Consider the following 144,179-nt stretch of genomic DNA (forward strand, 5'->3'; position numbering starts at 1 on the left):
AACAGTATAGAAGAAAAGATTACCCATAGAGAATAGGGAAGCTTTTAGGATCTAGTTATCCAAAAGAACTAAGTAAAGCAGGTACAACACTGAAATATCATCTTAAATGTCCTAATCAATTCGAAAGACATTATCAATATCATTCTATAATTTCTTAGGGTATTATGTTATTTGGTATGTTTCATTTTCAGCAACAGTTTAAAATGTGCTAAAAAAGAATAATCCCATAAAACTCACACTCTTTTCTCAATGATTGGGTGTCAAAATTATCTTTTAAGGTAAACGTAACCTTGAAGTCATCCTTAATATTTTTTTTTTTTTTGCGGTATGTGGGCCTCCCACTGTTGTGGCCTCTCCCGTTGTGGAGCACAGGCTCCAGACGTGCAGGCCCAGCGGCCATGGCTCACGGGCCCAGCCACTCCACGGCATGTGGGATCTTCCCAGACCGGGACACGAACCCGTGTCCCCTGCATCGGCAGGCGGACTCTCAACCACTGCGCCACCAGGGAAGCCCCTTAATTTATTTTTTAAGAGACTTAAAACACCTGTATTTAGATTGAACACCTGATAATACTAGTTCATGTGATTAAAAGCTCATTGTGCCTTCCTATTAAGTTTTTGATTCCGTAACAATATAATTCTTCAAGATAATCTTTAACTTTTTATTATGCTTGTAGAAACCTCAGCTTTCTCTCTCTCTCTCTCTCACACACACACAGACACACACACACACACAATGGTACATGGTATAATCTAAAGCTGTGGGAACAGAACAGTAGAGAACTTTTAGACAATGTGTCCAGGAAAAAGAGAAGCTGGAAGCAAGGGGAAAAGTTACAATTTACTCCTTCAAACACAACTCTTAGAGAATGCTCCTCTCACAGATCACCAGATTCTCCATTAATAGTGAAGAACGGAGGAATAGAGGTATTTTTTAACTTACACAGAATCCTACCCTCAAATAGCCCCAAATGTTTTGAGTCTGCTGACTAAGCATCAACGCAGATGATCTAATTCCAAGCCACATTCTGCAGTTTGCCAAGTGCATCTCGGTGAAGCTTGGAGGACAGCCCCAGAATGTACTGTCCTTTAATAAAGCCTCTGGGAAGTGAAGCAGCCATTCTATTTTCTGGAACAGACTTCTGCAGTAAGAAACTAAGAGGTAACAGATGACTTAATGGCATTACGCAAGGTGCCAGCAGAACCACAGAGGAGCAGTGCTTCTAGACTGTGGGTTATAAATGCAGCTATGTAGGGAACAGATGTACCCAGGTGACACCAAGAACTTTCAAATGAGAGGTGATCATCAGACTGGAATCATGGCAGTGGACAGTCCCTAAACTGACTCATTAGGCACAAATGGATGATCTGTCAGAGAATAACTATGTATAAGACTTCCATTCTTGCTCTAATGCTTGATATTAATGACCTTTCAGAATGGTTGACATCACTGGAATTTCAGCTGCCACAAAGAAAGAAAACTAGTAAATGAATCAATTTCTGAATGAAGATAGAAAGCTGTCCCTGAAAAGGAGTCAGAATGACAGTTGTAAGAAAAGAAGAACTAGTGTAGAACTGAAATATGAACTTAAGAAATAAAACTCTCTTATTACCTCTGAATCTAATGGGTTTTCTTCTATGATTTATTTTACTGGAGACAGCAATATCTAGGGGGCAGGCTTAAGCTGAACCAAAAAATTAAATCCTTAGACAACACATTCACCAAAGAGTCCTCACCCCACACCACGCCAACCAAAAAGATCTGAAATTTGAAATATAGCACTCTGATTTTCACCAGAGCCTGCTTATGATGTATTAGTCTGTCAGAGATGTCTTACTGATCGTTCATGGGACATAGATTGCCATATGTCTGCAGCATGCAAGACTCTATGCTAAATGCTGCCACAGAGGGCATTACGGCCTAGATCAGAGGTCAGCAAACGTTTTCTAAAAAAGTCCAGGTAGTTAATTTTAGGCTGTGCATGCCAGATGGTTTCTATTGTGACTACTCAACTCAGCCATTGAGGCACAAAAGTAGCCATAGACAATACATGCGTAAATCAGTGTAGCTATTTTCCAAAAGTCTGTATTTATGGACAGTGAGATTTGAATTTTGTGTAATTTTTTTTTTTTTTTCGGTACGCGGGCCTCGCACTGCTGTGGCCTCTCCCATTGCGGAGCACAGGCTCCGGATGAGCAGGCTCAGCGGCCGTGGCTCACGGGCCCAGCCGCTCTGCGGCATGTGGGATCCTCCCAGACCGGGGCACGAACCCATGTTCCCTGCATCGGCAGGCGGACTCCCAACCGCTGCGCCACCAGGGAAGCCCTTGTGTAATTCTTATATAACAAAATATTACTCTTTTGATTTCTAAAGCTATTTTTAAAATGTTAAAACCATTCTTAGTTCACAAAAAGCTATACAAAAGTAGGCAGCAAGCCAGATTTGGCCCTTGGCGTGCAGTTTGCCACCCCCCGTCTAGATTATAAAAGGTGGAAGATAATTGCCTTAAAGATGTACAAACACAGTTTCTGTAAGTCTACAGAGATGTGAGGGATCTCTTTTAGTTGAAAACTGCATGAAGGAGGTGACATTTGACCTTATTTGAAAGTTGGGATTATAATTTTTTTTTTTTCAATTCAGGGGCATTTATTTTTTAATTTTTTTATGGGGGATTTGCTTACTTTATTTATTTTTAACATCTTTATTGGAGTTTAATTGCTTTACAGTGGTCTGTTAGTTTCTGCTTTATAACAAAGTGAATCAGTTATACATATACATATATTCCCATTTCTCCTCCCTCTTGCATCTCCCTCCCAACCTCCCTATCCCACCCCTGTAGGTGGTCACAAAGCACCAAGCTGATCTCCCTGTGCCATGCAGCTGCTTTGCACTAGCTATCTATTTTACATTTGGTAGTGTATATATGTCCATGCCACACTCTTACTTCATCCCAGCTTACCCTTCCCCCTCCCTGTGTCCTCAAGTCCATTCTCTACATCTGAATCTTTATTCTTTTCCTGCATCTAGTTCGTCAGAACCAATATTTTTTTTTTTTAGATTTCATATATATGTGTTAGCGAACGGTATTTGTTTTCCTATTTCTGACTTAGTTCACTCTGTATAACAGTCTCTAGGTCCATCCACCTCACTACAAATAATTCAGTTTTCTTTCTTTTTTATGGCTGAGTAATATTCCATTGTATATATGTGCCACATCTTCTTTATCCATTCATCTGTCAATGGACACTTAGGCTGCTTCCATGTCCTGGCTATTGTAAATAGAGCTGCAATGAACATTTTGGTACGTGACTCTTTTTGAATTATGGTTTTCTCAGGGTATATGCCCAGTAGTGGGATTGCTGGGTCGTATGGCAGTTCTATTTTTAGTTTTTTAAGGAACCTCCATACTGTTCTCCATCGTGGCTCTATTGGTTTACATTCCCACCAACAGTGCTGAGGGTTCCCTTTTCTCCACACCCTCTCCAGCATTTATTGTTTGTAGATTTTTTGATGATGGCCATTCTGACTGGTGTGAGGTGATATACCTCACTGTAGTTTTGATTTGCATTTCTCTAATGGTTAGTGATGTTTCATGTGTTTGTTGGCCATCTGTATACCTTCTTTAGAGAAATGTCTCTTTAGGTATTCTGCCCATTTTTGTATTGGGTTGTTTGCTTTTTTGATATTGAGCTTGTATGAGCTTCTTGTATATTTTGGAGATTAATCCTTTGTCAGTTGTTTCATTTGCAAATATTTTCTCCCATTCTGAGGGTTGTCTTTTCATCTTGTTTATGGTTTCCTTAGCTGTGCAAAAGCTTTTAAGTTTCATTAGGTCCCATTTGTTTATTTTTGTTTTTATTTCCCTTTCTCTAGGAGGTGGGTCAAAAAGGATCTTGCTGTGATTTATGTCATAGAGTGTTCTGCCTATGTTTTCCTCTTAGTGTTTTATAATGTCTGGCCTTACATTTAGGTCTTTAATCCATTTTGAGTTTATTTTTGTGTATGGTGTTAGGGAGTGTTCTAATTTCATTCTTTTCCATGTAGCTGTCCAGTTTTCCCAGCACCACTTATTGAAGAGGCTGTCTTTTCTCCATTGTATATTCTTGCCTCCTTTATTAAAGGTAAGGTGACCATATGTGCGTGGGTTTATCTCTGGGCTTTCTATCCTCTTACATTGATCTGTATTTCTGTTTTTGTGCCAGTACCATACTGTCTTGATTACTGAACCTTTGTAATATAGTCTGAAGTCCAGGAGCCTGATTCCTCCAACTCCATTATTCTTTCTCAAGATTGCTTTGGCTCTTCGGGCTCTTTTGTGTTTCCATACATATTGTGAAATTTTTTCTTCTAGTTCTGTGAAAAATGCCATTGATTGTTTTGTTTGTTTGTTTGTTTGTTTTTTGTGGTACGTGGGTCTCTCACTGTTGTGGCCTCTCCCGTTGCGGAGCACAAGCTCCGGACGTGCAGGCCCAGCGGCCATAGCTCACGTGCCCAGCCACTCCGTGGCATGTGGGATCTTCCCGGACCAGGGCACGAACCTGTGTGCCCTGCATTGGCAGGCAGACTCTCAACCACTGCGCCACCAGGGAAGCCCCCATTGGTTGTTTGATAGTGATTGCATTGAACCTGTAGATTGCTTTGTGTAGTATAGTAATTTTCACAATGTTGATTCTTCCAAACCAAGAACATGGTATATCTCTCCATGTGTTTGTATCATCTTTAATTTCTTTCATCAGTGTCTTATAATTTTCTGCATACAGGTCTTTTGTCTCCTTAGGTAGGTTTATTCCTAGGTATTTTATTCTTTTTGTTTCAGTGGTAAATGAGAGTGTTCCCTTAATTTCTCTTTCAGGTTTTTCATCAGTAATGTATAGGAATGCCAGAGATTTCTGTGCATTAATTTTGTATCCTGCTACTTTACCAAATTCATTGATTAGCTCTATTAGTTTTCTGGTAGCATCTTTAGGATTCCCTATGTATAGTATCATGTCATCTGCAAACAGTGACAGTTTTACTTCTTCTTTTCCAATTTGTATTCCTTTTTTTCCTTTTTCTTCTCTTATTGCTTTGGGTAAAGCTTCCAAAACTATGTGGAATAATAGTGGTGAGAGTGGGCAACCTTGTCTTGTTCCTGATATTAGTGGAAATCGTTTCAGTTTTTCACCATTGAGAACGATGTTTGCTGTGGGTTTGTTATATATGGCCTTTATTATGTTGAGGTAAGTTCCCTCTATGCCTACTTTCTGAAAGGTATTTTTTATCAAAACTGGGTGTGGAATTTTGTCAAAAGCATGTCCTGCATCTATTGAGATGATCATATGGTTTTTATTCTTCAATTTGTTAATATGGTGTATCACATTGATTGATTTGCGTATACTGAAGAATCCTTGTATTCCTGAGATAAACCCCACTTGATCATGGTGTATGATCCCTTTCATGTGCTGTTGGATTCTTTTTGCTAGTATTTTGTTGAGGATTTTTTCGTCTATGTTCATCAGTGATGTTGGCCTGTAGTTATTTTTTTTCGTGACTTCTTTGTCTCATTTTGGTATCAGGGTAATGGTGGCCTTGTAGAATGAGTTTGGGAGTGTTCCTCCCTCTGCTATAATTTGGAAGAGTTTGAGAAGGATAGGTGTTAGATCTTCATTAAATGTTTGATAGAATTCGCCTGTGAAGCCATCTGGTCCTGGACTTTTGTTTGTGGGAAGATTTTTAATCACAGTTTCAATTTCAGTGCTCATGATTGGTCTTTTCATATTTTCTATTTCTTTCTGGTTCAGGAACAGAAGTTTGTGTATTTCTAAGAATTGTCCATTTCTTCCAGGTTGTCCATTTTATTGGCATATAATTGCTTGCAGTAATCTCTCATGATCCTTTGTATTTCTGTAGTGTCAGTTGTTACTTTTCCTTTTTCATTTCTAATTCTGTTGATTTGAGTCTTCTCCCTTTTTTTCTTGATGAGTCTGGCTAAGGGTCTATCAATTTTGTTTATCTTCTCAAAGAAACAACTTTTAGTTTTATTGATCTTTGCTATCGTCTCCTTCATTTGTTTTTCATTTCTGATGGGATCTTTATGATTTCTTTCCTTCTGCTAACTTTGGGGTTTTTTGGTTCTTCTTTCTGTAATTGCTTTAGGTGTAAGTTTAGATTGTTTATTTGAGATGTTTCTTGTTTCTTGAGGTAGGATTGTATTGCTATAAACTTCCCTCTTAGAACTGCTTTTGCTGCATCCCATAAGTTTTGGGTCATCGTGTTTTCATTGTCATTTGTTTCTAGGTATTTTTTGATTTCCTCTTTGATTTCTTCAGTGATCTCTTGGTTATTTAGTAGTGTATTGTTGAGCCTCCATGTGTTTGTAGTTTTTACAGATTTTTTTTCCTGTAATTGATATCTAGTCTCATAGCGTTGTGGTTGGAAAGGATACTTGATATGATTTCAATTTTCTTAAATTTACCAAGGCTTGGTTTGTGACCCAAGATATGATCTGTCCTGTGGAATGTTCCATGAGCAGTTGAGAAGAAAATGTATTCTTTTGTTTTTGGATGGAATGTCCTATAAATATCAATTAAGTCCATCTTGTTTAATGTATCATTTAAAGCTTGTGTTTCCTTATTTATTTTCATTTTGGATGATCTGTCCATTGGTGAAAGTGGGGTGTTAAGTCCCCTACTATGATTGTGTTACTGTTGATTTCCCCTTTTATGGCTGTTAGTATTTGCCTTATATATTGAGGTGCTCCTATTTTGGTTCCATAAATATCTACAATTGTTATTTCTTCTTCTTGGATTGATCCCTTGATCATTATGTAGTGTCCTTCTTTGTCTCTTCTAATAGTCTTTATTTTAAAGTCTATTTTGTCTGATATGAGAATTGCTATGCCAGCTTTCTTTTGACTTCCATTTGCATGGAATATCTTTTTCCATCCCCTCACTTTCAGCCTGTATGTGTTCCTCGGTCTGAAGTGGGTCCCTTTTAGGAGGCATATGTGTGGGTCTTGTTTTTGTATCCATTCATCCAGTCTATGTCTTTTGGTTGGAGCTTTAATCCATTTACATTTAACGTAGTTATTGATATGTATGTTCCTATTACCATTTTCTTAATTGTTTTGGTTTTGTTATTGTAGGTCTTTTCCTTCTCTTGTGTTTCCTGCCTAGAGAAGTTCCTTTAGCATTTGTTGTAAAGCTGGTTTGGTGGTGCTGAATCCTCTTAGCTTTTGCTTGTCTGCAAAGGTTTTAATTTCTCCCTCAAATCTGAATGAGATCTTTTTTGGGTAAAGTAATCTTGATTGTAGGTTTTTCCCTTTCATCACTTTAAATATGTCCTGCCATTCCCTTCTGGCTTGCAGAGTTTCTGCTGAAAGATCAGCTGTTAACCTTCTGAGGATTCCCTTGTATGTTATTTGTTGCTTTTCCCTTGCTGCTTTTAATATTTTTTTCTTTCTATTTAATTTTTGTCACTTTGATTACTATGTGTCTCGGCGTGTTTCTCCTTGGATTTATCCTATATGGGACTTTCTGCACTTCCTGTACTTGACTATTTCCTTTCCCGTTTTAGGGAAGTTTTCAACTATAATCTCTTCTAATATTTTCTCAGTCCCTTTTTTTTATCTTCTTCTTCTGGGACCCCTATAATTCGAATGTTTGTGCCTTTAATGTTGTCTCAGATGTCTCTGAGACTGTCCTCAATTCTTTTCATTCTTTTTTCTTTATTCTGGTCTGCTGTAGTTATTTCCACTATTTTATCTTCCAGTCACTTATCCGTTCTGCCTCAGTTATTCTGCTATTGATTCCTTCTAGAGAACTTTTAATTTCATTTATTATGTTGTTCATTACTGTTGGTTTGCTCTTTAGTTCTTCTAGGTTCTTGTTAAAACTTTTGTGTATTTTCTCTATTCTATTTCCAAGATTTTGCATCATCTTTACTATCATTATTCTGAATTCTTTTTCATGTAGACTGCCTATTTCCTCTTCATTTGTTTGGTCTGGTGGGTTTTTACTTTGCTCCTTCATCTGCTGCGTATTTCTTTGTCTTCTCATTTTGCTTAACTTTCTGTGTTTGGGGTTTCCTTTTCGCAGGCTGCAAGTTCATAGTTCCTGTTGTTTTTGGTGTCTGTCCCCAGTAGGTAAGGTTGGTTCAGTGGGTTATGTAGGCTTCCTGTTGGAGGGTACTGGTGCCTGTGTTCTGGTGGATGAGTCTGGATCTTGTCTTTCTTGTGGGCAAGAGTGCATCCGGTGGTGTGTTTTTGAGTGTCTGTGAACTTAGTATGATTTTAGGCAGGCTCTCTGCTAACGAGTGGGATTGTGTTCCTGCCTTGCTAGTTGTTTGTCATGGGGTGTCCAGCACTGGAGCTTGCTGGTCGTTCTTAGCCTTGAGACAGAGATCTCTGGGAGAGCTCACACTGATTGATATTATGTGGGACCAGGAGGTCTTGTGGTCCAGTGTCCTGAAGTTGGCTCTCCCACCTCAGAGGCTCAGGCCTGACACCCAGCCAGAGAACCAAGATCCTGTCAGCCACACGGCCATGTATGGCTTCCTTTTGGGAAGTCTGAGGTCTTTTGCCAGTGTTTAGCAGGTGTTGTTCCACATGTAGATTTATTTTTGATATGTTTGTGGGGAGGAAGATGATCTCCACGTCTTACTCCTCTGCCATCTTGCAGGTCTCCCCTTTAATTTTTTTAAGTTAAAAAAGTTTTACATTTGCAATCACATATTTAATACCTGTATTATGCTTACTCATAGCAAAATTTTAAATGCAAATAACTTATGAACTTGCACAAATATATTCCTATATATTGCAGCCTTGCCATGGTTATCATGTCTTCCATGCTATGTGTTTTTTTTTAATTGTGGTAAGAACACTTAAGGTGAGATCTCCCCTCTTAACAAATTTTTCAGTGCCCAATACAGTAGTGTTAAACATATAGGCACAATGCTGTACCAGAGTTCTCTGGAACTTACTCATCTTGCATACTTGGAACTTATTGCCATTGAATAAGTAACTCCCCATTTGCCTCTCTCTCCTGCCCCTGGCAACCACCATTCTACTTTCTATGAGTTTGACTATTTTAGATATCTCAAATTAGTAGAATACTGCAGTTATTTGTCTTTCTGTGATTGGCTTACTTCACTTAGCGTAAGTTCCTCTAGGTTTATCCACATTGTCCAGAAGAATTGAAATCAGGATCTCAAAGATATATCTGCACTCCCATGTTCACTGCAGCACTATTCACAATAGCTAAGATGTGGAAACAGCCTAAATGTTTATTGACAAATGAATGGGTTAAAAAATATGGCATATACATACAATGGAATGTTATTCAGCCCTAGAAGAGGAAGGGAATCCGACCATATGAAGAATGGGATTTTAGTAGATGGGGTTGAGATCCACACTGGGGCACTTTTCATGGTAAAAGGGAATATTGCTAATTGTTACTCCGGGATAATAGGTGTAAACCCTGGCTGTTTCATACAAATTGGGACATATGATGTCCTAGGAGGATGAGTCTAAAAGGACCATGAGCAGAGAGCTCTGAGTGTGGTCAAGGGAGATTTCATGGTGTATTCAATAAGTGAAAAAGTCCAAGTTGGTTGAAGCACATTGAGATGAATAGAGGCAGAAAAGCTAGAAAGGTAGTCTGGGGCTTGAACTAGGATTAAATCTGTAGGTTCTTAAACATAAAGCTAAGGCATTTGGAAATTATTGAACAGGTGGTGGAGAAGCACTGCAATTTTTAAATAATAAAGTGACATTGTCCCCTATCAGTGATATCAGTGATGTGCAGAATGATTTGGATCAGGCAGGGACTACATGCAGGAGCCCAATTAAGGGGCCACAGTAATAGTTTGAAGAGTGGTTAAGAGAATGTGGACCAAGTCCAGGCAGCAGGAATAGAAAGGAAGGGGTGGATGAAAGACACATCAGAGAGAAGGAATCAAGAGAACTTATCAACTGAATATGAAAGATAAGCAACGAAAAAGGGAAAGTCAAAGGAAACTCCCAAGGCTTCAAGTTGAGGTGACTGTAGGCATTCTGTACTTGTGGGTTAGAGATAGGCAGGAAAGGGAAATCTGCAAATGATTATATAATTGGGATCCTATTCTTATTGCAATTTGGAAAAATAGATATAAGATAGCAATGGTACTTCTAGTTTAACTTTTGAAAATACTTTTATGCCAGGACAGCTTAATCTGAATAAAAATTTGAATAACTTTCTTATAACGTGAGTGTAAGCAGCTTGTTTTGAAAAAATTGGACTTTGATTTGGAGGGAGGGTAGGGGAGAGGGTTCAGGTATATTTAATCTTCTTTCTAGAACTCAGTGGCATGCAACCCATTTTTAGGTTAGTACAGTGGTTCTTATAGTGGTTCTTACTATAAAAGTAAAAATGAACCCAACTGAGGAAAATGTACAGCTATGACAGGCCGCTAGCTAGAACATGATTAAGAATGATTTTAAACCATGAGCTTGTATCACCCAGTTACCTCAATAGCTATCTTAAGAGTATTCAAAATTATCCAAATTAAGTACTTGGTTTTTAAAAAATAGCTCATTTTCTACAGAATACTTGGGATTGTAAAGATACCTTGAAATCAAAGAAAGAAACAATGACGATGTGCTATAACTTCTAAAATTTGAATTAAGCTTCTGCTGTGTTCCTGACTCCCAAAATGGTGGCCAAGCTATATTTTATATTTTCTTCATATTCAATTTCCCAATAACTTTCTACGCAGTGATTTTTTTCCAGTAGGGAATGTATCTGAGGAAGTGGAGAGAAATAGATGAGTTACTGGGGAAAAAAATGACAGATAACTGTAATTATCTGAAAGCACACACACACACACACACACACACACACACACACACCCCTATTTTTAAAAGAAAAATTTTAAACAGCAAAGGGAATCAAATCACTATAGGAAAAATTTCAGAAATAAGAATGTTTCATCTAGAAAAGCTTTCCTATGTTTTGAAACTCTTGAATTTTCCATAATTTTCACTTTGTTCAACATTTTTCCATGCTTAAATAAAATGAAATTAACCAGTCTGGCCATGGGGTATCGGCTTCTATTTCTCTAAAGCAGAGTTCCAGAAAAGCAAAGCGGACTTGAATTCGTTATCCTTCCTAGTCCCAGAATAGAATCCCCAAACATGTCAAGGTGTGAATTACTGAGAAATGCTGTCCCACTGTGGTGAGAGACTGCTGGGGGAAGGGGTTGTGTGGGTACACAGTAGCCCTTGGGGCTGTAGTGTGTCCTTGGCACTAAAAAGAAAGAGAAATCATAATGTAAAACCCCACATGGAACCAAACCCTGACTGATGCCATTCATTAGGGCCAGTAGCCGAGGAGTGTGGGTTTTACTTTTTTAGAAATTTGGGGGGGGGGTGTTTCTGCTTCTTTCCTTGTGCTCTGTTTTTAAGTTTCTTTTATTCATCTTTCTAGTATGTTTACTTCTCTCTGTGCTTACTACATAATATGAAGAGAAAACCTTATAATACTATATGATATTGTCATTATAAACATGCATTATAGTATGTATTATATACAATGTAACTATGTAGATATAAACATACTATAGATATAATATTACAGGATGCTGGCCAGCCTGGCTGGGGCTTCTGGTTACATCCCTGTCTCCTTGGTAGTTACCATTACCCACAGGGCTTTGACAGCTTCAAGATTCTAGTAAAAACATACCACTGTTCTAGTTTTCTCTCCTTTAGTTCCTCACCTGCAGGCATTCGTTATTAGGTATCAGGCTATTCAGCAACTGCCCTGACAGGATGAGAACCTGATCTTGGGTAGGATGTGTCAGAATGCACACGAGCCAGATCCTCTCCTCACCCCCACCAGGTTTTGCCTTCAATGGTTGTTTTTTGTTTTTTGTTTTTTGCGGTACGCGGGCCTCTCACTGTTGTGGCCTCTCTCCCATTGCGGAGCGCAGGCTCCGGACGCGCAGGCTCAGCGGCCATGGCTCACGGGCCCACCCGCTCCACGGCACGTGGGATCTTCCCGGACCGGGGCATGAACCCGCGTCCCCTGCATTGGCAGGCGGACTCTCAACCACTGCGCCACCAGGGAAGCCCTTCAGTGGTTGTTAACCAAAGAAAACTAGAGTGCCTGTTTTCTTCTCTCTTTATTATTCTCATAATTCTTCAGTCCCAATGAAATTTAAAATTCCTGGGTTGAAATTAGACTTAAACAAGTGATAGTTTGTTTCTGAATTGATTGTGATTAGCTTTCCTTATGGTGGATCCATTTCCTATTGTGAGGTAGAGTAATAAGGATGTGTATGGAGTTTTAGATACGGCTACTTGGAGTCTTTCTAGAAAGTTGTAATCTTATTAGAATAAACACTAAATGAAAAAGGTTAGGCAGCAGAGACGTAGATATTTGTCTGCCTCTGTAACTACCTCTCTCTCATGGACCTTACATAAGTCAGCTTACCTCATTACCCCTAAAAACCAAAGTTATGTATGTGAGAGCAGTAAAGGTAAAACAGGGATTTATCAATGTGTAAGGTATTACTGTGTCTGTTACTGTACAATTATCATTCGTTATTATTATTACTACCACCACTAAAAATAGAATGTAACTTCCACCTGCTTGTGGTAAAAGACTGGAACATATCCATATGCCCTCTAGAACAAGAAGTTTTTGCTATGAAAATTCTCATGCACATCTTTTAATCCTGTCAAATAGGTCCATCTTTTTCTTTACTAATAGATTCTTCATTAAGTTTCAAGAAAGAATGATTGTATTGTTTCATACTTTCAAGATATAGTTTTGACCTTCTAGACCGCTTAGGAGCTGAACAAAATTTAATATTAGAAATAGGAAATACTTTAGTTGAAAGCCTGAGTATCCTACTGGATACTGGTTTGACTTGTGATCCCTTAGAAAATAACCAAGTCTCTATGAGCTAAATTTTCTCTAAACCTCATTTCACGATATCCAGCTTTCAGAATAGCTGGAAAATTACCATTTAGACGCATTTCATTTTTTAATGCATTATAGACATTGTTGTTCAAATAATTGCAACTCCATTCCTCATAGAAAGCTTATGCAGTCAATCCTTTATTTAATAATAATACCCTTTAATTGTGCATGTAGAACGATAATGGAGAGAGAGAGGAATGGAAATGGCTAATTTGTTTTATTATACCATGTATTGGGAAGCATGAAGAAAATCAAATAGCTTAAATTACAATTTCAAATAAAAAAGTTTCTTGATGTTGGTGTACTCTAACCTCTAAAAACATTTTACAAATAAAGAATCAAGAAAATAAATATTAACAGCTCTGGGGAAACTTCTTTAATCATGGAACTATAACCACTCCCTGCTGCTGAAGTCTTTGATTGCAGAAATGCATCCGATTTACCTTTCAGAATTATTAGGTATAAAATGGCATATCACTGTTGTTATTGTCTTTTTCTCCCTTCTTATATTTTTTTGCAGTGAACAATAAGTTATTTTGTACCCCTTTTAATTCTCCCCCGACACACACCTTCTAATACCATCACCTTGGGGGTTAGATTTCAACATAGGGAATTGGGGGAGACACATTAAGTCCATAAGAGAGAGGAAAACGGATGCTATGTGAATCTTCTCAGGACGCTTTTAATTCTTTGTTCCTTTTTGTTTTTAGGAGTTGTACAGATGTGCTGTGCTGCATGATCTTCATACTGTTCATTATTGCCTACATTCTTTTAGGACTTGTGGGTGAGTAAATACAGGTATAGAAGATATTTAACATTTGCTAATTAAATAACTAAGTCAATGTCACATTTTTAACATTAATCATTTTCTTCCAAAATCCTTCTTATTGTCGATTATTATATTTTCTGGAGGGAATGTACCTCACCAGGACTCATTGGGTAGCAGATGCAATGAAAAATAAACACAAAGCAGTTTATCCAAAGGCAAGCCTAAATTACTTAGGTAAATACAATTATACAGAAGAACAAAAAAACCTTATGGTTGCTTTTTAATCATTTTTACTTTTGAAATTTTATTAAGCAGCTAATAAAGTTCATGTTGCTATTTACTAATAAGAACTAGGGCCTAGATAAGTTTAAGTAATACATAACCTTTTCTTTTTATAAGTAAATTAAAAAGAAGTAAGAATTTCACCAAATAGGTCATTGACATATAGGAAATCCTATTGTCTTCGCCTACCAGAAAGAGATATCCTGTTGTTCATTGTTAGATTAAAGATTTTTCTATGGAAGTGAAAATAAAGAGGGCAAATATAGATGGTCTTTATTTGGGTTGTTTTAAAAACTACCAAAGGGGATCAATCAAGATGGCAGAGTAAGAGGACATGGAGCTCACCTCCCTCCACAAACACATCAAACATACATCTACATGTGGAACAACTCTCACTGAAAACTAACTGGAAACTGGCAGAAAGACTCCAAGGCTGTAAGAATGATACACACATAATTGGGTAGGAAGGGAAAAAAAAAAAGCAATCAGATCAGGACCTGTGCTCCTGGGAGGGGACTTCAGAGGGCAAGAAAGATCACACAGTTGGACACTCACCCTGGGGAGTAAGCAGTGAGAGCCACAGATTGGGTGCCCCAGTCCTGGGGTCCTATACAGAGGAGACGAGCCCTCTCAGCTGGTTGGAGGACTGCTGGGTCTAACAGGGGGGCTGTGAGAAGCGTGGACTCCAGTTGTGAGGAACACTCATGTGCTGTCTTGCCCTGAGGCAGGGTGGAGAGTGGTCTGCTCTAGTGGCTGCTGGGTTTCCCATAACTGCCTTGGCACACACCCAAGCCAAGCAAAGGCTCTGATTCTGCTCATTCCATGTCACAGAGCAGCACTGGATCTGGGGCAGCCATGACTAGGGAGAAGACTCGACTGTGGGATGCAGAGATGAACTAGTCCCTGGGCATGGCCTGAGTGGGATGGTGGCAGCCACTGTTGAGCTTACTCAAGCAGTGCATCTGAAGTAGCCCCGACCCCTGACAGCAGCTGCTCCACCACAGCTTACCCCCTGATCACAGGCCAAGTGTCCACATAGGCCTCACCTGCCCAGTGATATGGCTCAACAACAGGGCGGGGGTGGTGGAGGCTGAGGACAGTGACCTGCTGTGAGGAACAAAGGGGACTTGCACCTGAGTCTGCGTCTGAGCGGAACAAGGAAAACAGTTGTGCACGGTTGTGCGTGCCTGCACAGGCAGTGCATTAGAGACAGCTTGGACCTCTGTCTGCAGACAACAGCAGCAGAGAGCCCTCACACGCCCCACTTGCTTCAGCACTCCCCCACTCTGGGGCAAAAGTGCCAGTTCAGAGAGAGGGGAAAATACACACTTAAGGGGAACAGAGCCAGCTTGAGCCCGACCCTCAGGGCTTCTGCTCCAGCAACTTGGGCTCAGACCCTACCCCTGATAGGGCAGTGACAGCCACTGAGCAGAAAGGAAGCCCTGCCTCACACTGGGCTCCAGCTCTAGCCTCTCCATCTCTAGCCCCACCCCCTACCAAGGTGATAGCTGCCAGCAAACCCTGAGGAAAGATGTGACTTGGATCCATATCAAATCCAGTTCTCCCACCAAAGGCAGTGGACACACCGCACCTGTACAGGAATGGCCCCGCATAAGAACAACCCTTCAAGCAACAATAGGTAACTGTTTCACCTAAATTCATAGAGGCAGAGAAAGTTAAGCAAAATGAAAAAGCAGAGGAACTGCTGTCAATTAAAAGAGCAAAAGAAACACTCTGAAAAAAATAATGAAATAAAAATAAACAATTTACCAGATAAAGAATTCAAAGCATTAGTAATTAAAATGTTTACTGAATTAGGAAAAAAAATAGATGTATACAGTAAAAATTTTAACAAGGAACTATAAAATACAAAAAAGACCCAATCAGAAATGAAGAATTCAATAGCTGAAATAAACACACTAGAAGGAATGAAGAGCAGACTGAGTGATCCAGAAGAATGTATATGTGATGTGAAAGAATAACGGGAATCACTGAATCAGAACAGCAAAATAAATAAATAAATAAATAAATAAAAACTTGAAACAGTTTAAGAGATCTCTGAGATAGCATTAAGCATATGAACCTTCACATTATAGGAGTCCCAGAAGAAGAGAGAAGGGGATTGAAAATGTATTTGATGAAATTATGGTTGAAAACTTCCCAAACCTGAAGAAGGAAATAGACATCCAGGTACAGGAAGCACAGAGAGTCCCAAACATGATGAACCCAAAAAATACCCACAGCAAGACATACATAATTAAAATGGCAAAAGTCAAAGCTAAAGAGAATTCTAAAGGCAGCAAGAGAAAACAAGGAGTCATATACAAGGGAATCCCTGTAAGGCTATCAGCTGATTTCTCTGCAGAAAGTTTTCAGGCCAGAAGAGAGTGGCATGATATATTCAAAGTGCTGAAGGGAAAACCCTGCAACCTACAATACCCTACCCAGCAAGATTATCATTTTGAATAGAGGAAATGTTAAAGGGTCTTATCTAAGTGGAAAAGAAGTAAGAATCTAAAAGGGAAAATCTCACTAGGAAATGCAAATATATAATAAGGGCTGATGATCAACCACCTAAAGACTAAAAGACAGAAAATTCTAAAGCAACTATAACTATAATAAACAGTTACAGGTGTTCCTTAAGAAATAAGAAAAATCTCAAGTAAACAGCCTAAACTGACACCTAAAGGAATTAGAAAAAGAAGAACAAACAAAACCCAAAGTCAGCAGAAGGAAGGAAATATTAAAGAACAGAGAGGAAATAAATAAAATAGAGATTTGTAAATCAGCTCTACTTCAATTTAAGAAAAAACTACCAAAGGAACTGGTGTGAATATTTTCTGTAAAAAGATTTCACCATTGCATATGAATGTATTACATTATCCCCAGAGACTTAAGTCCTATCCCTTAGATGCTGACTTAGGAAACTTTATTATTATTGGTGGGGGGGAGTGTAAAAGTCAGATAATAGCTTCTAGTAACAATAATTAATGCCTAGAGTTAATGTGGATAGATTGTATCAGCAGAAAGAAGGCAGTGCCTACCTAGAGAACAATGGAAAATAATTTTCTCTGGTCTTCAGTTTTATCTTCCAGTAAAGAGAAATACTTTGAGAACAGCAATTGAAAGTAATTTCCAAAATATCATCTGAGTAATACCAGGTGAAAACTACACATAAATGGAGAATTCAAAAAAGTAAGGCAGGAAGATAGGGAAGGAGAGAAGAATAAAGGAGTATAAACCACAAAACCAAATAATGTGCTCTTAGGTCTTCAGAAGATTCCTTTTTTATTTCTTCAGTGTATTTGAACTTCTAAACATTAATGCATTAGTAGCACAATACATAAATATATAAATTGAATATTATAATACAGTGAATTTTCTTATACAACTAATAGAATTTTAGCTTCTCCAACTTTGGGACACATGTCTGTCTCTGTAATTGTTTTGCTTGTACTTTTTGTCATCGAGTGGAAATATGTTGCATGAGAGAAAAAAAGATTTGGAGTCAAGCAGATCTAGGGTTTCCCCATATTACCCCAAATTACTTGGTGGACTTGAGCTACTTTCTAAATCTCAGTAGTTTTGTCACCTGTAAAAATATGCAAACACTACCTACTTTGCAGGGCTGTTATGAGGAGTAAATGAAATAATATCCAGCTACGCCAATAATGCTACATAAGAGTAATAGGCAGTACTTCATTTGCTACCATTGTATAATCTAGCTGTTCTGAATTTTAATAAATTGCTTTTAAATTGTAATTTACTATTTTGTTCCTATAGCAACCCATAATTTTGGTTATTAAAGTTTGAATGCACACAGGGACTTCATAAGGATCTCTTATTGTGACCAAAATCTTTCCCTTAGGAGGCATTATGGCATAATTGAGTAAGTCTCTCCTCTGTATCTCAGAGCCAGTCTCTTGTATTCCATAGAGAAATGCCTTCTGTCCTTATCTAGAGATGGGAAAGCCACTGCAACTCTCTCCCTTGTCAGCACGGTAGAAGGAACGGGAGTGTGTACTGTCATTCCCTCTGGAGCAAGATGAGAAATTTGCCTTTTTGTTCACGATCTCCAGATTCAGTTTGTAAATGCCTTAATTCACATAAGGAAATTGGAAGATAAAGATTCCTCAATGAAAAACTGTGTGTAATATTGGATTAATTTAGTGTTTCCTCTAAATTAATCCTTATGCCACTGATTAAAATGAGCAACTCACAAAATTTAATATATGTATATTTCTCACCCCTGAACTACAAATAGCCATACTTGCCTGTTTCTAAGATAAACTTAACTCTTACAATGCTGGACTAAAAGAAGAATGAAGGAAAACGCTTGGCAGAGGTTAGTAGGAGTGTTAAGAATTTTTTTAAATGAAAGAATGTGTACCTTCACCTGAGGAAAGATGAAGCTAAGTCAGTTTTACTGATGTGTTGTAAGTAGTTTTGCATCTTTTGCCATTTTGTTAGATCAGGACCTTCTTAGGGTTACTTTCATCCATGTTCTTTTCATAAGAAGTGCTCCCATGAAAGAGCCATGTTTCTTACAAATTCTTCCAAGAAAAAAACTGTTCTTTGCCCTTTATGTAGAATATGGCCAGCTAGGGTAACACTTAGATGCAACAAAGGCACTTGACATTCAACTGATGAAAGGCAGAACCTCCGTTCAAGTGGGTGAAGTGGAGTCTGGGTAGACGGTATCAAATCTCCTTGAAAGGTCAAACATTTATGGTAATAGCCCTCTTTTGTGCTACTTCACTGATGGGTGCTATTCAATTGTGCTAACTAGAAACAAAGAATAGGAATATTTATTATGCAAATTGTTCTTGCTGTCCTTGTGCTAACATTATGTATACAATAGCGCAATTTTAACATTCAATAATTTTTTCTTTCTTTTTTTTTTTCAAATGGATTTCCAATTGAGAGAGTTAGTTATTTCATTGTTGTATTTACACAGGAAGCACTTACAGTTAGGGTCTGAAGTTTGTTTTTGGTTTTGTTTATTAATCTTCCTCCGGAATAATTATTCCTGTTAGTTGAGAAGATAGGAAGTTAACAAGAAAGTAAATTTATGCAGACAAGCCTAGAACTCTGTCACTATCCTGTGAGAAACCCAAGCAACATGGAGAAGCCCCGTATAGGGGTCCTAGTCGATAGGCTGGGCTGAGCCCCTAGGGATAGATAGTGTTTACTGTCAGCCCTGAGGGTTTTCAGATGATTGAAGCCCCATTCAACATCTGGCTGCGTGAGAGAGCCCCAAGGGGCTCAGCTAAGCCTTCCCCAAATTCCTAACACCCAAAGTCATGAGCAAAATAAAATGGTTGTATTAAGACAGTGGGTTTGGGGGTGCAATAATAGATAAGCAGGACAAAACTTGATATCCGGAAGTGGGATGCTAGCTTAACAAAACCTAAAATATGGGCATTGGTTTTGGAGACCAGGTGGTGTTCAGAAGCCAGGTGGATTTTGAAGGGATTGTTGGCCAGAGTTTGAAGGAAAGGGAGGAAATGTAATTGGAAGCAGGAGGGAAGGGCATTTCGTTATGCGGTGGTGAAGGTTTGGCAACACTGTTGCCAATGGTAATTAGGAAATATACCTAATGAATTCAATGATCTAGCTAAAGACACCATCCTTACAAGAGGAACCAGCCCTGAAGAGCTTCATCAACCCCTGGACCTGACTTAGGTGATGAGATTCAGACCTTTAGCTTGAGCCTGATGCCTTAATTGGATGAGGCTTCTGGGGATCCTGGGAGAGTGAAAGCATATTTGATTGTGGAGGGAATGTAAAAAGTTTGCAGCCACAGGCTGAACTATAGTAGTTTTAACACATGGCTGCAAACTCTTTGCCATTCCTTTCATCAAGAGGTGGGGTCTGCATCCCTGTTTCTAGAATTTAGTGAGGTTAGGGATTGCTTCTCTAATAGAGAATGAACCAAGGCAAAACATACCAGTAAAGGGCCTTGATGTGCAAGTAATTTATAGATCAGTGCAAAGGATTAAAGGAGGGCCATCATGGGTCGACTGGAAACAGCGGAACTGAAAGTATCAAGTACAGAAAGGAGGAGGTTTACATAATTCAGTCTTAAATCCTTCATGGAGTGAGGTGGAGAATAAACAAAATAGCTGAATTAATAATCAGATGTAGTCCAGCTTGACCACATCATTTCTGGTATTAAAGTACATGTTCATTGTCTGGGGGTAGCAATACAGTCACACATCTACTTTTCCATTCATTGCGTTCATAGCAAGAATGATACTCATCCAGCATATCATTCTTTACCCTGACCTGGACTGCCCCGAAATGTCAAGGGAGGGGGCAGTCTTATTTCCAGTTTCTCATTGGAGAGCAAGACCTTGTAGTCTACTGGAGCTCTGATGTTTTGGTTGGTGCCATTTGGTATCATTTCTTAGTGACTTGCTTGTCTGGATCCTTCCACTCTTGTAGTGGTTTCCTACACAAGGATCCAAGACTATAGCTTTTTAAGTCTTTACACCATGCTCAGCCATTTCTCCTCAAAGCATGGCTAGTATCAGAATGCAGCCCCTACTCTTAGACCCTTCTTTTAAGCCTAGGACAACAGTCCAGTCTCTGCCTTCAAGGTATTTGTATTCCTTTTGGCCTATAGACCTAGTTCAGGGTCAGTCTGTTCTGTCCTAAATTAAAATCTCAAGGAGAAAAATTTAGTTCTCGTCCCTTCCTTCTCTTAAAGCTAATTAGTCTTCCCATCCCAAGGGATATTAGAAAGGGAGAGAACCATATTTTCATAACTGAGAGGTCCCTCAAGTGACTTTTTGAAGAACAAAGATAATTCCAAGATGACTTTTTGATACTGTCTGTACAGAGAAGCAGTGGACAGTCTCTCTTACTAATAAACAAATATAGTTTTTAAAATTATGTTATGCCTCACCAGGCATCCCTTGGTATTGAGCTTAAAGGTATGATCCTAATATTCATTGTAAGTGGACACTGGTGATGGAGAGTGAATGTGACAGGAAGTCACACTGTTCCTTTAGTCTACGTCAGAACTAAAATGAGCCTGCCTATCAGGCCACAGCTTGGAGACATTGTTTTAGCAAAAAAAAATTTTTTTCAATAAAAAGGTAAGAAATTTAAACGACTCCAGTTCCATTATTTTAAAATTTTTTCTCGTAAACTTTTCTTAATGAAAAATTTATTGTATTTATAAATAACCAGAACCAGTATTAAATGTCCTTTTGCATTCTTGACAAATATATAAATGTTTACAAATAAAACTACATACTTATATGTTACTATGGAAGCCTTCATTTTAAAAGGAAAACACTTAGTTTTGACTGTTACTGGAACAGATTTTTTTTTAATGCTGAGTGAGATTTTTACTGTTTGTTGTATTTTGCTGAATGCACGAATTCTAGAGGATTTCAAGTAGAATATTGTTAGCATGAGAGAGATTGATTTGTGCTCAAGGACACGACCCTAAACTCACCATTGGGTGGAAGAGGCCCCCTGTGAAATAAGAAACAACGTTTTTCTTATCCAGGCAACCGGACACAGGGCTGCTCCAAAAATGTTTCTACAGCAGCAGTGTCATCAACACAGATTTTCAAATTCTGTATCATGTGTCCTATTATCTGCTTCATTGCATTTGTAAATTGCTTGTGTTAAAAAGCCATAAGCACAATTTGGCAGGCCTGTTCCTCACATATTAAAACAGTTAAAATGTATCTTTAAGGGATACAAAATAATGATTTGAAAGCCGACATTCCTAACCAGCAAGTGTTTAGGGAATGCCTTAGCTGCCGCAAACAGATTTGCAGTTAATTTTTAAGTGTCAGTGCAAGCAGTTGGTCTAATCACATTTTCTCCTTGACAGAGGGCTTTGTAATGGCTGCAACTTCTGACTCAACCCTAGAGCACAACAGGAACATACTTTGCAAATGTTTGGAAATAAGAGACAATACTAGGTAATAATACTTGCTCCTGCTATTTCAGTAACAGGATATGAGTTCCTTAATATGAGTGAAAAGATTTGCCTGAATAAAGTTTTCACCCATCGCTTATCAATCTTTGCTAATCTGCTATGAATTACCCAAATAGGAGTGTTTCACAAATAGTTTCTCTTCTTACCTTTCTCTTCTCCCTGTCTCTCTGTCTCTGTCTCTCTGTCTCTCTCTCTCTCTCTCTCACACACACACACACACACACACACACACACATGCATCAGCTACACTTAGTCTTTTATAGTTATTTCTAAAATAGCAAGAAAATTAAGGGAAAAAGATGATTGATCCTGATTTGTATTGATTACTGTGTAACTTTGTCATTTGGTTTTATTCACCAGTATAATCCAGGCAGTTTTATTCTAGAGCCTCTGCTCTTAATCACCATGCTATACTGCCTTTTATTTAATAAAGAAGATGAATGAGGATTCTTTAAGTAATGAAGGATACTGAGAGAGGGAGCAGATCAGAACCCCATGATACTCTCTCCTAATGCTTTCTCTCCCTCCTTTCCCTCCATCGTCTAATTCCACGTAGAGTTGGACTTAAAACAGAGAGAACGGCACCAGAGGCGTGAGTGAAAAGCACGTATTGTTTTGCAAGCAAAAATCATGAATAATTTGGTAGCTGCAGTCTTGCTCTGTGAGACTGAGTACATGTTCACTTTGCTGCAGTGTCATTGTTTACATTCAGTAACCGTTTGCAAAATTAGCCTCTATTATGTACACACTAAAGAGAGGACCATATTCTTTATGATAATCCACACCTATTAGTAGATTTGGTTTTTTCTTTCAGTTAATGCTTGTGCTATAGAGTAAATAAAATTATGTCAGACAGTATCTCATTCTTTGGGCTTTTTTGGCCAGGAAGACCTCAAAGGATTTCATAGATCTTTCTAAAAAGTGTATTTAGTAGTAGATGTTAATAATGAAGATTACATGTAGCATTTTCAGATATAATAAATTGCATCAGGTTTTAGGAACAATGAAAGCTCTTCCTTGACATAAAGCAATGGTTGCCAATTATAGAACCACATTAAGCAAGTAAACACCAAGATGAGTGATACTGAATGTGTGGTGACCTTGAGTTTTTCAAGGAAAATTTGATAGGAAGAGAAGGACCCACTTGAACAGAGCCTCTGCTATGGATTGCGCAACTGGCACTGACAATCTTGTTACGCTAAAACAATCTCCCTGTAGTTCATTGTATAAAATAACCTAAGATACTGCTTCTCCATCCAGATCTGGGACCATGCTCCAGCCCACGTGTGCACCCACTGGCTTCCTTTCCGTCCCAGTACCCATCGTGCCCCTCCCCCTCACAGGGCCTTGTCCAGGTGTCCGTCGGCTGGAAGCCTCTTTGTGCCTCTCTTCATTTTTCAGATCTCAGCTCCTGCATACCTCTCAGGGACATCATACCTGGCTTTCCTCATTTGATCATCTGCCTCTATGAATCCCTCTATCTGTACCACATATTGCTTTTTTGTAGTGCTTGTCAGAATTGAAATTTCACATCTGTGCAATTAATTCATTAAGATCTACTTCCCCCAGTAGACTATAGGCTCTAGGAGAACAAGGACCTTTATATACCCAGAGTTTAGCATGGTGCTGACACATAGCAGGCACTCAAAAAACATCTGGAGAGTGAATGAAGGAAAGAATAAATAAATTTTTGTCTTCATTATTTCCAGCCACTTCAATGTGAATCAAAACCTTGAACAGATTGTAAATAGTAGTAGACTAACATCTATTTAGATTAACTAGAAAAAGAAGCATATTAATGTAGCAAGCATAAAGTCAGACCTGCTAATACAGAAAAAAACAAAGGTGTTGTGGAAAGCCTAATTTGATTTCTTAGTTATTGGGTAGTTTTTCCATTTTCTTTCAATTCTATGTATTATTTACAAATATGCTTTAAACATACTCTTTGTCGCATCTTTTACTTCCTATTCTTACCCCTTGCATTTTACAGACTCTGAAATTTAGAATGTGTGTCATTTTGCTCTTTTCTTTTGCTGTCCTATGTGGCAGTAAATTCTGACAAAAGAGTCTGAAAACATTGTGCCTCTGGTAGTTTTTTGTTTGTCTTTAATGAATTCCTGAATGTCTTGCTGAATATATCTAAAGTTTCCCCTGTGAGTAGGCTGGTCACTTGTTCAGAACATGGGCTGGGTATTTTTCTTTCTTTTTTTTTTAAAGATTTTTTTGACGTGGACCATTTTTTAAAAATCTGTATTGAATTTGTTACCATATTGCTTCTGCTTTATGTTTTGGGTTTTTTTTGGCCGTGAGGCATGTGGGATCTTAGCTCCCTGACCAGGGATCAAACCCACACCCTCTGCATTGCAAGGTGAAGTCTGAACCACTGGACCACCAGGGAAGTCCCTGAGCTGGGTACTATTCATTTAACCCCTTGGATCTCTTCTCTACCCCACTCTTCACCCTGCTCTGTCCCTAGAGAAGTTGGCTTTTATGATGACATCCACAGGCTCTCTTGTCCCCTGGCTTCCAGTTTGGTCTGTGGGAGGTATCAACAGTAGATTGGAGTGTAAGAGAATGGTTTTATGGAGTTTATTCCTCTGATTCTCTTGCTGGTAGGTCACTGCAGGTTAACTGCACCTCTCTACCTAAGGCCCCAAGTCTAGTCAGTCAGCTCTTTCCATTTGGCTTCTCTCTCTGGATTTAGGGAACTCCTTCATCCTTTGCCCCTTCAGGCCTAGAGGTAAAAATGACTCCCTGTTGTAGCTAGCCTCTGGGTTCTGAACCAACTATTCTTCTCCTTAACTCTGCCCATACCTTTGTAAATATTTCTTTATTAAACTCTCTGCAATTATCTTGTGTGACTATAACATCTATTTCCTGCTAGGATCTTGCTGTATTCTAGAAAACAGCAACCCAACCTGAAAGGCTTGCTTCCTAGGTGGTGCTTTAACTGGATCTTGCATAGGGTGTTTTGTTCCATAAGGATGGCTATTCTGGGTGATTGAGTTCAGTGTTGGTTATCCACTGCTGACAGATTTGTCACATAAGCATTGTTGGGATCCTGGTCAGCCTTTGTGAATAAAAGTCCATGTTATCCAAAACCCATGCATAATTTTCATCCCTATTGTCATGATTACTTTTTCACAAAATCATTGAGCAATTACTTTTCCATCTGGTTATTGAAAGCTGTCTCTACAGAGGGGTCTTTACTAAGCAGCCACATGAGACATAAATATTTTCATATTCTGGGTCCATTTGGAAGTCAGTACTTCTAATATTTCTTAAACTTCCTTGCCATTGGTTGTCTAATATTTTTTCTTTTCCAGCTTGTGATAACGTGGCCAAATCATTGGCCTCTGTCTATGAATAGATACACGTTTCAGATTCAGTTCATCTCTTCTTTCAGTCAAAGTAGATAACCAGAAGAATGCCTCCTGATCTGTGCCAACAGATGCTCCACCTGTAAATCTGATTTGATTTTTTTGCTTCCTAGTCAAATAATCACAGGGACATTTCCATGAGCCATAGGTATGTGTTAAAGCCGCGCCTCAGGAGTCAACACCCTATTATTGTGAGCAATCTTCTTATGAAACTTTCTTGTGCCTTCATGACCTCCTCAAGCGTTGTATGAATACCCCACTTCTACTCAATAAGGGAGTGCTATTGGGCACAGCCAACTTTAGGCTTGATGGCTCAGATAACATTCAGTTCACTGATGGACTTCTCATGTCATTAGGTGATCATTCAACGTTCAGGAGGTACTTCTCAAAAGAAGAACATTTATTTGCTGAAAGGATATGGATTTTCTCCAAAGCCATAACAGCCTCTAATAGGCATTTGCCATATAGACCTAGTGGCAGACCTGCTAGTACAGTAACCTGGATTATCTGAAAAGCACTTTATTTCTTGGGGCAGCCATTAAATGCTGTGCCTCTTTTTTAATAACAGACAATGCAAGGTATGGCAACTTATATTTTACTTTGGAGGAGATATCACTACCAGGCCCTCAGATCTTACTGGAAGACTTCTGTATTTTCATGAGGTTTATCTCCTATCCATTAGCACACGTATGTCTTTGTAAGACATCCAGGTTACATGCTATCCAATATTCTCCAGATCTTATCAGCATGATGCCATCAGTGTAAGGAATCTGTGTTGTATCCTGTGAGGTAAGATATTATATTAAAATCTTGCAGACTAGGGCTTCCCTGGTGGCGCAGTGGTTGAGAGTCCGCCTGCCGATGCAGGGGGCACGGGTTCGTGCCCCAGTCCGGGAGGATTCCACATGCCGTGGTGGGGCTGGGCCCGTGAGCCATGGCCGCTGGACCTGCGCGTCCGGAGCCTGTGCTCCGCAACGGGAGAGGCCACAGCGGTGAGAGGCCCGCGTACCGCAAAAAAAAAAAAAAAAAAAAAAAAAAAATCTTGCAGACTAAATTGTGACAAAGAGCTAGGAGGTCAAGTAACTTCAAGGCGAGATGGCGAGGATGCAGCACTATCCCTGCCAGGTGAAAGCAAATGCTCCTGGTGTTTTATACTTACTGGGAAAGGAGAAAGCTTTTGTTAGATCAATTGCTGCATGCAAGCTGGCAGAGGCTGCTTTGATTTGTTCCAGCAGAGAGACTACAACTTGAACAGCAGCTAAAATTAAGGCCATGACTTGGTTAAGCTTAAGCGAATCCATTATCGTTCTTCAGAAACCATCTTCCCTCTGCACTGGCCAATAGTAAGGCCCAATGAATGAATGAATGATTCAACTTAATAAGAATATGATGACTGACAATTCAGTATGAATGATTGAATGGGAGTTTGACTATATTCTAGACCCACACTTTAAGATAAAGTTTTCATAGTAACTTTTTTTTAAAGAAGTAAGGTAAATAGGTATCAGATAACGTGTAATTGGTTAGGTAGGCCCTAAGTCATATTTTAAATCAAGTTGCAGGCTCCGTGTATTAAATCATATAGTGAAGCAACAAAAAATACTTAAATCCTAGGAATTGTAGCTGTGAGTTTAAAACATGACAAGAGAAAATAAAAATAGAAATAGAAATCGAATAGCAAATAAAATTTAAGCATTGTGAATATTTAGGTTGAAGGAGAGAAAGATGATTTAACTGCTTCAAGTATACAAAAGATTTTTAAAAGCTAGATAGTAGTTAGTTATCTATTGCTGCATAACAAATTACTCTCAAACTTGGCAATATAAAGTAAGCAAACATTTCTTATCTCACAGTTTCTGTGGTCCGGAATTGGGAATAGCTTGGTTGTGGCTCTGGCTCTGAGTTCTTTATGAAGTAGCAGTCAAGATGTAAGCCAAGGCCACACTCCGCTGAAGGCTTGACTATGGTGAGGTATCAGCCTTCTAGATGGCTCCCTTGCACGGATGTCACCACGAGGCTTCAGTTCTTGCTGACTGCTGACAATCGTGGGCTTTTTCTATAGGACTGTCTGAGTGTCCTCATGACATGTCAGATGGCTTCCCCTAGAGCTACTGATCTAAAATAGAGAGAGGGAGAGCAAAGAGGAAGCTGCACTGCCTTTTATGACCTATTCTTGGAAGTCACCAAATATTATTCTGTCACATTCTATTCATTAGAAGCAAGTCACTAAGTCTAGTCCACACTCAAAGGATAGGGAATTAAGCACCACTATTTGAAGGAAAATTGTCAAATAATTTATGGACATACTTGAAAGCTGCCAAACATGCTGATCAGCTGAATAAAAGTAAATGGCATTATTCAGGTCTTTTGTCCATTTTTTAATCAGGTCGTTTGGTTTGAGCTGTTTATGTATTCTGGTTATTAACCCCTTATTGGTCATATCATTTGCAAATATTTTCTCCCATTTAGTTGGTTGTCTTTCCATTTTGTTGATGGTTACCTTTGCTGTGCAAAAGTTTTTAAGCTGATTAGGTCCCATTTGTTTATTTTTACTTTTATTTTCTTTTGCCTTAGGAGATGGATCTAAAAAAATATTACTACAATTTATGTCAAAGGCTGTTCAGCCTATGTTTTCTTCTAGGAGTTTTATGATTCCCAGTCTTATTGGGTTGGCCAAAAGGTGCCTTCAGTTTTTAAGTAAAAATAAAAGACACATTTTTCATTTTCACCAAGAACTTTATCGAATAACATGTTCGCCCTTTTGTTTCACTACCTTCTGCCATTTTTCAGGCACCTTCATAATTCCATCTTCCAAAATATTTTATCTTTTTGAGCAAAGAACTGTTCCAGGTGCCTTTTACAGTCTTCCAGGGAAATGAAGTTTTGTCAATTAAGAGAATTTTGTAAAGACCAAAATAAATGGAAAGCCGAAGGTACAATGTCTGATGAATACGGCAGATGAATCAGAACTTCCCAGCCAAGCTGTACCAGTTTTTGCCTGGTCATCAAAGAAACATGCAGTCTTGCCTTATCCTGATGGAAGATTATGCATTTTTCTGTTGACTAATTCCAGACGCTTTTCATCGAGTGCCACTTTCAGTTGGTCTAATTGGGAGCAGTACTTGTTGGAATTAATCGTTTGGTTTTCCAGAAGGAGCTCATCATAGAGGACTCCCTTCCAATCCTACCATATACACAAGATCACCTTCTTTGGATGAAGACCGGCCTTTGGTGTGGTTGGTGGTTTATTTCGCTTGCCCCATGATCTCTTCCATTCCACATTGTTATACAGTATCCACTCTTCATTGCCCATCACAAGTTGTTTTAAAAACAGAATGATTTCATTATGTTTCAATAGAGAATCTCATGCGGAAATACGGTCAAGAAGATTTTTTTCACTTAACTTATGTGGAACCCAAACATCAAAGCGATGAACATAACCAAGCTGGTGCAAATGATTTTCAACGCTTGATTTGGATGTTTTGAGTATGTCGGCTATCTCACGTACAACGTTGATTGTTCTCAGTTAATGTCTCGATTTAATCGCTATCAACTTCAACTGGTCTACCCGACCACGGAGCATCGTCCAGCGAGAAATCTCCAGCATGAAAGTTTGCAAACCACTTTCGACATGTTCCATCAGTCACAGCACCTTCTCCATACACAGCACAAATCTTTTTTTTTTGCATTTTGGTTGTGTTTCTAACTTTCTTGAAATAATGAAGCATAATATGCCGAAAATGTTGCTTTTTTCTTCTATCTTCAATATTAAAATGGCTACACAAAAATTCACCAATTTTGATAAGTCTTTTTTTTAAGTGCATGCTGATATGACAGCTGTCACATGCAATCTAACAAAATGGTTTCCAATGAAAGACAAGTAAGTGCTACTAGAGCCATCTTACGGAAAAAGTAAACAAACCTTTTGGCCAACCCAATACATTCAGGTCTTTAATTCATTTTGATTTTATTTTTGTATATGGTATTAGAAAATGTTCGAATTTCATTCTTTTACATGTAGCTGTCCAGTCTTCCCAACACCACTTATTAAAGAGACTGTCTTGGGGCTTCCCTGGTGGCGCAGTGGTTGAGAGTCCGCCTGCTGATGCAGGGGACATGGGTTCGTGCCCCGGTCCGGGAAGATCCCACATGCCATGGAGCAGCTGGGCCCGTGAGCCATGGCCACTGAGCCTGCGCATCTGGAGCCTGTGCTCTGCAACAGGAGAGGCCACGACAGTGAGAGGCCTGCGTACAGCAAAAAAAAAAAGAGACTGTCTTTTCTCCATTGTATGTTCTTGCCTCCTTTGTTGTAAGTTGACCATAAATTCATGGGCTTATTTCTGGGGTCTCTGTTCTGTTCCATTGATCTATAAGTCTGTTTCTGTGCTGATACCATATTGTTACTATAGCTTTGTAGTATAGTCTGAAGTCAGGGAGTGTGATTCTTTCTCAAGATTGTTTTGGCTATTTAGGGTATTTTGTGTTTCCATACAAATTTTAACATAGACATTTTCCCAAAGAATACAAATGACCAACAGGCACGTGAAAAGATGCTCAATGTTGCTAATCATCAGAGAAATGCAAATTAAAACCATAACTAGATATCACCTCATACCTGTAAGAATAACTGTCATCAGAAATAACACAAATCACAAATGTTGGCAAAGATGTGGAGCAAAGGGAACTCTTGTACACTGTTGGTAGGAATGTAAATTGGTGTAACCACTGTGGAATACAGTATGGAGGTTTCTCAAAAAAAAAAAAAAAAAAGCGTGACGCAGTGGATAAGATTTTGTGCTCCCAATGCAGGGGTCCCGGGTTTGATCTCTGGTCAGGAAACTAGATCCCACATGCATGCCACAACTAAGAGTTTGTGTGCCACAACTAAGGAGCCCACAGGCCACAACTAAGGAGTCCATTGATGCAACTAAGGAGCTGGTGAGCCACAACTAAGGATCCCTGGAGCCTCAACTAAGGAGCCTGCCTGCCACAACTAAGACCTGGTGCAACCTAAATAAATAAATTAATATTAAAAAGAAAATGCAGTACTTAAAAAAAAAAATAGAGGGCTTCCCTGGTGGCACATTGGTTGAGAGTCTGCCTGCCGATGCAGGGGACGCGGGTTTGTGCCCCAGTCCGGGAAGATTCCACATGCCGCGGAGCGGCTGGGCCCGTGCACCATGGCCACTGAGCCTGCGCATCCGGAGCCTGTGCTCTGCAACGGGAGAGGCCACAGCAGTGAGAGGCCCGCGTACCGCCAAAAAAAGAAAATAGAACTACCATATGACTCAGCATTTCCACTCTGGGGTATATAGCCAAAAGAAACAAAAACACTAATTCAAAAAGATACATACACTGCAGTGTTCATAGCAGCATTATTTACGATTGCCAAGATATGGAAACAAATGTCCATCAACAGATGAATGGATAAAGAAGATGCATATATACATACAATGGAATACTACTCAGCCATAAAAAAGAATGAAATTTTGCCATTTGCAACAGCATGGCTGTACTTGGAAGGCAATAAGCTTAGTGAAATAACTCCGACAGAGAAAGATAAATACTGTATGATATCACTTATATGTAGAATCCAAAAAATAAAACTAGTGAATATAAAAAGTATATGGGATTAAATTATAAGAAAGAGCTCCATGATAGCATATCCCCCAAAAAATCAGGAAAAGACCATGTGAAATCTATATATTTTGGAAATTTTTAAGCGTGTGAATAAACATCTACATCAGTGGCTCTCAACTGGAGCAGTACCACTGCATGGGGGGGGCGTCTTCTGGAAATTTTGAGTTGACTTTTTGATTGTCACATGTTTTGGAGGTACTACTGTCTTTTAGTGGGTAGGTGGAAGCCAGGGAAGATAGATGCCTGGCAATATCTGGGACAGTTCTGCAAAACCAAGAATTGCCCCGCTTCTTGCCTAACTTTCCCATGTACCACTCATGTAGGTGACAATTTGCTTTTAAATATTTGAATCTAGAACTTCTGTTTTAAAATTACAAATTTTTATTTTTGCATGGTTTTAATAACTACCAAGAGAACTTGAGGAAAGATTGTACTTTTTTGGTTGGAATTTACTAAAATTTTTTCATTTATGAAAATTGTATCATTGACAACACCACTTACAGTATTTGAGTCTCCTACACAGTACACCTGAATCCTCCTGCAATTATAACTGTTACATTCAGTGATTCTATCTATAGCTGCAAGTACCTATTTTACTCTGTCTTCTAACTTGGTCACATGCGAGCATTTACAATATTGATATGCATACTGTTTAATTAGAACTTATTTTCTTAGTTCTCATTTACATCACAGCTATTGTTTTTTTTTTAAAAGAAATTGTGTGTGGGGGTAGATGAGTTATGTATAAATAGTACTTCAAGATTTACTTAAAAGCAGCATTGTCAAATATTCGTTATAAAAAGGATGTGTTGGGTATGATGGAGTTGAGGAGGACTGACATACAAACCCATGATGCTACAGCACAATTCATCACCTTATATGAGAAGTCCTGACATTTGTGGGGAAATATTCTAGAACAGATCGAGCCAGAAGAAACATAAGTGAGTCAAATGTGTAATGTTAAATTTCCTAGTAGCTACATTTAAGGGAGTTAAAATAAAAAGATGAAATTAACCATAACCAAATATTATCATTTCAGATATACTCAATATGAACAGTATTAATGAGATATTTACATTCTTTTTTTGTTGTTGTTCATACTCTCTTTAAAACCTGATGTGTATTTTGCAGTTACATTATGTCTCACTTCAGATAAGCCACATTTAAGTGCACAGTAGACATATGTGGTTAGTGGCTACCATATTGGACAGCACAGTTCTAGAAGTTCCATGAATAGAGAAATTCCAAGAAAGGGAGTAAAATGTGAGAAGCCCCTTACTTTACTAATGGACAGAATGACTGCTACTGCATATTTCCTTTTCCTCCTCCTTTTTTCCCTGCCATATTCCTCCACTGGAGGTGTGGAGAGATGTGGACTTAATGGAGAAGATAAAGCAAACTAGATACCCTTGACTGAGGTGACTTGGTTGAACTGGCCCTTGAAGCTTTCAGCTCAGACTTGATGTTCCAGCTCAAACACAGAGCATATGCAGCAAAACTTCCGTGTCAGAGGATACGTGGAGAGGTGTAGCAGCAGCTTAGTAAACAGCCACCTGCCATAATTCAAAACTACAAAATCAGGAAGGAGAACTCTTCCCTTGACACTTCCATGTTCATCTTCCTCTCCTTTGTCTTGGGCATCAGATCCCTGTCAACCAGACTCTCTCCTTCTGCCAAGTACAAAGCTCTTCTTTACAGGTGTCAGAGGCTCCAAAATTACCTGTGTTATCTCCTTTCCTACCATATGTGTCTAACATACTGCTCATCCTCATTTAGCTGATATCCTTGTTGTTTCCAGTGTTAACAAGCTCATTCCTAATCTACCCTTTAGTGGGCAGCAGTATAGTGACTATAGTCTAATGTTTAAAGCATGAGCCCTAGAGAGCAACACTCCTAAGTTCAAACCCTGTTTATGCCACTAAAAACCTGGGTGATCTTGAGAAGTAAATAAAACTCTGAGCTGCAAATAATATCAGAGGTGAACATATCTACTTCATAGGGTTATTGTGAGACTCAAATGAGAAATGGATATAATATATTTAGCATAGTACTTGATACATGTAAGCAATTAGTAAATTGAAGCTCTTATTATTATACTGTTTCCTCAATCTATAATTCTTTCCCTACTCCTTGTCACCTTCCAGATTCCTTCTCAAATCTTAGTCATTTTCTAGTCTTTTCCAGGTCCCACCTCTTCTCCAAGCCTTCTACAAACTTTATTCTCTCCTTTTCATGTGTTTGTTGAGAACTCTGACATAAACTATACTGGTATTGACTTCTAGTACAGGACACAGAGCTGTCATTTAGTAAGATATTTAGCTGAATGACTATTGATGAAAAAAGAAAAAAAACTACAGCAGGTGTTGCTGATGCCCCACCCCATATCCCCTCAGTCCTTCCAAGTTTGCTTGCAGCTATGGCAGATAGTTTTATCATGCCCGCTGACATGGCAACATGGGCAGATGTTCTCCATGGTTCCTCAGAAGGTCCCCAGCAGCGTGGAGTCACCTCACCCATAACAGTATCCCACTCGTTAACATGCACTTTATTGGCTTTGCTCCCTTCCCTGTCTCACTCTCTTCGCCCCCACTTAATCACTTCCCAAATTAACTACGTGTATCAAAGTCCTTGTCTCAGTGTTTGGTTTCTGTGAAACCCAAATAAGACAGGACCTATCATTACTGAGTCCATATTGCACGCCAAGCACCACGTTAGGCATTCCACTTTCTTTATCTTCTTTCATATCCTCAACATTCTTTGGTGCTGGGTATTATTATACCCATTTTTTTAGTAACAAATTGGAAAGCCAAGACTAAAGCATTTAAGTGACTTGTTCAGGGTCATAAAAATATTAAGTAGCAAACCTAGCAATCCAAATGTTTCTTCAGGTGCCCATTTTGAATTAATAATTGTATAGAAAAGGAATATACCATTTTGGGATAAAGTTAAAAGAAACATATTACAGAGTATAGAGTCAGGTAAAATTAGAACTCTTAGGTATCTGACAAACTAAGATATAAAAGAAGAATTTAATAAAATAGTGCCTGGAGACATTATACATTGAACACTTAGATGTCATTTAAATGCCTTATTTATAGTCCACTTTCTTTATCCTGGGAAATAAAGATGGGAGCATATGGCAGCAGAGAACTGTCCGAATGAGTCAGATTTTGTAAGAAGGTATTAGAAGATGAAACTGTCAATGCCTCTATGACATTGAAGAAAGAATTAGACAAAGGAGACTTTTCTGGGTACTCGGATACTAAAAGGAAAGGCTTGGATGGATGAGAAAAATTATTGAGAAAAGTGTCTTTTCTATATTAAAATTCTCATTCAGAATTGATTTATTTTTATCTTCCCAAGTCACACAGGCTATGTACATAAGAGTGATTGGATTGTAACATGAACTGTCAAATCCATTACATGTGGGTAAGGAGATAGCTGGAAATGTTAAAAGAAGCAAAGGACAAAGAGATATGTTTTCCATATACAAAGGCAAGCATTAGGTGACCAATAAATTTCCCAGATTTTTAGGAAACGTATTAATCAAATTAGAGAAATTAGAAACATTTAGTTAGAATTAGGGAGTATTGCCCAATTTAGCTAATGTACGTTGCTTTGTGTGGTTCTCTAGTCTAGCTGGTAAGTATATAAGGGCTATGAGTTTGTATGAGGTAGAGCCCACCCAGCATCTTCAGAGAAAACAGAGCCAAATCTTTAATTTCATGAAGTTTGAAAACACTTGATATTTATAGGCAGCTTTGAGATTATCAGACAAAGTGTACAGTGAATTTTTATTATGTGTTACTTCTGAAGTTGCTACTGTTCACCTTTACAGTGTCATAAGAAATCATAAAGAACTAGCCAATTTGAATTGGGTATTATAGTTTCACTCTTTTGAATTTTTTGTAATGGTCTTCACTTATGTATAACCCAAAAGAATTACATCATAATGGGTACTGCAAATTTATTAGCTCTGCTATGAAGTCATTTAGTTTTGAGCCCTAGCAAAAGTGACTTCTTGCCACCCAAGCATTTGTAGTGTGCCCTCTAACTCACATTTTAATAAATGTCATTTTCTAAGTGCATTACCTCATGTTTTGGCTACAACCCAGATGAATCCTGAGAGAATAAGAAATATGCTTTCTGACCGATTCATCCATATTTTATTTTACTTTTCATTAAGAAATTACTCTTTTAAGAAAATCAATAATCTTTTGTGATTGAGGGGAGAAGTTAGTGTGTTGCAATGGTGCATTCTAATTTCTCAAATCACACTGCCTTCAGCCAGCTGTTGCTGATTTTTTTTGTCTTCTCTTGTTCCTGCAGCCTGGGTCAATGGCGACCCCAGAAGAGTGGCCTATCCTACAGACAGCCAAGGCCACTTTTGTGGCCAAAAGGGCACCCCCAATGAGTGAGTATGGCCACTTTGCTTTGTCTGATTTTACTGTCTAAGCTGGAACCTAGAAATCACTTTCACATTAATCCTACTCATAAGAGGATTGAAGTTCATAATAAAGGACTTCCCTCCCCTTTTCCCCAGAGGCAGTTTATAAGCAGGTGGGATGTTTCATACTATATGACTTAAGACAAGATGTCATTGTTCTGCAGCATTTTATTAGAACACATGAAGACTCTGCTTAGTAAAAATATAATTGTACTGGGTGAATTGGACCAGTGATTTTATCAGAAACCATATTTTAAAATGCCTTATGAAATGGGCTATTGGAAGACTGAGTTCTGAGGAGCTGCTAAAAAGCTAGACAGTGCAGTTGTTAGAATTGTTTTTGCCACAATGTCTACTGATAAATCACTCCACCTTTCAAAGTGAGGGGCACACCTAGAAAGTCTTCAATGAGTGGCAGGCCAGCTTTTCAAGACAACTAGCCTGCTGCCGACAGTGACCCTAAGTAGCTGAAACAAACAAGGGGGAATGTTCCATTAAATTCCTTTCTAATGTTAATTATAACAGAAGTTTTCATTTATGAAAGCAAGTTTTCTTTCTTCATCATAAAGAAAAAACAAAACAGAAACATAGATTTCATATTTTTAGAAATTTTTTTCTCCTTTCTCACTGGTCCATTTCTTTTCTGGTAGTACCTGAGTTTTTACTCAATACCCTGGTTCTTCATAACCAATTCAGTTTCTATAAAAGTTAGTATTGAAAGGGTAAGAGACCAAGGCAGCAGCAGCGCTCTCTACCACCAAAAACAGCAAAAAGGAGTCTCAGAATATTTCTGTTGTGTCCCCATGTTGCCCACCCATAACTTGGAGCTTATTATTCCAAGAGATAAACAGATTTAAAAAATAGGTTTAGGAAAGGGTTAACAACACACACGGAGTAGAATTATTATGGACAATCAAGAGAAACCAGAAATTTTGGTGAGGTTGGGGGGTAAATCCTTAATCATGTCAGGTTGAGTTTATGGTGGGTAAGCTGACATCTACAAAAGGTCCTCATTGCCTATTAGAGACAACTAGACTAAAGGATGGTAATTCTTATCTTAACCTCTGTAACTCTAAAGCTCCTAGACATTGCCAACAAAACCTTCACACTATGAAGGACAAAGAAAGCACCAGGTGGTAAAAAGATCACACAAATCTCTAGTTCTTTAAAATAGGCTATTTTTAAAAGTGAAACAATGTTTCCCAGGCCTAAGCCAATGACCCACTTATTTCCAACAAAAATGGGATACCACAATTTCAGTACATAAAGATCATTCAAAGACAATCCTAGTGTAACAGATATGTTCTTTAAAGTATTATTTACAATAACAGTATATTGGAAACTATACAGGTATCTAACAATATGTGGATGGTAGTAAATTATGGCCCATGTATTTAATAAAATATAATGGAGCCATTAAAAATGTATGTTTATATTTTTAAGAATTGATTATGTTAATTTTCTTTATAGTTTTTGGATTTTGTGTCATGATTATAATTGCCTTCCTTCTCCTGAAAATAACATTTAGCTATATTTCTCTAGTATGTCTATGGTTTATTAGAAGTTATAAATTTCTGATGCACTTGGGATTTATTTTTGTGTATGGAATGAAGTAAGAATCAAACTTTCTTTTTTTCCAATTGCAGCGCCAGTTGATCTCAGAATAGTTCGTTGAAAAATATGCTCTTTTTCCTCTCTGATTTCTGATACCACAATTATCATTTGGTAAATTTATATACTTGTTTACAAACCACCTATTGTATTCCAAAATATATATTTTTTAAGCCTCTCAATTGTTTTAATTCTTATATAAATGTGTATTAATTTGAAAAGATAAAAAGTTACTTTAAATGATTCTGACAGTTTTTAGTAGTAAGTGAAAATATTTATGAAAATATCAGATTTCAATCCTTAAAACAGTGTGAAGTTATCATAGAACTAGCAGAAAGAAAGAAATACAATTACAAATATCAATTTTGAATGTGATAAAGATGGGATTCCAAGTCAGTAGCCGAAGAGTAGATTATTAAATAAGTGGTATTGAGTTAACTGAAATGACATTCATGAATATAAAATAAAATTGGATATTTATCTCATACATTATACCAAAATGAATACTGAAACATGGAAATATTGTATATAAAATATACAACCAAAAAGTAACAGAAGAAAATGCAGGGGCATGTTAATAGAATAATGGGGTAAAGAAGTTTTTTCTAAACATGACCCCAAAGCCAGAAAATGTAACAGAAATTTTAAAGTATGACACAGAGTAATCCCACTTTAACCCACAAAGTGGTATACAAAGTTAAAAGATAAATGGAAATTCAGGAAAAAGAAATTTTTTCAACATGTATACCTGACAGTGGGTCAGTAGCTTTATTATATGAACTACTTTTATAAAATCAAAAAAGAAAAAGATGATCATTCAGTGTAGAAGTTGGCAAAAGTGATAAACAGGAAATAACATGATATAATGGCCAATAATAATAGAAAGTGCTGATCAACCACAGTTAAAAAAGAAATGCAAATTAATAGAGATATTACTTTAGCTTATTAAGTTGTCAAATAAATTAAAAAGATTAAAATTTCCAGGATTGACCAGAATGAGAGGAAAAAAAGACATCTTATTTTCTACTGGTGGTAGTGAAATATGATAATATTTATCATATTTTATCAAGTATTTATGAAATTTGTATGTTCTTTTTGATTCAGCAGTTTTTCTCCTAGAACATATCTGATGGAAATTTGCATAAACATTCCTAATGTTATAGGTACTATGAAATAGTAATAATAAAATGGAAACAGCCTAAGTGTCTATCAATAGGAGATTGATTAAATGAGTTACGCTAAGATCAGGAACAAGACAAGGTTGCCCACTCTCACCACTCTTATTCAACATAGTTTTGGAAGTTTTAGCCACAGCAATCAGAGAAGAAAAGGAAATAAAAGGAATCCAAATCTGAAAAGAAGTAAAGCTGTCACTGTTTGCAAATGACATGATACTCTACATAGAGAATCCTAAAGATGCTACCAGAAAACTACTAGAGCTAATCAATGAATTTGGTATAGTAGCAGGATACAAAATTAATGCACAGAAATCTCTGGCATTCCTATACACTAATGATGAAAAATCTGAAAGTAAAATAAAGAAAACACTCCCATTTACCATTTCAACAAAAAGAATAAAATATCTAGGGATAAACCTACCTAAGGAGACAAAAGACCTGTATGCAGAAAATTATAAGACACTGATGAAAGAAATTAAAGATAATACAAATAGATGGAGAGATATACCATGTTCTTGGATTGGAAGAATCAACATTTTGAAAATGACTCTACAACCCAAAGCAATCTACAGATTCAATGCAATCCCTATCAAACTACCACTGGCATTTTTCACAGAACTAGAACAAAAAATTTCACAATTTGTATGGAAACACAAAAAACCCCGAATAGCCAAAGCAATCTTGAGAACGAAAAACGGAGCTGGAGCAAGTAGGCTCCCTGACTTCAGACTATACTACAAAGCTATAGTAATCAAGACAGTATGGTACTGGCACAAAAACAGAAAGGTAAATCAATGGAACAGGATAGAAAGCCCAGAGATAAACCCAGGCACATATGGTCACCTGATCTTTGATAAAGGAGGCAGGAATATACAGTGGAGGAAGGACAGCCTCTTCAATAAGTGGTGCTGGGAAAACTGGACAGCAACATGTAAAAGAATGAAATTAGAACACTCCCTAACACCATACACAAAAATAAACTCAAAATGGATTAAAGACCTAAATGTAAGGCCAGAAACTATCAAACTCTTAGAGGAAAACATAGGCAGAACACTCTATGACATAAATCACAGCAAGATCCTTTTTGACCCACCTCCTAGAGAAATGGAAATAAAAGCAAAAATAAACAAATGGGACCTAATGAAACTTAAAACTTTTGCACAGCAAAGGAAACCATAAACAAGACCAAAAGACAACCCTCAGAATGGGAGAAAACATTTGCAAATGAAGCAACTGACAAAGGATTAATCTCCAAAATTTATAAGCAGCTCATGCAGCTCAATAACAAAAAAACAAACAACCCAATCCAAAAATGGGCAGAAGACCTAAATAGACATTTCTCCAAAGAAGATATACAGAGTGCCAACAAACACATGAAAGAATGCTCAACATCATTAATCATTAGAGAAATGCAGATCAAAACTACAATGAGATATCATCTCACACCAGTCAGAATGGCCATCATGAAAAAATCTAGAAACAATAAATGCTGGAGAGGGTGTGGCGAAAAGGGAACACTCTTGCACTGCCGGTGGGAATGTGAATTGGTACAGCCGCTATGGAGAACAGTATGGAGATTCCTTAAAAAACTACAAATAGAACTACCATATGACCCAGCAATCCCACTACTGGGCATATACCCTGAGAAAACCATAATTCAAAAAGAGTCATGTACCAAAATGTTCATTGCAGCTCCATTTACAATAGCCCGGAGATGGAAACAACCTAAGTGTCCACCATCAGATGAATGGATAAAGAAGATGTGGCACATATATACAATGGAGTATTACTCAGCCATTAAAAGAAACGAAATTGAGCTGTTTGTAATGAGGTGGATAGACCTAGAGTCTGTCATACAGAGTGAAGTAAGTCAGAAGGAGAAAGACAAATACAGTATGCTAACACATATATATGGAATTTAAGAAAAAAAATGTCATGAAGAACCTAGGGGTAAGACAGGAATAAAGACACAGACCTACTAGATAATGGACTTGAGGATATGGGGAGGGGGAAGGGTAAGCTGTGACAAAGTGAGAGAGAGGCATGGACATATATACACTACCAAATGTAAGGTAGATAGCTAGTGGGAAGTAGCCGCATAGCACAGGGAGATCAGCTTGGTGCTTTGTGACCGCCTGGAGTGGTGGGATAGGGAGGGTGGGAGGGAGGGAGACGCAAGAGGGAAGAGATATGGGAACATATGTATATGTATAACTGATTCACTTTGTTATAAAGCAGAAACTAACACACCATTGTAAAGCAATTATACTCCAATAAAGATGTAAAAAAAAAAATGAGTTACGGTACAGTCATATAATAAAATACTATTTAATCATTAAAAGTGATTGAGTAGAGATGTATTTATTGACATGGAAATACACCCATGATATTTTGTTAATTCAAGAAATCAGGTTACGCCATGATTTAGTATAATTATATAATTTAGTATAATAAATGCCACGTATAGTATAATTCTGCCTTGTGATATATATGAATATCACGTATCAAAAAACACCTATATATGAAAGGATATACACATTCCTACATTAATTATTTCTGGGTAGTGGGATTATATTTTTATTTTTATTTATGTGTTTACTGAGTCACTATTATGTTTCCGATAGTGTTCTAAAGGCAGAGGTTATAGTGCAAACAAATAGACAAGCTACCTGCACTCATGAAGCTTACATTCAATTAGAGGGCAATTACAGTAAAGATGTAAACAATCAAGGATAATTTCAAATTGTATGATAAATGTTATAAAGGCAAAAACAAAACGGGTGGCCCCATAGAGAATGAATGGTATATAATGAGCTGCATCGTGGTTGCATGGGGCAGGTTAGGACTTTCATGAGTAGGTGACTTTTAAATTGAAATATGAAGGCTAGGAAGAAGGCAGCCTTTCAAAAGCCTTGGTAAGAGCTTTAAAGCCAGAGACAAGGGCAAAGGTCCTGAGGCAGGAATGAGCCTATGGTACTTCTGGAACAGAAAGAAGCCCAGGAGGCTGGAGCGTAGCAAAGAAAAAGGGGAGTGGAATGAGCAGATGTCTGAGAACCAGATAGGAGTCAGATTTTGTGGTTCTATGTGCCCTTTAAAAGTATTTGGATTTGATGTATAAGTGCAGGAAGGCCGTGGAAGGGTGTTCATCAAGAGAGTGATAAAATCCGCTTTACATTTTAAAAGACCATTCTTGTTGCTATTTATACCTTCTTGAACTGTTTCAATTGTTCAGTGTAAGCATGTAGGCAGGAGAATATTAAACTTTTTTTATTTTGAAAAAGAATTAATGACAGATATTATAAAATAGAATTATGAGTAATTTTTATTTGCTTATTTATATATTAATATGCATTACAAGTTTCTACCAAAAAATCGAATACTTTTATATTCCCTCCAAATTGTCCAAAAATAAAATTCTTGAAAGTACATGAGCTGAGGCAATGAGTTACCTTACTTATCAAAGCCCTTTGAAAGAACAAGAGATAAAACATTTTGTTGAAAGAATATACTCTAGAGTCAAATCCTGACTTTACATCTTTCCATTGTTGACCTTTGGGCATTGGACTCAACCTGCCTGGCCTTAATTTTCTGATAATAATGCAAAAAATTAAGTGAAAGAAGAGTAATTAGGGTGAAACTTACATGTCCTTTTTTTAACAAAGCACTTTCATATTCAGTATTATGATACATCATTTGTGAGGTCTCCAAAGGGCCAGTCACTATGCAAAAGGTTGGAATCACTCTAGGAAACAAGACACAGAGTTTTCTCAAGGATCTCAGTCTTCAGGAATATAGCCAAGAAATCCATGGATTTCAGAGAGTTCAAGTCCAAGACAGCAACATAAGAGGCTTCTAACTCACCTCCTCCCATGGACACACTGGATCTACAGCTACACACAGAGCAATTCCCTCTGAAAGAAATCCAGAAACTAGCTAAGTGACTCCTACGTATCAGGTGAACAAGGAAATACCCACATCAAAATGTGTAGGAAAGGCTGAGACACAGTTTTACCATAAACCCCAGGCCTGGCTCAGTGCCATACAATTGGGGGGAAATGCCCAAATCCCAGCCTGTCCCTGAGGAATGAAAGGTTTGAACCCCACATCTAGTGCCCCAACTTTTAAGACTCTTGACCCAAAGGACAGGCCCTCAAAACACCTAGCTCTGAAAGCCAACAGGGCTTGCATCCATGAGACTCATAAGACTATTGTAAACAAAGAAGTTTTTGGGGCTTCCCTGGTGGCGCAGTGGTTGAGAGTCCGCCTGCCGATGCAGGGGACACGGGTTCGTGCCCAGTCCAGGAAGATCCCACATGCCGCGGAGTGGCTGGGCCCGTGAGCCATGGCTGCTGAACCTGCGTGTCCGGAGCCTGTGCTCCACAACGGGAGAGGCCACAACAGTGAGAGGCCCGTGTACCGCAAAAAAAAAAAAGAAGTTCTTAACTCACTGTGGTTATTTCCCCCAGACTCATCTCAGAGGGAACAGACAGAAACACCCATCTCCCAGGCTTTTCCTGAAAGAAAGCTATTTGCATACCTCAATAGCTGTTGCATGAGGGTTAGACTTCTAATATGCACACATCTGGGGATGACTACAGTCTTCCCCAGAGCCTGGAGGAGGCCAGTGGGCACTGTCTCTGTGTTCTCCCTCTGGCAGCTCCAAGTTGTACTGACTACCTGGTAGGAACTTGTGCACACATCTAGTGCATGAGCTTTTGCAACTGCCACCCAGGGGACACACCCCTTGATCTGGCTCTGGTGGCCCATGGGGCTTGCATTTCATTGGTCCCACAATGAAATGAGACAACTGTAGCAAACAAAAAAACACTTCTTAACTGGCTATCCCCTCAGCTGTCAGTGCAGAGGGAACAGACTGAAATGCTCATTTCCCAGTCTTTCCCTGAAAGAGATCTATTTATGTACTTTAAAACCTGGTGTCTGAGGGCCTGACTTCCAATCAGCCTGCATCTATCACTGACTGAGATCCTCCCCTTTGGGACACTGACAGATCTTGGCACTACTCAACTACTAAGAGCCACTAAGAACAAAGAAAGCAACTTGGACATGCACAAAGGTTTGAGAGACAGTTAAGAGCTGGGGCTGGGGTGAATATTAAGGTTTATCTCCTACAAGAAACCAGACTCAGAGAGGCAGCTGTTTTATATAATGCACAGAAACCAACACATAGAATCAAGGGAAATGAAGAAACAGAGGATTATGTTCCAAACAAAAGAACAGATAAATCTCTAGAAACAGATTTTAATGAAATGGAGATACATGATTTATCTGATATAATTCAAAATAAAGGTCATTAAGATGCTCACCAAAGTCAGGAGAGCAATGCATAAGTATAATGAGAATTTCAACAGAGAGATAGAAAATATAGGTAAAGTATCAACAGAAATCACAGAGCTGAAGAATATAAAAATTGAACTGAAAAATTCATTAGAGGGGTTCAACAGCAGACTAGATAAGCAAAAGAAAGAATGAGCAAACTCAGAGATAGGGCAGTAGAATTCATCCAATCAGAGGAGCAAAACAAAAAAAGACTGAAAAAGAGCGTAGATAGCTTAAGGGACTTATGGGACACCATCAAGTGGATCAACATTTGCGTTATATGGATCCCAGGAGAAGAAAGAGAGAAGGGGCAGAAAGCTTCTTCAAAGAAATAATGGTTTAAAACTTCCCTAACCTGGGGAAGCAAGCAGCCATCCAAATCCAGGAAGTACAGAAAGTTCCAAATAAGATGAACCCAAAGAAACTCATAGCAAGAAATATTATAATTAAACTGTCAAAAGTTAAAGACAAGGACAGAATCTTAAAAGCAGCAAGAGAAAAACAACTTGTTACATATAAGGGAAACCTCTCTAAGACTACAGGCAGATTTTTCAGTGAGACTTTGCAAGCCGGAAGGCAGTAGTTTGATATATTCAATGATATATATATTGAAAGAATAAAAACTGCCAACCAAGAATACTCTATCCAGCAAAATTATCCTTCAGAATTGAAGGAGAGATAAAGAGTTTTCCAGACAAGCAAAAGCTGATAGAGTTCATACTGGCCTTATAAGAAATGTTAAAGAGACTTCCTCAAGCCAAAATGAAAGGATGCTAATTAGTAACAGGAAAGACATATGAAAGTAAAAATATCACTAGTAAAAGAAAATACATAATTAAGCTCTATTTTAGAAGAGTCTAAAATTATAATGGTGGTGGGTAAATCATTTATAAATCTAGTATGAAGGTTATAAGACAAAAGTAGTAAAAATATAACTACAGTAACTTATTAATGGATACACAAGGTGAAAAGATGCAAATTGTGACATCAAGCACATGAAATGTTGGGGGGAGAATAAAAATGTAGAACTTCAGTATGCATCTGCATTAAGTTATCGGCTTAAAATAGACTGCTGTAATATGTCTTATGTAAGCCTTGTGGTAACCACAAAGCAAAAACCTATAGTAGATACACAAAAGGTAAAAAAAAAAAAAAAAGGAATCTAAGCATACTACTACAGAAGATCATCAAATCACAAAGGAAGAGAGCAAGGGAAGAAAAGAACAAAAGAACTGCAAAACTTCCAGGTAACAATGAATAAAATGGCAATAGTAAGTCCCACCTATCAATTATTACTTTAAATGTAAATGGATAAAATGATGCAATCTGAAGATACAGAGTGGCTGAATGAATAATAAAACAAGACTCAACTATATACTGCCTACCACAGATTTACTTAAGCTTTATGCGCAGACACAGAATAAAAGCAAAGGGATGGAAAAACATATTCCATGCAAATGGAAACCAAAAGAAAGCAGAGGTAGTTATATTTATATCAGACAAAATAAACTTTAAGGCTAAGACTCTAATAAGTGACAAAGAAGATTATAATGATAAAGGGGTCAATCCAACAAGAGGATATAACATTATAAATATGTACCCAACTTAAAAGCACTGAAATGTATAAAGCAAATATTAACAGATCTGAAGGGGAAAATTAGGCAGCAATATAATAATAGTAGGGGACTTCAATACCCCACTTTCATCAATGGTTAGATCATCCAGACAGAAAATTAATAAGGAAGAATTGGACTAAATTACATGTTAGGCTAGATGGACTTAACAGACATTTACAGACCATTCCATCTAAAACCAACAGAATACACATTCTTCTCAAATACATGGAATATTCTTCAGGATAAATCATGTGTTGGGCCACAAAATAGGGTTTTTGTTTTGTTTTGTTTTGTTTTTTTTGCAGTACGCGGTCCTCTCACTGCTGTGGCCTCTCCCGCCGCGGAGCACAGGCTCCGGACGCGCAGGCCCAGCGGCCACGGCTCACGGGTCCAGCCGCTCCGCGGCATGCGGGATCCTCCCGGACCGGGGCACGAACCTGCGTCCCCTACATTGGCAGGCAGACTCTCAACCACTGCGCCACCAGGGAAGCGCAAAATAGGTTTTAATAAACATAAAAAGTCTGGAATCATATCAAGCATCTTTTCCTGCCAAAATGATATGAAACTAGAAATTAATCAGAAAACTGGAAAATTAACAGATATGTAGAGATTAAACAACTTGCCACTAAGCAAATGGGTCAAATAAAAAATCAAAAAGGAAATTAGAGAGTACCTTGAGACAAATGAAATTGGAAATATAACATACGAAAGCATATGGCACACAGCAAAGCAGTTCTAAGAGGGAAATTCATAGCGATAAACAACTACATTAAGAAGCAAGAGATATCTCAAGTAAACAACCTAACTTTGCACCTAAAGGAACTAGAGTAAGAAGAACAAAATAAGCCCAAAGTTAGTAGAAGGAAGGAAATGACAAAGATCAGAGTGGAAATAAATGAAATAGAGATTAATCATTAGAGAAATGCAAATCAAAACTACAATGAGGTATCACCTCACACTGGTCAGAATGACCATCACCAAAAAATCTACAGACAATAAATGCTGAAGAGGGTGTGGAGAAAAGGGAACCCTCTTGCACTGTTGGTGGGAATGTAAATTGATACAGCCACTATGGAGAACAGTATAGAGGTTCCTTAAAAAACTGAAAATAGAACCATATGACCCAACAGTCCCACTACTGGGCATATACCCTGAGAAAACCATAATTCAAAAAGAGACATGTACCCCAGTGTTCAGTGCAGCTCTATTTACAATAGCCAGGACATGGAAGCAACCTAAGTGTCCATCAACAGATGAATGGATAAAGAAGATGTGGCACATATATACAATGGAATATTACTCAGCCATAAAAGGAAATGAAATTGAGTTATTTTTAGTGAGGTGGATGGACCTAGAGTCTGTCATACAGAGTGAAGTAAGTCGGAAAGAGAAAAACAAATACCATATCCTAACACATAGGTATGGAATCTTAAAAAAAAAAAAAAAGGTTCTGACAAACTTAGGGGCAGGACAGGAATAAAGATGCAGATGTAGAGAATGGACTTGAGAACACGGGGAGGGGCATGGGTAAGCTGGGACGAAGTGAGAGAGTGACATTGACATATATACACTACCAACTGTAAAAGAGATAGCTAGTAGGAAGCAGCTGCACAGCACAGGGAGATCAGCTTCGTGCTTTGTGACCACCTAGAGGGGTGGGATAGGGAGGGTGGGAGGGAGACGCAAGAGGGAGGGGAAATGGGGATATACACATACATATAGCTGATTCACTTTGTTATATAGCAGAAACTAACACAACATTGTAAAGCAATTATACTCCAATAAAGATGTTAAAAAAGAAAAGCAATAGGGAAGATAAGTGAAACTACCAACTGTTTTTTTGAAAACATAAAATTGACAAACCTTTTGATAGACTCATTGAGAAAAAAGTTGAGACTGCTTAAATAAATTCAGAAATGAAACAGGAGACATCTGATACCACGCAAACACAAAGGATCATAGGAGACTACTATGAACCATTATATACCAAGAAATTGGACAGCCTAGAAGAAGTGGATAAATCCTAGAAACATACAACGTGCCAAGACTGAATCATGAAGAAACAGAAAATCTGAACAAGCGAATTACTAGTAAGAAGATTTGATCAGTAACCAGAAACCTCCCAACAAAGAAAAGTCCAGGACCAAATGACTTCACTGATAAACTCTACCAAACATTTAAAGAAGAATTAACAGTCCTTCTCAAACCCTTTCAAAAAATAGAAGAGGAGAGAGAATTATGACACATTGTTCAATGGAACATATTAGAGAGCCCCAAAATAAAGCCACAGAAATATGGTCAATTACTTTATGACAAAGAAGCCAAGAATATACAATAAGGATATTCTCTTCAATAAATGGTGTTGGGAAAACTGGAATGCCACATGCAAAGCCACGAAACTGGACCACTTCCATCTTACACCATAAACAAAAATCAACTCAAGATGGGTTAAAGACTTGAATTAGGACCTGAAACTGTAAAACTCCTAGTAAGCTCCTTGACATCGATCTTGGCAATAATCTTTTGGATCTGACACCAAAAGCAAAGGTAGGAAAAGGCAAAATAAACAAGTGGGACTACATCAAACTAAAAAGCTTCTGCACAGCAAAGGAAACCATCAACAAAATGAAAAGGAAGCCTATGGAATGGGAGAAAATATTTTTGAATCATACATCTGATAAGGGATTAATACCCCAAATTTATAAAGAACCCATGTAACTCAATAGTAAAAAACCAAACAATGAAACAAATGATTAAGAAATTGGCAGGGTATCTGAATAGACATTTTTCCAAAGAAGACATATAGATGGCCGATAGATATATGAAAAGGTGTTCAACATCACTAATCATCAGGAAAGTGCAAATCAAAACCATATGAGTTATCACCTGATTAAAATGGCTATCATCAAAAAAGACAAGAGAAAACAAGTGTTGGCAAGGATGTGGAGAAATTATTGTGCATTATTGGTGGGAATGTAAATTGGTGCAGCCACTATAGAAAACAGTATGGAGATCCTAAAAAAATTAAAAACAGAATTACCACATGATCCAGTAATTCCACTTCTGGGTATATAACCAAAAGAAATTAAATCATGATCTTGAATAGATATCTGCACCCCCATGGTCATTGCAGCACTGCTTATGATAGCCAAGTCCTGGAAACAACCTAAGTCTCACTGGATGGGTGTATGGGTAAAGAAAATGTGATTTTATACAAATAAATAAATTTAAAAATTCAGCAGTAAAAAAGGAAATCCTGCCATTTGTGACAATATGGATGGACCCTGAGCCTATTATGCTATGTGATATCTAAAACAAAATGAACTCATAGAAACAGAACAGATTGGTGGTTGCCAGAAGTGGGAGGTGTGGGGTGTGGGAAAGGGGCTTTAGGTGGTCAAAACGTACAAACTTCCAGTTATAAGTTTCTAGGGATGGAAGGTACAGCATGGTGACTATAATTAACAATACTATATTGTATATTTGAAAGTTGCTGAGAGAATAGATCTTAAAAGTTCCCATCACAAGAAAAAAATTTGTAGCTATATGAAGTGATGGATGTTAACTAAACTTATTGTGGTAATTATTTCTCAATATATGCATATATCAAATCATTATGCTGTATACCTTAAACTAATACAATGTTACATGTCAAGTATATTCTCAATAAAACTGGAAAAAATTAAACTAGGAACTGGACAAAAAAAAAAAGAAATCCATGGATTTCAATCTAGTGTGTTTCACAGAGTGTGCTGTCTGAAGAATAATGCTTACAATCACATCTGAAACATTTCACTCACCCCCACTTTCTCTAGTTACTTTCTGGCACAAGACCCTGATTTATTGTCTTGGGTACTTATCACTACTTGAATTTATCCTGGTTATTAATTTCACTTGTTTATTTTCCTCTACTAGAGTCAAAGTTCTTTGAGATCAGGGACATTCTCTGTTTTGCTGTTGTATCCTCAGCACTTCATTATAGTAGGTGCTCAGTAGATTCACTGTTAAATGAATCAGAATAAAGGGGTAGCACAGAAAAGACAGTGATTTGCTCCAGTTGGAGGTCAGTGTAAAGTTCTTATCAGATCCTCCTGCTAGCACTGCTAAGTGGTGCCATTATTACTACTCTCATCTAGACAATTAGGAAGCAAATTCAGATAGGTTAAAGTATGCACTCAGGGTTAGCTGACCACTAAATGGCAAAAGTAACATGTTCTAACCCCAAATTCTGTGTTCTTTAGGCTGCATATTGATAAAGTTGCAGTGAAATTGGTTTTCCACGTTTAATCTAGTCCTTAAAACCTTGAACATAAACTGGTAAAAAGTACCATTAAATTTTAAAAAATGTGTGTGTATATATTTTCATCTGTAAATGAAATGCATCTCTGTGAGAATGTGTAAAGCAGGTTAGGCACTACAAACAACTGAGTCCAGGACATACTTGTTAGACTGTAACAGTGTTTGTACTCATTAGTGTCATGATGTGCTTAGAGCAACCCTTTGATTCTCAACTCTAAAAAACATTCCTTAACTGAGCGTAAAATCCCATGCTTAGAGATGGTGTGATAGTGTTTAGGATAGAATTTGGTCAGTCTGTGCTTTGTCTATGCCTAACCAAAAGGACACTAGGGGAAACACTGAGAGTTTTCTAAAATGTCAAAGCAGATAAAACAGACTCAAAGGAAAATGGAGTGCTTTGTTGACATGTGTAACTTTCTCTGCCTTTTGAGTTGCAGGGAAGTTATTCATGATACTTGGGTATGATCCTTTTCTTTGGGATTTCTACTAAAAAGCAAGAACTCGATTGATTTTGATGCCACCTTTTGGCTACTACAAAAACTTCAGCTTATAAAGTTTGGGTTAAAACAACTTTGAACGTTGTCTGATGCAGCCCAATTGCCAGATTAGACAGACCAAAATAACCATCTTCCTAGTATGAGCTTCAGATAGGGAAACAGGAAAGATGAAGAGAACAAAGCTCTTCTATTTAAGTTTTGCATCAATTTGGCATCTAAGTGAAGCAATAATAACTTTGTCTTCAATTCACTGAAGAAACACTTATAAAATGACAAGGAGGTCTCACAAATCTGTTTGATTGAACATACTACAAGCCCAGATCTATTACCTGGTTTAAGTTTTAAAATCTATATCAAAATAATATATGCCTATGAAAATAAACCAAACAATAATGAAGAGCTTATAATAAAAGTAATAAAAGCAATGGTCTCCTGTCTTAGGAGATTTCTTTCCAGAAAGATAATCTCTCCTCCTTCTGGTTGTTTTAGTCAGTTCAGGCTGCTATAACAGAATACCATAGAGTAGGTAGCTTGTAAACAACAAAAATTTATTTCTCACAATTCTTGGGACTAGAAGTCCAAGATTAGGTGCCTGCTTGGTCAGGTTCTTGGCAAGAGTCCATTCCCTGGTTTGCCATCTTTATTCTGTATCCTCAAATGGAGGAAGGGATGAGAGAGTTCTCTGAGGTCTCTTTTATAAGGGCACTAATTCCATTCATGAGGGCTACACCCTCCTGACCTAAGCACCTCCAAAGGCTCCACCTCCTAATACCATCACTTTGGGGGTTAGGATTTTACCATATGACTTTTGGGGGAACACATTCAGTCCGTAACACTGCTTTTAGTTCTTCTGGCAGTTTTTTGCATAACTTTAAATCATATGTTTATTCTTTCATTTTGTACTTTATTAATTTTAGATAGTATCCATTGATAGCCTGCTATGAAAAATGAAGATTTAACTAATTTACATTATCTGTTTTTCTGTTCTCCCTCCTTGTTCCATGTTTAACGGTTAAATTATTGCCTTCAGATTTTCTTATAGTTTACTTTTGTGACTTTAAATGGTATACTGAGCTTCAATTGCTTGTTCCACTAACTTTTGTCAGTATCTCGACTCCTCTTTATATAAGAGGAGGATATTATCCCCACTACCCTTCTCTCCATCTTTCCTTTCTATTCCACTTTCTATATTTACCCTTTACATGATCAAGTTTGTTATAAAGTTCAGTTCTGCAACTTCATCAGAATCTTTCATGTTCTGTTGGTAGGTTGATTCTAGAAGCTGGAAATAAGACTTTTACTTTGTAATAACTACGTGAAGTTTAGTCACTGTCTGGCCATTACATTTTCATTTCTACTGTGTCCCTGATATCAAAGCCAAATCTTACACTTTATTTGCAGCTTAGCATCATGCTACATTTTAGTTTATTTCAACATAGAGCAATGACATTCATGTATAATGTTTTGTCAGCCAAGTTTTTCTTGAATAGTCTTTATCAGGACCATAAGTTTGTCTACCATTCCAATCACACTATTTTTCAGAGGCTCCCTCTTCTCTGAACACCTGCCTTGTAGAACTTCTGTCCTTTTGTTCCACTCAGGACCAGGTAAATTTTAGGCCTACTGCATAGCTTTAATTCTGGGACTTATCTACCTCATTAGATTGGGTCCCACTTCTAGAGGTGCCAGATTTAGCAAATAAAAACACAGAATGCTCAGTTAATTTTCAATTTCAGATAAACAAGAAATATATATATATTTTTTAGTGTAAGCACGTCCCATGAACAATTTTCTATATCCCAACTTGTCTTCTTTCTTTGTCGACATCCTTGTTTTGAGGGAGAACATTCTTGATTATCTTCCTAAGAAGAGAAAGCACCAGAAGTAACTTTGAGAAGTCCCTGGAAATATTTTTCTTCTCCCTCTTTACAGTTGACTGATGGTCTAGCTTTAGAAGTGTAACTTGAAAGACAATTCCTGTCAGAAATTTGAAGATACTGTTCTATTGTTTTTAGCATCCAATATGTCTAATGCTCATCTGTTTCACATACCTTGTGGTGACTTTTTTCCTCTGGGAAAGCATTTAAAATCGTTTCTTTACTCTTGGTGTTCTGAAATCCCACAATTTGATGTAGGTCTTTCTTAAAAAATATTCTTTTTGTTCAGGCCTCAATGGGGGTCCTTTAATTCTAAAGAACTATGACTCTCATCAGCTCTGAAAATTTTTCTTCAGTTATTTCTTTGCTGTTTTCATTCTTTCCATTTTATTGTTTGTCTTTTGGGAACTCTGTTAGTCATACCTTGGACCTCCTGGATTAGTCTCGATACCTCTTTTTTTTTCCTTATATTTTCCATCTATGATTTTTTATTCTGTATTCTAGGAGATTCATCAAGTTTTTTCCAGCTCTGCTTTTGATTTTAAAATTTTGTTAATCATATTTTAAATCTCTTAAAGCCCTCTTGTTTCCTATTTATTCCTCTAATAACATAGTATTTTTATGTATGAATAATCTGCTTGAATTACTCTGAAAAAAAAAATTTAAGGTCCCTCCTATACCCTGAATTATTTTTATTTCATCCAGCATCGGTTTTTGTTTGTTTACTTTAGTCTTTCTCTTTCCTATTCTAATTTCTCTTAAACTCCTGATGCTACTTGGTTATCCATTTTTACTAAAGAAAGAATTGGGTTGCTTGTGTGAATTTGCTCTGTTTCTGTGTTAGTAGCTCAGTTTTTCCAGGGCGGCCTCTGCCCCGTATGGGATAGGAATGTTGTATTAGCTGTTAGATTTCACTACAGCATGAACTGGTGGGAAGCTGACTGTCAGTCATGGGCTTTTACAATGCCAGAAAATGAAGGGTTGTAGACTGGGGTACCCAATCCCACAAAAGCCCTTGCTATCATTCAACAAAAGAGGCCTCTGTTTTTGCCCATTTTTCCTGGATGCTAGAAGTCTTAAGTGTAGGTGTATGGGAGGAGCATAGAGACACTGATTTGCACTGTAGACCTGTATATAAACCTTCATTAATCTTCTTACTTTTGGCCACATTTCTCACTCTCAGCTTTGAGTCCAGAATGTGTCATGATTTCTAACAGGCATATCATATCCCACCCTTTTTGTAGCTTTTCTATGGTGCATCCATCACTTAACGCAGTCTCACATGCTCTCCATCTTCCAGAAACTGTTGAACTCTCTTGTGCAATTGTGTGCAGATCCCATCCTGCACATCCTTAGCTGGTATGGTGAGGTTTATTCCTTTTTGTACTTTTATTCTTTTATTTCCATGAGTCTCGGGAAAGAAGAGAGATGGACTTAAGTGCATCTTACATCAGCTCAAACTAGTAGTTTGTAGTTGCTTCTATTTTGTTGTTTCATGGTGGAAATGTAATTCCAGTTAAATAATGAGTTACTTCCTCAATCACTTGTTGTTGAATTGTTCAGCTGCAAACATCGCCATCTACTTTGTACCTAAGGAATCTGAGGGCCACTGATGTTTAAAGATATCAGACAGACTTTGATAGAATGACTATAGATTTGTGCAAAAAACTAAGGAGGATTCTAAGATATTGAAAAACTTATTCTGAAATTGATCTCATCCATTCTGCAACATCTGATGAGTGCCTAATATGGGCCAAGTACTCGGCTAAGTGTTGGCAAGGTAGATGGGTATAAAGATGAAATAAGATACAAACTTTACCCTTGAGGATCACATAATCTGATGAATAACTTGAGTTTATGTAGCATTTTGCAGTTTATAAATCAGTTTTACCTGTGGGGGACTCTTGACACTTAACTGATTTACCATTCAGCATTTTAACTACTCCTAAGGGACTCCAGTGATAATTTATTCATTTGCTTAGGTACAAATCTGAATCACATGCAGAAGATATAGTTGCTTGGGTGGTGAAAGAGCCAAGCTCACTCTTGTGGAATTGTGAAGTAGCCTTGTGCATATTGTGTATGAATTTGTAGCCAGATTCTTGAGCCATCTAGATGGGATTACAAACATGAAATGGGTTTATTTTTCCCCTATTATTGCCTTTAACAATGTTCTTTCAAATTTCTTTCCTTCTTGTTTTGGCATCTTGGGTAGCTTCCTTCCACAGCTTTCTAAATACTTTCTATTGTTAAAAAGTTCAGGGCAGTCCAATTTAAAATTTGAATCTTGCTTCTTCCAATTCCCCAGCTCACGTTTGAACACTGCAAGGGAACTTAGAGTGGGAGAGAGGCCCTGTTCTGCTATTTCCCTTCTCTTCCCTTTCTCCTGGTCCTAGCTCTTTCTTTGTGTGTGACAGATAGAAGGAAGAGTATCTGTTACTTTCCTGGCCACTGTCCTAGTCCCACATGGTTGTTGCTACTGCAGCTAAGATGTAACTGACTATCCATAAACTCTGCCTTTGGGGTAAGCATCCAAAGGCTGGCTCTCTCATGGTGCACAAGTGGAAATTCTCTGGGGAAGTCCTCACTGACTAGTTCTTTGACTTGAGAAATCAGCTTTGGCTTGCCCTCCACCAAACCCCTTTGGCTTTATCCCTGGTGATTCACCTCCAGTCTCTTGTCAGATGAGGTACCACCAGGAGGATGCAAGCCCATTTACTTGACTCCATGTTCTCCCATGACAGGCTGCTTCAGTGCTGCCCTCTTTCTACCCCATTGGTTTATTTCAACTCTCCTGTGATCTCTTTGGGTCTCACTTTTCCCTGCTAAAACATTAAACATTTTTCAACATTATTTTCAATGGCAATATAGTCTTCTACTTTATGGATGTGGAATTCTTTATGTAACCAATCCCCTGTTGATGGACAATTTGATTATTTCAACTTTTTACTATGACCAAAAGGTGCTTTAAATGTTAGGCAGGTTAAAGGGGAGTTGGAGAATATTTTGCAACTGTCTGGGGAAAATGAAGCCGATTTTTAAATGTTATGTTATATTATAGTATACAGGGGCTGAAATGATATGAAATATTTCCACAGTCGCTAAAAATATTATGTCGTTCTCTTAGGAACAAGCCCATTTTGTTTTACTTTAACCTGCTCAGCTGTACCAGTCCCTCCGTGGTGGTAAACCTACAGTGCCCTACCAGACAGGTAAGGCAAAAAAAAAAATAAAAAAATAAAGCCTCGGTGGTGATGTTAGTGATGTTGAACATTCTTGGGTGAAAGAATTGAGAAACTACATTTGGGTTCTGGGTGTGTGTGATTAATGATGAATTTATGGAAGGTGGGAAGACAGAAGTATAAGCTCATGTTTGTTCATATACAATTTTAAAAAAGCAGTATTACTAGGAACCTCAGTGATATCTTGTCTAACCACCTATTTTTATAAATGAATAAACTGCAGCCCAGAGAAGTGGAGATATTTTTCTCAGGATCAGTATTAGGAAGAATAAAGCCAGCTACTGTAACTAATAAACCCGTTTTTCAGTGACTTAAAACAATAGTTTCTTTTCAGTCATATAAGAGTAAAAGGCGGTGTTTGTGGTCAATGGGCAACTCTCTTCCAGGCTCTTTTCATCTGGTGGCTGTGTCATCCCTTAAGTCCTCAGCAGGAGCAGCATCCAGTTGCCGGAAGAAGACAGAGAGGCTGAATAAAGCACCCCTGTTCTTAAAAGCCTTGGATCAGTAGGGTCACACAGTGCATTTCTACTTATATGCCATAGACTCATTAGTTTTATTTGTTCACACCGAGATGCAAGAAGGAGGGAATAAAGCAATGTAATTGTGGGCTGAGCAGCCTCTTGTGTACCATGAACAAATGAAACAATAGGGACAAACTTCATTGTTTCTTCCATAGTCTATCCCTCTGTCCTCCAGAACACCCTTCTTCCCAAGGGAGACAACCCAGAATCCCATGTGGTACTATCTTTAACCCATAGTCTAGGATCTATGGATTATGGATAGTCTCTCCATCAGGTCTTGACACTAAATGCACAATGGGGAACAGGGCTAGGAAAATTAGAATACAAGCTCCCATTCAGAAAGGGAGGAGGTATAAATGCACAGTGGTCTTTAGTGCATGGCACTGGAGAACAGTCTTTTATTCGACCTACCTGGATCGTGTTCTCTGAAGGAAGTTCCTTATCCATCACATCCTATGATTCTTTGCTCAACCACCTGAAAGGTTATTTCCTGTCTGTCAGCCTCAGACCGCACCATTGCTGAGCATTGGAAATATACCCTCTTAGGGGCCATGTGGCTTTGAAACTTTCTTCCTATTGTGCGAGTTTAAAACCTCAAAGATTATATTAACAGTGAAAGGCCTTTTCAGGTTAGTTCATGAATTTGGCAGTACAACTACCTCAAAAACTTAGTAAGATTTTGACTTAGTTGCTTCCTCTTGGTTCCACTTTGCTGTACATCAGAAACTAACACAACATTGTAAATCAACTATACTTCAATAAAGTTAACAAATTTAAAAAAAATAACTCCCTTATATAAACCCTCAGTTCTTTTGCCCCTTCTCATTTACTTGTACTTCCCTGGCAAAACATCATTCATGGCTAAATGCAGCTTTCTGCCTACTCCATGCCTCAACCCAGGCAGCTGTGTGTTCTTGCAGAAAACACACACAACAGTCCATTAAATTAAGGACCACTAACCTCAAGGGGGCCCTTAATGCTGTCCCCAAATCACACAGGAGACCCTTTGCCCATTCACTAGCTACTCTGCTAGAAAACAATTTCACACCTTTTCCTCTCACCTCAAACCTCCAAGACCTCCTTCCCAGTCTCCATGTCAGCCTCTGACTTAGCTTCCTATTTCACTGAGAAAGTATTAGCATTCAGAAGACAACTTTTACGAGCTACCACACTGACCTCCACTTGCCTACCTGTCATCATTTGTGTTCATGTATTTACTCTACCTTCCCTGCTCTTACTGTGGAGGAACAGCCTGTGCGCCCAAGGCCAGCCCATCCACTCGTGCATTAGATCTTATCCTCGCTCACAAAGTCCAGCACACAACTCCAGAAATCTTCTGTTTTTTTCTTTTATTACCATTTTCCTTCTCTACTAAGTTACCCCATCGGTAGACAAACATGCCATCTTAAATAATTCTCTCCTTGATCCCACATCCCCTTCCAGTTACTGCTTCATATCTCTGTGCCTCTTTTTTTGCCAAACTCCTCATAAGAATAGTTTATATTCAATGTGTCTAAATCCTCCTTTCTCATTTTCATTCAGGCTTTTACTCCTGCTCTATTTTCTCCAAATGATATTGATACCATTGATCTCCATCTATCTAAACCAATGGTCAGTTCTCAATCTGTGTTTACTTGAGCTAACAGCACTGTTTAATCAACCCCTCTTCCTTAATATACTTTCTTCACTTGCCCTCTAGGGCACAACATTGTGTTTCCTCCCAACTCTCTGGCTGCTCCCTATCAGTCTTCTTTGATGGTTTCTCTTCATCTTTCCAGCATCTTCTAAACACTGGAGTTTCCTCCTCTACCAAGCTTAGTCCTCTTCAATACCTACATTTACTCCTTTTGGCGATTGCACCTAGTCTTGTGGTTTTAACACAATCTATATGTTGCATTTCCTAATTTATCTATCCAGATCAGTCTGCTCCCAGAACTCCAGATCTTTCTATCCAACCACCTATGCCATGTCTCTACAGGGATATTTAGTTAGCATCTCAAATTTAACATGTCCAAACTCAAGTCCTAGTCTCTGACTTTATCCTTAAAATTGTTCCCCACCCCCCATCAGTCTTTTCTATTACAGCTGTAAATACCATCAAATCATCCTTGATCCCTCTTTTCTGTCACACTCATGTTTGAGCTGTGAGCTAATTCCTCTGGTCTCCATTCAAAATATACCCAGGACCAAACTCCTTTTTTCACCATCTCCTCCTTTTTTCAAGGAACCAGCTAGATTAGTTCAATGACCTCCTGACTGGTCTCTTCTTGCCCCTGTCTCCAGCCCCTTAGACTCTCTTTTCCACCCAGCAGCCAGTGTGATCCTGTTAAATGTAAGTCACATTATGTCCCTCCTTTGCTCAAGCCCCCTCCCCTCAATAGCTTCTCAAGTTACTCATATTAAAAGCCAAAGTCCTAACAATGGCCTACAAAGTTCTTCACTGTCTGCCCGACTCTGACCACATATGTTATGGCTCTCCCTCTGCTCACTGCACTCGGGTCATACTGACCATCTGTTGTCTTCAAAGGATCCAGGAAAGTGCCGACTTCATAGCTCTAGACTTTGCTGATCTCCCTGCCTAGGCTGCTCTTTCTCCAGATGACTAGATCACTAGTCTTCTTCAAGTCTTCCTCAAATATTACCTTTTGTTGAGGCCTTCCTTAACTACCTATTTAAAATTAGAATCCCACCCTGGTACCTTTCATCCTCTGGCCTTCTTTCTAGCCTTATTTTTCTCCATAACACCTGCTACCATCTCATAGCAAACAATTTTGTTTATTTGTTGTTAACCATCTCCCCTACTAGAAAGTACGGATTTTTATCTGTTTTGTTCACTACTGTGTCCCCAGTGCCTAGAACAGGCTCAGAGTAGGTGATCAATAAATATTTGTTGAGTGAATGAGTAAATGAATGAATGAGAGAATATCTTCCTATTCCCAGTCTAGAAAATTTTCCACTACACTATACAAATACATCATTCCCATGAAGAAACAAAAAAATCCTTGCACATTATGCTTTTTATTACATTTCACAAATTACTAGATTACATAAATTACTAGATTTACTAGATTATCCTTTCTTCATGGCAAATTGTAGTGTTTTAACCTTCAGTGTAACTCTCTTTTCCACTCACCAAATCCTAATTTATATTAGAATGTTAACCCTATATGAATGGAAGATGTAAAAATAATGATGAAGAACGATATTCAGAATGTCCCTTTGTGTTTATACAAAGAATCAGAACTGAGTCAGAATATATATCAGCTGCCAATAATGCAGGATTGCTTTCAGTCTGCCAGGCAGTAGTGCGTCTACTGATCCAAGCCATATTTTTACGCATGATGTTTTTTGTTAATGCAGCATGGTCCAGACATGTGTCATAAGCATTTAAAGGACAGACCTTGATCAATTAGGAAACCCAACCTCAGTGTGACCTTCATTTTTGGCTAATTATACGTTGATTGCTACTAATCAGCACCCTATTTGAAGTGAACAAATTGGTCTGATAGAGAGTAAAGAACATTTGCTGTATTGTTTTTTAACAGCTCATTTGTGTCTGGAATGAAACTGCTAGAGAGTAAAGAACATTTGCTGTATTGTTTTTTAACAGCTCATTTGTCTCTGGAATGAAATTTGATGTGATTCTCATTATCAAAACATCTTTTACCACTTAAATTACTTTCTTTTATATGTTGCATACACCGCACTTCTATATGTGTAGTATACATTGTATGTGTGTGTATGTATAAATACAGAAATCATCATAGCCTTAACTCAGTAGCTCCTACCATCATTGAAAGCCTGTGAAAACATTAGTATATTCAGTATTCACTTTTATAAATCCATTTAAATGTATCCAACAAGGGGCTAGTGCAGTTGTCTTTCAGAGCCATGTAAGTAAATTGCCAAAGTCTAAATGTCTGTGAGGTAGCTCCTAATACGTTAATGGTTTTTTCAGCTTAGCCCCGATCGGAGTAAACTTTTGATGTTCGCATTGGCAATGACCTCAGTCTTCCTCCAAATGTGAGCATGTTGGTTGGTTGCTGTGAATGTCCCTAAACAGTTCTTCAGTTTTCATAGAAAGATACCTGTGAGACTTTCAATATTTCCTCTAGAGGTGTGTGAATGTGTGTATGTGCTTGTGTGTGTGTGTGCATATGTGTGTAGGAGAGACTGAGAAAGAGAAAATGCACCTGGAGGTGTGAATGTGGAGATGAGTTGTTTACCTTGTCAAAACTTCTAAAAGAATTTGGACTGCTGCTGCTACAAAACAATATTAACTGTGAGATTTTTGAGGTACCCATTTAGTTATCTACCTACTACCTTAGCTGTGGGGTTGATACCAATTGTCCTCATGTAGCAGAGACATGACCCAAAAAAGGGGAAAGAGATGTCACCTCAGCAGCCGTGTTTTTACCTAACTACCAGTGGGGGTTGGGCTAGAATCTGGTCAGTGAGAATGGTTACCAAAGTACGGTAGGGAGACGGAGCAAATCAGAGCTGAGAAGCCTTTCCTAAGGAGGAACTGAAGGTGGAGGAAGGGAATGTTCAAGGATTGACTACAACTCTCATGGCTTCCCATGATCTTTGGTTTTTTATTACAAACAAAAGCAAAACCAACAGAGTGCATCTTCCCTGATTCTGCTTTCTCTGTGGAGTTACTAATTGGATTGCAGTCACTCCACGGTGGCTCTGTGGACTAGCACGGCCATCCGGTTTGGCATTAATAGGCCCCCAAAGTTAATTAATGTAAGATAATTGCATCAGTGACCTCTCTGCCCATGTTTGACTGGTGCTGCTGAAAGACAATAATAATGATTGATTGCCACAAATAGCCCTAATTTTGTTAGTTTCTTATGGTAATAAAACCTCCAATTATGTTCTGAGGATTCATTGGCACTGATAGTTATTAGCGGCATAAGTTATCAATGTTTGGAGCGTTTTAAATTACCATTGTATTCACATAAAGGAAAGAAAGCAAGATTCTAACCCTGAAAAATGCATAAACTACACAGGTGAAATTAATCTTGCATTAAGCTCTTATCTACTAATTCAGAAAATCATGAAAAACTATTTCATTAAAAGTTCATCACTGTCCTATGGAAGATGTCACACAAATCTACAAATTATAAAATTGCATAGAACTGCACACACATACACACAAATGAATGCATGTAAAACTGGTGGAAACTGAATAAGGTTAGTGGATTGTAACAATATCAGTTTCCTGATTGTAATATTGTACTATAGTTATGCAAGTTATTACTATTGGCCAAAACTGGGTGAAAGGTATGTGTAATCTATTATTTTTCACAGCTGCATGTAGATCTACAGTTATGTCAGATGAGAAGGTAAAAGTAAGTTTGTCATTGTACAGCATCTTATTGTTTTAACAACACCAACATCGAAGGGCAAGGAGTAGAGGTTGAATACTAGTACATGAAATTTTATTTTTTACAGTAAGTTTAGAGAATTGATTTAAGTTTCTTAGATGGAAAATGGTGCTTTGCTTTTTTATAGTGGTGGGTAATTTAGAAGTTTAACCTTGTAGATAATTCCTTGGTTTGCTCAACTCAATTCAGTTCCCACCATTGTGTTTCTTTATTTCACAGATCTGTGTCTCCAAGTGCCCAGAAAAATTTTTAACCTACATGGAAATACAATTTATGTACAGAAAAGACAGAAACGACTGGACATACTACAGCCAGTTCTGCAAGTCTGCTCTTCTTAAGCCTGCGAAGGTATGTGTGTTTAAGCTTAAAACTAGAAAGAATTTACCTTGTTTCAATCGCAAGTGTAACATGAGCATTTGTAACGGATCAAGCTCCAAAATCTTCTTGGAAGTGATTACTAACGGTACCATTTCATTAAAACACAAATGCACATGTACATACAAACCCACACACACACAATTTATACCATATCATTTTGTAGACTTGGGGTGTTATACAAGACTGTTAGGTCTGGTGAGTTAGCATCAACTATTCCCTGACACCAGCAAATTCTCTACTTGGATTTTTTGCTGTCTAGAGCTCAGAGCTAAATGTCATTTGCAGTCACCATTTCATTAATGTGGTGATAAAGCTCCGTGGCTACTTAGTAATAAGAATTTTACTTCCAAACCTGGTTTGATAATTACTCATTTAAAAAGTCCCCAAACACTACCTAGATTTAAGATTTATAAGGGATTTCTAAAGCCTTATTGTGTTAATTAGTAGTAATGGCTTCTAAATTAGAGAAGATGCCATTTTTCCAGGAAAAAATTAAAGGATTAGAGACTAAGGATATAACTAAGACGAAGATACACACCTTCAAAGACATGCCTTGGTTTCAGCAGGTCTGACTTTATTATTGTTGATTCAATTGAACTACAGTTAGGATATTTAAGAGTGTTTGTCAAACAAGTATGTGTGTGTGATAATCTTACAATTACTCTTATTAGGGGTGTAATTTGGGATAAGGAGATTATTAGGGAATTGAATTTTTAAAGGACAAAATTTTTATATCAAGAGTAAAACTTGTCATCACATCATCTTTAAAATGTTAACATACTCTTCCTTCAATTTTAGACTCTCACACAAGTTTTACTGGATGATGATTGTCCAACAGCGATTTTTCCAAGCAAACCTTGTAAGTGGCTATTATTTTACCTTAGAAACACAGAATCTACCAAGAAGTTATTTAATTCAATTCCCTTATTTCACAGTTGATGAAACTGAGGCCGGGAATGGTCCTATGGCTGGCCCAGGGTCCCAGAGTTAATTAGGAAGAATAAAGCCCATTCTGGCTCCAGCTGGGGACGTTCCACTGGAGCTTGGTGAGGTTTTAGGTTTGGCTGCTTAAACACACAAAAAAAAGTTTGAAAATTGATTTGTAAAAGCCCATTCAGGTTGATTCTTCGGTGCTCTGTGAACACACATAAGCACAGACACACTCTAACACATCCACCCCTGAATTCAGCCAAAAAGTTTGTTGAGAAATTGACACTGGGGAGTGAGGGTGGGGCATATACTTGTATTTATAATTTGAAAGTTGAAATATTTCTATGTCTCCTGAATGCATCAACATTTTATTTCTTTAAAATTTATAAACTTTATTTTTTTGTGTGGTACGCGGGCCTCTTGCTGTTGTGGCCTCTCCCATTGCGGAGCACAGGCTTCGGATGCTCAGGCTCAGTGGCCATGGCTCACGGGCCCAGCCGCTCCGTGGCATGTGGGATCCTTCCGGACCGGGGCACGAACCCGTGTCCCCTGCATCGGCAGGCGGACTCTCAACCACTGCGCCACCAGGGAAGCCCCTATAAACTTTATTTAACTGTTTAGAAGAAAATGAAATAATCACTCATTTTCCTTTCTTAAGGCTATAATTCTAACAACAGAGAAAAAACTTTACATAAAGATGTCCATCACAGTGTTGTTCCAAAAAAAGAAAAGACAAAGAAAATCAAAAGGAAATACTCTAATATCCAAGAGCAAGGAAATGCTTAAATAAATTATGATGTATTCATTAAATGAAATATTTATAATTTTTACCTATAAGTATTGTGTATATGTTACAATGTTACATAAGATGAAAAATACTATATGAATTATGACAAGCCTGTATAAATTAAAATAAACAACAACCAAAAAAAACTACTCAAAGAAAAAGATTGGAAACAAATATGCCAAAATATTAAGTGATTGTTTTGGAGGTGGCAAAACTATGGCCATTTTCTCTCTTTCTTCTTTTTTCTATATCTCTGTTTTTTCCACAATGAGTACATATTTCTTTTAAAACGGAAGAAAGACAGCAGTCATCAGTTTGAGTAGAAAGTCAGGTACCATTGAAGTAGCTACCATCAAGCATAATGTCTTACATGCTCCCATCAGTCTTCTCTGGATCATTAAAACCCTGCAGCAAAGATGTAGGCCTGGCAAGCAACTGCATTTAACCAGGAAGTCCTGGGCAACAAGTGTCTGTAGTAAAGAAGAATGTTACAAATTTTTATGCAAAAACGGTAAAAATGAATCATTAGTCACTGAAGATGTAATAGGTATAAAAGTATAACATATAGTCCTGCCCTTGTAAGTGTAGTTTGGTTAAATCACACAATATGAAATGTACATTGGGAATACAAAAATGAGTAAGGCACAGTCCTTCACAGCCTAGTGAAGGAAACATTAAGATAAATATTGAAATCATTTGTATCTCCCCAATGGAGGATTAAGTATAGTATTTGAAACAATAGTATGCAGCTAATAAAATTCACTCATTAAAGATTTTATAAATGGAAATAAGTAATATTATAAGAAAGAAACAAGGGACAACCTCTCATGTACTGTATAATTATAACTCTCAAAAAAAAAATTTCTTATAGAAGAAAGACTGGAGGAAATGCACCAAAAGGTTAATATAGTTCACTGTGGGTGGTAAAACTATGTACAGTTTTGTATCTTCTTTCATAAAATTTTCTCTACTTTCTAAATATATAATGAGCATATTTAGTAATTAAAGCTAACAGACTAGATGAGTTATTGCCCAGATATAATATGTAGGACAAGTTTCGGGGGTTCTGTACGTGGGAACAGTCATGTTGAAGGAGGAGAAAGAGAAAGTACACAGAAAGGAAGAAGGGAAAGCAGGAGAGAACCTGGGCCTGTAAACCAAGGGAAGAGAGTTTTGAAAGGCAGGGGTTGTCTCCCATGTCAAAGACTCATTCAAGAGAAAGTTAATTCATTCAACAGCAGATACTTACTGAGTTCCACTATGTACCAAGCACTGTGCTAGGTAATGGGTTCAAGCAGGATGAAGACTAAAAGATTTGGAGGTTTTGGCAACTAGGAGGTCACTGGGATCACTGGGAGGCTAATTTGCATGGAGAGGTGGAGACAGAAATACAGTTGGATTGAGAGGGAATGGAAGCATCTGGTAGAGGCTACTATGTCAGATTTGCCAGGGAAGAGCAGGAGAGAGAGAGGGCAGTCACCCCGATTACAAAAGCTACGGAACATGAAGGTGGGTAGATCAGACCATTTTAAAAAAGGAAAGTCAGGAAAAGCTTTACAAGGGCATATTTCTTCTTTCTCTATATCAGCTGCTTTCATATTTTCAGGTTTACACTCCATGCGAACCCATGCAAGTCTGTGATACTTCTTGTAAGAAAAAATATAAAAATTATCCATTTCTGATTGCTCCTCCCTCTTCATTTAAAATTGGGGTTTTAAAACATTTTTAGTAATAAAGATTTGTAAAGAGTCAAGGATTCTGTATAATTAAAAATAAGCACATAGAAGATTGAATGGTAAATTAACTCTTCTCAGAAATGCTAGTTTTCAAAATGTGGGCCATTTTTGATAGCTTTAGAATTCCCATTTCCAGCCCCTCTTAAAAAAAACTTGTAAATGAGCTGGAAGACAGACAAATTATTCAGACTTTATAAATAAAAATTCAATTGTCTTAGTAACCTAAAATTTGCGCTGATTCTTATTTCCCAAGGAAATGTTCACTAAACTCTGGTTTTCAAGGTTTCACTCAAGGATTAGCTAAGAATTTTGTAAAATAACAAAATAAATTCATCCAATCATTCAAGTAAATATAGCCTTTTTATTAAAATGTGTTTACTATGAGAGAGAGGTTATCAGTATTACTCTTATAAAACCTGTGCTGTGTGTCCTTCTTATGGCTACTTGATGAATATACCATGTATAAAATAATCAGCAAGTTTAAATGTAGCTTCAGATTATGATTGTATTTGCTTTCCATGTCAGTCTTAGAATCATCAGAAAATCTGATTATCAAGTAATGGGCAATTATCTGTATTCAGCAATTTATACATTGTCTAGTAAGAATTTGATTATACATAACAGAAGGCTTAAGAAAGGGAGGACATCATGAAGGAAGAAAGTGATTATCATAATTTTAATTTATTTTTACAGATCTCCAGAGATGTTTCCCTGACTTTTCTACTAAAAATGGCACTTTAACAGTAGGAAATAAGACAGTGTTTGAAGATGGAAGTGGAAAGACAAGAAATGCTGTAGAACTCAGGGCAGCTGCAAAGTATGTTGTTTACACTCCCATTTTCAATTTTGATGCATCCCATTATTGTCCCCAAACTAAAACTTCCATTAAGGTTAAGGGTTATGGAGGAAGAATTATGTATTATTCTGAAATATCCATGTCACTGTGGATTAGAGAACTCGGTATGTGTTCATTAAGAAAGCCAAGTAAAGGAGAAAGCAGAATGAATTTGAAAGAACAATTATGTTTTTCAAAATGGTTAAGTCTTTCATTATCAACAGGTATAGAAATGAGACATCAGGAAACAGATCGCAAGACCTTAGTATAATTTACTTTTGAATAAGCATAATTTTAAAAACCCATGCTTTTTTAAAGCACCATTTTTAAAAAATGACTGAAGTAATAAAACTGCTAGATATTTTAAAGGGAAGGGGGCCTTAAGAAAGGTGAAACAACCATGATGCTGCTCTATCAGTACTGTGTCGAATTTCTATGGACTAACTACAGTGAAGTAAATTTTCTGTTTCCCTTGGCTGTATGCATCATGGTGTTCCACGTTATTGGGAAATACAATTCCCTGGGTGCACACAGACTTGTATGTGCACAAATATAAACACACAGAGTACCATTTCATAGCTTAGTTGTTGAATTTAAAGTAAAAAATAAAGGCATTGTAAAAAATTTATTGTTCTTTCTCAAAAGATTTTAGCAGTCCGAGTAGAATAGTGCAGTTCCTGTGTGTTTAGAATATGATAGCAACATGGATGAATTTCACAAATATAAAGCTATGTGAAAGAAATCATAAAGTAAGAGTACAATTCCATTGATGAAAAAGTTTAAAGTAAGCACAACTAAATTAAATTACCCTATGATGCATATATAAATGGTACAACTAAAAAGCAAGCTAGGAAAGTATTATCACAAAAGTCAGGATTATGGTTAACTTTAGGAGAAGAGGGGGGAGGTGTTGTAATTGGGGCACATGGGGGAAAAGAATGACTATGCTGTAGTTTCTAAGTATGTTCACTCTGATAATTCATCAAACTGGATGCTAACGATTGGTGCACTTTTCTGTATGTGCCTCTTTGTGCCTTCCTGCTACAGAGCTGTCAGAAGATTAAGAAGGGGAATTAAATATCATATTCATTCTTGGCTCTATGGATTTTATATTGGCTCTATGGATTTTAAAAGTTAAAAGCTGATCTTACCATCTAAATTCTTGTCTTATAGTGAGGCTTCTGCAACACCGAGGGTGTGTTGCACATGTTGGAGAGGGGCCTGTTTATCGCTCTTGGAAGCCACGTTCCCTCTGTGTGCAGCTGTAGCTGGCTACCTTTGCAGGTTTAACGAAGTGACACCTCATGTATTGTTGTGGCTAGGAAAAGAGTCACTAGTGATAAATGGTTTCTAAAAATGTGCTTAGAACTGCAGCTTCCAAATCCCTTTTATCATAACAAGAACATTTCTGTTTAGTGGTAGTCAAAAAATAATTGATTTTTTTTCCTTCTTTGAATTCAGTGGTATCAATAAAGTCCTTGATGCAAGGGCAATTGGAGTGAAAGTGTTTGAAGACTATGCAACAACGTGGTATTGGATTCTCGTGTAAGTGAAAGCTTAGGTGTTTCTTCTCCAGCCCCATTCTGATTTTATCTTTGTAGAATTTCTTTCTTCAAATTCCCCATTCATAGTCGTGAATAAAAGGTTGACTTGGATTTCAGTTCCTGCCACTTTCTTTTTCAGACAGAGTGAAGACGAGGCAAAGATATTTGGAAATCTGCCCAGTGGTAGCAGAAAGTTATAAGAATGTAAATTTAATTTTATTAAATCACTAGTAAAAGTCCTCTTATAAACATATATTTCAAGTCACGCAGGGCCATATCTGTGGTATGTTTGCTTTTCATCACACGTTACAGTGGATGCAGTGTTATTTCTCTGGTACTCATTTGTCCTCCCCTTGACCTCCAAAGAATCATTCTTATTTTTTAACACAGCCCTTCCACATAATGTTTGTTATCATCATCATCAAAGTCACTGTACTTAAGAGACGCTGAAAAAGACATTTGAAGGGAGGAGGAGATTTTAAATTTTCAGACATAAGATTTGCATTTCTGAAACATAAAGGAAAATGTAGTCACTCTTCTGGAGCAGGTACATGTTTTGATATGCCTAAGGCTGTCATTACTATCTGGCTCTTGTGCCACCTTCTTGTACCCTAAGTACCCTAAAAGCATCTATGATTCCCTGGTGATCAAAGAATAAAGTGAAAACTTCTTCAGATACTTACAAAGCCCCTTACAATCTGGCCCAACTTAGTTTCCCAGATTTATCTCCATGCATGTTTCTGGATTAACCCTGTATTCTAAACACATCAAATAGCATGCCTATCCCTGGACTGTCAAACCCCCATGTTTTTGCACATTCTATTCTCTTTCCTAGCATATCCTTCCTTGTGTCCTGGGCAACCCCATCTCATTATCTAAAATCAGCTTTTGTGTCATCTATGATGTCTTTCTTGACTTCCCCAGCTATAGTAAATTACTTGCCCCTCTGTGTTCCTCATGGTCATTGTGTGTGTGTGTGTGTGTGTGTGTGTGTGTACATACCTATATATAAACACACATACCTGTCTTCCATATAGCACCACTGTCTTGTGTTTTATTTACCTGACTCTTTCCCTCTGATAAACTATGAACTCTTTACTATGGTAACTATGTCTAACTCATCTTTATTTTCCTAACTCCTGGTATGGTTCTCGGACCATAGAGATGCATAGAAAATGTGGAACAGTTATAAAAATACTAGGGGAACAAGATAGATATATTTAACTATAAGGTGCTTAATAAAGTCAAAATTGCACTGTGTGTAAAATACTAGTGAGTAGTTTTTGGAGCTATAAAGCTAGATAGTTTTATCAGATTTTACTCATTTTGATGCTTTGTCTTAAACAATTACAGTAATTATTTTCAGTGTGTATTTCAGGATATATCTCCATAGCAGAGATTGTAGTCTATACTTGACAGGAAACTGGTGCCCCTATTGTCAGACCCAAATATCACTAGATAATTTCTATGTTTTTCCTTTGTTTTGGCTTTCCCACTCTTACCTGAAAAAAGTGTAAATTATGATAGATTCTCCTGCCCTCCTCACTCCCAACACACGCACTGAAATGCTCTCTACCCAGGGACTAAACACCTAGAACTGCTAGAACATATACACCTCCCTTTATTTTCAACTCTTATGTTCTCATCGATTTTATACATATAAAGCCAAAGACTGACATGCTGGGATTTAGTTTATTCAGTTAGAATTTTTATGCGGGAATTAAAAACACAGAACAATAAAGAGCTATATTTCTTTTCTTCCCCCCGACCTTTTTTAATAACCCCCTTGGACTATGCCACGGAATAATTCTTCAACTATGTTGAATATTTCAGCATGAAAGTATCTGTGATTTTTAAAAGGGAATGGCTTCTGAAGTTAAAAGCATAGGCTCTGCAAGACTGCAAGCTGAGGAGGTGCTCTGATACATGCTGTCATCTATCCAGTGACAGTATTATTAATATTTTATTTTTAAAGATAATATTTGAAGACAATAAACTCAATCAATGTGCCAAGCTCTGTCTGTTTGGAAGCTTGCAGATATCACCAGTGGTGTCAGTTCTTAACAGAAGCCAAATTTCCAATCTTAGTGAGTTCTCTTTGATGAAATTACCTGGAAGAATCCAATATGACTTTAACCTGGATATATGGGGGTGGGGGGGAAGAAGTACCTCTAGTAGCTCAATCAAACCCCAGGAAGAAATTGAAACAGAAGGAAAATATTCATGCTGTTGATTGGTTGATGAAGTTGCATGGCCCAGGAGACACAGAAGCCTTATCACGGCTCCAAATAATGGCCCACAGATCACTGGGGAGCCGAAATAAATGTCTAGTGAGGTTAGACATCATAAACGATTAGAGATAATTAGACCAGAATGATAATGACTGCAAAATCATGGATTTAGGAACTGTGTGGGGCAGTTATTTTGCTTGTCTTTCTGCCCTAAGTTTGTTCCCTTACTGCTAGAGTGTTATATTACATAAGGTTTTCATTAGTCACCAGGTAGATAGAACAAGAAGAGCACAATTTCCTCCTGGATATGCTTTATCCATGCTTTTTATACTTGGTGGGTAAGTGTGAAGGAAAAATATAGGACTGTGGCAGATAGGAACTGTGGTTTTTCCTGGAACAACTATTGATACTGAACTTCAGTTTACCTAGGCACAAAATTGATTCATGTGTAAAGTCCCTGATGGTCCTACTCTTTCACATGAAAATCTTAACAGCAAAAATTATTTATACTTTTTAACATTATAAATGTTTCTATAGCCAGGTAAAATAATCAAGAATCTTTTTGAATAGAAAAAAGTGTTGTCTTGCTGTGCTCATTCTGCTGTGTTTAGCACACTGGCCCACTGTGTTTGTTGTGCATTTTTTTCCTCCAGTGGCCTGACTATCGCCATGCTTCTCAGTTGGATGTTTGTGATACTCCTGAGGTTCACGGCTGGCTTCCTCTTCTGGCTCTTCACCTTTGGTGTGATTGGGATTATAGCTTATGGTAGGTATCACCCTCTTAAAATCACCAAATATCAAAATAATCTTTTTCTTTTCAGTCCCCATTGTCAATCACCAGAAAGTATTTTCCTTGCAGTGAGTTTAATTATTCCCCTCCAAAAGTTGTTAAATTGAGAAAAATTATTTAATTTTGCATATATTGTCTCTATTATTTCTTCTTTATCTTGGAAAAAAAAAGTGCTATCAGAAAGTTCTACTGTTTTTCTCTACCAGCCTTTGGTCTCATGCCTCATGGGTATAAAGAAGGAGGTAAAAAAAAATCCCTTTTAAGTTAATGAAAAATATTTCAGACAATTTCTTTGAGTCCTTTAACTTTTCTGTCTGATCAAAGGCCAGGTCTGCATTGTAACAGAAGTGCGATTGATCTGTTTTCCTCTTTCAGCTTAGAACTTTTAATCCAGGTACTGTCACATATTTTAATAATTGGCCAGTACTCCATAATGAGCCATCACCCTCTAGAGGCAAGTATTCTGAATTACACATTGGATGGAGACTTACTTTATTTCAAGGTTGAGCTCTAATTATTAACTCAATCCTGCCAAATGCAGTACAGGTAAAATGCAAATACTAAAAAAGGAATTAAAGTCTCTCCTAACGAACAGTATGGCACTTATGGCAGCTTCTTCTCAGTCTTCTAATAAATGTATGGGCCAATATATGAATGTTAGAGAGGTTTCTATTCAAAAGAATGATTTCTGCTACAACACCATTTATATTGACAATGAGATTTTATGGTCACAGATACCAAAAATAACAATTTCCTATTTTTGTCACTCAAAGAAGAAGAGCTTTAAACATGTCAGCATTAGAAACCAGCAGAATCCGCAAAATCTGTAGCTAGCTTGGGTTCCAATCCCAGCTCCATAATGTAACTGGGAGACTTTGGAAAATTTTAATGATTATAAGCCTCAGTTTCCTTATCCATAACATCAGCACAATAATGGTATCTCCATCTAACAAGACTGTGAGTGTAAAATGAGACAATGAATATAAAGATCTTAGAATGGTCCCTGGAATACAGCAAACACTCAGCATGTCTTGGGGTATTGTTATTATCCTGCTCGTTATCCTAATTAAGTTTCTAGACAATTGTTCACGTCTTTCCAGGTATTATTCCTTATCTGCTCCTCCTGTGCAGCTGCCCGTGAAGAGGTGGGTCAGTCTGGTAGAGGAATGCAAGAATTGCTGTCCTCTAATCTGAAACTCTCAGGAAAGCTTTTTGTCTAAAAGTCATTTTCCTCCTTGGAGCTCAAAATATCCCCTTTCCTTTGCCATCTTAGAGGTTGAGCATGTGAACAATTCTCATTGACCAGAACAAATTAAGAGATATATAGGGGAGGCCATATAACACCATGGTTACAAATATGTATTTGGAGTTTGAAAAAGGCACAGTTCTAGAATCATCACATATTAATTGTGTGATTCTCTGCAAGTACATAGTGTCTCTAATTCATAGTTTCCTCAACTGTATAATAGGAATCTGTGAGTGTTAATAAATAATGTATATAAAGTACTTAGAGAGCTGCCTAGCACATAGTAATTGTTCAGTAAATGGTATCTATTATTTTGTTATTATGCAGGAATCTTATTGAGGAAAGAGGACTTGAAGCCCAGGGAACATACTTTTAAAAACAAACAAACAAACAAACAAACACTAGGACAGGAGTGAGAAAGCAATAGAAAAATAAATTGGAAAACACTGCTGAGATTTTCACATCCACCAGTATGGAAGAATTAATAATCTGAAGGGTCCTCTTGCTATGAAATAATGGCATAAAATAGTATTGTATTGTTTGATGTAATGTATTTTTTTGATGAGCTTACCAGAAGTAAAGGAAATCTCCCCAAAAGGAAAACCATTTTAAACCCACAAGCTAAAATGTGGGGAACCGAGCAGGAAGCACATATGAAATTATGGGCGGACCATACCAGGGCTACAGTCAGGACACTTAGAGCCAGCAGGAGAGTAGAGGGTCAGACCTGAAACTCCTGGAGTAGGTCTGGGATCCTGGAAAACGTATAAAGTGACCCCAGTTTGGTAGTACCCTTTGTTTGCCAACAGAAACAAATATAAATCCCCTCTAGGTGAAAGCACCTTCAATTCAGATCACCAGGTTTCCACAGATTAAATTTAACAAAGTATGAGTTACAATGAAAGATTACCAAACATGCAAGGAAATGGTCTTTTGCAAGAAACAAAAGAGGGCTTCCCTGGTGGTGCAGTGGTTAAGAATCCACGACACAGCTTCGAGCCTTGGTCTGGGAAGATCCCACATGCTGCGGAGCAACTGAGCCCATGCTCCACAACTAGTAAGCCTGTGCTCTGGAGCCCACAAGCCACAACTACTGAAGCCTGTGCACCTAGAGCCCGTGCTCTGCAACAAGAGAAGCCACTGCAATGAGAAGCCCGTGCACCACAACGAAGAGTAGTCCCCGCTCACCACAACTAGAGAAAGCCTGCGCACAGCAATGAAGACCCAACGCAGCCAAAAAATATATATAAGATAAATAAATTTATATAAAATAAAGAAACAAAAGAAACTATAAACATCAGATTGCAGCCTCCAAGAATTCAGATATGGATTGATACAGAACATGAGATAATCATGTATAAAATGTTTAAGAATTAAAAATACAATTTAAAAAAAAAGAAATCATCAAAAATATCCAGGCATACATGAAGATGAACTAAATAGAACTTTTCAAAACAAAGCAATATAGTGTTAGATTAGAAATTAAATTGATAAGTTAAATAGTAAAATAGAGAATTAATGAACTGAAAGATGAACCTCTGAAATAATTACTCAGAATACAGCAGAATGTGACAAGAGGACAAAATATGATTGTGTGGTTAAGAGAGAGAGAATAGATTGAGAAGGGCCTAAAATATATCAACATATTTGAAAGGTATTGGCTGAGAATTTTCTAGAACTGATGAAAGGTATAAATTCAAAGATACAGGAAGCTCTAATTATACCAAGGAGAGTAAGGGAAGTGACACCCATATCTAGTTGTACTTTCTTTTATTTGTTCAGTCAACAAATATTAGTTGAGCAGCTGCTGTGTAACAGGCACTATTCTAGGCTCTTGAGAAAGAACAGCAAACAAAAGACAAACGTTCTTACTCTCCTGATACTTATAGCCTAAGCATATTATCTATTAGAAGGTGATTCTTGCCATGAAGAAAAGAAAATGTAGAATAGATAAAGGGGGATTGAGAGTATCATGGTAGGGCAAGGAGAGCAAATTGCAGTATTAGTAGGGCAGGCCTTTTGGAGAAGAGGTCTGAGAAAACACTTGAAGGAGGCAATGGTGTTAGCCATTGGAGATAAAGGAAAAGTTCTAGACAGTGAGTACAGCTAGTGCAAAGTCCTGAAGGTGGGAGCGTGTTTAAGAAATGGCTAGAATGCTTGTGTAGATGAGTGTACTGAGTAAAGGGGAGAATAGGAGATGAGGTCATAGAATTTGTGGAGGGCCAGAGACTTATATTGTAAGATCTTGCTTTTTACTTTGAGTGAAATGGGGAGGCAAGGTAGGGTTTTGAGTAGAGAAGGGATATGAAATGATGACAGCTTTAGTCCCTGTGTTGAGAAGAGACCATAGTGAGGCAAGAGAAGAAGCAATGAGATCAGTGAATAGGTTACTGCAGTAATTCATGTGCCAAATGAGGGAAGCTCAGACCAAGGTGGTAGCAATAAGGATGGGCATATAGGTTTTTAATGTAGAACCAACCGAATTTCCTGATGGATTGAATGCAGTTCATAAGAGAGTGTCAGGAGTCAAGAATGACTTCTAAGGTTTTAATCCAAGCAACTGGAGAGATGGAGTTGACATCAACTGAGATAGGGAAGGTTTGAGTGGAGCAAGGTTCTAAACCTTTTGGTTTAGAAAGGGGATTGATCAGAAGTGTAATTTTGAACATGTTGAGTTTGAGATGTTTATTAGGCATTAAAGTGGAGATGGCAAGTAGGCAGTTGAATATACAGTCTGGAGTTAGAAAGAGAGAGCCTAAAGAAATATAGTTAGGAGTCAGGAGCACTAGAGCCATAAGACTTGCTGAGATTACCCAAAAAAATAGGTATACATAGAGATGTGGACCAAAGACTGAGTTCAGAGGTCCTCCAACATTAAGAGGTCAGGGAGAAGAGAAGGGACCAGCAAAGACACCTGAGGAAAAACAGGTTTTTTTGAAAACTAAAAGCAGGTGATGTTATAGAAGCCAAGTTAAAAGGCAGCAACAACAACAAGAAACAACAACAAAAGTGGAGGGAGTGATAAACCATGTCAAATGGGGCTGATAGGTCAAAAAAGATGAGAATTGAGACTAGGCCTTGGATTTAGAAATGTGATGAGATCACTGGTAATCTGATGAGGGCAGTTTTGGTAGAATAATGAGAAAGAAAAGTCTGGTTAGAGTGGATTGAAAGAGGATGGGAGGAGAGGAACTGCAGATAGACAACATAGATGGCTATTTTGGAGAGTTTTATTGCAGTGGGGAGTAATTGGGCAGTGGATTGGGGGAAGAGTGTCAAAAGTAGAATATCTTTTGTTTTATTCTTTAAGATGTGAGAAAGAACAACATGCTTGTATACTGTTTGGAATGACCCATTAGAGAGCAAGAAATTAATGATGTAAAAGAAAGAAATTGTTGTGAAACTTCAGAAGACCAAAGACAAAAGACTTTTAAAACAACTGGAGAGAAAAGACAGATCATATACAAAGGAACAATTAGGCTGAAGCAGACTTTTTTTTTAATTATAAAATTTTAAATTTCTTTTTATTTTTGGCTGCATTGAGTCTTCGTTGCTGCGTGTGGGCTTTCTCTAGTTGGCGTCGAACGTGGGCTACTCTTTATTGCGGTGCGCAGGCTTCTCATTGCGGTGGCTTCTCTTGTTTCGGAGCATGGGCTCTAGGTGCGCAGGCTTCAGTAATTGTGGCATGTGGGCTCAGTAGTTGTGGCTCGCGGGCTCTAGAGCGCAGGCTCAGTAGTTGTGGTGCACGGGCTTAGTTGTTCCGTGGCACGTGGGATCTTCCCAGACCAGGGATCAAACCCGTGTCCCCTTCATTGGCAGGTGGATTCTTAACCACTGTGCCACCAGGGAAGTCCCTGAAGCAGACTTTTTGACAGCAACAAAAGAAGTAGAATAATACCTTCAAAGAGCTAAGAAAAAATAACAGTCAACCTACAGCTGTACACCCAGCAAAACTATCTTTCAAGAATAAGAGTAACATAAAGATATTTTAAGATAAGTAAAAACCAGAGTTTACAAATAGACATATACTAAAGGAATGCCTACTTCAAGAAGGAAAATGATTCCACAAAAATGTATGAGATGCAAGAAAGAATGATGAGCAAAGAAAATGAATTGGTAAACGTGTAGGTAGAGCTTAACAACCTTTGTATAAAATAATGATAATATCCAATTTTTTGAGGTCTAACTGTACATAAGTAAAATACAGAGGAATAATCAGACTGGGGTGATTACTGAGTAATCTAAGTTTCTTGTATTTCCTTGTGTTGACTTTAGACTTGGTTAGTAAGTACACATAGTCAATTTTCAAGGGTAATTTATTCTAAAAACAGAGAAGACATCTCTGAACCAGTAGAGGGGAAAAATAGAATATAAATAAACAAACAAAAACTGATCAATTTTTAAAGGACAAGAATTGGAAGAAAAGAAGTACAGATACAAAGTGGAACAGGAAAAGCAAAAAGTAAGAAGGTTGAAAAATAAGTATAGCAATACATTAAATATAAATTTATTAAGCTCATCGTTTAGAATACAGAGATTGTCAGGTCAGATTAAGATATAAATATAAAAACTGGAGCCGTGCTATTTACATAAGTTACACAAAACATAAGGAAATTGGAAGTTTCAAAGTGAAGGGATAGATAAAAATATACTAGCAATCATTAACCAAAAGAAAGCTGCAGTAGCCATAATAATATCAGACAAAATAGATTTTGGAATGAAAAGCATTGCTAGGGATATAAAGGATACAGTTTACTAAAAAGATATACTAATTCTAAACATGTATGCATCTAATAATAGCCTCAAAAGTCATAGAACTATAAGAATTAATAATAAATCAATAAATAATAAAACTTTATGGGATATAAATACCCCTTAAGGAGATATTTCAACATATCTTTCTGCTAAAATAAGAGAATAATAAGCACAGGATTCAGAATAATTGTTCTTCGGCAGGGAGAGGCAGTAGGTATGATAGGATGAAAATCTCAGGTAGAAGAAAAAATTTTATTTTGTGTAATTAGAGCAAAATTAGGATGATAAAATCTTAAGATAGGTGATACATTCATATGTGTTTATTTTACTGTATGCTTTAAAACCAACATCTGCATTACATATAATTTTGTATGTATCAAATATTCCATAAAGCATTTTTAAAGGAATTTTTAAAAATTCACAGGGAAAGCAATGCCTAAAAGGAAGGGATTTATCTTATATTTCTTTGAGAAACAACTGTCATTTCTAATTTAGTTTTTTGTCTTTCCATGGGCCATACCCTCTCACCTTGTATCTAGGAAAAAAAACGGTTAGTTTACAGTTAGAGGTTTTAAAAGCTATTTTCCTCATTATTGCTAGAACATATCCAACGGACCTAATCCAGACCCATGGGTCATTAAAATAAATAGGCCTCTTAACTCTGTTTTCTACTCCCACTTTATCTAGACCATGTGAAAAGTCATATACAGTTTGAAACACAGAGTCTTGGGGAAAATACAGTAAGTCCATGTTTGCCTTGCCTGGACACAATCTTTGATAAGAATATGCTTTTAGACAGTTCCATCAAGACATTCCTTCACCATCGAAAAGATTTCACAAGGCTTTTTTCAACTTAACTGATTTTTTTAATTTGCTTTTTAAATAGATTATATGTTAAAAGATAAAAAGTTTATACAGTGAAAATTTTCCTTCTCATTCTACTCCTTAGTCACCAAGTTTCCCTCCCTGGAAGCAAAAAATATTGTATTTCTATGTATCCTCCCAGAGATACTTTACGTGTGTATAAGAAAATATATATAGTTCTGACTTCTTATATGAATTATAGCATATTTTTATATCATTTTGTACTTTTCTTTTTTCCACTTAACAAAACATCTGGTGATCATTCACTAACACTAGACTTTCTCATCTTTATATGGAAATGCAGTATTCTACTGTACAAATATACCATAATTTTTTTAACCAATCGCTATTGATGGACATTAAGGTTGTTTCTATTTAAAAGGTCATTTAAAGCCAGATGTTGCCACAGTCATCCAGACAAATACTGAAAACATTTATACTGAATACAGTAGCACATTTAGACTATTAGATACACATAAAATATTTAATTTGAAATATGAATCTTGCCTTTGTAAAAATGACCATGCTGATCAATTTCATGTAGATATGTGTTATAAGTGTATAGCTTATATTTCAGAAAATAGCATTTTATATTAGTCTACTTTTCTCTCCTTTTCAAGGAATATGGCACTGTTACCGGGAATACAGCAATCTTCAGGGACAGCCAAATTCTCACTTAACTGTATTTCACATCGGGATTCAGACTGATATAAGCATGTACTTTCAACTGAAACAAACATGGTTCGCATTTAGTGAGTGGATTTTAAAAACTTGTTTGTTAAAATTGTAATAACAAGAAAGCATCTTTTTGTGTAAAGGAAAATTTGGGTTGGTATAACTTGTTAAAATATACTTATTGCTAATGTCATTAAAATAAGTGTGTCTATAATAATATTAGCTACAATAAATGGAAAAGTCATTGAGGGGAATTTATTATATAATCTAGGAAAATGTTACTTTACAATGATCTCAAGCTATTTGCCTTCAACTTAAAATGGGTTGGATATAGACGTTTATAGCCATTAATCTGATATCCAAGAAAGGTATTTTAAAAGGAAAAAAATGCTTGATTTTTCAAACTTGTTTTTAAAAATAGAAAAAGGAAAAAGAAAAATAAGCAACAAATTTTTCATAGCAGGACTTTTAAACAACTTGTTATAGAATTGGAATAATAAATAACTGAAAAGAAATTTACATTTTTGAAATGTTTATTTAGATTGAGTTAGTTAAGGGTAATATTAACAAATATTTTAAAAGCTAGATGATTTCAGAGATGGCTTCAATCCTCTATTTCTAGAATGGTTTTATTATACTATTCCTTGCACTTTACAGAGATTCATGTTATTTATTCAAGATTTTAAAGATGATCTGTAATTACATGGTGCTTTAAAAATATTTCATCTTCATATGTTGTTGAAGTTAGAGAGCCAGGGAAGACAAGTTTGAGGATGCCTGGTAAGGAGCCCAGAGGTAGCCTAAGAGGGGGGCAGTATCTTGGAGAGTATCATGATTCCAGCATGGATCCCATCACCATAAATCTGAAAACTTAATTTTGCCACTTCACCCAAAAGTCATCAGGGACAGGCTCACAACATGTCACCAGAGTGCCTTTTTATTCGTTAAAACTATTAGGGTACTCTCTCTGTGACCAGAATACAGACATATATACCACCTAGGACACTGCTTTCCTGGGGTCAAGGCATATGGGGAATCAGATCACTAGTGAGAAAGTTTTTTAGCAGAGACCCTTGGATAGTCTTGAGAAATGTTTTCTTAAGGCTCATGCCAAGCTTGATGAGCTAGCCCTGCTGCACAGAAGCCCCCACCAGATTCTTTTGTCTGCCAAATTCAGTTTTTCTGTGTTCCTTGGATAGTACTAGATCAAAATGCCAAATTCTTGCTCTTTGGGTTCCCATTTCTAGCCCTCACACAGCTAATTCCCTTCACATAGCACATTATTTTTTCAAATATGTTTCAGAAGAACTTCATTGATAGCCATTTTTTTTAACTATAAAAATCAGGTGTCTTAGAACTTAAATCCTCATTACTTTTGCTGAATTTGAGTGATTCCATATCTCCTCAGCAGTCCATTTACTGTCATCTGTCATATCTAAAGATGACAAATCTCATCCATTATGTATTGAGACCTCTAGTTTTACTCTCAGATGGATCTTAGTTACAGGTTCTATGGTCATCCTGCTGCTGTCTCTTAAGGACCTTCAACACAAAAATCATTGAGATGATCAGAATCTGCCATTGGAGAAGTTGAGAGGTACTTTGAGGAGAAAACAGGGCTTGCTTTTATTTTCAAGTTTAGCAATACTTATCTTTCCTCAAATGAGTGTTAGCTTTCACAACGCATTTATCAGACATTGATTACTTGCTCTGTGTTTGATGAAATCCTAGGCACCAGAGACAAGAGTATACGTATGAAATTATACTAATTGACAGAAACACTAAAAATATGCAGTTATACATGCAAAAATTATAATTTTTATGAGTCTTGGATTGTGTTAGGAGATGGTTCTATTCTCATTTCTATTAATTATCCCAGCCTCCTTGGTAAAGTTAGATTTATACCAGCTTCTCTCTAGGGGCTCAAAAAATATGTTTCTATTGTTTGCTCTTGCTCAAACAAAAGGAGGGAATATAATATATAAATTCAAAAGACAGTTAAATTTCTCTAATATAACCATTTAAAATATGTAATTTTGTAAAGGTACAAATTTAATATGCAATGTTCTTTTTCAATGCAATTTCAGAACATAAAGTGACTGATATATTTCATATTCTTAAGTTTGTCCAAAGAAGATAGTGATTTTAGGTTAATATGGGTATACTCCACAATTTTGGACTCAGTTTAGTTTTAAGAGAATCAAATTTGCATAAAAACATAAATACATCGTTTAACTAAAAGAAGATGTAGTAGCAAGATGATACCTTACTAAGATCCTCTCACATCTCTGGGTTAACTGATTTCTACTTACTTGGAGATACTAACTTAAGTGGGATGTATCATCCGAATCTCAGTGGTATAACAATAGAATGAAATAATGAGCGCCCTATTGCTGGAAGTGTTCAGACATAAGCGGAATAACTATCTAGCAAGAACGTTAGAACGGATTCTTTCATGGGTAGGAATTTAATTTAACTTTCCATTAAGTTTCTTTTATAATTTCAGATTTTGTTATTAGCAGTACTATATTTCCTTAATTTAGGATCCATACCTTTTCACTTTTTAACATCTCTGAGGTCAGGATGCATTTTATAATCAATGAATAGATATTTAATAAAGGATTTCTTTACTTTTCCTGAAAGGATATTACTAAATTGAAGGTATGTCTTAGAATTGAGGAAATATAGTAATTAGGACTGTTTGGCTTTAAGTAAAAAGAAACAAAGGAACAAGCTGGAGGCAAGGCAGGGGTATTTATTCTAAGAATATAGAAGTGTCTCACCAAACTCAAAGCAGCAGAAAAGCAGCTGGACTTTCAAGTGTATGTGGATCCAGGAAACAAAAAGCCAAAAAGGAGCCAAGATTTCCTCCACTTGCTCTCTTTCTTTACACATATACATTTTATTCTTTCTTTTGCAGGTTCACTTACTTCACATAAAGATGGTTTTTACACAGTTTATTAAATGTGTATAACTCTTAGTTCAAGAGGTTTATAAACTTCAATTCAAAACCGAACTAGGTTCCCTTAATTCTAATTCTGAGACTTATTATTACACAACTTGGGTTGGGTTTACACTCTGATTTCATCAATGGCAGCCATGATAGGTGGAGTGTGAAACTTAAAATGTGGCATCTCAGAACCCACCCCGTCCATCAGCAAGATCAATTAATTAAGAGGCACTGTGACTGGGGAGGCAGTCCAGAAATTTTCTTCTGTAATGATTCTCTTACTCAAAAGAGTGAAAGTGAAAACATCTAAAATAGAGTTGCCTAAAGCAGCCCTTCCTTTCTTCCATGCCTATTTTCTCATTTCTACAAATGGTGTGAAATGTTTCCATAGATAAAATGAAGCCTGTCCAACTGAGTTGTTTAAACTCTAGCTAAAAGTTTTAATCTAGATTTTTTTTTAGCGTTTCTGGGAGGTTTTGAAAGCAAATTTCTAAAACTGGCATTTTTGGAGAGGTAGCACTGCTTAAATTATGAAGTGTCAGAATTGGTAGAAATAATCATGAAGATCAGTCCTAACTTTTGCAGAGAAAGGTTGCTTTTGGGATTGATTTGAATCGCACACTATTTTTTTTTTCCCCCTGTTTAAAGTGATAATACTCTGCATCCTTGAAGTGTTCATCATCCTCATGCTGATCTTCCTCAGGGACCGAATCCGCATCTCCATTGCCCTGCTGAAGGAGGGGAGCAAGTAAGGCCTTGATGGAGAAACTCATATACTGTATATCAATGTCATATCGGTCACTGCTTATTTGTTGATGCCCCAGACTATTTTCCCTTTAAGATGGCTTGGTAAATCTGCTTTCCATTCAAGAAGACTTGTTCAAGTTCAGACTCTTCCACGTATTAAAAACTTCATGCTAACAAATCTTTCAAAATCCCCAAACCTCAATTATCATAGGGTAAAATAAAGCTAAAACTCATGTATTCTATGCACTAGCACTTTTTTTTTTAAACACCAAATATATGTTAGGAGGATAACTTATGTGAAAGTGATAAAGTGCTATATAAAAGTTAGTTATGTTATATTATTCCCATACTGAGTCATATGTTAATATTAATGGTTGAGATCATTTGCAGAACTTTAAATCACCATAATTCTATAAAGTCAATTATGTGCTCTTGCTAGTTTTGTATAAATAACAAAACTTGCTAGTAGACAGAATAATTGGTCCTAGCACTACCAGACTGTACATTTTGTATCTACAGCTCTCAATTCAGGAACATTTTATACCCAGAGCCATTTTTACTTTAAAATGCTACAGAATAGGGGCTTCCCTGGTGGCGCAGTGGTTGAGAGTCCGCCTGCCGATGCAGGGGACACGGGTTCGTGCCCCGGTCTGGGAAGATTCCACATGCCGCAGAGCGGCTGGGCCCGTGAGCCATGGCCACTGAGCCTGCGCATCCGAAGCCTGTGCTCTGCAACAGGAGAGGCCACAACAGTGAGAGGCCCGCATACCGCAAAATAAAAAATAAATAATAAAATGCTACAGAATAAACAGTTTTTCATAAAATTCATGTTGTGAGGTAATAACACCTACAGTTTCTAAACTATTCCAAAAGGTCACTTGAGGATAATACTTTAAACTTTTGAATAATGCATGGAAACAGCAAGGAAAGTGTTATTACAAAGCCAATAGGTCATGTTCTCTATTTAGAATGATGGAAACTGAGGTGTTAATGGCCAAGGACCAAATTATTTTAAATAGTCTTTAAGGATTGTTTTAACAAAATCATCATCTATAATAATAATAGTGCCACCTAAAGCCAGTGTTTGAAATAGTTAACAAGCAGTTTGTTAAATTAAACTCTCTCCTTCCCACAATAACTGAAGCCCTATCATTAGCCACTGAAAACTACTGATTTGCTGGGTTATTTCTTAAATAATATGATATTGTACAATTCACTTATCCCGCTGCTATGCCTCTAAATGTGTGTGTGTGTGTGTGTGTGTGTTAAACGGCAATTACTACTGTGACTGGTTAATAATTTTTTTCAAGGGAAAATAAGAGCTGGAATAAATGTGCATGAGAATACAGGGTAAACATAGGGATGCCCAATAATTCACTGAACAGCAGTGTCTGGGGAAAAGAGAGAATAGCATAGCCCAAATAGTGAGGTGGCGAAGGTAACAAATACAAAAATGAATCTAAAATGTGTCAGTGCATTAGGAGTGGAAATAGTTCCATCATAGTTCTCAGTGGCTGTATCAAACAGCATAGGGTTAATTCAGTATCATATGCTGAAAAGATTATAGGGCAATTAGGATATGAATATTTTAGAAACCATATCTTAGGAGGAAATATCAAAAGAATTATTACCCTGGAGAATAAAAGAATAATGAGTTGCTTGAAGGGTTGCTGTATGGAAAAGGTGGTCCTTTCTTCTCCAGAAGGTGGTGGATGTGAATTACATGCAGGCAGATAAGGAAGGACTTTCTAATACTTTGGTTAAGAAAATAGAATAAGCTGTGTCATATAAAAGTAAGTTCCTTTCACTCAGTGAGATCACCAGAGACTAATGAACATGTTTTGAAGATAGTTCAGAAGGGATTCTTAAATTAGGAATGGATTCTCCCATTTGATCAGATGATCATCAAGGTCCTCTCTAATTTTAAAAGTCTAAGGAAAAGGGAGAAATACCATGATTATAATGCATCAAATATTTATGCGTCAGCCAGAAATAACCAAAGAGGAGAAGGTTTGGGGAACTTTTGGCAGGAATCAAACATGAGCATTGAAAGAATGCCTCTAACTTACTAAACATGAATAAATAAAATTTTAAAACCAACTAAGTATACATCAGCAAAAAAGAGTTGATGGTTATTACCACTGTTCTTGGAATGAATTCAGTCAAAGGCTTATTTATAGTTCTAACAGATAAAATTTTAATTGAGAAATTATAACTGGATCATTTTCAGTTTCAACTATTTGTTTTATTTTAGAGCCATTGGATACATCCCTACTACCTTAATTTATCCAGTTTTAACTTTCATTTTCCTCTCAATCTGCATTTCCTACTGGGCTGTGATAGCCGTGTATCCTTTGGTAACTGACTCCTTCAAACCTCAGGTACACACTACTATTCAGGAGCTAGGAGTTTGTTTCCATCCGGGAAAGACTAGGAACATCCTAAAGATATAATTGATATGATGGTGATGATGATGGTGATGGTGATTATGATGGAGATTATGATTGCTAATCTCTAAAAATGTTTCAGTGTACCAATTGAATTTCCCCTCAGATAGGTCACATGGTACATTTTGTTTTATTTTGTCTTCACATGTGGTACTCCTCACTCCTCCTTTGCAATACGTAAAAAAATCTTTTTATATTTCACTGTTTTTAAGGGGCCGCTCAGTGGAGCTGACCCACGTTATATTACTCTGGTTCTGAAAATGAATGAATTGTTAAAAGATTAGTTTTTTGAAATTAATCTTTCAGTGGACTTTTGAGTTATTTGCATTACTTTCTTGTCCATTTACATTCAATCTACCAGCAAATAATTTATCCTTAACAGAGTTCACTCAGTTACTTGGCTACATCAGGGGTACCTATATACAAAGTCATAGCCCCAGAGGGGCAATGTAAACATGAAAATAAAACCTGTAATCCAGAGGTAAGTAAAAGAAACTCTTTTATTTACTGCAATACAGAATTCTACTCTATTTCATCTAGCAGTAGTGGTAGGAATCATCCTGAAATAGAGACCATGTGCATTGATGAGGATCACTGTAGAGAAGGGGAGGGTGGGTCGGGTGTTAGCAGGAGAGCACTGAAAACGGTAGGCAGAATAGAGAGAAGGCACTGCTATTTCCTGAGCTCACTTGTCCTGTCATACACCTAAGAAGCAGGCACAGTCAACAACAACACTAATAAATGTGAAATTATAGTGGATGCAGACTGATGAACATACGATGGAAAAATGAGGTACTTTCCAGAGCTCATTAAAGAATTGTATAAAGTGATGTTATAGAAAATAGAAATGACAGCAGAAGCTAATAGGAAAAAAGCAAGATATGCAATTGGGGGCCACACAAGAGAAGGCAAGGAAGGTGTTATCTTGGAATAGCACTTAATATTATATTATTCGTGTTTTGTTTTTTTTTTCCTGAGTGCAGATTTTTAATACAACTGAAATTGCCAAAGCTTGCCCTGGGGCTCAGTGTCGTTTTGCTTTCTATGGTGGAAAGAGCCTGTACCATCAATATATCACTGCCTTCCAGATATTCAATCTATTTGTCTTTCTCTGGCTTATAAATTTTGTCATTGCATTGGGTCAGTGTGCCCTTGCTGGTGCCTTTGCTTCTTATTACTGGGCCTTGAAAAAACCTGATGACATCCCACCATATCCACTTTTTACTGCATTTGGACGAGCCATAAGGTAAGTTTCACACTGAAACCTACACCTATCTTCCCAGTTATGTTTAATGTGTTTATAATTCAAGTGGCAAAGTACTTGAGGTCAGAGGTATAATTCAAGATTCATAGATGTCCACTGGCTTTGTCTGGTTTTATAGCCACAGTTTTATAATCCCTACCCAGGCCAATATCCTTCTAAAAGGTTACTGGAGAGAAGAGGTAGGGGAGGGCACCAAATTAAAGATTAAGGACTAACTTGTCTGTGTTTCTTCATTGCTCAGCTCAAACATAAAATCATCATAAGATGACAGGCTATTGGTATCATTTTCATAGATGAAGTGCAAAATGGATGTCTATGGTTTAAAATCCTCTATGGAGACCTTTGTCAATCTGAATAAGAGAGTATAAGAAGCTCTTTCCTATCAATCCTTCTGCAGATCCCTTTTACCAATAAAAATTAACTAACATCCTTTTAGTTAATAGTAAAAATATTTTAACTTTTATTCTCATTTTATCTTTGCCCAGATATCACACTGGATCCCTAGCATTTGGATCTTTAATTCTTGCAGTAGTTCAAATGTTCAGATTAATCCTAGAATACTTGGACAAACGTCTTAAACGTAAGATTCCAGAATTCATCTTTTCTCAGACTTCCTGACTTCTGTGAATAGAACAGATTGGGTCAGGGGGTTGAGGGGGACATAATGACTGTAACTTGGACACAGTAATAAGGATGGATGTGGTCAGATTGGGGAGATGTTTGGAAGGAAAAGCCAATAGGACTTGAGGGATGGAATATGGTGGGGGGGTGTGGGGAGCAATGGTAAAATAGAGTAAAAATGTGTGATGCTATTTATTAAGATATGGAAACCAGTAGAAACAAATTTCAAAGAAGAGATTTAAAACTGTGTTTTTGACCTGTTAATATTGAGAAGCATGGTGGAGATGTCAGGCGGTTCCAAGTCTAGAGCTCAGGACAGGTCAGGCTTAAAATATAAATGTGGCCATTGGCATAAATCTTCATACATAACACATACAGTTTACAAACACATAAACTCTGCTTGGGTTGTACTTTAAAATATTTTATTATTAATTATCAAAATAATCTTGAAACAGAGCAACCAAGTTGGAACACTCACATTTCCTGATTTCAAAACTTAATACAAAGCTACAGTAATCAAAACAGTGTGGCACTGGTGTAAGGACAGACATATAGACCTGGAAAAGAATAGACAGCCCTAAAATAAATGCTCACATATAAGACTATTCAGTGGGGGAAGGAGAGTTTTTTTCAGCTAATGTTACTAGGAAAACTGGATATCTACATTCAAAAGAATGAAGTTGGACCCTTACTTTACACAATATACATAAATTAATTCAAAATGGATCAAAGACTTAAACATAAAAGCTAAGACTATAAAAGCCTTAGAAGAAAGCATAGGAAGAAATCTTCTTGACATTGGATTTAATGATGGTTTCATTATTTTAATGATCATTTTAATGATGATATGACACCAAAAATACAGGTAACAAAAGAAAAAAATATAAATTAGAATTCATCAAAAAAAAAAAAGTCTGTGCATCAAAGGACACTATCAAGAGAGTGAAAAGACAACCCACAGAATGGGAGGAGATATTTGCAAGTCATATATCAGATAAGCAACTAATGAGAATATATAAGTAACTCCTACAACTCAACAATAAACAAACAACCTATTTCAACATGGACAAGGGATTTTTTAAATTAAGTAAATTTTTTTCAGCTTTATTGAGGTATAATTGACAAATAAAATTGTAATATTTTTAAAGTGTACAACATGATGATTTAATACACATATACACTGTGAAAGGATTCCCACATTTAAGGTGGGACACATCTGTCCACCTCATATACTTCCTTTATTTTTTCCTTTTTTGGTGTGAATGCTTAAGTTCTACTCTCTTAGCAAATTTCAATTATACAATACAGTATACTCAACTATACTCACCATGTTCTACATTAGATCCTAATACCTTAGTCATCTTATAACTGAAAGTTTGTACCCTTTTACCAGCCTCTCCCAATTTCTCCCACTCCCAGCATATGGCAACCACCATTCTATTCTATTTACATGCATTCAACATTTTTTCCCTACGTATAAGCAATACCATGCATATTTGTTTTTGTGTGGCTTATTTCACTTAGCATAATGCCCTTCAGGTTCATCCATGTTATTGCAAAAGCAGGATTTCTTTCTTTTTAAGGCTGAATAATATTCCATTTTGTATATATAACGTAATTTATCCATTGATCCATTTAATGACACTTAAGTTGTTTCCATACATTAGATACTGTAAATAATGCTGCAGTGAACATTGGAGTACAAATATCTCTTCAAGATAGTGATTTTGTTTCCTCCAATTATATATATACAGAACTAGAATCACTGGATCATATAGTAGTTCTATTTTTAATTTCTTGAGTAACCTCCGTACTGTTTTCCACAATGGAGTAATCAATTTACATTCCTACCAACAGTGTACAAGGGTTCCCTTTTCTCTTCATCCTTACCAACACTTGTTATCTCTTGTCTTTTTGATAAGAGATATCCTAACAGGTATGAGGTGATATCTCACTGAGGTTTCGATTTGCATATCTCTGATAATAATGTTGAGCACTTTTCATGCACCTATTGGCCATTTTTATGTCTTCTTTGAAACAATGTCTATTCAGGTTCTTTGCCCATTTTTTATTGGGTTATTTGTGTGTTTTTTGCTGTTGAGTTCTATAAATTCCTTGTATATTTTGGATATTAACTCCTTATTACATATGTGGTTTGCAAATATTTTCTCCCATTCAGTAGGTCACTTTTTCATTTGTTGATGGTTTCCTTTGCTGTGCAGAAGCTTTTTAGTTTGATGTAGTCTCGCTTGTTTATTTTTGCGTTTGTTGCCTTTGCTTTTGGTGTGAAATCCAAAAAATCATTGCCAAGACCAATGTCAAGGAGCTTACAACTATAAAATCTTCTAGGTTTCAGGTTTTACTTTCAAGTCTTTAATCCATTTTGAGTTGATTATTGTGTATGGTGTAAGATAAAGGTCCAATTTCACTCTTTTGCATGTAGATGTCTAGTTTTCCCAGCACCAGTTATTAAAGAGAATATCCTTTCCCCATTATATATTCTTGACTCCTTTGTCAAAAATTAATTAACCATATTGCATGGGTTATTTCTGGGCTCTCTATTCTCTTCCATTCATCTATGTGTCTATTTTCATACTGATACCATACTGTTTTATTACTATAGCTTTGTAATAGAGTTTGAAATCAGAAAGTGTAATGCCTTTAGCTTTGTTATTCTTTCTTGATTGCTTTGGTTATTTGGATCTTTTGTGGTTTCATGCAAATTTTAGGATTTTTTTTTTATTTCTGTGAAAAATGGCATTGAAATTTTGATAGGGATTGCATGAAATTTGTAGATCACTTTGGGTAGTACGAACATTTTAACAATATTAATTCTTCCAATCCATGAACATGGAATATTTGCCACTTATTTGTTTCTTCAATTTCTTTTGTCTACAGCTCACAGTTTTCAATGCACAAATATTGGGTTGGCGAAAAAGTTCATTTCGGTTTTTCCATAACATGGCAAAGCCAGAACAAACTTTTGGTCAACCCAATAATTCTCCTCCTCATTTAAATTTATTCCTAGGTATTTTATTGTTTTCATGCAATTGTAAATGAAATTTTACTCTTGATTTCTCTTTCCAATAGTTAGTTGTTGGTGTATAGAAAGGCAACTGATTTTTGTATATTGATTTTATTTCCTGAAACTTTACTGATTTCATGTATTAGCTTAAATATTTTTTTGGTGGACACTATAGGGTTTTCTATATATAATATCATGTGATCTGCAAACAGAGACAGTCTTACTTCTTGCTTTCTGATTTGGATACCTTTTATTTCTTTTACTTGTCTAATTGCTCTGGCTAGGACTTCCAGGTACCAAATTGAAAAAAAGTGGCAAAAAAAAAAAAAAAAAAAGAAAGAGAAAAGAAGAAAGTGGCAAGAGTAGGCATCCTTATGTTGTTCCTAATCTTAGAGGAAAAGCTTTTGGCTTTTCACCAATGAGTATGATGTTAGCTGTGGGCTTGTCACATATGGTCTTGATTATGTTGAGGCCTTCAATAACCAGTTTATTGAGAGTTTTTATTACTAAAGGAGGTTGAATTTTGTCAAGTAATTTTTCTGCATCTATTGAGATAATCATGATTTCCTTCTTCATTTTGTTAATGTGGAGCATCACATTTATTGATTTGCATATGTTAAATCATACTTGCATCCCTGGAATAAATCCTACTTCATCTTGGTATATGATTCTTTTAATCTAGTATTGAATTCAATTTGCTAATATTTTGCTGAGGATTTTTGCATTTATGTTCATCAAGGATATTGGCCTGTAATTTTCTTTTCTTGCAGTGGCCTTGTCTGGCTTTGGTATCAGGGTCATGCTGGCCTCATAAAATGTGTTTGGAAATGTTCTCTCCATTTCTATTGTTTGAAAGAGTTTGAGAAGAATTGGTATTAATTCTTCTTCAAATGTTTGGTAGAATTTCACAAGTGAAGCCATTTGATCCTGGACTTTTCTTCGTTGGGAGGTTTTTGATTACTGATGCAAAATCTTTACTAGTAATTGATCTGTTCAGATTTTCTATTTCTTCATGATTCAATTTGGTAGGTTCCATGTTTCTAGGAATTCATCCATTTCTTCTAGGTAGTCCCATTTGTTGGTGTAAGATTGTTCCTAGCATCTCTTATGATCCTTCGTACTTGTGTGGTATCAGTTGTAATGTCCCCTCTTTCATTTCTGAATTTAAGTCTTCACTCCTTTTCTCTCAGTTAGTCTAGTGAAAGGTTTGTCAATTTTATGTTTCAAAAAAACAGCTGGTAGTTTCACTTACCTTTCCTATTTTTAAGTCTCTATTTCATTTATTTCCACTCTGATCTTTACTATTTCCATCCTTCTATTATCTTTGTACATAGTTTCTTCTTTTTTTCTCTTTCTCATTCCTTGAGGCGAAAAATTAGGTTGTTTGAGATCTTTCTTTCTTCTTAACTTAGGTGTTTATTGCTATGGACTTCCCTCTTAGAACTGCTTTGCTACATTCCATACATTTTGGTATGTTGTGTTTGCATTTTCTTTAGTCTCAAGGTACTCTTTGATTTCCCTTTTGATTTATACTTTGACCTGTTGGTTGTTCAGTAGCATGTTGTTTAATCTCCACACATTGAATTTTCCAGTTTTCTTCTTGTAATTGATATCTAGTTTCATACCACTGTGTTTGGAAAAGATGCTTGATATTATTTCACACTTCTTACATTTATTAAACTTGTTTTGTGACCTAGCATATGATCTATCCTGGAGAATGTCCCATGTGTACTTTAGAAGAATGTGTACTCTGCTGTGGTTGGATGGAATGTACTGTAAATGTCTGTTAAGTCCTTCTAGTCTAATGTGTAGTTAAGTCCAGTGCTTTTCTGTCTGGATGATCTATCCATTGTTGAAAGTGAAATTTTGAAATTCCCTACTATTATTATATTGCTATTTATTTCTTCCTTCATATCTGTTTATATTTGCTTTATATATTTAGGTGCTCCAATATTGGGTGCATAAATATTTATAATTTTTATATCCCCTTGATAAATAGACACTTTTTTCATTGTATAATGACCTTTGTGTATTGTTTCAGCTTTTGGCTTAAAGTCTATTTTGACTAATATAAGCATAGGTACACCTGATTTCTTTTGGTTTCCATTTGCCTGCAAAATCTTTTTCTAATCCTTTACTTTCAGTCTAAGTACGTCTTTAAAGGTGAAGTGAGACTCTTGTAGGTAGCATATATTTGAGTCTTTTTAAAAAAATTTCTTTCAGTCCCTCTATATCTTTTGATTGGAGAATTTAGTCCATTTACAATTAATTGTAATTATTGATAGCTATGGACTTACTGTTTCTATCTTGTTAACTATTTTCTGGCTGTTTTATAGTTTTTGTTTCTCTACTCCTCTCTTCCTTTGTGATTTGATGATTTTCTGTACTGGTATGTTTTGATTCCTTTCTTGTATCTACTATAGGTTTTTGCTTTGTGGTTATCACGAGGCTTACAGAAAATATTTTATACTTATAACAATGTGCTTTAAGCTGATAACAACTTAACTACAAATGCATACAAAAGCTCTGTTTTATATTCACACACACATTTTATACTACAGTGTTGTTGTTTTTTTTTTGCGGTATGCGGGCCTCTCACTGTTGTGGCCTCTCCCGTTGTGGAGCACAGCCTCCGGACGCGCAGGCTCAGCGGCCATGGCTCACGGGCCTAGCCGCTCCGCAGCATGCGGGATCTTCCTGGACCGGGGCACGAACCTGTGTCCCCTGCATCGGCAGGCGGACTCTCAACCACTGCGCCACCAGGGAAGCCCACTACAATGTTTTTGATATCACAGTTTACATCTTTTTATATTGTGTATCCATTAACAAGTTATGTAATTATAGTCCTTTTTAATACTTTGTCTTTAACCTTTATACTGTAGTTCTAAGTTATTTACCTACCACCATTACAATTTTAGAGTATTTTGAATTTAAGTGTATATTTACCTTTACTGTGAGTTTTATACTTTCATATATTTTTATGTTACTAATAAGCATCCTTTTGTTTCAGCTTAAAGATATCCCTTTAACATTTCTTGTAAGGCTGGTCTACTGGTGATAAACTTTTAGCTTCTGTTTGTCTAGAAAACTTTTACCTCTCCTTCAATTCTGAAGGACAACTTTGCCACATAGATAGAGTTTCTTGGTCAGCAGATTTTTCTTTCAACACTTTTAACATATCATTCTACCTCATTCTGGCATGCAAATTTTCTGCCGAAAAATCTGCTTATAGTATTATGGGGATTCCCTTAATATAAAAGCAATATAAGAAGTTGCTTTTCTCCTGCTGCATTTACCCACCTTTTAACTTTTAAAAATTAATTTTATGTGAGTCAGTATGGATCTCTTTACATTGATATTCTTTGAGCTTTCTGGATGTGGATGTCTCTTTGATTTTCCAGGTTAGGGAAGTTTTCAATCACTATTTCTTTGAATATATTTTCAGCCCCTTTCTCTTTCTTCTCCTGGGACCTCTTGTAACATGTAAAAAGTACATTCTTTTTAATTTTTCTTCCTCTAATTGGATGAATCCCACTGCCTTGTCTTTGAATTCATCAATCCTTTCTTTTTGAATTTTCTTTTATTTATTTTTTTATACAGCAGGATCTTATTAGTTATCCATTTTATACATATTAGTGTATATATGTCAATCCCAATCTCCCAATTCATCACACCACTACCCGCCCCCCCCACCACTTTCCTCACGTAGTGTCCATACGTTTGTTCTTTACATCTGTGTCTTAATTTCTGCCCTGCAAACTGGTTCATCTGTACCATTTTTCTAGGTTCCACATACATGCATTAACATACGATATTTGTTTTTCTCTTTCTGACTTACTTCACTCTGTATGACAGTCTATATCCATCCATGTCTCTAGAAACGACCCAATTTCGTACCTTTTTATGGCTGAGTAATATTCCATTGTATACATATACCACATCTTCTTTATCCATTCATCTGTCGATGGGCATTTAGATTGCTTCCATGTCCTGGCTATTGTAAATAGTGCTGCAATGAACATTGGGATGCATGTGTCTTTTTGAATTATGGTTTTCTCTGGGTATATGCCCAGTAGTGGGATTGCTGGGTCATATGGTAATTCTGTTTTTAGTTTTTTAAGGAACCTCCATACTGTTCTCCATAGTGGCTGTGTCAATTTACATTCCCACCAACAGTGCAAGAGGGTTCCCTTTTCTCCACACCCTCTCCAGCATTTGTTGTTTGTAGATTTTCAGATGATGCCCATTCTCACTGCTGTGAGGTGATACCTCATTGTAGTTTTGATTTGCATTTCTCTAATAATTAGTGATGTTGAGCAGCTTTTCATGTGCTTCCTGGCCATCTGTATGTCTTGTTTGGAGAAATGTCTATTTAGGTCTTCTGCCCATTTTTGAATTGGGTTGTTTGTTTTTTTAATATTGAGATGCATGAGCTCTTTATATATTTTGGAGATTAATCCTTTGTCCATTGATTCGTTTGCAAATACTTTCTCCCATTCTGAGGATTGTCTTTCCACCTTGTTTGTAGTTTCCTTTGCTGTGCAAAAGCTTTTTAAGTTTCCTTAGGTCCTATGTGTTTATTTTTGTTTATATTTCCATTACTCTAGGAGGTGGATCAAAAAAGATCTTGCTGTGATTTATGTCAAAGAGTGTTCTTCCTATGTTTTCCTCTAAGAATTTTATAGTGTCTGGTTTTACATTTAGGTCCCTAATCCATTTTGAGTTTACTTTTGTGTATGGTGTTAGGGAGTGTTCGAATTTCATTCTTTTACATGCAGCTGTCCAGTTTTCCTAGCACCACTTATTGAAGAGACTGTCTTTTCTCCATTGTATATCCTTGCCTCCTTTGTCATAGATTAGTTGACCATAGGTGCATGGGTTTATCTCTGGGTCTTCTATACTGTTCCATTGATCTATATTTCTGTTTTTGTGCCAGTACCATATTGTCTTGATTACTGTAACTTTGTAGTATAGTCTGAAGTCAGAGAGTCTGATTGCTCCAGCTCCGTTCTTTTCCCTCAAGACCGCTTTGGCTATTTGGGGTCTTTTGTGTCTCCATACAGATTTTAAGATTTTTTGTTCTACTTCTGTAAAAAATGCCATTGGTAATTTGATAGGGATTGCATTGAATCTGTAGATTGCTTTGGGTAGCAGAGTCATTTTGACAATATTGATTCTCTCAATCCAAGAAAATGGTATATCTCTCCATCTGTTTGTATCATCTTTAATTTCTTTCATCATTGTTTTATAGTTTTCTGCATACAGGACTTTTGTCTCCCTAGGTAGGTTTATTCCTAGGTATTTTATTCTTTTTGTTGCAATGGTAAATGGGAGTGTTTCCTTAATTCCTCTTTAAGATTTTTCATCATTCGTGTATAGGAATGCAAGAGATTTCTGTGCATTAATTTTGTATCCTGCAACTTTACCAAATTCATTGATTAACTCTAGTAGTTTTCTGGTGGCATCTTTAGGATTCTCTATGTATAGTATCATGTCATCTGCAAACAGTGACAGTTTTACTTCTTCTTTTCCAATTTGTATTCCTTTTATTTCTTTTTCTTCTCTGATTTCCATGGCTAGGACTTCCAAAACTATGTTGGAATAATAGTGGTGAGATTGGACATCCTTGTCGTGTTTCTGATCTTAGAGAAAATGCTTTCAGTTTTTCACCATTGAGAATGATGTTTGCTGTGGATTTGTCATATATGGCCTTTATTATGTTGAGGTAGGTTCCCTCTATGCCCACTTTCTGGAGCGTTTTTATCATAAATTGGTGTTGAATTTTGTCAAAAGCTTTTTCTGCATCTATTGAGATGATCATATGGTTTTTCTTCTTCAATTTGTTAATATGGTGTATCACATTGATTGGTTTGCATATACTGAAGAATCCTTGCCTCCCTGGGATAAATCCCACTTGATCATGGTGTATGATCCTTTTAATGTGTTGTTGGATTCTGTTTGCTAGTATTCTGTTGAGGATTTTTGCATCTATATTCATCAGTGATATTGGTCTGTAATTTTCTTTTTTTGTATTATCTTTTTGTGGTTTTGGTATCAGGGTGATGGCGGCGTCATAGAATGGGTTTGGGAGTATTCCTTTCTCTGCAGTTTTTTGGAAGAGTTTGAGAAGGATGGGTGTTAGCTCATCTCTAAATGTTTGATAGAATTCACCTGTGAAGCCATCTGGTCCTAGACTTTTGTTTGTTGCAAGATCTTTAATCCCAGTTTCAATTTCATTACTTGACATTGGTCTGTTCATATTTTGTATTTCTTCCTGGTTTAGTCTTGGAAGGTTATACCTTTCTAAGGATTTGTCCATTTCTTCCAGGTTGTCCATTTTATTGGCATAGAGTTGCTTGTAGTAGTCTCTTAGGATGCTTTGTATTACTGCAGTGTCTGTTGTAACTTCTCCTTTTTCATTTCTAATTTTATTGATTTGAGTCCTCTCCCTCCTTTCCTTGATGAGTCTGGCTAATGGTTTATCAGTTTTGTTTATCTTCTCAAAGAACCAGCTTTTAGTTTTATTGATCTTTGCTATTGTTTGCTTTGTTTCTATTTAATTTATTTCTGCTCTGATCTTGATGATTTCTTTCCTTCTTCTAACTTTGGGTGTTGTTTGTTCTTCTTTCTCTACTTCCTTTAGGTGTAAGGTTAGATTGTTTATTTGAGATGTTTGTTGTTTCTTGAAGTAGGATTGTATTGCTATAAACTTCCCTCTTACAACTGCTCTTGCTGCATCCCATAGGTTTTGGATCATCATGTTTTCATCGTCATTTGTCTCTAGGTATTTTTTGATTTCCTCTTTGATTTCTTCAGTGATCTCTTGGTTATTTAGTGATGTATTGTTTAGCCTCCATGTGTTTATGTTTTTTACGTTATTTTCCCTGTAATTGATTTCTTATCTCATAGCATTGTGGTCAGAAAAGATGCTTGATATGATTTCAATTTTCTTAAATTTACTGAGGCTTGATTTGTGACCCAAGATGTGATCTATCCTGGAGAATGTTCCATGCACACTTGAGAAGAAAGTGTAATCTGCTTTTTTGGATGGAATGTCCTATAGATATCATTTAAATCTATCTGGTCTATTGTGTCATTTAAAGCTTGTGTTTCCTTATTAATTTTCTGTTTGGATGATCTGTCCATTGGTGTAAGTGAAGTGTTAAAGTCCCCCACTATTATTGTGTTACTGTCGATTTCCTCTTTTAGAACTGTTAGCAGTTGCCTTATGTATTGAGGTGCTCCTATGTTGGGTGCATATATATTTATAATTGTTATTTCTTCTTCTTGGATTGATCCCTTGATCATTATGTCGTGTCCTTCCTTGTCTCTTGTAACATTCTTTATTTTAAAGTCTATTTTATCTGATATGAGTATTGCTACTCCAGCTTTCTTTTGATTTCCATTTGCATGGAATATATTTTTCCATCCCCTCATTTTCAGTCTTTATGTGTCCCTAGGTCTGAATTGGGTCTCTTGTAGACAGCATATATATGGGTCTTGATTTGGATCCATTCAGCCAGCCTGTGTCTTTTGGTTGGAGCATTTAATCCATTCACCTTTAAGGTAGTTATTGATATGTATGTTCCTATTACCATTTTCTTAATTGTTTTGGGTTTGTTTTTGTAGGTCCTTTTCTTTTCTTGTGTTTCCCACTTTGAGAAGTTCCTTTAGCATTTGTTGTAGAGCTGGTTTGGTGGTGCTGAATTCTGTTAGCTTTTGCTTGTCTGTAAAGCTTTTGATTTCTCCATCAAATCTGAATGAGATCCTTGCTGGGTAGAGTAATCTTGGTTGTGGGTTCTTCCCTTTCATCATTTTAAATATGTCATGCCACTCCCTTCTGGCTTGTAGAGTTTCTGCTAGAAATAAGCTGTTAACCTTATGGGAGTTCCCTTGTATGGTAGCATTTTTCCCTTGCTGCTTTCAATAATTTTTCTTTGTCTTTAATTTTTGCCAATTGGATTACTATGTGTCTCGGCGTGTTTCTCCTTGGGTTTATCTTGTATGGGTCTCTCTGCACTTCCTGGACTTGGGTGGCTATTTCCTTTCCCATGTTAGGGAAGTTTTCGACTATAATCTCTTCAAATATTTTCTCAAGTCCTTTCTCTCTTCTCCTTCTGGGACCCCTATAATGTGAATGTTGTTGCGTTTAATGTTGTGTTGTCCCAGAGGTCTCTTAGGCTGTCTTCATTTCTTTTCATTCTTTTTTCTTTATTGTGTTCTGCAGCAGTGAATTCCAGCATTCTGTCTTCCAGGTCACTTACCCATTCTTCTGCCTCAGTTATTCTGCTATGGATTCCTTCTAGTGTAGTTTTCATTTCCGTTATTGTATTGTTCATCTCTGTTTGTTCTTTAATTCTTCTAGGTCTTTGTTAAACATTTCTTGCATCTTCTTGATCTTTGCCTCCAGTCTTTTTCCAATGTCCTGGATCATCTTCACTCTCATTATTCTGAATTCTTTTTCTGGAAGATTGCCTATCTCCACTTCATTTAGTTGTTTTTCTGGGGTTTTATCTTGTTCCTTCGTCTGACACATAGTCCTCTGCCTTTTCATCTTGTCTTATCTTTCTGTGGATGTGGTTTTTGTTCCACAGGCTACAGGATTGTAGTTCTTCTTGTTTCTGCTGTCTGCCCTCTGGTGGATGAGACTATCTAAGATGCTTGTGCAAGTTTCTTGATGGGAGGGACTGGTGGTGGGTAGAGCTGGCTGTTGCTCTGGTGGGCAGAGCTCAGTAAAACTTTAATCCACTTGTCTGCTGATGGGTGGGGCTGGGTTCCCCCCCTGTTGGTTGTTTGGCCTGAGGTGACCCAACACTGGAGCCTACCCATGCTCTTTGGTGGGGCTAATGGCGGACTCTGTGAGGGCTCACGCCAAGGAGTACTTCCCAGAACTTCTGCTGCCAGTGTCCTTGTCCCCACAGTGAGCCACAGTCACCTTCCACCTCTACAGGAGACCCTCCAGCGCTAGCAGGTAGGTCTGGTTCAGTCTCCTATGGGGTCACTGCTCCTTCCCCTGGGTCCCGATGCACACACTACTTTGTGTGTGCCCTCCAAGAGTGGAGTCTCTGTTTCCCCCGTCCTGTCAAAGTCCTGCAGTCAAATCCTGCTAGACTTCAAAGTCTGATTCTCTAGGAATTCCTCCTCCCATTGCCAGACCCCAGGTTGGGGAGCCTGACGTGGGGCTCAGAACCTTCACTCCAGTGGGTGGACTTCTGTGGTATAAGTGTTCTCCAGTTTGTGAGTCACCCACCCATCAGTTATGGGATTTGATTTCATTGTGGTTGTGCCCCTCCTACCGTCTCACTGTGGCTTCTCCTTTTTCTTTGGATGTGGGGTATCTTTTTTGGTGAGTTCCACCAGTGTCTTCCTGTCAGTGCTTTTTCAGCAGTTAGTTGTGATTCTGGTGCTCTCGCAAGAGGGAGTCCATCAATCCTTTCTTTCACTAGATCTAATCTGCTATGAATCCCCCTATTGAATTTTTCAGTTCAATTGTATTCTTCAGCTCTATAAATTCTGTTTGATTTTTTTTTTTTTGATATCTTCTATCTCTTAATTGAATTCTTATTTTGTTCATGCATTTCTCCTTGACCATGGTGAGCATCTTTATGACCATTATTTTGAATTCTTTACTAGTTAAATCACTTATCTCTGTTTCAGAAATATCAGTTTCTGGAAATATATTTTGTTTTTTTTATTTGGAAAGTATTCCCTTGTTTCTCCTTCTCTTTTTTTTTTTCTTGACTCTCTGTATTGCTTTCTGTGCATTAGATAAAACAGCCATCTTTCCCAACTTGACAGAATAGTCTCATGTAGGAGATGAGCTTCATTAATCAGCCCAGCCGAACCTTCTGGTTCTCTCAAATCTTTGTGATTGTCCTAGCCACCATAGTTAGTTTAGTGGCTTTTAGTAATTGAAGGTGTACCTAGACCTGTCAGGGTCCCAAAGTGGAGGATCACAGTCAGAACCTAGATGCCGGTTGATTAGATGCTAAACCCTTAGGCAGCAGCTGGGAAAGTATGTAGATTATCCTTTCAGGGAGAAACTAGGAGGTGGCTTTTGCCTGCCCCCTCTGCACTGAGCCAGGATGTATAGCCATGGTCGTGGTGGTGGTGGTAGGGCATTCCTTTACCATTTAAAAATGGATTCTTTGTTTTCTACAGTCCTGTGAGACTCATTTGTGCAAGCCCTATTAGAGCCACACAAAGGGGGGACCATGACTCGGGCAGCAGCTGCAGAAACTGGGGCACCACACAGGTGTATAAGCTCCTTCCAAAGAGATGTTGGTGACCTGCTCCCCCTGGGTCCATGGAGGATCACAGCTAGCTCCAAGAGTGTGCAAACTAGAAGCTGGAATTTTAGGCACAAGGTTGTAAAGTGCGCAGTCAATCCCCTCCCAGGAAGAGACTGGAAAATGGGCGTTTTTGCCTGCTCCGTCTTTGCTAAGCCTGGGGGTATAGTGATTGCTAGCATATGTGCCTGTTAAGAACTGCTTCTTTGTTTTTTATAGTCCTGTAGAACTTGTAGAAACAAGCCCCTTTGGCTATCAGAGCTAAGTGTTTTGCAGGGTCTGTCTCTTGGGTGGGAGCCTTAAAAGTTGGAATCCTTGATGTGCTGCCCAAACCCTTCACTCCTCAGGGAGAAGCTGAGAGTTGGGGGTATTGGCCTGATTGGATGGTGTTGTACCAGGGGTAGAGTTTATGGCGAGTGTGTTTCAGCCTTTCCTACCATTTCAACGTGGGATTTTCATAGTTGCCTGATGTGTAGGAGTCACTCAGCTTGTTTCTGGATTTCTCTCAGAGGAAATTGCTCCATGTGTAGCTGTACATTCAATGCATCTGGGGAAGGAGGGAAGTTCAAGAGCCTCCTATGACACCATCTTTGTCCCTCCTGCAAAGGATTTCATATACATCGCTCTAAAGAACATATATAAATGGTAAATGAACACATGAAAAGATCTTCAATATTAGTCATTAGGGAAATGCAAATCAAAACCATAGTGAGGTACCAATTCATACCCATTAGAATGTCTAGTATCAAAAAATGAAAAATAACAGATTTTTGTAGGGTGAGGATAAATTGGAACACCTGTGCATTGCTGGTGGGAATGTAAAATCACCACTGATTTGCCACTGTGGAAAACAGTATGGTGATTCCTTTAAAAGTCAAAAATTTGATTGCCATATGAGCCAGCAATTCCACTTCTACATATATACTCAAAATAATTGAAAGCAGGGACTCAAACAAATACTCGCACACCAGTGTTCATAGGAGCATTATTTGCAATAGCCAAAACGTAGAAACAACCCAAATTTCCATTAACAGATAAAAGAATAAGCAAAATGTGACATATACATACAATGAAATGTCATTCAGCTCTAAAAATAAATGTAATAATGAATCTTGACAATTTAATGCTAAGTGAAATAAGCAAGACACAAAAGGACAAATATTGTATGATTCTACTTATATGAGGTATCTAGAGGAGGCAAATTCATAGAGACAGAAGTATGACAGAGGTTACCAGGGACTGGGAGAAAGGGAGAATGAGGAGTTATTGTTTAATGGGTACAGAGTTTCTATATGAGATGATGAAAAGTTCTGGAAATTGATAGTGATGGTAATTTCACAAAATCGTGAATGTACTAAATGCTACTGAATTGTACACTTAAAAATGGTTAAAATGGTAAATCTTATGTATATTTCACTGCAATTAAAAATGTTTTAAAGCACACTTAAAATTTTACTATATTTTTTTGATTTCTAGAGTTTGCAAATCATTAATAGGTTTAAATATCTCCTTCTCATAGAGGCCCAGAACAACATTTCTAAATTCCTAAAATGCTGCCTGAGATGCTGTTTCTGGTGTTTAGAAAAAGCAGTAAAGTTTTTGAACAGAAATGCCTATGTTATGGTAAGTAGCTTATTTTTATTTACTAAACTGCTTCTTTGCAAACCCAAACCCCATGTCTACATTTCCATCCCTAAAGCACTTGTGCATCAAGCAGTTGAATTTATCACCATGTTGTTATAAGAATTTGTGAATCCAATGCATCATTCAGGGCTATGTTTTCCTAGCTGAGACAGTAACTTAACTGTAGTTCATTATTACCTTCAATACCTTTTTGGAGAGGGAAAATATTATTTACCTTAGAAGTATAAAAATGTGCTAGATTGAAAATGATTTTGTTTGTATTTGACATAGTTTAGTGGGAGGAAAGCTTACCTAGTCTATGTTTCACTGTGAAAAGAAAATATTCTTCTAATTTTGGGATTTACATATTTTTAAGGAAGGGTCTATTTCTTTTTATGATTCTTATTTTGAAATGTGTGGGAATTGATAATGCATAGCTGAATTTGTTACTTATTTCCTATGGGAATATGGAGGCTTCTAAAGAGATTTTTTTTTAAATAGGGGATCCAAAAATATTATTCTAAAATTTAGCAGCTACAACCTTATAACACTTGCATATTATCACAGTGATATAGGGTCTGCATGGGTGATTCAAATAGTTATGGACATTCAAAGAGTCATTAATATACCTCCAGTGAGAATACTGTATTGAGCCTTTTAATCAATAAAGCAAGTGTATTGGAAGGCACTGGGTTTCCTGAGAGTAATTTTTAATGTGAACGCTACAACATTTAACCCATTCAGCAACAAACCATAGCCAAAACACTTCAAAGACAGAAGCTGTGTCCTGGGATTTGAGACGAAGACCTACCTGTTTGAAGCTGTCTAATCCCCATGGAATTAAAGGCAAATAGCAACCAAAACATACCTTATTGTCAATGACTCTGAGAGTTGTGCAGAGTTGAGGACACACACTGCCCAAGCCTCCCATGAACCCAACTGTTGGAAAAAGGAATGAGAATAACTGTGTGGGTGACAGAATTAATTCATGTTCCTGTCACTGGATTGTCTGTTGGTCTTGTTAAATTACGTTACTGACTCCAGAATAATATCAACTGTCTTCCTCAGATTGCAATATATGGCAAAAACTTCTGCAGGTCAGCGAGAGATGCTTTCAATCTGCTGATGAGAAATATTTTAAAGTAAGTAATCAGGTTGAGCATGGCAGTAGATGATTTGGTGAAGCTTTAGCATCCATACTTCACATGTTGGTGGTCTTATTAGACATGAATCTTATCTTTTATTTTAATAGATTTAAATCTTCTCCTTCACACCATTAATTTCTTCATATGTTTTAGAATTATTGCTCCCATCATCCACCTATGCCTTTATACCCACTGGCACTTATTCATTTTTATTATCCCCTACGCTCAAGAAATTCCCCACATGAACATTATCATCATGTTTCTGACTATTCCCCCCTCCCAAAATTGACAGAGTCTGAGTGAACAAAATCAGAGAACCAGTGCAGCCATCCTCAGGATTCAGGGTATCCATAGTCCTCGAATGAGAGAGAGAAATGCTGATACCACCAATAGCACCTGACAGCCTTACAATGCCATCTTCTGTTTACTCCATTATAAATAAGTCAGAAAATCATGCCTGGGTTCTAACTTCATTTCTTGCATTTAACAAAGGCCAAATAAAATTTCAGCAAAGACACATCAAAATGAACTCATGAATTATTTACTCTCATAAATTTCTGATAACAAATATAATTTAAACACAAAATCATACTTTCTTTTTTCTGATTCTCAGAGTTGCAGTTATGGATAGAGTGACAGACTTTGTACTAATCCTGGGGAAGATTCTAGTTGCTGGGTGTATAGGTAAGTAGTAGTAGTAGTAATAGTAGTAGTAGTAGTAATAAGTTTAACATGTGCTTAGAAAATCTTCTTTACTACACAAACCTATGTTCCTTTGCAAATGTACAATATACATGTTCTGCCTTTTCACTCTAGGTGTCCTGGCCTTTCTACTCTTCACAGAAAGACTCCCAATGATTATAGTAGGACCAACATCTTTAAATTACTACTGGGTACCTTTGCTGGTAAGAGCTGATGTCTTAGTAAGTTTGGGCTGCTACAACAAAAATACCATAGACTGGGTGGCTTAAACAACAGGGATTTATTCCGCACAGTTCTGAAGACTGAGAAGTCCAAGATCAAGGTGCCCACAGACTCAGTTCCTGGTGAGAGCTTTCTTCCTAATTTGCAAAGGGACACTTTCTTGCTGTATCCTAACATGGCAGAGAGAGATTTCATCTCTCCTGTCTTCTCTTATAAGGGCACTAATCACATTCACAAGGGCTCCATCATTGTAACTTCATTACTTCCTGAAGGCCCCACCTCCAGATGCCATCACTTTGGGGATTAGGTTTCAACATATGAATTTTGAGGGGACACAATTCATTCCATAGCGTCTGGGTAACATCGACTCTGATTTATGAGAAATGGCAAAATAAAAAACCAAAAAGGAATAGGAGAAATAATCATAGCTAACATGATTGGTCTTACTTTGAGGCCAAGCCTCATTCTGCTTTAGAGCTTGGGTCCCTTGGAAGCAACCCCTGAGACAGAGGATTGCATGCAGAAGGCTTATTATGAAGTGCTCTCCTGAGATACACTTGAAAGGAAGTGAGGAGGACAGGACCAGGCAAAAGAAGAAGCTGATCCATGCGTTAATTATAGCTGAAGCCTCAGACATAATTACAGGAAATTCTGACAATGGGACTAGGCCTCTGTATGCTGCATCAGGCAGCCGTTGGCCAGGGGTTGCCCTCTGAATGATGGTGTAACCTTGGGTGAGGCAGTTCCCTGCAAGAGCAATTCCTAGTGAGCAAAACAGCTGAGTCATCAGCAGCCTACATACATTCCCAACAACTAGGGGATAGATGTGGCAGCTGGAGAGGACCTGGGGGGAGCCCTGCGAGATCTATTACAGTATATTAACTCACTCAATCCATGTGTCATAAATACCATTATTACTCACATTCTCCCCTTCCCCACCAACAATCTTATGTAGGAAGCCCAGAGACGTTAGGTGATTTGTTGAGTGAGTGCCTGAGCTGCGATTAAACCTAGGCAGTGTATGGTCTTAACTCCTATGCTTTACTGCCTCAGTGTGCAGGATCCTAAATCTGGGATGTTTTTGGTAGGCATTGGGGATAGTGATAAGAAAATTGGCAGGTAAACTAGTACATTTTGTTTAAATCCCAGTACAAAGGCACTCAAAAACTTTATCATTGAACTTTTTACATTCCTATATTGAAATCTTTTCCAACACAGAGTATTTCAAAGCGTCCTCATCATGATTTTATTTAAAACTGCATTATTGTTCTTTTGGACAAGTTAATGGCATCTTCATTCTCTTCTCTGCTCGTTTACAGACAGTCATGATTGGATCTTACCTAATTGCACATGGATTCTTCAGCGTCTATGCAATGTGTATTGAAACAATTTTCATCTGCTTCTGTAAGTTTTCAGTATATGTCTTTTCCCCCTCTGGTAGATAACCAAAAGATGAAAAGATTAAGACCCAGTCTTTTAGCTGGCTTGTGGATTTGCTATGACCTGGCTGAAACTGCAAAACAGTTTATTTGGAAAGAGACATTGTCTAGTAGATGCTTTGTAAACGTTAAAGGCTGAGAGATGGAGTTTGCAAAGCACTGGAGGGTCAGGCATCATGGCATGGTGTTAGCATGAAATTATTTTAATTTCTTAATGTTTTCAAATTTATAATAATGATTGGCTTCTGTTGTGCTTTATTAACAACTGAAGATATAACTGGGCTTTGAGGCTGGGCTTTGGGGACTCTGAGGACAGCCTTTATACCTTCTGATAAAGCCGAGCTGGCAATGGTTTCAGAGACACATAGGGCCAATTCATACTGGGTAACACGATGACAAACAGATAGGATTCATAGAGAGGCGTGTTTAAGAAATGGCTAGATCAACTCTGACGCATAGTGTTAAAATACTTCAATAGAGCTTTCATCACTGACTTCTTCACTGTGCTTCTATGTGGCATGTGCAACTCACGTACGCAGAATGGATATGTTTTCTATTAATACCTCAACTTTTTTTTTTTTTTTGCGGTACACGGGCCTCTCACTGTTGTGGCCTCTCCCGTTGCGGAGCACAGGCTCCGGACACGCAGGCTCAGCGGCCATGGCTCAGCGGCCTAGCCGCTCCGCGGCATGTGGGATCTTCCCAGACCGGGGCACGAACCCGTGTCCCCTGCATCGGCAGGCGGACTCTCAACCACTGCACCACCAGGGAAGCCCCAATACCTCATCTTAAAAGCCCTGGAGAACCTAGTGCCCATCAGGAGCTTGATCTGTCCTTACCTTCAACCTAGATAAAGTAGGGTCAACAGGTGAAAGAACAGAACTTGTTAGCCCTACAACTAATACCCTCTGAGAGATTACTTCTCTGGCACGTTACTCTTAAGAGAAGCAGAGAAAACATTCTATGACAGGGCATTACTGAGTGATCTACTTGTATAAAATGAACAGTTTATTTTTTAGTGTAACAGCACCAACTGCATGCTGGGGTCAGGAGAGGAGATATATATATATATATATCCCTAAAGATACTAACTTTAGGGAGATATATTGAAGGAAAAAACCTGCTAGAAAATGATTTGATTTTTTTTTTCTGAACATTTAACAAATCAATTTTCAATAACTGGACAAATTAATCAGGAGAACTTTGTGTACAAGTTAGCTCTTCCTCTGGCTATAAATGGAACTGGAATGTTTAATCTTTTCCTAGTGCTTCAGTGGTTTGTCAGGAAAAGCCATCTACAAAATACCACATGAACAAACTTCAGCTCAGATATGAGGTAGAAGAAGGAGCATGGGAATAAGGTAGCTTAAGACACAGAAGAGACAGAGATTTGAATGTTCAGAGGTCTCTCCTTTCATCTCAAATGCTAATCATGGGAATGAAACTGGGAGAGCCCACTGGGATCTGCCTGATTCTTGTAACTGAAAAGTTTTCTCAAAATGTATCCCGGGACGTGTTTAGAACCTATCAGTTTCCAATCTTTGTCAAATCTTGTAGATTTTAATTTTGACAGTAGATTTTAAATTTGAGCACTAAGAAATGTTTTCCACTCATCTATATTACTAACTGCCAGCTTCTTGAAAAGCAGGTATAATTTCAGCCTTATTTAACACATTGTGTGTTGAATGTGAATAGTTTCTTTTTGGATGTTCTTGTCTTTGATAATAAAGAACAAGAGAAGCCAAATTGTATTTTTCTTCCCTCTGCAGCTGTTACTATGGGCAACATCTAACTTTGGAAAATTTTTCTTCTTAAATGATACTCTAAGGCAAATTATGATTGTGTGGAACTGTACCTTTTTAAAAAATATATACCTCTTTATACCTATTATCTTGACTGCCAGAAAACTGGTGATTTTAAAAATGCAAACTATTTGCAGACAAACACTTCATTTATAGAGACATAGCATCCTTTCCACATTACAAGGCGATGAGAATTCTGGTCCCAGGATGGGAAAAAAACAATAGTTGTAGATGATTACTTTCATTATTATGTGATTGATACCACAGTTCCTACCAATCCCTCAAAAGTAATAATGATATAAACATACAACATATGATATGTGATATAAGATATAGAAATATGATTAAGGAAAAAAGAACGAAAATGTTCAGCATCTATCATGTTCCCTTCTTAGCTTTTCATTTTGTATGTGGGGAAAGTCACTGTGAAGTCTAATGTAAAAATCTAATAAACCAATAATCCAACCATTCCTAAGAGAGTATGATGAAAAATAACTTAGATTTATTCCATAAATCTGTGATTATGCTATATGGTTTTATATAATATTTCTTATCCTTTATTTCATAATAAATAAAGGCTAAAATAGCATAATATTTTTAATATACTAGTCAAAGCAGTTTCAAGTTGCATTTATATATTTATTGAGATAGATATTATCAGCTGTGAATTATATGGATCTGCAGGAAATTTAATTCCATGCAAACTTCTCCTTGCTTCTCAGCATCATTCTCATGTTTGTCTCCAACCACCCAACAGATGTGTGCTCAGTGAATATCCATCATTTTATTATTAGCCTAAGCAAAGCAGGAATATAAACTCATGTATTACAGAAGTCAGCAAACACTGTATTAGCTTTTGAATATAATCTGAGGTAAACTACAAGGATTTAGGACAGGACACCGCTTAGTTAAGTAGAATGAGAACTGAAGTAGGTGTCAAGAGACTGGGTCCTCACCTCATCCTGTTGCCCCAGAGCTTTCAATTTCAGGAGAATCATTTTACATCCCTGGGTCTCAGTTTCTTCATCTGTAACATGAGGGTGTGAATTACCATTAAAACAGACTTTGAACTCTGAAATTCAATTATTCTCTACATTTATCACACCATACTTTTTATTCAGCTTCATCTCAGAGGATGTGGCAGTTTACCTCTCTGAAATGAACAGTCGTTAGAATTTAAAGATAACACATTTGAAAGGACATAAAAGATCTTATTAACCTTTAAGCTATCAAAATAAACCTCTTTGGCGTGGGTGGGATTTAGGAAGTTTCAGTGCTTCCTGGCAGAGGTTGAAGCTTCTTACTTTGACCAGCATCAGCTACTTAACTGCACTAATTTGTCTTATATTTGACTTTCTAACACTGCTTTCTCTGATTTTTCCCTGTTCGACTCTCCAATTTATAAAAATGCATATAATTGTTCTGCTGCTGTTGCTGCTTTTGCCTGCTTTGGCTGCTGCATATACAGGTGAAGATCTGGAAAGAAATGATGGATCTACAGAAAAACCCTACTTCATAACCCCTACCCTGCACGGAATTCTGAACAAGAAGCAACTAGTTCCCCAGAAGCAGAAAGAGTAGAAAAGCTCCAAACAGTGCCATTCATTTTTAAGTAGAAGTTTTGTAAATTAGGTCATTTGTATTTGAAAATGATGCTTTTAAGTAATGTGAAATTTCAGTGCTTATTCCTAAAAAGCGAGAACTTGGTACCATCTGAGGTATCAGGCAATTGATGACAGTAGCCTCTGTGAACTAGGATACTTTATAGTGGTCCCAGCTGAAGAGCAAGGTGTAAATGTCACACATTTTTTTAAAGTCTATAGCTGAAAGTGTTTCCAAAACTTTTATAACTTGGCATGCTGTTTCCCATTGCAGCATTTTGATAGCCTTTCTTTTTATAAATGTATATTTGTAAAGGGTATTCAGGAAATTTTTGAAAGCACTATAAATGTGTAATCAATTAGCCATAAAAAGATTGATTTATAGTTAACCAGCATATGGTACTAAATTTGTAAATATGGTGCTATGGTTATATTTATACTGTTCAAGCTAGTGGACAACATTCTAAACTGTGATTGAACTTGTATTAATGGTTCCCTAGGAAGTATATTTCAGTAAGTGGTTCGAGACCATAACAAACATATAGACGTTAATGTTATACAGGTTCCATAGGCTGCATTACTAGGTAAAAATTACTGTGGAACCTTCATAGACCATTTTGTTTTAGTGAAATTATATTTATAGTGAAGTTGAACCTGAGTTCTGGAACGTCATTTCCAATAATATGAACCTCTGGCCACCATGAAAATATTCTGAGCAGAGCTGAGATGGCCACATAACTCATGCCATTTGTCTGTAACCCAAATAGAGATAAATCCCTATTTTCCTATGCCCATCATATAGAAAATGGGTATGGATCTGTTTCAGAAGAGTGATTATATCTGTTATGAGTTTCTAGATTAAAGAGATGATGTGGCTGTTTTCTATAAAAAGTTTAATTTTAGCTTAACTTTCAGTGAGGAAAGAGAAAAGATAAGAAAGACACTTCAGATTTTACCCTAAGGAAATATTAGCCCTCCATAGGTACCTCCATAGGTACCTCCAAGGTACCTATGTACCTTTACAAGAGGCATACTGTAGGTTAGGAAATCTCTTCCTGAAGGGTTTAGGAGGAGAGTTACTTTCATACTCCACCCTTGCTGGCCAGAGCAACAAACCAGGCTCTGGCGTAGCAAAGCATGAATCAGACACTCACGTACTTTGCCTATCCATCTCCTGTGTGCAAGTGCGTATGACATGGCAAACAGTGTAAAAATGTACCCCAAAAGGAGCATTGAATCAATAGTATCCTTTTGGCTTTTACACTAAGTTTGTGTATAAGGATTATTTATGTCTTGACAGAAAGGAACATGTTGATCTAACATTTTGATCTGCTATATGATCCATGTATCCAAGAAGAGAGTCAGAAATGTATTACTGTTATAAATTAATATAAATAGTAATTTATTTAATGACCCTGAAGTGTGGGAACCTAGATTTAGACTGACTTCATAGCAGCTTAATAGCAAGAAGCTAATGAATAGGGGAGATTTTCAAAATATTGGTCCTTCTATGGCCACCAGCTTGCTCTTGGCTTACTTTCTTGAGATGACTGTAATCAAAAGTGTCATTTGGCTTCATACCTTGGCAAATACCTTCTTCACTCTCATGCTCCTTGAAGTATAATTCAGAGAACAGTGATAACCTATCTTTCTAGAGAGTTATTATTTTATTATTCAGTAATACAGGGTTCACAACAAAAATCTAGTAAAATGGTTACCTCTAACTTAAGTATTGAAAAATTATAAGGAATAAGTCCCCTTTTAGGAGTAGTTGAAAAATTCATAATGACGAAACAATTTTAAATTTTTTGTGTACGTATCAGAATCACTCTGAGAAATTGTTATAAATATTGATACCTGTGCTCCCCACCCCAAGAGATTCTGATATAAGTATTTGGGTGTGGGGCAGCTTGTGAATTATTATAAGGTTCTCTAGTGATTCTGATACACATAAAAGTTGGAAAATCAATCACTTGCATAAAATATAAATCAACATGTGTGAAATCATTTGCCTATTTTTTCCTTATAAGCCTGGCTGTTCTAGGAGTTAGAAAATTGAGAAAGACAAAGGAGATTAATTTAGAGAATTCTAACAATCGCAACTTCTGTATTTTAGATTCTTGGTACTAGATGGGGGCCCATGTTTTAAATGCTTAACATTTAAATCTGCTGATTAGACCAGAAAATTCTCCACAGTAAAAGTATTCACTGAACTACATGGAGATAGATACATTCTAAACTTGGCTATATTTTAAGAATATAACCCTTGGTTGCAAAATCATAGGAAAAGCAATGTCGTTTGGTTCAATATTCTTAATAAATATTCTTTAAAAATCTCTAAGTATAGAAGTTTTAACTATATTATGTGCTTAATTCTAGTTAGAAAAATATTTTTCATTAATTACTTCTTTGTATAATTGAAATATAGAGAAAAATGAGTGGAGAAAAATTTAAAAGCCACTTTCTTATAAAGAAATTAAGGTAATAACTGAAAAAAACAGAGGAATACTTCTCAAAATTCTGGGTTCAAAGATTTGAAATATATTGAAAATTTACAAATCTTTTAAAAAAAAAACTGTACCACCTAAATTGTTGCTCGAAAAACAAAAGCAATCTTGAACTAATATGGTAACTTAGAAGGCAAGTTGAATACATCATACTTTTTAGGAATTTGAAGGTGAATTTAGAAATTCCTCATACATCTTGTTTTTTGTGTAGTTACATTTGCTCCCTAAAAGAAGATAAAACTTATTTCCTTAATCATGCAGCTAAGAGGCACGTGCTGTTGGCAGAATCAGACCTGGTACACAGAATGAGATAATATCTTATTGATATAATAACAAGGGCTGATTGTTTTCTCATAGTTATGTTTACAATAATGTTGATGCCAAACTATGCTGTTTTTTAGAATAACATTTTGAACTGCTGTAAAGCAAGTATGCAGCAGATGGCGATGTTACTTCTCTTACAGTTTTGCTTTGATATTTACCCTGTGCCATTCTTCCTCCTAGTGGAAGATTTAGAAAGAAACGATGGTTCTGCTGAAAGACCCTATTACATGAGTCAATCTCTGCTGAAGATTTTGAACGAGCAAAACGCACAAACTAAGAAGCAGTAGAAGTGCAAACTCTGGTCATCCTGCAGCGGTGTTACCTTTCCCTCATCTGCTGTGTATGTGCTACACTTGTTTCATAAGTGCTTTGTGTATGGAACACTGTATTCACGACCTTGTTGGCTTTTATTTGCATGTTTTATACCAAAGCTTATACTGTAATACGTGAAGCCATCAGAAGTTGCAAGGGAATTGTTAATAACACGGAACATTTTTTATACTAAGATCTTTTGTTTTGTAATTCATTTTTAAATAGAATGGCTAGGATGTTTTGAAAATGCTAGTGAATATGTTAATATTGTTTTAAATATTAGATTGAAAAATGATACATTATTTAAATTGGTAGCTCCTAATATATTTTTAAAATTACAACTAAAAGACTTCTGCAGGGAAAATTGGTAAACAAAGTAAAACAGAAGATTTTAAAGTTTTCCCCACTCCTGTTTGACAATAAATCGGTAAAAGGAGCGCCACACTCCAGATTTTGCTCTAAGTATAGACTGTTTCCTATTAAACAAATTGTCAATCATCCAGCCTTTACGACTTAGTCCTCTCTGACAAAGTGCCTTACTGGCTGTTTAATATTACCCAGCTTTTGTGGGCAAGTTTACACACATTTGTTAAAAAAAAAAGAATCCTGCAATGTTTAGTGATTAAAACAAGTCTTCTTGCATTTGTTTTTTCTTAGCTCACTGGTTGAAAACATTTGTCATTTCAGTATGTTTGATATCCTCACTATATAGACTACATTTTGCAGCATAAACAATTTCCCTTGCGCCTAGTGGACATTCATGAATGTGTACTACACGCAAGAAAAAAACCTGAAAGGACACTTGTTAGTTTTGTTTTTTTACTAAAAGTGAGTTTAAAATGTAATCTTTTCTATGATAGATATTTGAAAATACAATAGGTATAAGACTACATTTCTCAGTGTTTTACACAGATTGGAAAGGGAAACTTGAAGAAATTACAAAGGGAAACTTTACCCCTAGAAAGGGTGCTCACAGATGTCATGTACTGAATAGCTCCATTTTAAATGATTGTTTATTATCGTCAATGAGTGTTCTATGTATGTTATTTCCATTTTCTAACTTTTGATATGAAATAATCAGTTTATTCATGTTACTTCTTATTGTGCTAATATGAACAAGAACATAATTTCTAATTCAATTTTAAATAATTTTATTAGTACTAACTTTAAAGAAAATGATTTCAGTTTGTTACTCAGTGTTACAGAAAGAGTTCATAAAACATTCACCCTAAGGGAATGTCAATCACACAATGATAATTTGTGAAAGCTTTGAGAATCTATAGTAAGTTCCTAGCAGTTTATCTATTATATTTAAATGTGACTTTGGATATTCTTTTATGCCAAAAACGAACTCATATGAGCACAAGACAGTCTGAGCTCTATAGTCAGTATGCTTCTGCTGTGCAGAAATATTAGGAACATATTGTCTAAATATCTTTGATAACTAAACTGTTTAATATTTAATGAAATTTGTTGTTACTCATTGTTTTAAATCTATTTGTTTTTTCTTCTAATAAAGATTTAGATAAGAAAAAGCTCTTTGCTTTATTTCTTTAAGCTAGAAAAACCCATCTATCATCATGACAAAATCTCCTCTGTATCAAATATCTAGGTTTTTTTTTTAAATCTAGATTTATCTTTAAACTTGTTTTCCACTTTTTTTCTAGCTGTGCACTGATTGCCAAACCAAATAACTGAAGCTGATAATTTATACAAAGTAAATAAGTCAAAGCTAAATGGATAAGAAATGGAGTTTTTTAAAAACCCAAACAACAGCCTAAATTAGTTAGTTGGTCTTTGTTTTAATTTGCCAAAAGTTTGCTCAGTCCCACATTTGGTTTGGCCAACATTCATAAGAAGCAAATCTCATCATTTTAAAGGCAGGGATAAGTGTACAGAATATAAAAATATAAAAAATGTGAACGCAAATTAATAATAGTTTCTAAGGCAAGATTAAATGTCCCTATCGCTGGTTTAGCTCAGGCTAAAAATTTTCTTAGGTTCAGATATCCTTAACAAATCTATGAGTCTATTTTAAAATTGAATTAATTATATGTTAAATCTTCAAACTTAATTTTTCTTTAAAATTTAATAGGTGTCTTTAAATGAAAACATAAATGTTGCAGTTTTCAAGGTTGTTTTAAAATGTCCTATATTGGGACTTCCCTGGTGGCGCAGTGGTTAAGAATCCGCCTGCCAGTGCAGGAGACACAGTTTCCAGCCCCGCTCTGGGAAGATCCCACAGGCCCCAGAGCAACTAAGCCCGTGTGCCACAACTACTGAGCCTATGCTCTAGAACCCGCAACAAGCCACAACTACGGAAGCCCACGCGCCTAGAGCCCGTGCTCCGCAACAAGAGAAGCCACTGCAATGAGAAGCCCGCGCACCACAATGAAGAGTAGCCCCCCCTCGCCACAACTAGAGAAAGCCTGCGTGCAGCAATGAAGGCCCAATGCAGCCAAAAATTACTTAATTTTTAAAAAAATAAAATGAAATAAAATGTCCTATATCTAATAAGATGTTTGTTAATATAGCTACTGGTTCTTTTCTTATTTAAAATAAAAATATCATTTGGTTTCCAGAAGAAATCCAAACCTGCTTTATATTTTAATAAGTCCCACTTTTAGATGATAAAGCACTGATCATATTTGTAAATAAATTGTTTGAAATTGGACTATGACTGATTTGATTTTTCTATGTGCCTAGAAAGTTTTAAAAAGAGTTTGTGAAATCACACTATTAAAGGTTCTGTGGGATCATCAGGCGTAATGCAGTTATTATTTAAAATAATATTGGAAAGCAGGCTGTATGCAACAATTCCTTATTTTTCTTTTACTATATAGTTGACCAGCACTCATTCCAATGTATGTTCTTTCACTTTTACAAGTGGTGCCTCAGGAAATTGCTCTTAAACTCTAACCAGGCATAGCAATTATCTTTAGTATTATCTGGCTCTGGATGCTTTATAAATCAGTCTTTGTTGGCATAAGATATGGGGACAAAATTGAACAAAAATCATTATTGCAGACCATGGATATGAAATGGTGTTGACATTTTTTCCAGTTTCTTGCAAATATTATCCGTAGATGTTTGCAAATGTTTGTATTTTAAAAACATAGCTATATGATTATAAGAACACAATTCAATAAATCATTGATGAAAAGAAATATCTTACCAATATAGCAAGAATAAATTACTTCTCCAAAATTACTCTCCATATACCATGTTTCTAGTCTTGGGGCTAAAATGGGTATTGACGATTTCTCTCAGGACCTAGCTTCATTGCTAGTGAATCAAAACCCAGAAAACAAAGCCAACCCCCATTAAAACAAATGTAAATTCATTTATTCATGAAAACTGAGTACCACTTTATGCAAGACTTGGACATCAGGATGATGTCACAGTCACGGACCCTCTTAAAATTTATCAGGCCAAACTGAACTGTTCTTTCCCCCATTTATGACTTTCCAATTGCTTAAAATGAAACAGCCAAAATAGTATAGAATCTGGCAACATCTTCTCTAATGGCTTCTGTGCTGGGACAAATGGGGACTGTTATGTGACGCATTTAAAAGCAATCAATTCAATTTTACTATTTGAAGTCACTAGCTATTTTTTTTTAACACCTTGGCTCTTTTTTTTCCTGTCCTTTTTTCTACTGTATGATTTAGAACAATTTAAGCAAATGGATAAAACAATCTTGTGAACAAAGTAAAATGCCCTTCCACCGATGACTCAAAAACACGGGCGTCTTCATATTCTGGCCCTTTACATGGTACTAAGAGCATCGTGTGTTAACAAAGGTGGGAGAAGCTTATCAAATGAAAAGATGTTTTCATTTTGCATATAAATTAAAGTGAGCCTGGACTTGATCACTGTTAGAGTAATCTTGAAATTTCCACATTCTTCCAGCCAAATGAATGTGTGCTGCTGCATATGTGTAAGCAGTGCACAGAAGGAAAATGAAGGTAAGATGTTGGGAAAAGCACTGGTGTTCAAGGAGAGAACAGAAAAAGCTAAGGGTATATTAAAATATATCTCTAACAGGATCTAAGAGGGCAATGTTACAGAAAGCAGGGTGCCTTCTGAATGCAATTCATAAATCTATTGAAAAAGGAAACAACACATTTGAAGCCAGTAATTAAAAATATTTTTCAGTTTTCTGGTAAACAGCTTTGAAGCAGACTATGTTACAGTAAAACTAATCACATAGATGTATTTAGCCCAAACAAACAAAAAAGAATGATGTCTCAACATGACTTATGATGAAGGGATTAAAAAACATTTGCCTAGGGAAGATATCAAGATGGCAGAATAGAAGGATACAGAACTCACCTCCCCCACCATGAACACATCAAAAATACATCTACATGTGGAGCAATTCTCACTGAAAACTAATTGTAAACTGGCAGAAAGCATCCTGAAAAACTAAGGCTGTAAGAAAGATCTACCTGATATCAGGTAGGAAGTGGTGAGAAGAGATCAGATCAGGACCTGTGCCCCTGAGAGGGAACTCAGAAGATCAGGGAGATTACAGGGCAGAGATCCTCTCTGGGGAGTAAGTGGTTAAAGCCACATATTGGGCACCCAAGCCCTGGGGTTTGACACTGGGAAGACAGGTCCCCTTGGCTGGTTGGAGGACAGTGAGTGGGACTAACAGGAAGGCTGTGGGAAGCCTGGACTCTACTCATGAAGAGTGCACACATGCTTGCTTACTCCCAAAACAGGGCAGAGAGGGCAGACTGAAACTGCAGGGGACATTGGCCAGTTTCCCCCAAGGCTGGTGTAAGCCCCAGTGTGAGCTGAGCACCAACTCTAGCCCCACTTGCTTCATGACACAGCTCCACCCTGGGGTGAGGGCTGTTGTGGCTGAGGTGAGATCTCAGCTGTGAGGCACAGAGGCGGCTCAGACCTGGAGCAGCATCTGAGTGGGGCAGTGGCAGCCATCACTGGTGCTTACACTGGCAGAGCATCAGAAGCAGTCCAGGTCTCCACCTAGGGCTGCCACAGCCCACACCCTGACCCATGCCAAGTGCCTGCACCAGCCCCACGGGATCTGCAGCACAGATCCACACTAGGGTGAGGGCTGTAGTGGCCAAGGGGAAAACTCAGTTGTGAGGGACAAAGGTAGGTCAGACCCAGAGAGGCATCCAAGTGGGGCAGGGGCAGCCCTTACTGGTGCTTACACTGGCAGAGCATCAGGAGCGGTCTAGGTTGCTGACTGTAGCTAAGGCCAACATAGCTTGTGCCCAGACCCACAGTGAGTGCCTGGGCCAGCCCCTCTTGTTCCAGCACTACTCCCCGCTGGGGCAAGGATGCGAGTGCTGGGACTGGGGAAAGCAGACACTTAAAAGGAATGGAGCCAGCTCAGACCTGAACCTCAGGGCTTCTGCTCCAGCAACTTGGGACCTACCCCCACCCTCAATAGGGTGGTGCTGATCACTGAGCAGAGAAGAAGCCCTGACTCACACCTGGATCTTGCCTGAGCCCCTCCATCTCCAGCCTTCCCTCCTACCAAGATGACAGATGCCAGCACACGCTGGGGGAAAACATGACTCATCCTCACATCAGATCCTGCTCTCCCACCAAAGCAATTGAGCACACACAGACAGTATAGGGAAGCTCCCACACAAGGACACCCCTTCAAGACTGCAATAGGTAACTGTTTCACCTAATTTCATAGAGACAGAGGAAGTTAAGCAAAATGAGGAGACAGAGGAATTTGTTTTAATCGAAAGAACAAGAAAAAAAAACTGAAAAAATAATAAAACAGAAATAAAAAATTTACCAGATAAAGAGTTCAAAGCATTACTAATGAAAATGCTAACTGAATTAGGAAGAAGAATAGATGAACATAGTGAGAATTTTTAACAAGGAACTAGAAAATATAAAACAACCAGTCAGAACTGAAGAATACAATAACTGAAATGAAAAAGACACTAAAAGGAATTAACAGCAGATGAGGTGATACAAAAAAATGTACCAGAAGATAGAATTCTTCTATTCTGGAAGATAGAATCATGGAAATCACCCAATCAGAACAGCAAAGGGGAGAAAAAATGAGAATAGTTTAAGGGACTTCTAGGACAAAATCAAGTGTACCAACATAGGGGTCCTAGAAGTGGAAGAGAGAGAAAAAGGGGTCAAAAAATGTATTTGATTAAATTATGGCAGAAAACAACCAGAACCTGAAAAAGGAAACAGATATCCAGGTACAGGAAGCATAGAGGGTCTGAAACAAGATAAACCCAAACAGATGCACACCAAGATATACCATAATTAAAATGGCAAAAATTAAAGATAGAGAATTCTGGAGGCAGCAAGAGAAAACAAAGAGTCATATACAAGAGAACCCCTACAAGGCAATCAGCTGATTTTTCGGAATAAATTTTGCAGGCCAGAACAGTGGCATGATATATTCCAAGTGATGAAAAGGAAAAACTTGCAACCTAGGATACTCTACCTAGCAAGATTGTCATTGAAGGAGGTAGACAAAGAACTTCTCAGACAAGCAAAACTAAATGTGTTCATCAGTACTAAACCTACCCTAAAAGAAATGTTCAAGGGTCTTCTCTAAGTGGAAAAGAAAAGGCTACAAGAAGCAAAAATCTGTAAGAAAGGAAAAATCCCACAAGGAAAGGCAAATATATAAGAAAGGCTGATGAACCACTTAAATAAGCTAGTAAGAAGATTAAAAGACAAAAAATTTAAAAAGCAAATACAACTATAATAAACACAGAAGGGATAAACATGAAGATGTAAAATATATCAAAAATACAAAATGTGGGGGAGGGGAGTAAAAAATGTAGATATTTTAGAATGTGTCTGAACTTAAATGACTACTAGTTTAAAATGAGTAGATATAGTTATAAGTCAATATATATGAACCCTGTGGTAACCACAAATAAAAAACCTAAAATAGATACACAAAAACTAGAAAGAAAGGAACACAAGGATACTGCTGAAGAAAATCATCAAACCACAAGGGAAGAAACTAAAAGAAAAAATGACCAGAGAAGAACTACAAAAACAACCAGAAAACTAGTAATAAAATGGCAGTAAGTACATAGCTATCAATAATTACTTTAAATGTCAATGGACTAAATGCTCCAATTAAAAGACATAGAGTAGCTGATTGGTTAAAAAACAGGAACCATCTATCACCTCACACTGGTCAGAATGGCCATCATCAAAAAGTCTACAAATAATAAATGCTGGAGAGGGTGTGGGGGGTGGGGGAAAGGAGCCCTCCTATACTGTTGGTGGGAATGTAAATTGGTACAGACATTATGGAGAACAGTATGGAGGTCCCTCAAAAATTAAAAATTGAGCTGCCATATGATCCAGGGATCCCACTCCTGGGCGTATATCTGGAGAAAACTATAATTCGAAAAGATATACCTGAACTCCAATGTTCACTGCAGTACTATTTATAATAGCCAAGACATGGAAGCAACCTAAATGTCCAATGACAGAGGAAAGGATAAAGAAGATGTGGTATATTTATATACAAAATAGAATATTAATCATCCATAAAAAGAATGAAATAATGTCATTTGCAGCCACATGGATGGGCCTAGAGATTATCATGTTAAGTGAATAAGTCAGACAAAGACAAATATTGCTTATATGTGGAATCTAAAAATATGATACAAATGAGCTTATTTACAAAACAGAAATAGACTCACAGACATAGAAAACAAACTTATGGTTACCCAAGGGGAAGGGGGGAAGGATAAATTAGAGTCTGGGAGTAACATATACACACTACTATATATAAAACAGATAAGCAACAAGGACCTAGCACAGGGAACTATACTCAATATTTTTAATAACCTATAAGGAAAAAGAATGTGAAACAGAATATAAATATATGTGTGTGTGTGTGTATATATATATATATATATATCTGTCACTCTGCTATATACCTGAAACTAACACAATGCTGTAAATCAACTCTACTTCAATAAAAAAGAAAAAAATAGATATCCAGAGGACATTCCATCCAAAAACAGCAAAATACACATTATTTTAAAGTGCACATGGAATGTTCTCCAGGTTAGATCACATGCTTGGTCACAAAACAAGTCTCAACAAATTTAAGAGAATAGAAATTATATCAAATTAATTTCTTCTAACCACAATGGTATGAAACTAGAAATCAACTATAGAAAGAAAAACGAGAAAAGAACAAACATATGGAGACAAAACAACATGCCACTAAAAAACCAACAGGTCAACAATATAATCAAAGAAATCAGAAAATAACTTGAGACAAATGAATATTAAAACACAACTATACAAAATCTATGGAATGCAGGAAAAGCGTAAGAGGGAAGTTCATAGTGATACAGTCCTTCCTCAAGAAACAAGAAAAATCTCAAACAACTTAACCTACCACCTAAAAGAATTAGAAAAAGAAGAATAAACAAAGCCCAAAGTCAGAAGAAGGAAGGAAATAATAAAGATCAGAGAGGAAATAAATAAAATGAATATTAAAAAACAGTAGAAAAGATCAATAAAACCAAGAGCTGTTTTTTTGAGAAGATAAAAAAAAAATTGAAAAACCTTTAGCCAGCCAAGAAGAAAAGAGAGAGGACCCAAATGAACAAAATAAGAATTGAAAGAGGAGAAATGACAACTGATATCACAGATAAAAAAAAAAATCATAAGAGAATACTATGAACAGGCCACCCCCTCCTGCCCTGTTCTCTTTCTGGTTGGGTCAGACCTGGCTGGCACCATGAGTACCTGGCAGAGGCTGAGGGAGAAAGAAAGGGGGGATAGGGAGGAGGAGGAGGATTCAAGAAGTAGGAGCTGAGCAGCCCTCCTGGGCCACAAACAGATACCCAGGAATGGACTTGCTGGATCTTTGAAAATTTCCAGAGATTGGGTATAGATAGGAAAGCTATCAGAAAGACTATAGCACTATTGTACTGTATTTGCTGTTTTTCCTGCAGCTCAGCTGAGGAAGAACTGAGCTGACCTCTATTTCTGGATTATTTACTTCCTACTGGCTAATGAAGATTTTTATTTGGAGAACTCTGTTGTACAGAGCCTGAAGTCATCTATGACCCATAACAAGAGCATGCATTTTCAAGTGTTAGTTAGATTTGTATATCAATAAAATTTTCCTGAAAGAAAATGTCTGAGGATTGGAGACAAAATAAAAGAGTAGAAGGACTTGAGCTCACCTCTTCTCATGAAAACACCAAAATCACAACTAACTGCTGAACAGCCATCGACAAAAAAAGACTGGAATATACTAAAAAGATATTCTACATCCAAACACAAAGAGGAAGACACAATGAAACAGTAGGAGGGATACTTTTGCAATATAATCAAATCCTATACCTGCTGGGTGGGTGACCCATAAACTGGAAAATAATTCTATCACAGAGGTTCTCACACAGGAATGAAAGTTCTGAGCCCCGTGTCAGGCTCTCCAGCCTGGGGGTCTGGCATCAGGAGGAGGAGCCCACAGAGCATTTGACTATGAAGGCTAGCAGTGCTTGAGTGCAGGAGCTGCACAGGACTGGGGGAAACAGAGACTCCACTCTTGGAGGGTACACCCAAGGTTTCACAGGCACTGAAACCCAGGGCAAAGCAGTGACTCCATAGAAGCTTGGGTCAGATCTACCTGCAGGTCTTAGGGGTCTCCTGGGGAGGCAGGGGTCAGCTTTGGACCACTGCATGGGCAAGGACACTGATGGCAGAGGCCCTTAGGGAATATTCCACAGTGTGAGCTCTCCCAGAGGTTGCCATTTTGGCACCAAGGCCTGGCCCAAACCAACAGCCTGCAGGCGCCAGTGCTGGGATGCCTCAGGCCAAACAACCAACAGGGTGGGAACATAGCCCCACTCATCAACAGAAAGGCTGCCTAAAGTCATCCTGAGCCCACAGCCACCTCTAGGCATGCCCTTTGACATGGCCCTGCCCACCAGAGGGACAAGATTCAGCTCCACTCACCAGTGGGCAAGCACCAGTCACCCTCACCAGGAAACCTGCACAAGTGTCTGGACCGACTTCACCCACCAGGGGGCAGACACCAGAAGCAAGAAGAACTACAATCCTGCAGCCTGTGGAAATGAGCCCACAAACACAAAAAGTTAGACAAAATGAGACAGCAGAGAAATATGTTCCAGACGAAGGAACAAGATAAAACCCCAGAAGAACTAAGTGAAATGGAGATAGGCAATCTGCCTGAAAAAGAATTCAGAATAATAATAGTAAAGATGATGCAAGATCTCAGAAAAAGAATAGAGGCACAGACCAAGAAGATACAAGAAGTGTTTAATAAAGAGCAAGAAGGTTTAATGAACAGAGATGAACAATACAATAACTGAAATGAAAAATACACTAGAAGGAATGAATAGCAGAAAGATGAGGTAGAAGAACAAATAAGTGAGCTGGAAGACAGAATGATGGAAATCACTTCTGTGGAACAGAATAAAGTAAAAAGAATGAAAAAAAATGAGGACAGACTCAGAAACATCTGGGACAATATTAAATGCACCAATATTCACATTACAGGGGTCCCAGAAGAAGGAGAGAGAGAGAAAGGGCCTGAGAAAATATATGAAGAAATAATAAACGAAAAGTTCCCTAACATAGGAAAGGAAACACTCAGTAAAGTCCAGGAAGTGCAGAGAATCCCATACAGGATAAACCCAAGGAGGAACACTGCAAGACACACATTAATCAAAATTGACGAAAATTAAAGACAAAGAACAAATATTAAAAGCAACAAGAGAAAAGCAACAAATAACATACAAGGGAATCCCCAAAAGGCTATCAGCTGATTTTTCAGCAGAAACTCTGCAGGCCAGAAGGGAGTGGCACAATATATTTAAAATGATGAAAGGGAATAACCTACAACCAAGAATACTCTACGCAGCAAGGCTCTCATTCAGATTCGATGGAGAAATCAAAAGCCTTACAAACAAGCAAAAGCTAAGAGAATTTAGCACCACCACACCAGCTTTAAAACAAATGCTAAAGGAACTTCTCAAGGCAGAAAAGAAAAGCCCACAAGTAGAAACAAGAAAATGATGAATGGGAAAGATCACCAGTAAAGGCAAACATACAGTAAAGGTAGGAAATCATCCACACACAAATATGATATCAAAACCAGCAACTATGAGACGAGGAGAGTACAAATGCAGGATATTGAAAATGAATTTGAAATTAAGAGACCAACAACTAAAAACCATCTTGTATACATATAGACTGCTATATCAAAACCTCATGGTAGGGCTTCCCTGGTGGTACAGTGGTTGAGAGTCCGCCTGCCGATGCAGGGGACACGGGTTTGTGCCCCGGCCTGGGAGGATCCCACATGCCGCGGAGCGGCTGGGCCCATGAGCCATGGCCGCTGAGCCTGCGCATCCGGAGCCTGTGCTCCACAACGGGAGAGGCCACAACGGTGAGAGGCCCGCGTACTGCAAAAAAAACCCAAAAAACCTCATGGTAACTGCAAACCAAAAAACTACAAGAGATACACACAAAAAAAAGAAAAAGTAAACCAAACAAAAGGCCAAAGATAGTCACTAAATCACAGGAGAAGAGAACAAAAGAGGAAGGGAAGAAAAAACACCCACAAAAACAAATCCAAAATAATTAACAAAATGGCAATAAGAATATCTATATCAATAATTACCTTAAATGTAAATGGATTAAATGCTCCAACCAAAAGACATAGACTAGCTGAATGGATACAAAAACAAGACCCATATATATGCTGTCTACAAGAGACCCACTTCAGACCTAGGGACATATACATACTGAAAGTGAGGGGATGGAAAAAGATATTCCATGCAAATGGAAATCAAAAGAAAGCTGGAGTAGCAATACTCATATCAGATAAAATAGACTTTAAAATAAAGATTGTTACAAGAAAGGAAGGACATGACATAATGATAAAGGGATCAATCCAAGAAGAAGATATAACAATTGTAAATATATATGAACCCAATATAGGAGCACCTCAATATATACGGCAAATGCTAACAGCCATAACCGGAGAGATCGACAGTAACAATAATAGTGGGGGAGTTTAATACCCCACTTTCATCAATGGACAGATCACCCTGACAGAAAATAAATAAAGCACAGGCTTTAAATGAAACACTAGACCAGATGAAATTAATTGATATTTAGAGAACATTCCATCTGAAAGCAGATTACACATTCTCCTCAAGTGCACATGGAACATACTCCAGAATTGATCATGTGCTGGGCCACAAAGTGAGCTTTGGTAAATTTAAGAAAACTGAAATCATATCAAGCATCTTTTCCAACCACAGCGCTATGAGATTAGAAATCAACTACAAGAAAAAAACTAAAAAACACAAACAAGTGGAGGCTAAACAATTTGTTACTGAACAACCAATGGATCACTGAAGAAATCAAAGAGGAAATCAAAAAATACCTAGAGACAAATGAAAATGAAAACATGGCAATCCAAAAACCCATGGGACACAGCAAAGAAGTTCTAAGAAGGAAGTTTATAGCAATACAATCTCACCTCAGGAAACAAGAAAAATCTCAAATAAACAACTAACTTTACACCTAAAGAAACTAGAGAAAGAAGAATAAACAAAACCCAAAGTTAGCAGAAGGAAAGAAATCATAAAGATCAGAGCAGAAGTAAATGAAATAGAGACAAAGAAAACAATAGAAAAGATCAATGGAACTAAAAGTTGGTTCTTTGAGAATATAAACAAAATTGATAAACCTTTAGCCAGGCTCATCAAGGAAAAAAGGGAGAGGGCTCAAATCAATAAAATTAGAAATGAAAAAGGAGAAGTTAAAATGGACACCACAGAAATACAAAGGATCATAAGAGACTACTACAAGCAACATGTCAAAAAAATGGACAACCTAGAAGAAGTGAACAAATTCTTAGAAAAGTACAATCTTCCAAGACTGAACCAGGATGAAATACAAACATGAAGAGACCAATCACAAGTACTGAAATTGAAACTGTGATTAGAAAACTCCCAACAAACAGAAGTCCAGGACCAGATGGCTTCACAGGCGAACTCTATCAAACATTTAAAGAAGAGTTGACACCTATCCTTCTGGAACTGTTCCAAAAAATTGCAGAGGAAGGAACACTCCCCAACTCATTCTATGAAGTCACCATCACCCTGATATCAAAACCAGACAAAGGTGCCACAAAAAAAGAAAATTACAGACCTGATGAACATAGACACAAAACTCCTCAACAAAATACTAGCAAAATGAATCCAACAATACATTAAAAGGATCATACACCATGGTCAAGTGGGATTTATCTCAGAGATGCAAGGATTTTTCAATATCCACAAATCAATCAGTGTCATACACCACATTAACAAACTGAAGAATAAAAACCATGTGATCATCTCAATAGATGCAGGAAAAGTTTTTGATAAAATTCAACACCGATTTGTAACAAAAACTCTCCAGAAAGTGGGCACAGAGGGAACCTACCTCAACATAATAAAGGCCATATGTGACAAACCCACAGATAACATCATACTCAATGGTGAAAAGCTGAAAATATTTCCTCTAAGATGAGGAACAAGACAAGGATGTGCACTCTTGCCACTTTTATTAACATAGTTTTGGAAGTCCTAGCCACAGCAATCAGAGAAAAAAAAAAATAAAAGGAATCCAAACTGGAAAAGAAGTAAAACTGTCACTATTTGTAGATGACATACTACTATACATAGAAAATCCTAAAGACACTACCAGAAAACTACTAGGGTTCACCAATTAATTTGGTAAAGTTGCAGGATACAAAATTAGTACAGAAATCTGCTGCATTTCTATACACTAACAACAAAAGATCAGAAAGAGAAATTAAGTAAACAATTCCATTTACCATTGCATATTAAGAATAAAATACCTAGGAATAAACCTACCTAAAGAGACAAAAGACCTGTACTTCAAAAACTATAAGATGCTGCTGAAAGAATTAGAAGATGACACAAACAGATGGAAAGATGTACCATGTTCTTGGATTGGAAAAATCAATATTGTCAAAATTACTATACTATCCAAGGCAATCTATAAATTCAATGCAATCCCAATCAAATTACCAATGGCATTTTTCACAGAACTAGAACAAAAAAATGTTTAAATTTGTATGAAACACAAAAGACCTCAAATAGCCAAAGAAGTCCTGAGAAAGAAAAACAGAGCTGGAAGAATCTGGCTCCCTGACTTCAGACTATACTACAAAGCTACAGTAATCAAAACAGTGTGGTACTGGCATAAAAACAGAAATATAGATCAATGGAACAGGATAGAAAGCCCAGAAATAAACCCACGCACCTATGGCTAATTAATCTACAACAAAGGATGCAAGAATATTCAGTGGAGAAAAGACAGTCTCTTCAATAAATGGTGCTGGGAAAACTGGACAGCTACATGTAAACGAATTAAATTAGAACATTCTCTAACACCATACATAAAAATAAGCTCCAAATGGATTAAAGACCTAAATGTAAGACCTGATACTATAAAACTCTTAGAGGCAAACATAGGCAGAACACACTTTGACATAAATCACAGCAATATTCTTTTTTATCCACCTACTGGAACAATGAAAATAAAAACAAAAACAAGCAAATGGGACCTAATTAAACTTATAAGCTTTTGCACAGCAAAGGAAACCATAAACAAAATGAAAAGACAACCCACAGAATGAGAGAAAATATTTGCAAATGATGCCACCGACAAGGGATTAATCTCCAAAATATTCAAACAGCTCATGCAGCTCAATATCAGAAAAACTACCAACCCAATCAAAAAATGGGCAGAATATCTAAATAGACATTTCGTCAAAGAAGACATATAGATGGTCAAAAAGCACATGCATAGATGCTCAATATCCCTAATTATTAGAGAAATGCAAATCAAAACTACAATGAGTTATCACCGCACACTGGTCAGAATGGCCATCATCAAAAAGTCTACAAACATGGGGCTTCCCTGGTGGTCCAGTGGTTAAGACTTTGCCTCCCAATGCAAGGGGTACAGGTTCAATCCATGGTCAAGGAGCTAAGATCCCACATGCTTTGCAGCCAAAAAACCAAAAACAAAACAGAAGCAATACTGTACCACGCTCAATAAAAACTTTTAAAATGGTCCACAGCAGAAAAATCTTAAAAAAAAAAAAGTCTACAAACAATGCTGGAGAGGGTGTGGAGAAAAGGGAACCCTCCTACCCTTTTGGGGGGAATGTAAATTAGTACAACCATTATGGAGAACAGTATGGAGGCTCCTTAAAAAGCTAAAAATTGAACTACCATATGATTCAGCAATCCCACTCCTGGGCATATATTCAGAGAAAACCATAATTTGAAAAGATACATGCACCCCATTGTTCATTGTAGCACTATTTACAATAGCCAAGATATAGAAGCAACCTAAATGTCCGTCAACAGAGGAATGGATAAAGAAGATTTGGTACACATATACAATGGAATACTACTCAGCCATAAAAAAAGAATGAAATAATGCCATCTGCAGCAACATGGCTGGAACTAGATATTATCATACTAAGTGAAATAAGTCAGAGATAGAAAGACAAATATCATATGATATCACTTATATATGGAATCTAAAAAAATGATACAGATGAACTTATTTACAAAACAGAAACAGACTCACAGACATAGAAAACAAACTTATGGTTACCAAAGGGGAAATGTGGGGAGGAGGGATAAATTAGGAGTTTGGGATTAACATAAACACACTACTATATATAAAATAGATAATCAACAAGGACCTACTGTATAGCACAGGGAACTCTACTCAATATTTTGTAGCAACCTAAATAGGAAAATAATCTGAAAAAGAATGAATGTATGTATGTGCATAACTTAATCACCTGAAACTAACACAACATTGTAAATCAACTATACTCCAATATAAATTAAAAATTAAAAAAAAAGAATACTATGAACAGTTATATGCCAACAAATTGGACAACCTAGATGAAATGGACAAATTTCTAGAAACATACAGCCTGCCAAGACTGAGTCAAGAAGAAACAGACAATTTGAGAAGACTGATCATTAGAAGTGAGATAAAATCTGTAAAAAAACAAAACAACAACAACAACAACAAATCTCCCTGCAAACAAAAGTCCAAGACTGGGTGGCTTCATTGGAGAATTCTACCAAACATATAAAGAAGAACTTATACCTATCTTTCTCAAACTATTCCAAAATATTAAAGAGAAGGAAACCTCCCAAATTCATTCTATGAGAACACCATTACCCTGATAACAAAATGAGACAAAGATATACACAAAAAGAAACTTACAGTCCAATATTTCTGATGACTACATATTCAAAAATCCTCAACAAAAAATTAGCAAACCAAATCCAACAAAACATCAAAGGGATCATACACCATGGTCAATTTGAATTATTTCCAGGGTCAGAAGGATGGTTCAACACATGCAAATCAATCAATGTGATACACCATATTAACAAAAGGAAAGACAAAAACCACATGATTATCTCAAGAGATGCAAGAAAAATCAATTGAGAAAATTCCACATCCATTAATGATTAAAAACTCTCATGAAAGTGGGTATAGAGGGGATGTATCTCAACATAATAAAATCCATTTACAACAATCCCACAGCCAACATAACACCCAACAGTGAAATGCTAAAGCCTTCCCGCTACATTCAGGAACAAGGTAAGGAAGTTCTAGCCACAGGAATCAGACAAGAAAAAGAAATAAAAGGTATCCAAATTGGAAGGGGAGAGATATAATTTTCCCTGTTTGCAGATGACATTATATTATATATAGAGAACTCTAAGGTCTCCACACAAAAAATATTAGAACTAATAAATGATTTCAGCAAGGTAGCAGGTTAATATACAGAAATTAATATACAGAAATCTGTTGCATTTCTATACACTAATAATGAAATAATCAGAAAGGGAAAGTTTAAAAAAATCCCATTTAAAATCATATCAAAAAATAAAATACCGGGCTTCCCTGGTGGCGCAATGGTTGAGAATCCACCTGCCAATGCAGGGGACACAGGTTCGTGCCCCGGTCTGAGAAGATCCCACATGCCGCAGAGCGGCTGGGCCCGTGAGCCATGGCCGCTGAGCCTGCGTGTCCGGAGCCTGTGCTCCACAACGGGAGAGGCCACAACAGTGAGAGGCCCGCGTACCACAAAAAAAAAAAAAAAACAAAAAAAAAACCTAGGAATAAACTTAACCAAGGAGGTGAAGACCTATATGTTGAAAACTATAAAACAAAACATTGATAAAGGGATTTGAAAATGATAAAAAAAATGGAAAGATATCACATGTTCATGGATTGGAAGAATTAATACTATTAAAATAGCCATACTACCCAAAGCAATCTACAGATTTAAGGCAACCCCTATGAAAATACCCATGACAATATTTTACAGAACTGGAACAAGTAATCTTAAAATTTACGTGGAACCACAAAACACGCCAAATTGCTCAAGTAATCCTGAGGAAAAAGAACAAAGCTGGAGGTATAACTCTTCAAAACTTCATATACCACAAGGCTACAGTAATCAGAACAGCATTGTACTGGCACAAAAACAGACACATAGATCAGTGGAACAGAATAGAGAGCCCGTAACTAAACTCATGCACCTATGGTCAATTAATCTACAACGAAGTTCGCAAGAATATACAATGGAAAAAGACAGTCTCTTCAACAAGTGGTGCTGGGAAAGCTGGACAGCTACATGTACAACAATAAAATTAGAACATTCCCTTTCATCACATACAATAATAAACTCAAAATGATTTAAAGACCTAAATGTAAGACATGATACCATAAAATCCTAGAAGAGAACACAAGGGATTAATATCCAAAATATACAAACAGCTCATACAACTCAGTGTCAAAAAACAATCAACCCAATGAAAAAATGGGCAGAAGACCTAAACAGACATTTTTCCAAAGAAGACATACAGATGGCCAACAGGCACATGAAAAGATACTCAGCATCACTAATTACTATAGGAATGCAAATCAAAACCAAAAAGGGGTATCACCTCACACTGATCAGAATGGCTATTATTTAAAAGTCTACAAATAATATATGTTGGTGAGGATGTGGAGAAAATGAACACTTGTACGCTGTTGGTGGGAATGTAAATTGGTGCAGCCACTGTGGAAACCATTATGGAGGTTCCTCAAAAAACTAAAAATAGAACTACTATATAATCCAGCAATTCCACTTCTGGGTATATATCTGGAAAAATCTAAAACACTAATGAGAAAAGATACATGCACCCCAATGTTCTTAGCAGTACTATTTACAATAGCAAGACATGGAAGCAACCTAAGTGTCAATTGATAGATTAATGAATAAAGAAGATATGGTATATATACAACGGATTACTCAACCATAAAAAAGAATGAAATTGTGCCATTTGTACCAACATGGATGGAACTGAAGGGTATTATGCTAAGTGAAATAAGTCAGAGAAAGACAAATATCATATGCTATCACTTATACATGGAATCTAAAAAATAAAAGAAATGAATATATATAGGAAAAAATAAACATACTCACATATATAAAAGACAAACTAGTGGTTACCAGTGGGGAGAGGGAAGAAGGGAGGGGCAAGACAGGGGTATGGGATTAAGAGATACAAACTACTGTGTATTAAATAGATAAGCAACAAGGATATATTGTACAGCACAGGGAAATACAGGCATTGTTTTTAATAAGTTTAAATGGAGTATAATCTATAAAATTATTGAATCACTATGCTGTACACCTGAAACTAACATAAATTGTAAACCTACCTCGATTAAAAATTTTTTTTAAATAAGAAACATTTGCCTCTCTTGTAAGTGTTCTTGCATGTCAGTCAAAGCTTTGCTGTCATGATGAGCTGGTGTAATTCTTCCTTTTTCCTCTCAACTATTAAGATGTATTCACTTTTGAACCTTCTCACTTCCTTCACTCCATCTCAATCTCTCTTTTATCTCATTTTCCCTTGCTTATAAGAAATTGAGGTTCTAATAAGGTCTTTGGAAGGAAATGGAGATGCAAGAAGCAAAGGAAGAATGATAATAAAGACCCTAACTACAACTTGGTTTGTGCTATGGAGTGGCAGGTTCAAAGTATGGGTTCTGAACAACACTAGGGCATCAGGAAAGTGATAGAACCCAGGAGTAGAGCAGAGTGGCATTAGGATGGGCTTTTGAATCAGACCAGGTAAGATTTGATTTCAAGTCACCCTGTTACTATGTGACCATGGGCTAAGTATTTAACTGCTCCGAGGCTTTCTTTGCTGAAAATTGAAACTAACCCGCTCCTCACAGTGCTACTGGGAAGATGACATGAGAGCTTGTGCATCGTGCCTGTTTTTGAGGACTTGGTACGTAGAGTCCTGGTAGCCATTAGCAGTGTATTCTCTTGACTGAGGACTTTCGGTGCCCTTGATGGTTTGACTTTACACCCCTGCTATGCAGCAGGCAGCTTCCGTGGGCCTCTCTGAGAAGCTAGTGAGGGGCATCCATCATAGCAGTGGGGACCCCCTCCCACCACTACCCCAACACCAAGCCAGAGTCAATGTCTTCAGAACATGGGTGGCTCTGACTCCTTCCTTGGAGCTTCATTCCAAATCCTCCATAAAATTTCTTCAACAAAGCTGGAATTCTTGGGGGCACTTATGACAGACCCCTTTTTGAGTAGCTGAGGGAATTCCACTGAGATTTCAGCTCTTCTGATTTATACTTACTATTACCTTCTTTTATTTTAAATTCTGGCATTAAACCAACTGTGTGAAGTTGGCAAAATGGATGGCATTTCTACAGCCCCTTAAAACTTTGTTCTCTAAGTAATTCTGAAAACTGAATAACATTTAAATTTAATGTGGTAAAATTAAGGCCATGGATTTGCACTTTACATATCTGGGTGGTAGCTTTTCTCTGCAAACCCTGCTCTATGAGTCTGTGTAGGTCTGTTGAAAGATTTCTTGCCTTCTTCTTCCCTATGCTGGGTTTCTAGGCAGGAAGCCTTGGATAAACTGCAGGTTTTAGGCCTTTCTTGAAGACTCTCTATTTCAGCCTCTAGGACGGTTCCTGTTTTCCTGAGGTGGAACAGGATGGTTCCACCAATCTTAAATAAAATCAGCAGAGAGGAAACCATGCTTAAAGTAGCAACAATCCCGTTTCTTTTGGTGGGTCCTAATTAGCTTTTGGGGGCTATAAAAAAGAGGGACTTCCCTGGTGGCACATTGGTTAAGGCTCTGTACTCCCAATGCAGGGGGCCTGGGTTTGATCCCTGGTCATGGAACTAGATCCTGCTGCAACTAAGAGTTTGCATGCCACAACTAAGGAGCCCATCTACTGCAACTAAGGGAGCCCACATGCCTCAACTAAGGAGCCCATGAGCCGCAACTAAGCAGCCCGCCTACTGCAACTAAGACCTGGTGCAACCAAATAAATAAATAAATAAATATTTTATAAAAAAGAGAGAAAAGAAAGAAATGGCTAGAAATCATTTTATGTCATGTCATTTAAATAATTACAGTGTTTATTTCAACTCACCAGGTAAACTGATGAATAGGCAAATCATTCACCATCTACAGCATGAAACCTGAAACATCAGTGTGTTTTTGGTAGGTGGGGTCAAGAGAAATCAAACAAGTAAAAGATTTTAGGAATTATACAGTTATGTTCTTTTTTATACGGTTTGCTTGGAGCATCAGGGTATTTTCAGATTGCTAACTTAGCATTTATGTGATAGAAAGAGATAGAGAATATCTGAGCACAAAATATGCTTCCCACCTTATACAAAAAGTAGATGTTAAGATAAAGAAACAAAAAACCTGGTACAAAATATATTAAACTTTAACAATGTTCCTGTGTTTTCCTAATTTATTATGTATAAATTATTTCTTGAATTTTTAAAGTTAACCTTTTTCTGAAAAACAGAGTTGTTTTATTTTTGCTGCTATTCAGAACTTAACAAAATAATAATTTTGGTTTGCTCCTGATGCAATTTGTTGTTCTTGTTGTTTTGCATATGTTAGTCTTGGACATGCAAATTGCTCTTGAACTGTTTTTACCAAGTGCGGGCTATTATGAAACAGTCACTCTCAAATGGTACTTAATGGAGCTTAAAAGCAGAAAATAAACCACAAGTAGGGAGGACCCTTGATGGGCCTTGATTGCCTCAAAGCACTGTGCCTGCAGCGTGTGTGCCTGCACCAGTACAAGAGGTACAAATGCATGTGTGTTAGGAAGGTGGTAGGGTGTGTGTGCCCGGCACACAGCAGAGTACACGAGTAGTGCTCATCTATTGCTACTATCTTAGGAATACAGAAACAATCTCTTTCTATCTCTTTATAAGACCCTTAGCCAGATACCAAAATTACTTTAATGTTAAGAACAGAAATAAGAACTGATCAAAAATGTTTCCCATTATGTTCTACTATACATTCCCAAACCACTGAACAGCCTCACTAGGTTTATAACATGGTGATATTGGAGGGAAGACCTCTACTGCTGCAGTCTTCAAAAGGAAGATTCACAACTATGGCAGTGCAAGCTATTTGGCTGTCATTTGTTCCCCGGCCAGCTTTTAGCTGAATTTACATTAACGTGTGCCATGTGTATCTCACTCAAGCTCCAGAGAATTGGAATTCCTGCCAGTACCACCCAGTCAGCCCTTGAAGAAGTAGCTGCTTGAGCCAGGCTGTGCTTACATCTGTGCAGAACTGCTCCAAGAATTTTTCCCACCTGATTCCAACCATTTGACTATCAGCCATCTATGAGGTGTCCCAGTCCACCAAGACCCCAGAGTACTGGTAATGGTACTCACAGATGCAAAGGCATGCTAATAGATTCTGCTACCAGATCTTCTCTCAGATTTGAAAAAAAATCAACTTGATAGTTACTAAACTCTTTCTGGATGGGTGGCAATGTTAAAGATTTAAAAGTATAATAACTTGCCCCGGCCCTATACTTTCTCTTCAGCGTGATCATTACAAATGCTCAGTTACTTACTTATACCCCCATTAGACTGTAAGCACCATGAGGACACAGACTCTGTCTCATTCTCTACTCTATCCGGGGCCTGTCATATGGTAGGTGCTAATTAAATGCTTCTTTAACAAGTGAATGAGATGAGGAAAGTCTTCACGGAGAGGGTAGGATTTACATTGTCTTTGGAAGGACACTGAAGGTAGGTATATTAAAAACAAGAAAGATATTAAGGATATCAGGAAGAAAATGGGAATGACAAAAGGGAGGTGGAGAGGGAGAAACGAGTCCCATGTTTTGAACATCGGTTGGTGCACTGTTGGGGCAGGAGAGGCAGGCAGTTTTTGATGAGTGACTATAGCTGAGGCTTAAAATACAGCATAACAAGTATCTGAGGCAGGGGAACAATGGAAGCGCCAGGAGTTGATACCATCTCAGAGAAAGGGTGTGAACCAGGAGGTAGGAGGGCTGGGGAAGGCTCCTGGTGTGGAGTCCTTAAGGACTGAGCAATAAGATTCAGAGATCAGAAGAGAGAGACAGAGACACACAGAGAAACGGAGACACACCAAAAGGTAGAATAAGAATATCCTTATCATCCAAGGATAAAGACCATTTTCTTTTTCTCCCTCTCATTCCACCAGCTGGCGGGGCCCCTTGTTGTTCGCCGCCAGGTGAAGTCTTCCCTTGAGAAAGGGCTCAGTGGCATGGTGCATTATCCACACCCTTGCTGCGTGCTCCTGCTACTTCACCTCTCTAAAACTCACCTTTTTCATCTGTAAAATTGGGGTGACACTTGCCTCTTGCAGTTGGGGTGGTAATGTCAAAATTTAATGTGATGTCATCTAAAGCACGAAACATACAGTACCTGACACATCGCAGAGGAGATACATATATATATATATATTTTTTTTTTCTTCCTCCCATTTAACACAGCCCTAGACTCAGAAGACTTAAGTTTAAGGCCTCACTCTGGAACTAAGCTAATGTGTGATCATGGACCTCAGTTTCCTCACTGAGGAAGACATGAAGGAATGGGCTGGTCAATCTCTAAACTACCTTCAAGTGCTAAAATTCTCTAATTCTCAGATTATAAAGAAGAATGTTTGGGAATCCCATATTTAACGATGTAATTTCTCATGACAGGCAGAAGTCACGAACCAACTTGTCTTCATTTAGCTTCGTCAATTAGCTTTAAGGACTCCATGACAACGCTTTCTGGTCTTTCTCCTCACACAGGCAACGGATGTGCCTGGGAGACATAATTCTCAAAAGAGTCACTCACGAGTGAATAGAGGGGTTTAAGTCCGTGAGAGAAAACTCCCTGTTTTCCTTTGAGGCACTGTAAAGTTAAGTGTGACAGCCTCAGACAGAGACGCTGGAGTGAATAATGAAAGCACAGGTGGCGGCTATAAATGTTGGAAAGGGAGACTATCAAATGCAGAGATGGAATTACATTGAAAGCACATTTCTAGACAAATCCTCATGGTGTTTGTTATTAAACTATGCTATCTCCAGAGCCATAGGCTTGCAGAACATAATAATTATGTCACGGACCAGACCCACAGCCCCTCTGGTCCCAGACTCTGCCTCAGGCAGGGACCCAAGCAACTGATGGTAGAAGCCCTCAGCAGCCACCCAGTGCCCGCACCCCGACCTCACTACCACCAGATGGCTAGGACTTTCAGGATACTGCTCTTATTCTTTGGATCCTGCCACAGCCCTCAACATGTGGTTTTACATAGAGGCAGCCCTCAGCAAATGCTGGATAAATGAATGAAAGGTGGGAGGTATCCCCCCAAAGTCCTCGTCACTCTCAATAATGGCTAACAGATCAATGCTGTATGAAGCTATTTAACCCTTTTTTTGAATTTGTTTCATATTTTCAGCCTGTATGAGTTTGGATAATTCATGATGGAATGCTTCTGTTCATTTGTTCTCAACAGTTCTTTCCTGCTATGAGGCATTTCCCTAAAGGAGCCCTGGGTCAGGTGGGAGAGGTGGCAGATGCATAAATATAAATTACAAAGCAGATTGTGAATCGACGTAAAAAAAAATAAAGCACCACGGACATTTAAAGGCGAGGATGACTTGCAGGGAAATAGAAATGTTTTGAGGACTGAGTGGTATTTGTGTCAGGTCTTTAAGGAGTTAGAAGATTGAGTAACAGAAAAAATGAAAAGGAGGAAGATGGCGAACTATAAAGCCTGAGCAAGGCATGAAGGTAGGAAGCAAAATCACATCCCAAAAGCAACTAGTTAGATTAAATGTAAGCTAGTTAGATAAATTAGATTAAATGTAGGCTAGCGATCGTAGGAGTTAAGGCGGAAACACAGGCTGAGGTTTTATTATGAGGAGTTTTATTTACTATTGAATTATATAAATCATAATATTTTAGCAGGTAAGACTAAGATCAAAGCCCAGGAATACTAATCTGAAAATTGAATTAAAAAGGAAAACACCTGGACTTCAGGGCTCTCACTAGAAGACTACATGCCTTGCTCTGGAAAGTGTGGTAGGGGATCAGCAGCTTTGGCACCACGTGGGAGCTTGCTACAAATGTGGAATCTCTGGCTGTCCCGGACCTACAGAATGAAAATCTTCATGTGCATTAAAATATAAAAGGAGAGCAGAGAAGAGCCTGAACATAGGTGGCTGCTCAAAGATGACAGGGAGGAGATAGAGAAGAGAGATGTGGAGAGGCAACGCACATCAGGGCATCCAGTGCATCTGAAGCTTTGCACTGGGACCAAGAGAAATGGTGGTATCAGTGTCATTCTCAGGAATGTCAGGAGAGGAAGGATGTAGGGTGCATAGGATGACAGGTAAGGTGAAAATCTGCCTTCACATACAGAAATCAAGGAGCCTGCAGGGAGCATCCAGGTAGAGATGCCCAGAAGGCATTTGGAGAAACATATTAGATCACATGCAAAGTCCTCAGTAACAAAAACATTCAAATGAAAAATGTAAAAACATCACCTAAAGTGCTGGAATCGAATAGGAAGATGCCTCAACTAAGGAAACACAGACATTATCTAGTCTAACCCTCTCCTGTGATAGTAGGACTCTTAAGCCCAGGAAGGGAAAGTGACTTGACAGATGACTCAGAGAAAAAAACTCAGCTAAATACTGGTCACCTGACTGCCAACACAGGGTTATCCCACTTCATTGTTATTCTAACAATAGAGGCCTTGGGAACTAGGAATACTGGAACTGGGCTCAATGAGTTATGCTAGAAATCACAAAAGAATCAATGGAAGTCTTAGCAAATGGCTCAGCAAGTAAACTTCAGGAATTTCAGGGTTGTTTCAGAATACACTTAGTATTGACATACCAATTCTAATCTGGAATGTTTTTTATATGACAACCACATTAACTAGCATTTTTATAGACTTACTGTGTGCCAGGCACTTTTCCAAGTGCCTTATATATATTAACTCACTTATTAAAACAACTATATGAAAGAGGCACTAATGCACTCCTCATTTTACACATGGAGAAACTGAGGCATAAATACAGTAAATAACCCACCCGAGATCACACTGCTAGTAAGTGGTAGAGCTAGGATTCAAACATGCAATGCTTTTTTATTTTTGTATTAGAAGATTAGCCATATGTATTTTTCCTCCTTTTTATGTAAAACTATAAATCTTCCTTTGAGAATCAGTTCTAACCCTGCAGAGACTGTTGAGCTAACAGAAGTGCTTGGCTTAGGGTAATGCATTAGTCTGTATCCTCTTTGGCTAATCCTTGTGCAGTTTTGATCTAACACTGGCTTCTATCCAATGATGTTCATCCACTTCCATATCCTTTTTTAATGCTTTTCAGTCTCATTATCTTTAGGTCGTTTCCAATGAGCATCCTAATGTGTTTGCCTCTCAATGTGTTTCAGTAACAGGAGGCAAGAAAAGACACTGCTTCTATTGTTTTCAAAGGATGAAGCCTTCTTAGCGGGTTTTCCTTTGTTCAGCTTTGGGTCTGGGTTATTTGTTCAATGGAGTTGAATTTCCTTAGATAGAAACCAGGGGCACTGGCTGAGGTTGGCTCCCTTTCTCCACCCAGAGGAAGATGCTTCCAGCATGCCACCTGCACCTCCTTGTAGCATTGCTTGGTAAAACGTGCTCTGACTGTGTTTCCCTTGGAAGATGCTGGCACAGCTCCTCTGAAATAAATCCTCCCAGCTGGAGAGAGCATGGGCTGAGGGTGGGGTACAGAGGCCGAGGCTGTCTTATGGGGACCTTCATTAATGGCCTGTGAGTTGTCTTGATTTTCCACATGTCTGACGAAGTCAACTTCCTGCCTTGGATGTCTTTCCTTCTCGTCAAATCCCAACTTTTCTGCTCTTCATTCTTGGCCTGGCTGTGTGGGTGACTGATTTTAATTTTTTTTGCTTGAAATGTACCAAGTGTTTGCCTTCTGGAAAGAAGTCCAGAGCAGTGTCAGGGAAGGGCTCAAAGTTTAATTTTCTCCAAATTATAAAACTGAAAGTCTGTTTTCTGCCCTTCATCCCTCTCATTTCTTTTCTTTTGTAAAAAGAATTTTTAATTTAATTTTTAAATTTTACATGCAATAAAATCAACCATTTAAATGTATGATTCTATGAATTTTAACAAATGTATGAAGTCATGTAACTTTCACCATAATCATTCTTTCCTTTTTTTTTAAACTCCAACTCTCTGGAGTTTAAGTATTAAGTAAACATGTTAATACTTTGTATAACGCAATAGAACTATTATTAGCACAAGACTTGGTGACTTTATTTTTCCTAAAGAGGACTGTGTTATTCATTAAGACACTGTAAACATTGCAGTGTTTTGTTTATCTCTAAGAGAAATTTCCAGTTCTTGAATATACAAATATAAATGAACAAGATCAACATTTTCATGGTCTAATCCATTGATTCTACCAAGTGGACCTTTAAATTTCTTTTTCCCTTTGGGCTAGCATGAATAATGTTTTAATGGTTTGTTTTATAAAGAATCCTGATTTTATTACTTCATTTGAGCAGTATTTATTTAGGACAGGATAAATAAATGATATCTGGTTGAGAAATGATATTTACATCTCATAATGTGGAAAGCAATGTTGTGAAAACAAAATAAGCAGAGGCACACAAATGGAGTCAAGCTTGACTATCACTTCAAATCACAATTTCCAGATTTGGGAAAAAGTAATAATCATGTGAGAATGTGGCTAAAGGGAACAATCTGTCTGCAGCTTTGTATTCAAAGCCAAAAAGATAGGGAGAAAAAAAAGAATCTAATTAATGGAGAATAATCTGTATGATCCTAAAAGGCAAAACAAAGCAAAAGCCCAAAAGTCAATTTAGATATCTTGACTTTTAAATTTTTGAGTAAAAAAATTTTTTTTCTTTATTTATTGAAGAGTCTTTTCATACACCATCCATTTCTCTGTCTGGCCTCTCATTCTTCAAGACCCAGCTAAAAGGAATCCTTCCCTGAAAAGTTTTTCTGATTCCCCATTCTCACCTGTGTTCAGCTAAACATCTCCTAGAGCACTGACATTTTATGCCACAAACATCTGTTGATAAGTCTGTCTTCCTCCTTGGGCTGTGAACTCCTTAAGGAAGGGGCCATGTCTATTCACCCTTATTTTGACAGAGGCCTAGCAAAGAGCCCAAATGTTAATGAATGAAAAGTAAATGGATAAGTATCACTGAGCAGTTGGTTAAATGGTCAATACCCATACCCATTCAGTTGTGTTAGCTAGGCACAGCAAGGCGCTGGAGATACAATCATGAACAAAATGGCCCTGGTCTTTGCCCTCAGAGAGCTTACAATCTGGTGAGGAAGAAGAATAATAATAAATATCATCAATTTTAGAGAGGGTGTTTTTTTCTTAATTGATAGAATGCATTTTAAATTAAGTCATTAATATAGTTCCGTTATTATTTTTTATGACACTACTTATATTTGATATTACTCCAATGAGATTTTAGTTTCAGCAAAGCACTATTAACTATGACATCAACACAACTAGAAAATATATGAGTGTTTATTTCTTGGGTTTTCTTGTTTAAGTTACTAAAGTTATACAAATAGTTATATATATAGCTCTATATAATTTTATTTATATATATAGATATAATATTAGTGGAATCTAGTAAAGAGAGCAATGATTTGAATTCATAGATGATAGTTCTAACTCCAGATATGCCAATAAGCAACTCTGTATCCTTAAATGTTAACAGGTCTTTCTCTTCTCAGCATAAAGAGCTCTAAAAGGGACATTGTGAGGCCTAGATAATAACTGTAAAACCTAATAAATTTAAAAATACAATGATGTTATGAATTTTAGACACGTTACACAATTCCAGTAAAGGAGGATTTACTGAGTACTTCCTCTGTTAGGCACACTGGTCCAATTAACATAAATGTGGGATTGGGGAAGAAGAGCTACTTTGCAGAGAGGATAATGAGTTAGTTCTAGATTTTTCTATCCATTATTACTTGTTTAACTGCAACTTATTTGGGAGAAAGAGAGGGGAGGGAAGGTCCAAATGACATTTAGTTTTCTACTTTAATTCTTTGAATTTTTGTAGGAGAATTTTGAGATACCCCTTGACATTATCCACAGCATCCACAGTTGAAGGGACTGCCCAATTAGAGTTAGGAATCTCCCCCGCAGTTACATTTAGGGAAATTATAACTTATTCTTCAAGGTTTTAAGAAACTTTCATCTTGAGAACACATCATACAGAAAAGTTCTCAGCAAGAGTGGATAAATGAGGCCTTCAAACAGGTCATTTGGTGAAGAAGGTAGGCCTCTCAGGGGAGCCGCAGGAGGGAGAAAAAACAAACTTTAACTACCAGAGGGCCTTTAACTTGTATTTTTGTTATACTGGAATTTAGCACTAAATTAAACTTACATGAAAATAATTTAAAAAAATGAAACTACTACATCAACCTCATACCATTTACTCTACAAATTCCAGTGAAATTTGAAAATCTCTGGAAGGTTGGAGTATGATGGCCTTGACAATGAACACTTGCCTTTGACACCCAATCCATAAATTACATTGTACACACCAGCTGCATGTGCCACTTGTACTGAAATCAATAGAATGAGCTGCTAGTTCACGTCTCTTCACTTTAAGGCTTGAATTATATTTATGATATTTCTATAAATTAATGGTTTTCTTGGCTGCTCTAGTAACTTGCATTCAGATTATTCAAATTTTGATGGCAAGCTACCTCTTTAGAAATGGTTTGATTAAATACAAGAAAACAAGGGGAAAGAAAAAGCATCGTAATTTGTTTACTCATTGGTATTTTGTTTTCCTTCATCCCAAGAAAGAAGAAACCTGCTTAGGTTCTGATAATGCCATTTATCTGTCAGATGGTGCAGGCAGGAGCCAGCTGTTTCCTATAAAGATATCTTGGGAAATGGGAATGGTGCTTTCTACAATGGCAGATGCTATCTGACACCATTTCTAGAGGACAGTTCCTGTTGAAATGTTGTGGGAGGGTTTTCTAAAGAACACACAAAGATGTCAAAAATGGTTAGTGCTGATACATGCCAAAGTCAATGCAAAATAAGTAGAGAGGAAAGTAAAATCCTCTTTGAAGGAGGAAGGAAAGGTTCGGAAGATATTTAAAAGCAGGCAATGTCCACAACGTGCTGAGAGGGGGATTGGTAAAACTGTCTGGTACCGGCGCTGAAAGTTGAAACCTGTGGCCACAGGCACTGGTACCCAGATCTTAGCCAATGTTTTCATAACAGAGGTTAGGGATCTGAGCTTGGTGATGGAAGGAAGAGAAAGCAAAGCTCAGAAGTCCTCACACGCTTGGAGCTGGGTCATTTTACCTAGGTTGATCTTCCATTGGAGAAGATTAAGAATTCTCCTCACACTCAAAGAGAAATAAAACCTCCACATATGGAGTGCTGGACCTAGGCCTGGGCTCCACAGATGAGCGGCAAGTCAAATGGCAGCAGTTCCAGGGGAGGGGGCCCAGGGTGGAGGGAACTGTGAAGCTCTGGTCCATGAGAAATGATCATGGCGAAAAGGAGTTCAGGGGACACAGGACAAGCCTCCATCAAACGTTTTAAGAGCTGTCAAGTAGAGTCTTGGTCTGTGAGTTCCTGAAGGCTGGGCTAGAATACTTAGGAAAAAGTCACAAAGTGTATAATTCATCTGAAGATAAGCAAAACCAATATGTTGGACAAGCAAAGTGTGTGGGTATAAGCATAAACAAAAGTTGCCTTTTTCTCACAGTCTCTTTAAACCTGCTCTTTGAGAGTAGTCTTTCCCTATCCTGGATGAAACCTTGGGCGAGCCCATGACTTTCTGTTCTCTTTTAGGTAAAAGAAAGTTTTACAGCTACTTAAAGTCAAAAACATAGCCTCAAACCAGTACTTAAAGGTGACAGGGATGTCGAAGGGGATGGCCCTTCTCTGTTTCCCTGCCTCTTGTTGCTTCTCCTCCCCCAGCTTGCTCACTGTGATTTCTGACCTTTCCGGGTAGAAGCAAAGGAAGGAAGAAGAGATGAGCTGGGGCGGGGGTGGGGTGGGGTCGGGGGACGGCTGTACTTGGCTGCTCTGCTGTATGGTCTCACGTCCACAGTTCTCTCGACCTGGATGAATGTAATCTAGTCTGACAGTTGCTCCTTTCCCCTCTGACCCTAGAAATCTTCCTCCAGCTTCTCTTCTCCTGAGGCTTTAGTGCCCTTTGGGTGGCCACTGAACAAGATTTAAGAAACACCCCACGATGGCTTGCTTTTACACGTACATAACTCAGAAGTGCAGGCCCTGGCAAAGCAGCTGTTCAAGCAGCTCCTTCTCTCTTCATCCTCCCTTGGTTCCTGTGCCCACCAAGGAGAGGAGGTGAGTATCCAGCTTTCCAAGTGGACCCCCAAAGTCCCTTTCCCTCGAATTGAGATCATCGTAAGGAAGGGACTCTCCAGCCTTCCCCCACAGATCATTTCCAGTCTCCAACAGCTTGACTCTTTTATACCCTGTATGTTGCCGATAAGTCTTCTAACTATTTCTCAGCCATAGTGGTCTGTCTCTTAATCCATTTTGGAATTTGGTGTTTATTGTCAACAGAAACCGCAATGAGAAGAGTTCCGTGTTAACACCTTATGATCCGAGGGAGGACTTTTTCACCTAAATAGTATACTATTCCTCATGCTAAGGTGGGGACCGAGTCAGTGGGCAGTTTCCAAATGTCCAAGACTTTGGACTTGTTTTACACTTTTACGGCGGTGCCTTGGGGGCCATAGGTGGAGACAAGAGGGACATTTCGAGCGGTGCTCAGCCTCCTCCACCCTTCAAGCATCAGCTGTAGCAGCCTCTCTACTATGTTCCTTACACGCTGAGTTTTTGTGTAAGATTTCATTGATTTCAGTCAAATAAAAGGTGGCTTACCCAGTAAAAACATCTTGACTGGTGACATTCACTCATTTGCCTACTCTAAGCAAGACACCAATCTAGGCAGGTTCATCCCGATCCTAGGCGTCCAGAACTGCTATCACGGTTAATCAGCAGCTTCCAATTCCAATTCCAATGAAAAACACCTCTTTTTGGTTCAGCCATGTACTCATTGGAGGAACTTGGGGGAGTAACTGAAATTTTATGTATCTCAATTTTCTCATCTGTTAAATACCCATCTGTTAGTATTGTTTTTAATCCTGTATGTCAAGTGCCTAATGCGATGCCGCTATCACTGTTGGTACGCAGGAAATCACAGTTGTACAGCCTTTCAAAGCTTCCTTGGAAGATAATGTGCAATTGTCCCCCACAACCATCCTCTACTATGTCATCAGTTTGAAGAACTTTGCTCTGTGCCAAAAGGACATGATGTCCTCTCAAACCATTTCCTTCTCCTACTCTCTAAGTAAAAGGTTTAAACCTCTCAGAGAGTTTCCTTGAAGCCTTTATTATGGGTACAGGCATAAAGAGCCCATCTGGGAAGCTGTACCTAAACAGAAACCTGAGCAAACCTCATTACTGGATAGCCCCATAAATGTCCTCCCCACCTTGAATGGAGACCCGCCACAAGGCACTGGAAAGAAGCTTTATAAAAATAAAAGAATGAATAACTGTTGTATAATTCTGCTTGGAACTTGCAGTCACCTCTAGTCTACTAACTTCCAACATCTCTCAGTGCCCACAGGGAGTAATTTTCAATATCATGATTTCCAGATGAAGAATGGATCCTGTGATGGTTAATTTTATGCATCAACTTGGCTAGGCTATGGTGCCCAGTTGTTTGGCTTAGGTGTTGTTGTGAAAGTATTTTTACATGTGACTAATATTTAATCAGTAGACTTTGAATAAAGCAGATAACCCTCCATAATGTGGTGGGCCTCACCCAATAAACTGAAGGCCTCATGAGCAAAAACTGAAGTTTCCTGAAAAAGAAGAATTTCAGTCTCAAGACTGCAACACAGAAACCCTGTCTCAGTTTCCAGCCTGCCTGTCCTGCCCTGCAGATTTCAGACTCCAGTCTGCAACATCAACTTATTTGAATTTCCAAGCTGCTGGCCTCCCCTATAGGTTTCAGGCTTGCCAGCCCACACAATCATGTGTGCCAATTCCTTAAAATAAATCTCTCTGTATATCCCACTGGTTGTTTCTCTGAAGAACCCTGACTGATAAAGATCCCATCTTGGTACTCCTCACAGTATCCAGCACAGTGTTGAAGTGAGTTTTCTTGAATGGGGTTGGTTATTCCTTGAACATGAACTACAGCATAAGTGGCCACAGATTGGGCTGTACTGGGGAAAGCACTACCCTGGATTTGATTCTGCCCTGCCACTTACTACTGTACTGTATCATCTTCTGTACTCAGCCCTGCAACCTTCTTGGCAACTCAGCCACATAAAGCCCAGGCCATTCCCTCTGACACCACCTGTGGTCTCTACCTGCACTGAGCCCTTTGTGGTAGAAGTCACAATGACTGCAGCACTGAGCCCCAGCTGACGAGACTCACGAGACTCTGTCTTTTCCCAATGGTTGCCCAGAGGGAACAGGTGATAAACTGGAAGTACAGGAAAATTAATGCCACATGGGACAGATGTTGATAAAAAGAAAGGAGCCAGCAGATAAACTGCGTGCTCACCCTCTCCATGATGGGATTTGGGATTCAGTGGTTTTGCGTGGAAAGACCATGGGGTTCTTTCTCTCCAAAGAACCCCATGTGACCAAGCAGAATGCTCTGAATAAGAGCCCACAGTAAAGCACCACTTGGAATTTGCTTTCCCTCTGTCCTTGCCTCATTTCTTCTTTTCCTACATTTACGATTCACTGGAATTGTACCCCACTCCCCAACAGTGTTGGCATGTAAGTTTTGTTTAAGTTTTGTTTTTTCAAGACCTGGATGAAGACACTAGCTGTGTGACTTTCGTAAATCACTTGACCAATCTAA

At 37.5% G+C, this 144,179-nt stretch overlaps 1 protein-coding gene across 2 annotated transcripts; it reads left to right on the forward strand.

Annotated features, from left to right (window-relative positions):
- The first annotated feature begins 13,102 nt into the window (after positions 1–13,102).
- SLC44A5 (solute carrier family 44 member 5) lies at positions 13,103–112,116 on the forward strand. Of its 2 annotated transcripts, none has more exons than XM_022581073.2 (20): positions 13,103–13,723; positions 35,303–35,387; positions 54,963–55,047; positions 61,211–61,339; positions 62,168–62,228; positions 65,516–65,639; positions 67,119–67,202; positions 70,086–70,198; positions 77,708–77,839; positions 81,361–81,460; positions 83,714–83,806; positions 84,300–84,387; positions 84,890–85,152; positions 85,656–85,750; positions 100,625–100,728; positions 101,797–101,870; positions 102,487–102,557; positions 102,690–102,778; positions 104,117–104,201; positions 110,651–112,116. In XM_022581073.2, the coding sequence occupies exons 1-20, from the start codon at positions 13,594–13,596 to the stop codon at positions 110,755–110,757; spliced, it is 2,112 nt and encodes a 703-aa protein (XP_022436781.2). In that variant the 5' UTR covers positions 13,103–13,593; the 3' UTR covers positions 110,758–112,116. The 2 variants fall into 2 exon arrangements, with proteins under 2 accessions (XP_022436781.2, XP_022436779.2); XM_022581071.2 differs by lacking the exon at positions 110,651–112,116 and adding an exon at positions 107,507–107,674.
- Positions 112,117–144,179: the final 32,063 nt, after the last annotated feature.

This window comes from Delphinapterus leucas, chromosome 1 (assembly GCF_059928025.1).
Source record: "Delphinapterus leucas isolate spDelLeu-1000000601 "Yukka" chromosome 1, BTC_Dleu_Yukka2, whole genome shotgun sequence".
Lineage (NCBI taxonomy): Eukaryota > Metazoa > Chordata > Mammalia > Artiodactyla > Monodontidae > Delphinapterus > Delphinapterus leucas.

Excerpts from the sequence above, each read along its gene's own strand:
- SLC44A5 (XM_022581071.2), top strand. The coding sequence starts at position 13,594 with ATGCTATGTGAATCTTCTCAGGACGCTTTTAATTCTTTGTTCCTTTTT. Across the intron at positions 85,751-100,624 it reads CTTGGACAAACGTCTTAAAC|AGGCCCAGAACAACATTTCT; the intron begins GTAAGATTCCAG and ends TCCTTCTCATAG. Across the intron at positions 104,202-107,506 it reads AACAATTTTCATCTGCTTCT|GTGAAGATCTGGAAAGAAAT; the intron begins GTAAGTTTTCAG and ends CTGCATATACAG.